This window comes from Toxorhynchites rutilus, chromosome 1, assembly GCF_029784135.1.
Source record: "Toxorhynchites rutilus septentrionalis strain SRP chromosome 1, ASM2978413v1, whole genome shotgun sequence".
NCBI lineage: Eukaryota > Metazoa > Arthropoda > Insecta > Diptera > Culicidae > Toxorhynchites > Toxorhynchites rutilus.
Genome location: NC_073744.1, coordinates 170,413,435 through 170,557,613, shown reverse-complemented (window position 1 = coordinate 170,557,613; position 144,179 = coordinate 170,413,435). Strand labels below are relative to the sequence as shown.

Here is a 144,179-nt window from a genome sequence, read left to right as displayed (position 1 = left end):
ATCCATCATACTGAAGCGAAATTATCAAATCGTCAAATGAAAGGTTCTTATATCGAATGAAAATGTCTTATATCGAATGGAAATTTCATTGGAGCTCGAATCGAATTCACTAAAAGTAATGAAAATGACTATATGATAGAATATGCAGTATGCCAGCAGGCGTAATCATTTATCGGATCTGGTTATAAGACTAATATACCCTCATATGCCCCTTTGAATTCCACTTTTTTTGAAGAAAAATCTAATTTTGAGAAATGAAATCGAATGATAATTTCAATTGAAAGCAATGATCATCCTTTTGCATGTGAAACTGAAAGTGACATATAGCCCATTCAAATGATAACAAATAGGGCAGTTTCAATCGTCGTGTAAAAGCGTCTGCTTCAAAGGAATCGACAGCAAAACAAAAACGAAATAGAAGCATCGATGTTTCAGTATGCGTAGTGAATACACACAATCAAAATTGAAATTGGTTGAAGAGAAAGGAAGAAGCAAAAATTCATTTTCATCTTTTAGTTTCGAAATTGTCGACTAATGATTCATTAGTGACGGCATGAACTTTTTTTGGGCAACGCAATAGAAGCGCACTCCAGAACGAAGTAGAGCATCACTGCTAACAACACTTCTCGAGAGATACATTGCGTGTATCCATAAAAGAATTTGTTGTTTGTATTCCATTTTAGCGAAGCCCTGGCAGTTTTAAAAAAAATTAAAGTTTTTTCATCAAGAGCGGAAGTTGAACCGAAAACCCCATCTAGGAAAACAATGTCTTGTATTTTCAATATTACAACATTCTAACATGGTTTTACGGTGTCTTCATCCTGTCATTTTGTCGTTATCCTCTTAAACTAATGAAAATAAATCGGTCGCTCTCGGCTGATGTACGTTACTATCAGAATACACATTTTAACAAAGAAGTTCAACGATTTGAAAAAAATATGGATTTTCGAACGGGAAGCACTATCAGACAGTTAGAGACTAACCTTGATAAATACCGATAAATTTCTCGGAAATGCAGAATAAATTTTATTTATTGTTAAATACAAATGTGATTTTTTATTACAAATTATGTATTTAACGTGTCCACGTAGACATTATCAATACCCCCTCCCCCTTCAGCGTGGGCAAGTGTGGACATTTTCATAACCCCCACCACCCCCCTCCCCTCCTAAAGTTGTCCACGTGATGTGTGAACAGCCCCTAAACTGGAGAACTCTCAATGTGTCTGAATATGACTCGACTTCCGGGCATTCTCCTTCACCAAAACGGAAGCGGAATGAACATTAAAGTTATTTTAGTTGAAATGGTAATGAATTCTTCATCAAACATGATTATAAATAAATACTACGATAGTCTGGATGATTTCAATAAAAAATGTTATCTTATTGGCTCAAAAACCTTGAATATTGTTCAGTGGAATGTAAGGGGGATTAATGTTTTTGAAAAATTTGATGAAATTGGTTATTTCGTGGACGAATGCAAAATTGTTATCGACGTTATTGTTATTGGTGAGACCTGGATTAAGAAGGAGAATAGCCATATTTACAATATTCCAGGTTTTCATGCATTTTTTTCATGTCGGGATAATCCATCGGGAGGTTTTGCAGTTTTTGTGAAAAATTCATTAGAATACAAATTAATAGATAATCAAACGGTTGATGGTTTACACTATATCCGCCTGGAAATAAAATGTCAAAGCCAAGTCTATGAAGTTATTGGTATGTATCGTCAACCTTCATTCGATTATCATGAATTTCAGAATATTTTAGAAGGGTGGTTATCCACTGCAACTCCATCGAAACCGCGTCTTATTGTTGGTGATCTTAATGTCCCAATTAATTTGAAAAACAATAACGTTGTAATCAAGTACACGAATCTCTTAGAATCCTACGGTTACGTATGTACAAACTTCCGATTAACTTTGTCGCGAATCTACAGAATCATTCCATTTTCAGTGATATCAGCGATCATCTCCCTATTATCTCATCTTTCGTTTTGAATAATGGAAGAAGTAAACAAGAATTGAAAATAACCATAGTAGATCGTATAAGGCTCGAAAATCTATTTTCAATATTTTTACATGATTTTGAAGTTACTAACGATGTGGATGACACACTGAATACTCTTATCACAACCTATAATAATTTGTTATCTGAGTGTACTAAAACGTTTACCAAAATCGTCAAAATTAAAGGTGAGCATTGTCCTTGGATAACTTATAGTCTTTGGAAACTGATACAGATAAAAAACAACTATCTTAAAAAAGTGAAAAGCTGTCCCAACGTTAGAGAAATGCTAATTCATATATCCAAAAAAGTCCAAATTCTAAAGAAGCAGTGCAAAGAAGAACATTATGAAAATACCCTCAGAAGTTCTAATCATTCCAACGTGTGGAAAAAAATTAATGAAATTAAATTGAAATTAAATTGAAAATTGATGGCAAAATCAAAGATTCAGATCTTGATGTTGCCGAAGTTTTCAATCCATCTCTCCATTATTACCAATATAATTTGGCCAGTCAGTTACCTGACAATAATTTTGATTATTTGAAAACAGTAAAGTCGGTTGCTAACTCTATTTTTCTGAGACCTGCTACTGTGAGCGATGTCAGCATCTTGATAAGCCAACTTCACCCTAAAAAAAGCATGGGTTATGACAACTTTCCAGCAGACCTAATGAAAACAAACATGGGCCGGTTCTCTGAGATTATCTCAAAAATTTTCAATAAAATAATCACAACTGGTGTTTATCCCAATGCTATGAAAATCACCAAGGTTTTACCAGTGTTTAAATCTGGAGATGCGAGCGACCCTTCGAACTACCGACCAATTTCAACGTTGTCTGTCATTAATAAAATCTTGGAAAAACTTCTAACCAACCGTCTGGCTAACTTTTTAAATGCCAACAATGTTATGTATCAAGTATCAGTACGGTTTCCGGGGAGGTTGTGGAACAATGACTGCTATTACCGAACTAGCTGATCAACTAATCAACGAAATTGACCAGAAGAAGATCGCGGGAGGATTATTTATCGATCTAAAAAAAGCTTTTGATACACTTGACCATGAAATTATTTTGAAAAAACTTCATCGTTATGGCGTAAGGGGAATTGCCAATAATCCAATAAAAAGCTATCTATCTGATCGTAAACAATTTGTTTCAATAAACGGTGTTCGCAGTGGCTTACGACAGATTAGTATAGGAGTTCCACAAGGAAGTAATATAGGTCCTCTACTTTTCCTGATTTTCATCAATGACTTTGATAATCTGAAGCTCCATGGAATATCAAGACTTTTTGTAGATGATTCAGCTTTATTGTACCCTCGTTTAATATCTAATCAGTCCTCGCAGACATAGAATCAGATTTGGCGATTCTCCTGGAATACATCAGCGGCAATCATCTTACCTTGAACCTAACTAAAACGAAATACATGATTTTCCACTCGCCACGCAAAGAAATATCTCAACACCCCGATCCGTGATACATCAGCAAGCCGTGGAATAAAGGTGACGTATAATTTTCATCATAACGAATATTGCAGATTTTCTATGTGATTTTTTCTTGTAAGCCATTTCAGTGTTTGAAAGACTATTTCCGGAAGAAGTTGTGAACTTCCCGCTGTATTGACCCTCGGAGCAGAATTTCTGAAGATCCCCTGTCTCTGGAAAATCAATATTCAAAACTTTTTTTGACGGAATTTCGAAAGAAGCCGGGACGATATACTGCAAAGAAAGGATTTTTCTTGAAGTCGGAATTATTTTTCAAGTGTTTTTTGGAGTGTGAAGCTTCCATTGGACCCGCTTCAAGGATTTTAGAAGTTTTCTGACATTTATCTAGATACATTTAAGATAAGTTTTCGTTTTATTTTTCTTTCACGCATACGTATACATATACATATACATACACATATTTCTTTTTATTTTATTTATTTATTTATTTTTTTTTTAATTTTATCATTTCATATTTGTGTGTTCTAAAAAATCTTCTCTCTCATTTATACGACTTTTTTTTTTTTTTGAAAAATGGAGGGTAATGAACCCTCCGATGCTGAAATGAGGGTCTCAGACCCTCCTCCAGATGGTTTTACGGTTTATCCAGGAAAAAAACAAAAACAATCACAGTCAAACTCTTCGTCTGTTCCAAATAGCGACTCTGTTCTCCGCTCTTCGACACAATCTCTGCCTAATTCGGCTCAACTTCCACGTATTAGACAATACCAGATCGCCCCGGCATCATCGAAAAACCGTTGGGTGGTATTCTTCCGTCCCAAAGGGAAACCTCTAAGAGTATCTCAAATTTGCAAAGACCTGACGTCTAACTACTCAGGTGTCTTAGAAATGACGAAAGTCAATAAAGATAAACTTCGTGTTGTGCTCTCAAATTACAAAGATGCTAACGCGATAGTGAAAAACTCTTTGTTCACTAATGAATATAGAGTTTATATTCCGGCTCACATTGTTGAAATCGATGGTGTAGTTACGGAAAAATCTCTTCAACTTCAAGATTTTGTAAAAGCTAAGGGTATCTTCCACAATGCAAATATTCCACATGCTAAAGTTTTGGAGGTGAGATTTCTGAACTCTTTGAAATCTGAGGGTACAGAAAAAAAGTATTATCCATCTGGCTCTTTTAGAATTTCCTTCGAAGGCACAGCACTTCCAAATTATGTGCTTATCGACAAACTTCGTCTTCCAGTTCGGTTATATACCCCTAAAATAATGACATGCTTAAATTGCAATCAGTTAGGTCACACTAAAACCTACTGTTGTAATAAAACGAAATGCTCAAAATGTGGTGACGACCATGACGAAGTCACTTGTAACAAAGATGCTCATAAATGTATTTTTTGTGGAGATGTTTCTCATACAATTAAGGATTGTTCGAAATACAAATTACGTTCGATGAAACTCAAGCAATCACTTAAGGATCGTTCTAATCGATCCTTCGCTGGTATGCTCAAGGCAGCTTCACCTCAGGTACCCGAGGCTTCAGAAAATCCTTTTTCTGTTTTATCAGAGGATGATGATTCGGATTCTCAATTTGATCCAGTAATCACAGGAAGAGTCAGGAAGAGGAAAATTGCTTCTTCCTCTAAGCCATCTAAAAAAAGGGGATTGATCTCTAACAAGCCAGAATCTTCAAATTATTCTGCTCTACCCAAGAATAACCCTCCTGGTTGGAGATCTTCAAATTATGACGATCATTTCCCTGAATTGTTAAGCCATTCTCAATTTACTTCTCAATCGGTTCCTGATCCCTTATCTTTTTCAGGAGGTATATCCTTCTCATCAATTGTTCAATGGATTCTTGATTTTTTCGGAATATCAGATTCAATGAAAGGTATCATTTTTGCTTGGCTTCCTTCTATCAGCCAGATAGCTAAACAAATGACTTCAAAGTGACCCCTCCTCTCGTTCATTAATTTCGATGTCTAATTTATTGGATGATTCAGGTAAATCCTCTATTTTGCAGTGGAATTGTAGAAGTATTCTTCCTAAACTTGATTCTTTCAAGCAAATGCTCCATTTTTTGAATTGTGATGCGTTTGCTCTTTCTGAAACATGGCTTCGTTCGGACAATGTGTTAAACATCCATGATTTCAATATTATTCGTTTAGACCGTGATGATTCCTATGGAGGAGTTCTCATAGGTATTAGAAAATGCTACCCATTTTACAGGATTCCCCTGCCTTTAGTCACAGGAATTGAAATTCTTGCGTGTCAGGCACGTATCAAGGGTAAATATTTATGCATTGCTTCTATTTATATTCCTCCAAGAACTATGCTTAATTATTGAAATCTTGTGACTATTGTTGAACTTTTACCGCAACCTAATCTTATTTTGGGAGATTTTAACTCTCATGGAATTGGATGGGGTGAGTCTTTTGATGATCGAAGGGCCAATTTGATTTATGATCTTTGCGAGGACTTCAACATGGCAATTTTGAATACAGGTGATGTAACAAGAATCGCTCCATCTTCAGGCCGCGCTAGTTGCTTAGATTTGTCTCTGTGTTCTTCCTCTTTTTCTTTAGATTGTAATTGGAATGTCATCCAAGATCCACATGGAAGTGATCATTTGACAATCACTATTTCCATTTCAAATAATTCAAAATCGTCTGAAACAACAAATATTCAGCATGATTTATCTAGAAACATTGATTGGAAGAGATTCTCTTCAATTATTTCAGAATTGGTGGCATTAGTTCATGAGTTACCCCCGCTGGAAGAATATAATTTTCTAACTGGTTTAATTCTTGACAGTGCTATTGATGCTCAGACGAAGCGCTTTCCTGGTAATTCGTTTCGTAGACGTCCTCCTAATCTATGGTGGGACCAAGAATGTACAAATCTCTATAAAGATAAATCGAATGCGTTCAAGGATTGGCGAAAATTGGGCACCCGTGAACGTTATTGTAACTACATTTATCTGGAGCGTAAATTCAAAAGCTTCATTAAAGCTATAAAGAGAGGCTATTGGCGTCATTTTGTAAATGGGCTTTCACGAGAGACTTCCTTGAGCACTCTTTGGAGAGTTGCCAGACAAATGAGAAATTCATCTCATTCAAATGAAGAAGTTGAATATTCAGAAAGGTGGATTTTTGACTTTGCCAAGAAGATATGTCCAGACTCTGCCCCCGCACCTTCTCCCTTCTTAGAGACATCTGATGATGTTGAGCCTCCGTTCAGTATGACTGAATTTTCTCTTGCCCTTCTTTCTTGCAACAACACGGCTCCAGGGTCAGATAGGATCAAATTTAATTTGTTGAAAAATCTACCTGATAATGCGAAGAGACGTTTGTTGAAACTGTTCAATGCTTTCCTTGAGCAGAATATTGTTCCGCATGAGTGGCGACAAATTAAAGTTATAGCTATTCTGAAACCTGGTAAACCTGCGTCTGATTATAATTCTTATAGACCAATTGTAATGCTATCTTGCATTCGCAAATTACTAGAAAAAATGATTCTCCATCGTTTAGAAAGCTGGGTTGAATCTAATAATCTTCTCTCGCCGTCGCAGTTCGGGTTTCGTAGAGGCAAAGGAACCAATGATTGTCTTGCGCTTCTTTCATCAGAGGTTGACTTTGCCTTGTGTAGTAAGCAACAAATGGCATCAGTGTTCCTAGATATCAAAGGTGCGTTCGATTCTGTTTCCATTGAAGTTCTTTTTCAAAAACTTCGTCTAAATGGGTTTTCCCAGAAATTAAATAGTTTTCTGTTTAACCTAATGCGTGTATATGAGTTTTTCTCATGGTTCTTCGTCAGTTTTACGCATTAGCTACATGGGTCTTCCTCAAGGCTCATGTCTTAGTCCAATTCTTTACAACTTCTATGTAAATGATATTGATGTTTGTTTATCGGGAAATTGTACTTTGAGACAGTTTGCAGATGATTGTGTTGTATCGGTAATAGGCAAAGACAACACCGATCTTCATAATCCTTTGCAAGATTCTCTTGACAATTTGGTTGATTGGGCCTGTAGATTGGGTATTGAATTTTCTACTGAGAAGACAGAGATGGTTGTATTCTCAAGAAAACATCATCCTGCACAAATACAGCTTAAACTTTTGGATAGACCCATTCGTCACTCGATGTCATTCAAGTATTTAGGTGTTGTGTTTGACTCCAAAGGAACATGGGGTAAACACATAGGCTACTTGAAACAAAAATGTCAGAAAAGAATAAATTTTCTTCGATCCATAACAGGAACAGGTGGGGAGCTCATCCTGAGGATTTGATTAGGTTGTATAAAACAACCATTTTATCTATTATGGAGTATGGTAGTTTTTGCTTCAGGTCCGCTGCCTGTACCCATATTTTGCATCTGGAAAGGATTCAATATCGCTGTTTGCGTATTGCTCTAGGATGTATGCAGTCAACACATACAATGAGCCTAGAAATTCTAGCTGGCATACTTCCTCTTTCCGTACGTTTTTTCGAGTTATCATTCCGTTTTTTAATACGGTGTGAAACACATAATCCGAAGGTGACAGCAAACTTAGAAAAAATGTTGAACTCAGGCGTTCGATCTAGGCGAATGTCTCTATATCATGAATTTATGACTTTGGAAAGTCCAACTGCTTTATCTGGTTTCCAGATCATTCCTTCAATTTTGTTCAATTCCTCTATTACTATTGACCTGTCAATGAAGGATTATGTGCATAATATTTCAGATGATCTCCGCCATTTAGTTATACCTGCGATATTCCTGTCAAGGTATAAACATATTGACCCAACCAAAACTTTTTTTTCTGATGGATCTAGTTTTAATGGATCCACAGGCTTTGGTATATTCAATATCAACTTCTTCACTTTTCGTAGGCTTAGTTTACCCTGTTCGGTGTTTGTTGCAGAATTGGCTGCAATATACATGGCCTTACTCCTTATTCAGACCTTGGCCCCAGATCACTTTTTCATTTTTTCTGATAGTCTCAGCTCTTTAGAGGTACTCCGTTCAGTGAGAACTAGATATACGTCGTATTTCTTATCTGAAATCCATCAACTTTTAAGTGCTCTGATTACTAGTTCATTTAATATCACTTTCGTATGGATTCCGTCTCATTGTTCGATACCTGGAAATGAGAAAGCAGATCTTCTTGCTAAGAAGGGCACTATGGAAGGAGACTTACTCTATAGGCCTATTACTTTCGATGAATATCTTCATTTTCCTCGTGAACGGGCACTTGTATCTTGGCAGTCAAGTTGGAATAGTAGTAATAAAGGCCGATGGCTATATTCTATCATTCCTAGGGTTTCGTGATTTTATACGGGTAGTGTGCAGACTCATGTCTAACCATTATTCTTCGAATGCACATCTTTTTCGAATTAACATCAGTGATAGTAACCTATGCGTGTGTGGTATAGGATATCAGGATATTGATCATATTGTGTGGTTTTGTTCTCAGTTTCAAAATGACAGGTTATCTTTAATAGAAAATTTTCGCAATAAGGGAATGCCACCTAATTTTCCGATTCGCGACGTTCTGGCTACTCGTAATATCGATGCTATTTCTTTAATTTATTTTTTTTTTTTTTATCTTCGCTTATTTTTCGTCGGCCTATTTCCGCCACTTTAGTGCCAATCACCGACATCAGGGAGGCGACTCCACCTGTTCCTACCTATCAGACTCAACAACTCATGAGCCGGGCCAACTTCTTTTACTTCCGCTCCGAAGGAAGACGTAACCAGAGATTTTTCGCCTCAGAAAATCCCAACGACGCCAGCTGGGATTGAACCCAGGCCGATCGGATTGTGAGGCTGTTACGCTAACCATACAACCACTGGCGCCGTCTTCTTTAATTTATGATTTTCTCAAATCCATACACTTTCAAATATGAATATATATGTTTAGTTTTCCTTCATTGTTTTGATTATTTTATTAGCGTTTCCTTTTCTCTATTTCAACTTTTTTCTTCAGAATTCGAAAAGTGAGCAGATTTTCATCCCTTCCCTAGTCCCAAGGAGATAACTAGTTCCTAGGAGATGGTCATCTCTGCAACAAGAAGCCTCAACAAGAAGCCTATAATATTATCTTATTGTGAATTTTGTCATGATGTTTGTCCATATTGTAACATTTTTCGAAAAGATAATAGGGTTTTTATGCCTTTTTGAGAAAGAACATTGGCATTGTTCTACTCAAAGAGGCTTTTCCCTATTCATAAACACGGCTCATTGTTACTTAATATTGCTGAGCCATTTGAAAATAAATTTAGTACAAAAAAAAACCCCGATCCGCGTGTCAGGAACCTATCTATTGAAAAAGTTACAACTTTAAAATACTTAGGGCTACATTGAGATTCCTGTCTTTCATGTGATTCTCATATAGAGCATGTATCGAAAAAAGTTTCGACTCTATGTGGCCTAATGAAAAGAGTGCGTTGATTCGTACCGAAACAAGCATTGTTGCAATTTTATTATGCGTGTATTCATTCCATCCTTCAATATTTAATAATTGTCTGGGGTCATGCTGCAAAATATAAACTTAAAAAAGTACAAACGCTGCAGAATAGGTGTGTAAAAGTAATCTTCAACCTTCCTGTATTAAATCCGACAATTGCACTCTATACATGTTTACATCACCGAATTATACCAGTTATAGGTTTGTGCGACACTCAAACAATCGCATTTATTCATAACAGCTTACACAATCCTAGATTTCATCACAATATAAGTTTTTCGACTCGGGTTACCCTCACAAATATAAGAAATGGCAATGATTTATTGAGAACCAGAGCATACACAAACTTGGGTCTTAGACGTATCATGAGTTATGGTCCATTAAAGTATAACGCACTTCCTAATGACTGGAAAGCCGTCACAAATATTAGAGTTTTCAAGTGCAAGCTGAAACACTATATGATCAGGAATGTGAATGAATATATTCTTTAATTGTGCCAACCGCCTAACAATTTATACAATTTTTCTTGCTTTTATAACAATTTCCTGTCTTGTTTTATTGTTGTTTAGTTCAGTGTAGTCGTTTGATGCTTTTACTTTAAAATCTTTTAATCTTTCCATTTTTATATAAATTTTTCCTGTAGTGAATCCCTTCAAAGGAACTAAGTTCCACTGGGAATTCACTGTTGCTTACAATTAGATTCTCCATGCTTTCTTTTTATGTTTTTGTTGTTTCTGTTAGTAAGTGTCCACGACCAGTGGGCTCCTTGTCTGAGCCTTCTGGTGTGGGGGTCAGTGGAGGGTAAAAAAAAGCTGTTTGAAAATAGCATCGCTCCATCTTACCCCGTCATAGTCCGTTTTACCCCGCGGGTGGTCCGTCTTACCCCGCCAGCGAAATAAAAAGCAATTTTTTATCATTTCGAAAATTAATGAAAAAAAGCAAAAAAAAAAACCATACCATCAACAGTTACACATTTTTTAGTAGTAGATTATTAGATGCTCAATGATATGTAGTACAGCAAATAGGGGAAATCCTGAAGGACGTCTAAATGAAAATTAGATTTCTTAGGGGGGCGGTCTTACCCCGTCTTCCCCAACATTAAACACACCTTCCCGGGGAACGGGAATATCGGATTCCACGTATTTCATCACCACGGAGGAATTGCCACTTCACGACACGTTTTCCGTCGGGGAACCAAACAAAATTGGGACAAGCCCTGGAGGTCGGAGAAGAGCAGGAGGGGCGAGTCACACCCGTTTGACAAATAATAATAATAATTATGTATAACGATGAAAAAAGGTTTTCGGTTTGTGTTCACATCTTCTCCCGAAAAACATCGTCCCCTCGTCGCATTTTCCGTCCCGCCGCCGCCGCCGCTTGGAGAAAACATTAATTTTCATCGTGTTTAACAAAACATGCTGAACCGCTTATTTGCTCTGCATTCCCTTCGTCCGTCGTGTGCGTATTGTGAACTCATTATAATTAAATGTGACAACGGGGAACCATCTACGCGACGACTTCTGGCTTCGGAACCTAGCGGCAGAATCCGAAAGGGGTGAGCGAACTGCCGCTGGGATGGATGGAAGACACTTCCCACGCTTTCTCACGCACTGCTGCTGCTGCTGCTGCTGTCAGCAGGTAAGCGGAGTACAAACATAGCCTCAAACGCGCGTGTAAACGCGAGCGTCTACTTGGCGGAGACGAGAGATAAAGTCGAGCATTTCGTTGGTTTGTTTGTTTTCATGTTTTGGGATTGTTTGATTGTTTTGGCGCGAAAATATTGACTCGATTATTGACGATCATTGGTGGCATGGGAGGGGGGGGCGGAATGTTTTGAAGTAACGGAACGGAGCGATGAATTTATCGTTCCCTCGCATGCTTGAATTATTTTGTCTGCGCCAAGACCATAAACCACTGCAAGAATCGCGTCTCAAATCTGATCGGATCGTAACACATTCCATTGTTTATGAAACATTCAATAAAAAGGTCTTTCCTTCCCATGGTCTTCGTCTGCAACGAGTTGATGATGAAGACCCTATCCAAATATGTTCCAACAAGGGCCAACTGTAAAACGTAATAGCTTTCTGCTCGTTGCAGATCGAAATTGAGTTAATATAGTTGAGAAAATGGACCCGAACGGTGCTCATAGAGAAGAAATATATTCATATACTCTTCAATGTTGTCATGAGTTCAAAGATGTCTGTGCTAATTGGATGACACTCGTTTGCCTATCGCTCGAGACGATTTGCTTTTTCTGTAAAAAAAAAAACGTCAGATGAATTATGATGCCCAAAATGTCAAAATACCAACAGAAAGCGCGTATCACACATGTCCGACAATTATCCAGTTAATAATGGAAGTTAATGCCGGTGACTGAACCCGAGGCCAAATATAACGACTCCACTTACAATGACACTGCAAAAAAAAAACAGGAAATTTAACCACAAAAGTGACGTTGCTTTTTACATTATTTCATCTATACTGTAGGACGACATTCAGGTGATTTAAATTTTGCTTTTAAAACTTAACGATTTATCTGAGGATGAGTTTCTATCTGACAATCATCACATCACATCGGAACTAACTGCTTAAAGGTTTGATTTCACAGCTGTTTCAATTATAACAATTTTCTGCAATGGACATTCAGATTTTTTTTTAAAACTTGACCAAACACATTTTTCGCCGTCGAAACGCCCAGACCATCTTGATCTGTATGTTTATTTGATCTGCCCATAGCAAAAAAAAGTGCCCTGATCGAAAAACAGCTTCACTGACCTGCACCAAACCGAAAATGACAAATTACGTTGGCATTTCCTACATCCGTCTTCCAGTCTTCCATTTCGACAGCTGTTTCTCACTCAGCGAATCCGATGGTATCATGCGGTGGATTTGACTTGTCTAATTTACTCAACACGAGTTTCGCACCACCTTCACGGATAACGCCCTCTTCCCGCCCGCTTCGCATGTATCTGCCATTTTACCCAAACCAATCGTACAATTTAAAATCACAGCTTCATTCCTCGAAGCCACCGCAGAACCAACTACAATCTTCGTCATCATCGGGTGGCGAGAAATTGATTTGTGGATTGGGACATGTGATCTTGTGGAAGCGAGCTGGCCAATCTCCCCTGGTACGGACGGTCCTAAATCACCGAAAGCTTTTGATTCGATTTGGGACGAGAGGTGCCTCCCGAACCGAAGAAATCGCCGAAAATAGAAACTAACAATCTCTCTCTCAACCCTTTCAATTCTCGGACCATTCGTTGCTTTACGTTTTGGCTCCAGCCACAGCTACCATTAACCAACCGACAACACCACCACCACCATCATCATCATCATCGTGATATGGAACCACGCAAGATTGGAAGAGAAATTGCTATGATTACCTTTGGCAACGACGTCGTTTCTCAGCATATTAGGTCTGAATATTTATTGGGGAATTAAAATATCGAAGCGACTGTGTGTTCTTTGAGAATGAGTGTCCCCTCACACAAAGAATTAATTAAATAAATCTTTTTCTTCTAGTATCATTATATCAAAACCTGTGTAGTTTTCGGAATAGATGGAAATGGTTCACAGTGAGTTCATTAAATTACAGCAAGAACCAATTCTACTACAATCAATTTCACCAAACTTTGCCTTCCGATCATTGAACACAATATCATGGAATTTTTTTTATCATTTCTTGGGCGGCCACCTCTTATGATATTGCATTCTGTTATTCTATCATTTTAATCTATAAATAAATCACCAACACCTCATTAGCTAGAGGATCTTCCAAGTGTGTGTCTCACTCACTCATCCCTTCTCATCTCATCTCAACCATTGGTTGTCATTTTTCGGCCCAAAGTTAAATGGTTGAAAACTCTCGATATTTCCAGAGATTTGCTACTTTGCTGACTACGAAGTTTTCAATAGGGAGTATCACATTTAGGGGAAAAGGGGGGAATTTGGACCACCTAAGCAAATCGCCTAATATTTCCAAACCAATACGGTCTAAATAAAAAATGCCACATTGAATAGTAAGCTACACTTGTTTTCTCTCAATAAATAATGTTTAATTATTATATCAAGCTTTAAACTACCAAATATATCATAAAATAAAAGAGATGATTTTTGGACATTAAAATTTGATGCGGGGTGATTTGGACCGTTTGTGGGGTGATTTGGTCCAGTATGTGTTTCATAGAAAAAAACATACTTATGTTTATGTAAAGTATTTTGGAATAATGTTACAATCAGTAACAGTGTTCTGGGATCGATACGAGTGTCTTGGCCAGATTCCAGACCAGAAAAATTGGATTGAGACCATCTCGAATTCTGCATGGATTTTTTCACTGTTTTTGGAGCATTTTCAAACACTTTCGATGCTTGGTAAAAGAAAATCCGTTCTTGATGACCTGCGTTGTTTTTTCAGGCTCCTCCTTCTTCCAACGTTGTCGGTCCATCCTCTTTTTGTAATTCAGCGGCATCTGGAATCAATTAGACCAAAGAAAAGCCTCAAACCGGTAGGACCAATTCACCCCACAAAAACGTGTCCATGTCACCCCACACAACATGCAAAAATTGAAATGCAATTAATTTCATTTATTGTTATCAAACTTACAGTTTCGCTGCATCAAATTGTTCCTCTTCTGTAGGCGAACAGAACTTTACTGCGCAATACACGAAAAGTTTGTTTAATCAGCGGGAAAACTCTTAAAACCACGATCGGAAAATTCACATTTTTTGACAATCAAAGTGCTTGCTGTGTTCATGCTACCATTTCCTTCCACCTGTCGAATTTCATCAAAGCTTTTTTTATGTTAGTTACATACGGTTCATTAATAAAAGAAAATGGCATTATAAAAAATCCAAGTTGAGCCGTACTTTTTGAGATAATGGGGTGGTCCAAATCACCCCGTATGTCCAACTCACCCCGTGTTACCCTACATTCTTTCGTGAGATGTGAAGAGTTTGAGTATCGATAAACTGAACAAAACGTCGGGTTGTCTTAAAAATTCGATAATTGGATAGCTTGGGGAGACTCCGGATGCTAGACAACTACTTTTGGCATCCCTGGAAGAAGAATAGAATTTCATCCTCGGAGCCAAGTTGCTGGATGGAAGATGAGCTAGAGAGAACTCAACTATACTGAATGGAGGTTAGTATTCAATAGTATTCAAGACGTTTCCAAGAACCTGATGAAGGAGGCTGAATCTAGACCTACCTTTTCAACAAAGTCCAAAACAAAGTTTTTTTGGTGAGCCGACGATAGTCTAGTTTGATGACTCCCCACACAGTTTGATGTAATGATTACAATGCCAGAGATATCAGTGAGTAAGTGATTTGGTCGCATCCACAGCTCAATCCGAAACGAAGACATGTGATGACGCAAAACAAGGAAAAACAAGCGATGCTCATTGATTCGTATCTAGACCGATACTGAAAGTTTGCCTCAACGAGATCCAATATTTATGCTCTATGCAAATATTCCTCTTTGTTCTTCTTCTTTTGACGTAGGATTACGTCTTTCGGGAACATATTGGGGTACAAATTGAAAATCGAAAATCGAGCGCACCGTGAAAATTGTCCAATTTCAAATGCTTATTGCTCAGTCATTTTATGATGGATTGATGAGATTTTTGCGTCATTCAATTTCGGCACTCCACAACAATTTTTAACATTGAGCAAAACAATATATGCCATAGAACTAACTATCGCACAATTGAAAAATCTCAACCCCTATCCTAACGGAAATCTGATAGGTCAAAATTGACGACACATGCGGCGGAACCCTAACAGAGACATCAAAACCAAGCTGCCTGGGGGAAATCGGCATCGCAGATACATAAAAGTAGGGGGAGCTTTTATTCTCACCGACATGTATTCCCTAACAGAGATTTCAAATCCAAGGTGTCTGGGGGAAATCAGCATTTAAATACCCTCGTGGTCGATAGTTTAACTAACGACGCGCACAAATGGATAGTGTTCATTGTAACTAGCGTGGGCATTGCTGATTGCATACGTGCTGGCGGATAAGGGAGCGATGAACGAGTGTTTTTTTTTGACGTAGGACTACGTCTTTCATTTCTATACCGGGGTGTAAAATCAAAGTTTCGAAAACGAAAGCGTTACGCCGGAGACCGAGATTTTGAGCGTTAATAGCTCCTAAACAACTGAACGAAATTGTATGATAGACACTTCATTCGAAAGATAAAATGTCTACGCGTTCTATATTTGTTACTTTTTGAAAAACTTGTTTTAATAGTCTTAAAATTGCTTTCAAAACAGGCTATTGAAATCACCAATCGGTATATAAGCGAGCGCCGCTCGGAAATCCACTCAGTTCTAATTGAACAGCAATTGGAGCATGTTGTCGCTGTTGTGGTGAAGCTCTTCGTTTATCATGAAAGCGCGGATGAACGGTGTCACCAAGAGCCTGTTTGTGCACCTTAGGCCAGAAGGGAATCCATCAGGAGGAGAGTGATGCCACAAACGGTTCCCCGGGAAGATCTCGAAGCAGCCGCTACACACACACACACACATACACGCGCGGAATTCTTTCCGTTTGGATGCCATTCAGCATCGAGAAACATCCGGAAAATTATCTGCCAGTTCCTCTGGGAATTTAAAATTACATTCGTGTGAAACAGTTTATTTTAATGTTTTCTATCCATGTAACAATGTGACCAAATATTTTTCAATCAAGTGCTATTAACAGGTGGTTATCGAGTTAGCATAAACCACTGGTGGGCTTCCAGTAAATGTGGAAATATCTAATCGTTGCTGGAAAATAATCTGCCAGTTCCCCTTGGAATTGAAATTTACATTCAAACGAAAGAGTTTATTTTAATGTTTTCTATCCATAAAATATCCATATAATACATTTGGGTTTGTGATTTGTCAATCAAGTGCAGTTAGCAGGAAAGTTTCTGAAGATTATTATTCAGAACAAGGTTTTTCGTATCCTATATTGGATGCATAAAACCTTGTGCCTCCAACGTAACGCTCTCGTTTTCGAAGTCCCCCAAATATTCACTTATTCATTCATTCAGAATGGATTTAGATTCAACTTCAAACAAATGATCTCTAAATCAACGATAGTCCTACGTCACCCTTGCGGTTGTACCATAGATATAACCCACTTCCTGTTTTTTGTTATTTTCGTTCCAATAAGAATCTTTCGATGGGTAGATTAAAGAATGATGTTTCAATGAGCTGAATAGAACTTATGCTAGATGGAATATAAATAAAATTAAAATTTGGAACTTTTATGTTGGTTGTTTCGTGAAATTTCATATCAATGACCGATCATGTATTTTGAAACTTTTAGCAGAACTGTAAGCGTAAAATTGTACATGGTAGCTATTGTGTTAAAATGACTTGAAATATGAAACGATTTTTTTCCTCCCAAGGAAAGTTCTTGCGACGAGCAAAATTGGAAAAATGAAAGAGTATTCGAAAAAGTGATTTCACATATGCTCTATATATCGTATTGGGTGCTGTTAGCTCAATTGAAATTCGCCTTGAGGCATGTAGCATAGTGTTCCGTTGGGTTTAAAGCGAAAAGGAAATGGGTTGAATAAACACTCAGAAAAAAAATTATAAATGAAATAACCTTTTCCATTTCAAATATATTTTCTCTATACTAAAGTAACACTTTTTTCTAGTGAGAAAACTTGTGTTCGATGATGATTGATGAGGCTTTTTTTCTTTATTTCATCCATACATTACACAGGAACCATCTCGTTCAGGAATACAGAGGGCGGCTTTGGTACGTGATACGCACTATCTAATGACTGATCACCATCCTTCTATCATTATCACTCGGTTATGGACACTGGTGGAGTGAACAAACAGTACCTAACAACCAGACAAAACGGACCCAAATCATTATCGAAGAGTTATACAATTTATCCAAAATCAACATGCACCAGATAGCCTAACGGAATCCTACGTCAACTATGCGGTCGTGTCTTGGATACAACCCTCCTGTGACTTTTTCATTTCTTTTTCACAGAGACTCTAATTCATTCCCCTTGGTTGATCGCCGATAAGTTGCTCGTTATTGACGGCTTGGGTAGGGAAGCTCACAAATGAGCAGAACAAATGTATGGGAAAATGGGAATGTTTATGTTTTTCATCATCTAAACATCTAAACACACAACATGTAGGAAAAAATATAAGATTCCGAATGCTTATAGCTCAAACATTTCTTAATAGATCGGGAAGATGTTTCAATCAATTGATAGGAAATATTTCCACGCGTCTATCACAATTAATAAAATGTTATTTTTCATGAGATTAACAATTGAATAAGTGTAAAACGTCAAGCGTTATCTTAACGCCCTTACTGCCAAGGTTGATTGGCCCGTTTTGCGGTTTCCCCAACACAGACATCAAAATCAATGTACCTGTGGGAATCCGCTTTGTAAAATATACATGCGAGTAGGGAGTATTTTTGTTACTACCGAGCTGTGTTTCCCTAACACGGAATTCAAAATTAATGTGCCTGGGGGAATCCGCTTTGCCAATTTGTGCAAGTCGGAGGTATTTTTGTTCCCACCGAAATGTATTTTAATTTGATACATATGCTTACTGAGACAAAGGTAGTCCCACGTAAACCTTGCGGTAATATCATAGATATAACCCACCCATTTTTTGACAAAACATTTTTTTTTCGAGATGACACTAGATCTCGACGTTCCATGCAATTTTGATGATGATGATGATGATGATGACCCACCTCATACCCCTACAAAGGTTTGAACTGGCCGATTTATCTAATAGATAATATTTATATTTAACCAAATTAAGATATCAGTATTATAAAACAAAACAGCGAACTGACTCTGTTGCAGGCATGAATTTCTATTAATCGAACATCATAAATAGGCAAAAACTTTAAAAGAAAAACAATGGTCCTATCCTTATCGACATTATCATAATGATAATCCCAACTTCAGACCCAAAGTTTTTTTAAGGCATGTCAAGAAAATTTCCAACCCGGAAAGATCCTTGACAGATTGGGAATCGAACCCAATATCTAAAAGTGTCTACTTAGAACATGATAGAGATCTGCCACATTCACAAATACTCGATATAACCATCTTATGATAAGATAGTTTACGACAATTCTGAATGAGCTATCCCCATTCCAGTTTCCACTTCAGACCCACATAAAAATTTCATTATGTATCAGTGTTCTGCCAGTGTTCCATTAACATAGTCCAGGCCGACCAAACGCGCGCTAGGCTCAAACTCTCGTAGACAACGCTTATTACTTTTTTTTAACAATATACATAAACAAAACACAAAAAAAAAATCATCATCATCAGTATATATATATATTTACAGGTTAAACTACCATGCATCATCAGAACATGGTAGTTTAACCTGTAAATAAATTTTATTAATTTTTATCAATTGAAAACATAAATGAATGATTTAGGAAAAAAAAATATAAAACCTGTTTACAAAACAGATTTTACGTGTGAAATACACATTTTCTCGAACTCTGCCATTGTTGCCGCACGTTTAATTTCTCTGGGCATCGAATTGAAGAAATTTATACCTTTATATAACAACGAGTTCTGCGACCTACTAAACATAAAGTTGGGTGTTCTTGCATCATTCGCGTTTCTTGTATTGTATCTATGAACATCACCTCCTCTTTTAATTCGATCACACAAATATCGAGGCAGCATATCGTTCAAAATTTTGAAGATGAACACCATTGTCATGTAATAAATTCTCTGCTTCACAGATAGCCACTGTAGCGCGTCCAACATCAAACTAGAGGAAGTGTATCTACTACATCTTAAAATCAAACGCATTACTTTATTTTGTAAACGCTGCAATCTCGTTAATTGTGTATTAATACACGTTAATTGTGTATAGAATACACGTGACCACAGTGCAATCCGGAAGAATTTTCTTTGATGAAAAATCCCCCAGCCAGAACGGGAATCGAACCCGAACCCCCGGACGCCAACCACTCGGCCACGGGAGCAAGCAGATGCTCTTACCACATTTTAATTTTTTTTATTCAATGTCCAGTTTCTATGGCGAAACGTCATTCGTAAATTACACTTTTTTCATCATTGGTGGAATACGACCATAAATATTGTTACGAATAGCACAGCAAGTTGTGATTACAATACATATGGGTTTATTTTTATAATGCAAATATTAACGACATTATATATATAAACAGATAAAAATGCACATCACTTTCACTTTATATATATATATATATATATATATATATATATATATATATATATATATATATATATATATATATATATATATATATATATATATATATATATATATATATATATATATATATATATATATATATATATATATATATATATATATATATATTTATTTATTATATATTTATTATATATATTTTATTCAATTTTCTGTTCGTGATTTCTATCCCAATCACAGTGTTTATCATGATGATGCTAACATTAATAGAGCGTAAACCATTTGTAAATTTTTTCACTGTTTACATTTTCTTGCCACAAATCGTTGCCATTTTTGTCTCTCATGTTCTACTTCTCTTCTCTGATATTCGGGTCGCAAATGCAATTTGTCACTCGCGAGAACTGCCAAACTCTCAAGCTGGTGTAAATCAAGGCGCTTAACATACTACCAGGTGGGTCGGAATGTGAAAACCACTCTACAGCCATTAATTTACAAGATGACATCAACGCACTTCTAAAATGAAAAAAGACGGCTGGGTAATGTCGGGGACATAACCGGAGTGACGTAGGACTATACAAAGGGGACAGCTTTTGTTGAATATATATTTTAAATATATTGTTTTATTTTGTTCTCCTACGTGAATACTTACCTATCTACCTGAAAAATGAATTAGTTTACTGTTTACTCTTTATGAACATGTTGGTGGTTCTGAAAAGAACCTTTGGTGTTGTGTTTTGTTTTTATGATGTGATGCGATGCGATGTTAAACGATGCCATACAACCACACTGGTTTACGGCTTGAAAGAAAATGAGATATTTTTTGGAGTCCGCGCGTTTTGTACTCTAGCGGTACACACTCACAGGATAGAGACAAATCGGCAGACTCAGCCAAAGGAGCGAGTCCAACGAGACGAACGAATGAGCGTTAAAAGGCAGCGATGAAAAAAAATAGGAGGTTGTGTTCAAGATACGACCGCATTGTTGACGTAGAACTACGCTGTAGTTTAACTCAAATCGCTTGTTTATAACTGCGGATATTATTTTATAATGCTACGAGAATTATGAAATAACCATTCCACCAATTCGGTCGCTGTGAAATGTTTATTTTTATTGTAGAATCATTTGACAATAATTGTTTGATGATTCATTCTTGTGCTCGCAGAACAATACATGCTCGAGATAAGCGCAGCTGTCATCCATAGTGGAGAAAGTTTTGCTACTGGCAAGCGAAACCTAATCACATACAGAATTCCAGAACGACATTTACTTTCTTGGTGACTAAATAAGCGAAATAAACTCTTTTTGTTAATATCAACAACCTCGAAAACTGTAGCATTGCTTCATTATGACTAAGATTAGCGCAAATACAATCCTAGTTGAAGGTAGTTTTGCGACTAGCACGCGAACCCAAATTGCTTTTAACATTCCAGTACGACATTCAAGATGCTTGGTATTCCCCAATGTATTTTTGGCGCACAACCTTAATGCCTACTTCGTCATAACGTCAGTTTAATGCATTCAAACAATGTTAATTGCTTGGAAAAAGACAGAATTATACCACACAGCTTGTACTCTGCTGTAACACCCATCAATGCGAATTCGCTGATGAGTTTGTCAAGAGCGACCGCCTTCACCACCAGCGGGGAGAGCTTGAATCTGATTGCTGCCTGGGTAATGCCGTTTTAATTTTCGACCGACGCGTCGAAGTCGCCTACTTCGCTGTTGTTCGACGCGGTGTCACTCGCGAAGGCTCGGTTCAGTGCGAGCGCTTTTCACTACACCAACATCGCGTTCATCATTGGATGCCGCTTCGTTTTTTGCAGGGCTCGAGCGAGCCTTCCTCTTCTTCTTGTTCACAAAACACTACGCGAAGCGTCCAATTTATAACGTGGAAAGAAAAATACACGATACGAATAACGCGAAAAACGAACTGGAAAAACCACACGACGACACGCTCTATTCGGGAAAGCACACAAATGGACAGAACAAATGTATGGGAAAATGGAAACGCTTAAAGTTTTTATGAATTTTAACCATTTACAAACCAGGGGATTCTAATGTATAGCATATTAAACAAATCTTAGGGAATTTCCGCTTCGTTAAGTATGTAAATCGCCAAAATCCGTTCGCGGCAAAAATAGTTATTAACGTTAACTTTATTTCATAAAAACGTGACCTGTTTTCTTATTTGGAACCCTTAATGGAAGACGTAGTTCTACGTCAAAAAATACATTCATTACGATTTTTTCGCTAGTTGGATTCACATGCAGGCTAAAAAGGGTCCTTTTCAGGATCACAAAATTATCTTCAATCTAAAGAGTTTATTGTTTTGTTATCACTCGATATCCCCATCTTGTTCGGCTAAACCTTTCTGTTTAGCGATTGCATTTGCCACTCGCCACCGCTTTCACAGTTGAAAATTTCTTCCCATCCAGCTTGTGACATATTTTACAGTAAATTACATTCAATTGTACGTCGCATTACCACCACTCAGTGTCGGATTGGAGGTAATTTTAACCTGTAATTGAACGTTTGCGATGACAGTGGTACAGTGTCGACTTTCAATGTGGGGTCATAATTTGGATCTCTATGTTTACAAAAATATCCAACTAAATAAGTCGCATTACATGTCCGTCCAATTAGCTAAATGTCGAACTAATTGTAAATTACTGTACTTTCAATCTGGAAACAATTTAAGAATTGGTGAAAATTGAATAATCAGGAAAGTCCCCAACTATCAATAAGCTCAGAAAAACTGCCAAATTCACATACTCATCATATCCTGGCAAACAAATTATGAAAAAATCAATTTGTGTTTTATTATTATTTTGGATATTGTTTTAGAAAGCATTGAACTGTATTTCCTTAACCCTTTTTTGGAAGGTTTAATGGCCCTGAAAAGCGCCTTGTTTTATGGAATGGTTCCAATTTAGAAAACGAATTGGTTTTTTCCAAAACCACGAGTACTAAACTCGTGGTTTTGGAAAAAAACCATTTCGAACGCCCTCGATGCCGCCTTGTTCTGGATTTGCCACCAAAGCAGTTTGTATAAAGAACAAACTTTTTTCTTCTGCTACCTGATGCCGTTTTGCGATTCCGTTTGCCACTCGCCACTCGCTGCAACTGCCTGTTGTCTTGATGTCCACCGAACCGAATGTGTTCTGTTCCGAATGCGGGTTTTCTTATCGTCGCGAGCAGCTTTGCCGGCTAACTCGATCACTTCGGCGGCCGAAACTATATAACGCCGGCTAGGTGGACTGGTGCACTGGTACTAACGCGCTCGGCCTAGCTACCCTTGCGGGGAACTCCAGATCAACACGGTTCGAGCGGGATTTTGCCTTTCCCTTCACTTTTCCTCCTTTACCATGTCCAGACATGGCTGCTTGGGTTGGTTTGTTGATGTGTTGTGATGCGAACCGATGTGGTGTACGGTTTGAATGAGAATGATCGTTACGGCAGCGGAGCGGGGATTTTTAAGCTGACTGGCTGGCCAATGTTTCGTTCATTTTTTTCTTTTTCCTTTCCAATCGTGCTTCATTCTATTTCGCTGCTACTCTGGTTGCCCGTTTTGGTCGGTTCAATTTGAGGAGCACAAAATGGACCAATCAAAAATGGGCACATAGTACATTTTGACAATGCTTGATATTTCACAATTATTCAATTATTTATCTCAAGAAAAATGAAATGTTATTCGTTATGATAGATGCGTAGATATATTTCCTATCAATTGTTGCAAAAACCTTTGCGATCTATTTAGAAATGCTCGAGTTATAAGCGTTCCAAAGTTTGCATTTTTTCCTACTTGTTCAGTGCCTAGATTTCCATTTCACCCCCTGTATCTTCCGGTTAGACGTAGTCCTACGTCAAAATAATGAATGAAAATTTACTTTTCTATTGCGAATATGTACTCTATGCAATACAGTATTACGTAATATTGAACTGGAATTGTGTCTGATGATGATTTTATATTATAATGGCGAGTTTTTGTAAATGTTGTGTGTTGTGAAATATATAGCCAAATGGTTAAGAGAGCGTTGTGTTTTAGGTAATCGAATAACTTAAAAATCTCCATTAAAATTTTAAGATCGCAAAATTGCCTTCTTTAAATATTCGCGAATTTGACGATAGTTTCGAGTGTTAGGTATGATTAGCGAATGGGCGCACCTTGTTACATAGATCTGCCTTGAGCGCACCGAGTAGTTTGTTTAGTTTGGCAATGACAGCTAAATTTGCGACATATCTCGACTTGCGGATCATATCCTCTTGGCCGGGGCCTGACTAATGTCTATTAATATTGATTTGTTGATTTGAAGATTTTGTGATTTCTCGTTCGTTTTATCTAATATTGAAGGTTATGTTAAAAACAAACAATGAAATGTTACGGAATTTCTGGGTATGATAAATTTAATTTTTATTATAGAAAGAATCAATTAGAAAAGTAGTCTGAGACTGACGCATTATTTTCCCATCGGCAATTGGTGATTTTTCAGAAATGATACGCTGACAATCATATGGCAATGCTCCACAATGACAATCTCTAGAAGGACTGAACCCATTCTGGCTATCATCTTGATGCTGTTCAACTCTCCAAAGTCGACTGTGTTGAGGATGTTATTTGGATCGCAAGCCCAACTTCAAAGCAATTGGCAAGTTATGAGATCCGATGACAACTAATTAGTCTTGAAGCTTCATACGTTTGGAGACATCTCTTTTGAGCCTTGTTAATGTATGACGTTTTCACATCTAGAACAGACTGCCCAGTCGTTCTAGAAAACATCGATTTCCAAATTCAATCCCGAACTTTATGGAACCACGTCTTCCTTCAAGTATCTATCCGGTGTACAACTCAGCCTTTCAAGGTCTACAGCGGCTGTTTAACAAAGTAGCAAAGTTGCTTCGGGTAGCTGACTATCAGAATTTACGGAGAACGATGCGGAAAAATTTTAGTGTACTGATCAAAAAATTTTCATCTATATAAGTAGGACATAAAGTGCCTGTTTAGATCCCTAATAGAAATTTTTTTTTTATTTTTCAAATAAGTTTCAAGAATTTCTGAATTTGCCTGTTGCAAACAGTATTAATTCAGAAGGTGTTCTACATTTTCTCCTAAAGGTCGATTCGACGTTCGGTTTGATGTGGCCCAACTTAACGGGAGCGGTCTACTATATGTTTGGGAATCATCAAAAACTACATTTTTAAAGCTATCGATCTTCGTGTGTGATTGTCCTTATACCCTTAGTTTTTCCTTTTCCTTTTCCTTTGTGAGAGATCGGATCCCTTCTTAAGAATAAGATGAAATGTAAATACATATTAGATATAAGATAGGTTTAAGAATGTGATGAGTGTGATTGAGAGTGTGATTGAGAGTGTGAGTGTGATCATTGTCAACATATCCTCAAATCCCTTCCTTTTCCTGAAGAAAATATGTCACCCTTCTAAACTCGAGTTGACCGCGAGTAATCGGTTTCCTATATTATTAACATTAGAATTAAGGAAAAATGTATATATACTAGTAACAATACAGTAAGGAGTTCGGCTCCTTTAAACCTATGTAACTGAGCCTGTAAAAATAAACGATTTAAATTAAAAAAAAAAAAACAACTACATTTTCCTTATTACCAAACAGCTGAACTGAATATTATGTCTACTAGACATTGAAGTTAATCTGTAAACCATTAACTTCAATTATTTCGTTCGTGTTTGTTTGATGAAATGAATAAAACATTCCAACAAACAAACATCGGTGATTTTTCCGATCGGCCATGGTTGTTAATGATTTCAATTGAAATGCACTGCACTGAATACATTCCGACAGCACCAAATAAGTCTACCCCAAAAATATCGCATCTTAAATTGTTCATGAGCCTATTAATAGAGCCCAAATAAATTCAGCTTCAGGTGGGCCGTGTTCATAAATAGCTCCAGCAATTTACGACCTGAAAACAAAAGTCGAAAGAATTTTATTCGCCTCGAAAACATGGTGTTAATCAGCGGGGAATCGAGACTGCGAACAAATAGACTTCGGTCCCTTCGGTTAGGTGTTTCTCCGGGCGCCGTTGTAACATACATATTTAATCCTCACGTTCGTCGAATCCTTTCCCCTTCCCTCGCGAGCTAATCCTTTTCCCCTGTTTTTTCTCCACTATCTTCAAAGTAATCGTGCCAACTTTAATTGGATTAATATTTGATGTGACATTTTCTCGACGCCGAGGCAACCCGATTTCGATTCGAGAAATTACGTAACTCACCTTTTAACGAGCAGGAAATCCATTCTCCGAAAGCCGCCGAAATTGGCTATATTGGGATCAGCAAGGTCAACCAGAGTTATATACTCCCGTCCTCAGAATAATTTATGACTTTTTTTTAGAAAAAAAGGGTGATTTCGTACTTATCAAAATGCAGCAATTCGCAAACACTGGTAAAGCACACACACACACACTTGCTCCTTTCCTTTTGCTCACAAAACACTTTGAATTTTTTTTTTTAAATTTGGTTTACAAACTCACTTCAAAACAGCACAAGTTTTACCATTTGGAAACAACAGCCGGGACACTTGGCGAATTTTTCGCTCGTTCACATAAACAGAAACACACAGAAACGCGCGCGCGGCGGCCGTTATCAAAACTCGTCGCCGCCTTAACTTCGCTTTGTGATAAAGATCAAACGACTCTATTCACGGGATGGCGACGGAATTGTTCGATCGCAAGGATTGGATGATTGGGTGGATGGGTTGGTGATGGGGTGGAAAATCGATAGCGTTTTCTTCGTTCTTCGCGACGCTTTCTCGACTCTACCAACTATTATGAAACTCTATTTGCATATTCTTGCGGTCATGTTTAGATATCATTGTTCTCTATCGACTGTCGAACCACTTCTTCTTCTTCGTCTTCTTCTTCTGCGGGGGGAGTTCACCTTTTTCCACGTCTTTGTTTTGATGTTTACCTTCTTCCTCCGTTCACTTCGTTCCGGAGAGATACCTTTGTTTTTATCACTGTTAGCGATTAAATTCACTGCCTGCGCGGATTTCCATTCATTACCTTCCGCCCGGTCTTCACTATCGGATTTTTAATCTCTTTCTCTATCGCAGATCGAAATCACTGGCATTCCTTCGTTTTCTTCGTTCTCTACCACTGTCACTTCTCGAAACGGATCTTCACAGAATCGTCGTTCAGGTGGAACAATTTATGTGCATAAATAAGTGCATTCAAAGCTTTTTCCTAGTCAATTCTTTCTTCCTTCCTTCACTTCCGACCCCCGAGCAGCTGGCGTTACCTTCGATGATAGTTCAAACGAACTCGCGTCACGATTTAATGAAACGTTGAAATTTACATTCCGACACACCACACTCTGTTTTGTGCCCTTTTTGTAGTTTTAATTTGTTCCTCACTTGTTATCTTTTCCCGTCTGTTTTTTTTGTTCCAGGGGAACCAAACTTCACCGGCGAACAACAATCTTGTAAACTATTTCGTTAATTGAAAATATTTCAAACCTCTCGCCCTTCACTCTGAATTAAATCAGTACCAATTAACCATCCCTCTTCTCTCGCCCTCAATCATAAATCTTATGCTGGTCAACAAACAGAGAAAAAAAAACCAACACTCGTTATCTCGGTGTCGTGTCAACTATTCACTCCACGCACTTCGAACGGCGCCAATCATTCGCAGCATCCTTTCACAACATATATTCATGCCCCTTTTTTCTTTGATCCCAATAATTCCCCCTTTTCGGCGATTAAATTCACTGTCACCGTGTGTACGTGTGTATGTGAGTGGCGTGTATGTGTGCGCATCCGTCCCTCTGTCTAATCTTTATCACTTCTTCTCCCCCTTCGGTTGAACCCTTCCAGGATTACAGCCGGAATCGCGACGACGGTGGCGTTATGCCCGCCAGCACACATAGAGTGGGACCGCGCACGAGACAGTTGGCCGAAATGTTGGTCGTGTGAAATCCGGTGGCCCAAAATGGCGAAAACGTCCAAACAGCTAGACCAGCGCACCGAGACTGAGACTGACTGTGTGTGGCCACGGCAGAACCGAACCGTCTGGAGCGCGCGCCCCACTTGCAACAAGCCCGCAAGAAGGATTCTCGGCGCGTCGTCGCATGCATGCAGGACAGCCAGCCAGTAAGCAAGCAAGCAAGCATGTGGTGCGCCTTTCGGACGAGGCGCGACGCAACGCGGCGCGTATGTGCAAACATAGAGCTTCATCGCCTAGAGCGGAGAGGAGGGGGGGGGTTGGACGCGAGCAAGAATGAGCGACAGCGACAGAGAGAAAATCGCGCTATCGCGGGAGCATACCCGGCGTTTCGTGGGAGTTTGTTGCGATTTCTGATTCAGAATGGCATATGCTCTCTGTTTGGTCTAGAGAGGGGTTCTGAGAGCGAGTGGTTTGCAAAGAGTATGCGTGGCGAGAAATGAGAGGAAGAGCATTATGCATTCTGAGAATTCGTGATGCAATTCTCATATTCTGAGAGGTTCTCCGAGCGAAACCCTCAGAGGCAATTCTCGTTCGACTCTCCACGTTGTACACTGCTAATTGAAAATATGTTGCTCGCATGGAGCTGTAATGGAAATAGTTCATGAAATAATGATTGATGTCCGCCAATCGTTCGATTAATCGAATAAGGGGCTGTCCACATACCACGTGGACAGAAAAACTACGATTTCAGACACCCCCCTCCCCCACCGTGGACAAACATGGACATTGTCTATACCCCTCCCCCTGTTATCCACGTGGACATTTCTCCATTTTTTGGAAAAAACAATCGTAAAAATAGCTGAATTGCGCCTAAATTTAAGTTTATGTTTGTTTCTATTCTCTATTATATGTTTGTACATTATAAACATGTGAACATAATTAGCAGAGGCAATTTCTTCTCAATTCTTTGACAGCTTTGGGGGACAACTACTCGTGAAGCTATTTGCATTGCTGTTTGTTTACTTCCAAATTTCATTTACCATGTGATCACGTTATAAAACATAATATTTACGTTATAGCAAAACATCACATGTAGATCTAATCTCGGACATTTTCTATCATAAACCGACGCAAGCTGGCTGAACTGTGAGTTTTCAAGAGAATAAGACAATGAAATCAAGTGCTTCGTAGTTGGAATACAGTGATTGAAAATCATAACATGTATAAGGATATAAACATGTTGTGTTGTGCTATGTACTTTTGGCGAGTTCAACTCCAAAATTGCCGATCATTCATCATTCGTCATGCAACTTGCAGAATTTATCATCGCAGAACTTCTTTGTTTTCTCGTTAAAAAAAGACGGGTGGGTAATGTCGGGGACATAACCGGAGTGACGTAGGACTATACAAAGGGGACAGCTTTTGTTAAATATATATTTTAAATATATTGTTTTATTTTCTTCTCCTACGTGATTACCTACCTATCTACCTGAAAAATGGATTAGTTCACTGTTTACTCTTTATGAACATGTTGATGGTTCTGAAATGAACCTTTGGTGTTGTGTTTTTGTTATCACTCGATATTCCTATCTTGTTCGGTTAAACCTTCCTGTTTAGCTATTGCGTTTGCCACTCGCCACAGCTTTCACAGCTGGAAAATTTCTTCCCATCCAGCTTGTGACATGTTGTTCAGTAAATTACACTTGATGCGACGTGCCGGAGAAACACTTTGCCACTCACTGAAACTAATTGTTGCCTTGATGAGCGCCGAACCGAAGCTGCTCTGTTCTTGATGCGGGTTTTCTGATTGTCGTGAGCAGCTTTGCAAGCCATCTCGAGCACTCAGACGGCCGAAACTCTATAATCGCTGTTAGGTATACTGGTGCTCCGGCACCAATCCGTTCGGCCTAGTTACCCTTGCGGAGCAATCAGTGAATGCGACCAACAGGGAACTGGAGACCTGCACGGTTCGAGTGAGACTTTGCCTTTCCCTTAACTTGTCCTCCTTTGTTACGTCCACGATGCCGATGCCGTACAACCACACGGGTTTACGGTTTGAAAGAAAATAAGATATATTTTTTTGGGGTCCACGTGTTTTATACTCTAGTGCACCCGTGGCCGAGTGGTTAGCGTCTCACATTATCATGCCGGGTGTTCGGGTTCGATTCCCGTTCTGGCCGAAGGATTTTTCGTCATATAAATTTCCTTCGACTTGTACTGTGGTCACGCGTATTCAAGAGCTTGCCCCTCGGAATACATTTAAGGCGTGTTATTTGGCTTAAGAAATCTCAACTAAGTATTAATAAATGACGCTAGTTAATGCATACGTTGAGACGGCAAAAGTTCCACAGGGAACGTTAACGCCTTTCAAGAAGTGTTTTATACTTTAGCGGTGTACACACTCACAGGATAGAACCAAAACGGCAGACTCAGCCAGAGGGGCGAGTCCAACGAGACGAACGAATGAGCGTTAAAAGGGTGCGATGGCAAAAAAAAACATTCATTACGATTTGTTCGCTCGTTGGATTCACATGCAGGCTAAAAAGGGTCCTTTTCAGGATCACAAAATTATCTTCAATCTAAAGAGTTTATTGTTTTGTTATCACTCGATATTCCCATCTTGTTCGGCTAAACCTTTCTGTTTAGCGATTGCATTTGCCACTCGCCACAGCTTTCACAGTTGGAAAATTTCTCCCCATCAAGCTTTGTGACATGTTGTACAGTAAATTACATTCAATGCGACGTATCGAAGCGCCAATCAGTGTCGCATTGGAGGCGATTTTAACCTGTAACATTTGCGATGACAGTGGTACAGTGTCAATGTGGGGTCATAATTTGGATCTCTATGTTTACAAAAATGTCCAACTAAATAAGTCGCATTACATGTCCGTCCAATTAGCTAAATGTCGAACTAATTGTAAATTACTGTACTTTCAATCTGGAAACAATTTAAGAATTGGTGAAAATTGAATAATCAGGAAAGTCCCCAACTATCAATAAGCTCAGAACAACTGCCAAATTCACATACTCATCATATCCTGGCAAACAAATTATGAAAAAATCAATTTGTGTTTTATTATTATTTTGGATAATGTTTTAGAAAGCATTGAACTGTATTTCCTAAACTCTTTTTTGGAAGGTTTAATGGCCCTGAAAAGCGCCTTGTTTTATGGAATGGTTCCAATTTAGAAAATTTAGTACTCGTGGTTTTGAAAAAAAACCATTTCGAACGCCCTCGATGCCGCCTTGTTCTGGATTTGCCACCAAAGCAGTTTGTATAAAGAAAAAAACTTTTTTCTTCTGCTACCTGATGCCGTTTTGCGATTGCGTTTGCCACTCGCCACTCGCTGCAACTGCCTGTTGTTGTCTTGATATGTTCTGTTCTGAATGCGGTTTTTCTTATCGTCGCGAGCAGCTTTACCAGCCAACTCGATCACTTCGGCGGCCGAAACTATATAACGGCGGCTAGGTGGACTGGTGCACTGGTACTAACGCGCTCGGCCTAGCTACCCTTGCGGGGAACTCCAGACCAACACGGTTCGAGTGGGATTTTGCCTTTCCCTTCACTTTTCCTCCTTTACCATGTCCAGACATGGGTGCTTGGGTTGGTTTGTTGATGTGTTGTGATGCGAACCGATGTGGTGTACGGTTTGAATGAGAATGATCGTTACGGCAGCGGAGCGGGGATTTTTAAGCTGACTGGCTGGCTCGAGAATTACGCATGTGTGAGACTGCGACCAATGTTTCGTTCATTTTTTTCTTTTTCCTTTCCAATCGTGCTTCATTCTATTTCGCTGCTGCTCTGGTTGCCCGTTTTGGTCGGTACAATTTGAGGAGCACAAAATGGACCAATCAAAAATGGGCACATAGTGCATTTTGACAATGCTTGATATTTCACAATTATTCAATTATTTATCTCAAGAAAAATGAAATGTTATTCGTTATGATAGATGCGTAGATATATTTCCTATCAATTGATGCAAAAACCTATGCGATCTATTGAGAAATGCTCGAGTTATAAGCGTTCCAAATCTTGCATTTTTTCCTACTTGTTCAGTGCCTAGATTTCCATTTCACCCCCTATATCTTCCGGTTAGACGTAGTCCTACGTCAAAACTGTGTCCAATGAGTCGAAATTCTTTTTTTTTTATCCCATTTGTTTATGTATTTAGGTTCATTAGCATTTTATCGTGTACATGTCACATTTTTTTTTGTCAAATCTAGAAATAGCGCATGACACAGTTGCCATATTAGGTGTAAGAGTATTCCTTTTATACCATTGCATATGGTACATTATACAATAGTCATTAAGGCGTAAGAGTACTCTATCTGTTCTTCCATTGTCCAGCTGGACCACCGGACAGCGGATACAGTTAATATGGTCATTGTTGTGTTATTAATAGAACAACAGCCCGATGTTTCTTGCAGAGCGGTGCAGTTGTTAGGATGAATCGATCTTATTTCGGCCGTGGATCGATCTCCATCGCTGATAATTGTAAAATATGAGGTTTGGCTTTATTCTGGAAGAGGACGCCTTTGCCAATTCTGAACGTTTGTTCTAGATTGACGAGTTTGCTTCGTTTAGTTACGAATAGTGCTTGTTGAAATTTATCGATTGGATGTTCGGTAGAAGCTTATAATGCACAATTTTTTTTCTATCTTACTAGACACAAAGAATGACTTTCTGCAGGTGAAGATCGGTTTTGGAGATATCTAATGATGGTTCATTTCGCTCACCTCAAAGATTTTTTTTTCGCTCAACATTGTTGTAAAGGATAATATTTTTCTTCACCTGACACTATTTGCTTCAAACTGCGAGTTTTCATTGCATTTATGAAGCGAGTTGTTGATGGAGATACGATCCATTTCATGTTTTCGGTCAATAGGTGTAGAACTCATACATTGTAGCGTTTCTTAATCTAGTTTCGTCAGGTGCTCATGAACATAGATACTTGTAACGAACCTGCTAATTGATGTGTCGTATACCGAGGATTATTCTTCATCAGCGTCTCGATTTGATTATCATCAGTTGCGCACCCAAACTTGCTGGACTACTCAATAACTAGAAGCGTATTCCACAAAATATTATAATTCACCGAAGAAGAGCATCGCTGCTAGGAAGACTTCTCTAAAGATGGGTCCCCGTGATTGGATTTGTTGTTCGAGTTCTTGAATAACACATACGATGCGGTTTTTACATTGAGAGCGGAAACTGAATCGAAACATCGAAAACAATGTCGGAGAACTCTGAAGGAAAAAGGGAAAATTCAGAAAAGCGAAATTGATCTTTGTTCGAAACTGGAAATGGATTTTAATGTGATGAAACGCACTCCTATATCTTCTTCTATCTATACCAAAGAAAAGGATCGCCGAATTTGTTGATAAGAGCAGAACTCGAGGAAGGCATTGTCCGATTTAGGGCTGTCTTTATTCTGTCATATTTTCCGTATAAAACATTTATTCCATGTAACGGAGAAACATGTTATTTACAACTGGTTGAAAAATCTTGAACGAGAATTGTGTCTGAAAATAATCTGATATTATAATGATGAGTTTTGTTAGAAAAACTAGGAATTTTATAGTAAAAATTAAATTCAACGGAGACGAATAGAAGATCAATCAATGAACAGTCCGCGATTGGACCCATTAACTTGCTCATAGTAAGAAACATGAATGTTTGAAGGTATTGATAACAAAAAAACAAATTTTGGGCGGGACGAAGTTTGCCGGGTCAGCTAGCTAGCATAAAGATGAAACGAAATGTTGTAAAAGCGTTTATTTAGATCCTCCCAATGATTATTGATTTCTCTCCAAACCGATATTCCAACAACAAAATTAGTCCAAACAGTTTTAATTACACTGCAGACACAAACATCCTCTTTTCCCTCGTCCTCATCACGAATGTGGATTCGCATGTGTATGATGCGAATCAAAATGCGACAATGTTGTCAAGCCTTTCCCTGCGAGTGGCTCTCGAGACTGCATGAAGGCACATGAATTGCATTAGTGGTGCACGATAATAGCAGCAACAAAAATAATAGCGAAGCAGAAAGCGAAAAGCAGGTACATCGACGAGGCAATAAAAACCCACTTCGAGCCATCCTTTGTCGGGACTATCGAGTGACAAAATGTCCTCGAATTACGCGTCGTCGAGTGCATTTCTCTCCCAAGCGGGTTAAAAAGACCGAAAAGTTATAATTACGCCAAGCGATACCTCTCGGGTTCTTTGGCCGGGTGTCCTAGAAGGGTGGAATCGGGTTATGACACACACACACCCAGCGTAAGCAGTCAAACCGCAAAACCCCGCAAAATGGAGAACCTACGATAGGTAGACTAAAAAAAAACAACACTGTTACTAAATGGAAATATGAACCACAAAGGCGGAAATAGCTTCGTTGGGCCCCGTTAGATATTTTACCCACTTGGGTTCCTCTTGAAAGCAAAAAGTGCGTTCTCCCCTCATGATTACGTTGACATCAACCGGGTGCTGCACCTCGTGATGCATCGCAAACAAATGCAATTTTTGGGGACCTCTGCAGAGGCAGTGAACACACTTCGAAGCGGAAAAAAAATCCACTCGACGAAAAATTTCCGCCCCGCTAATTATGTTACAAAGTTTGCCTCAATTGGACGCATTTTTTTCCCTTCTCTCCGAGGCTTCAAATGACACTTGTGCGTTAAAGTGCCCTATACTCTGTGCGGATGTATTAGCCCGTTTCCGATTCGGCAACCCTTTTGAAAACGGCTCTGCTGGAAAATACGGGGAGCTCATGCCCAAAAGCCCTGCCTATGGGGGGTCCCTTTTCAAGCGTGGTTGGTAATGCTGTATTAGCGTTCGTGAAAATGAGCTCGGTGCACTACTTTTGGTATTTATCCGATTCTGGCGTCGTGATATCAGGTTTGGAGTTTATTTGTGGTCACTTTTTGTACAGTTTCTCCCAACAGTTGCTTTGCAATTTAAATCTAACATGTAGATGCATGAAGACAGTTGGTTTTCAATGTAAAGGGTGTGTCTCATCAAATTGCATCACGGAAAGAAACGCTGTAGAAATTCGCCCAGTAGACCGATCCTTTTGAAAATTTTAGACAGTAAAATAAAAACTATTAAACAACTTTTGGCATTTTCTTTTTATTCATACTTCGAGCCCAAGCCCGTATGCTCGCACCTTCCTCTTTACCCCGTCCATAAGGTTCTGTACAACGTCAGGTTGTAGTTTTTTTTGAACAGAAATCCATTTTCTCTTGAAGTCTGCCTCCGATTTGACAACTTTTGGGTTCTTCCGGAGGGCCTAACGTTTATACATAACGTTTTGTTTTTTGTGTCCCGCGTTAAGGTGAAACCAGAATGCCGCGCTATGCGTCGCGTTGCGACAATTGTGCTTTGACACTTCATTTTAAATATGTGTATTTCCATTTAGTTGAACACAATAATGCGTTGCGTTATTAGCATCGTTGTACTAAACGCTAACATTTGTTCTAAACTGCTTGCGCCGAGTTCGCGATGACAGTGGCATGGTGTCGACGTCTTGTGCAACTTCAAATTAAGGCCATAATTTGGGTCCCAAACTCATTAGTGTAATCTTCTCCATCAAATTAGAAGACACGAAGCCGGTTTTTAGAATTTGAATGAAAATATTCACATCATGTAATTTGATTATTTGAAACACGTGTTTGTGACTTTAATTCAACCAGATGGGTAAACAATTCCAACACTGTTGCTGAATTTTTTCATCATGATATAGAGTTGGCTTCATAAACAATTTTCGTATGAAACTTTTTCACCACCTGCAAACAAAAATGTTTTGACGTAGGACTACGTCTAACCGGAAGATATAGGGGGTGAAATGGAAATCTAGGCACTGAACAAGTAGGAAAAAATGCAAGATTTGGAACGCTTATAACTCGAGCATTTCTCAATAGATCGCAAAGGATTTTGCCTCAATTGATAGGAAATATATCTACGCATCTATCATAACGAATAACATTTCATGTATCTTGAGATAAATAATTGAATAATTGTGAAATATCAAGCATTGTCAAAATGCACTATGTGCCCATTTTCGATTGGTCCATTTTGTGCTCCTCAAATCGTACCGACCAAAACGGGCAACCAGAGCAGCGGCGAAATACAATGAAGCACGATTGGAAAGGAAAAAGAAAAAAATGAACGAAACATTGGTCGCAGTCTCACACATGCGTAATTCTCGAGCCAGCCAGTCAGCTTAAAAATCCCCGCTCCGCTGCCGTAACGATCATTCTTTGTGTGGACACCGACTGGACAACATCGTTGCTGGACGAGCTGGACGGCGAGGGATCGAGTGCCTTTCTCAAGGCAAGAGGGCGGAGATGGTAGCGCTGAAGTAGAGTAGAGTAGAGTTTTCAAAGGGCCTTTCTCAAGGCTAGAGACGAATGAACTGCAAAAGTTTAAAGTCTCTATAATACAATACCTTCCTTCCTTCCGTAACGATCATTCTCATTCAAACCGTACACCACATCGGTTCGCATCACAACACATCAACAAACCAACCCAAGCAGCCATGTCTGGACATGGTAAAGGAGGAAAAGTGAAGGGAAAGGCAAAATCCCGCTCGAACCGTGTTGATCTGGAGTTCCCCGCAAGGGTAGCTAGGTCGAGCGCGTTAGTACAAGTGCACCAGTCCACCTAGCCGGCGTTATATAGTTTCGGTCGCCGAAGTGATCGAGTTAGCTGGCAAAGCTGCTCGCGACGATAAGAAAACCCGCATTCGGAACAGAACACATTCGGTTCGGTGGACATCAAGACAACAGGCAGTTGCAGCGAGTGGCGAGTGGCAAACGCAATCGCAAAACGGCATCAGGTAGCAGAAGAAAAAAGTTTGTTCTTTATACAAACTGCTTTGGTGGCAAATCCAAAACAAGGCGGCATCGAGGGCGTTCGAAATGGTTTTTTTCAAAACCACGAGTACTAAGTTTTCTAAATTGGAACCATTCCATAAAACAAGGCGCTCTTCAGGGCCATTAAACCTTCCAAAAAAGAGTTTAGGAAATAAATAATGCTTTCTAACATTATTTAAATTGTTTCCAGATTGAAAGTACAGTAATTTACACTTATCTCGACATTTAGCTAATTGGACGGACCTGTAATGCGACATATTTATTTGGACATTTTTGTAAACATAGAGTTCGGGGTCCAAATTATGACCCCACATTGAAAGTCGACACTGTACCATTGTCATCGCAAATATTCAATTACAGGTTAAAATTACCTCCAATCCGATACTGAGTGGTGGTAATGCGACGTGCCATTGAATGTAATTTACTGTAAAATATGTCACAAGCTGGATGGGAAGAAATTTTCCAACTGTGAAAGCTGTGGCGAGTGGCAAATGCAATCGCTAAACAGGAAGGTTTAGCCGAACAAGATGGGGATATCGAGTGACAACAAAACAATAAACTCTTTAGATTGAAGATAATTTTGTGATCCTGAAAAGGACCCTTTTTAGCCTGCATGTGAATCCAACGAGCGAACAAATCGTAATGAATGTATTTTTTTGCCATCGCTCCCTTTCAACGCTCATTCGTTCGTCTCGTTGGACTCGCCCCTCTGGCTGAGTCTGCCGATTTGTCTCTATCCTGTGAGTGTGTACCACTAGAGTATAAAACACGCGGACCCTAAAAAAATATCTTATTTTCTTTCAAACCGTAAACCAGTGTGGTTGTACGGCATCGGCATCGTGGACGTAACAAAGGAGGACAAGTTAAGGGAAAGGCAAAGTCTCACTCGAACCGTGCAGGTCTCCAGTTCCCTGTTGGTCGCATTCACTGATTGCTCCGCAAGGGTAACTAGGCCGAACGGATTGGTGCCGGAGCACCAGTATACCTAACAGCGATTATAGAGTTTCGGCCGTCGGAGTGCTCAAGTTGGCTTGCAAAGCTGCTCACGACAATCAGAAAACCCGCATCAAGAACAGAGCAGCTTCGGTTCGGCGCTCATCAAGGCAACAATTAGTTTCAGTGAGTGGCAAAGTGTTTCTCCGGCACGTCGCAATCAATGTAATTTACTGAACAACATGTCACAAGCTGGATGGGAAGAAATTTGCCAACTGTGAAAGCTGTGGCGAGTGGCAAACGCAATAGCTAAACAGGAAGGTTTAACCGAACAAGATGGGAATATCGAGTGATAACAAAAACACAACACCAAAGGTTCTTCTCAGAACCATCAACATATTCATGAAGAGTAAACAGTAAACTAATCCATTTTAAGGTAGATAGGTAGGTATTCACGTAGGAGAAGAAAATAAAACAATATATTTAAAATATATATTTAACAAAAGCTGTCCCCTTTGTATAGTCCTACGTCACTCCGGTTATGTCCCCGACATTACCCACCCGTCTTTTTCATTTAAATAGAATACTAGTTTGATATGGAAAAGCTAATTTTCATTCATAATTTTAATTTTGAAAACGTGTTCATTCCGACTGAAAATCAGCTATTCTTTCACGCTTTCCTAAACTAGTAAACGAAGCTCAATGCCGCCAACGCGGATATATCAATGTGTTGTTTTCAAAAACATTCAACTGATCCGTGGACAAAACAAGAAAAAGATTTTCATACGAATTTTATTTTGTTTTTGTTTACATGAAAAGTGGTGACGCGAATGCTAGATTGTGACTGCAAATCAACAGACTGCGTCGCGCGAATGTTTTAGTACAAAACGCAAGCAATGACAGCTGATGAGAACCAACGCACAACGCGGCATTCTGTTTCCACCTTTAGACCTTTGACGATCTGGTCACATTATCCTACGTTAATATGTCTCCAATAACTAAATTTCTCCAGAGTAACTCAAAAGTCATTGAAATGGGAACATGTCCGCCAATCTGGCATCCCTAGCAATAAGTGACAATTGTGTAATGTTTTGTTTTGGTTTCATTGTTTTTATTCTGGCACATTCTATCTGTAGAGAGGGGCGTCGTGCACAGACTACGTAACGCGAGATGGGTAGAGCTCTCGAGACTGCCTCACTTACACTATGTTAGAGATAGGAATTGCGTTACGTTAAGGGTCTTAAATTCGGATTTTCAGCGTTACGTAATTTGTGCGCTACGCCAAAGGAGATAATAGTTGCTAACTATTCAATGAAAAGAAAATGTGTGTTGTTTTGTGTTGTGATGGAAAGGTGCACGATGCTTGTGTGAATTGTTCATACCAAAAATTCGCTTCAGTATTTTGTATCCATCTTGTGAATACAAGTTTGAGTGCAGTATCACGGAAGAGTCTTCCTCAATATCCCAACTACATAAATAAATTGGTATCTAAAATGCACAAGCTGACATTTCACATCCAGTACTTAGATTTTATCTTTCGCCAATATACGGCTTTACTGGGCAAAAATAATCAATAAATTATTTACCCACAAAAGATACCCGGTATCGGTTTAAAACCGTGCTAACAACATGTTCCGCTCGCAAACGCATCCCGCATCTCACGTGATTCATAAGACTAGACCGAGTTTGGTAGGAACGTTCATAACAAGGTGCATGATGAATACACCGCGAGGACGACAATTACCGCAGCTTCAGCTTCTTCCAGCACAGTCCTTAGTCAGAGTGTTCGACGAAATGATCAATCAACCCAACCATGTCAGAGTGCTTGCAGCAGAACTTTGCGATCCTTCCACGTTCATGAGACTCTTCGACAGCCAGTATCACGATGAGTTGGAAAAATTTCTGAGATACTGTGGTTCTTCCTGTAGAGAGCTGATACTGCCGAAACTTGCAAACAACTACTGTAGAATGATACAGGAACAGCCGTTCGATAGAGAATCATCGGACTTCTTGGAGCGCATTCGAGGTGCTCTGGAACTCGGTAGTTATCTACATCTTGCCGGATGGGCTTCCAGTAGTGCTAAGGTAATTCAAGTCGCTTGGAGTGCGATTAGATTAACGAACAATGTCCAGCTAAAGTTCGATTGCCTCCAGTAATTGCTACGCGCTCAAACGGGCCGTAACGAATCCGAAGCGACGAAAACTAACAAAGCCTTACGTGAATTGATGGATGACAACCAAGTGTCAATGAATGTCGATTCAGAGGTTTTGGTTAGATCATACACTTCGATAGCTCATTATTGCTACTATTACAAACTTTATGAGAAATGTTACCATTGGACAAAGAGAGCTCTCCACCAAACAACAGACTCTTCGCCAGCGAAGGATGTGATTGATGTTCTTCAGTTAGCAGCAACTATCTCCTTCAATAGACAAAGTAACGAGCTTGGGTACTTGTTGATGAGTCAGGCCATAAAACGAGCCCAAGAGCACTATCGAATGCCTCATCGAGGCTATGCTGAGGTCCTTCAGAACTACGGAGTGTGTTTGTTGAGAATTAACGCCACATCGGAAGCCATCGCGACACTAATGGAAGCAGTGGACGTAACTACAACACACTTGGGAACGCAAACTGTTCACGTGCTCATAATTGAAGCGTACATCGCCTGCGGACTTTATCAACGGTCGCAAGTCACGAGCCAGTACGGCATAGCGTTGGGCTTCATCGAGAAAGCGATTGCTACCACGAAATGGATGCTGCCAAAACGTCTGCAGACGGTCGCTTACCTCTGCAAAATAAGAGATATAATACTCAGGGGAAGCCACCCGACGGCAGCGGCGGCGCCAGAAGTCAATCCGCCGAAAATTGAAAGTTATGAGAAGATCGCGCTGTTGGAAATTCAAGAGAGATTTGCCGGATTGAATGAAGCCTTCGAATATGATATTATTAAACATGAATATGATACATAAATTGGTAATTAATCATTTCATTTTAGAATGAATAAAAATGTAGTTTTTCGTCTTCAAGTGTCTTTGTTTTTTTTTTCATTTATTTTTAAGCGCTCTTCAACTAATATTGTTTGAGTTTCATGTTATAAAATTTGTGATTTAACTTTGCTGTTTCACTGTCGATCGCTATACCTGATGAGAGAGGAACGTCAGGAGCTAAATAATAAATAGGTTAACGGGTAATGTTCCAATAAGTTCATAGAGTTGAGCAACATAAAGATTATGCTCGAAAAAATGCAAAACTTTTTTTTTGTGTATAACTCTTTATTGTATGAGCAGAAATTGATAAATGTAGGGTAAAACCAGTTTGGACTGCACTGTTTACATGTGCCAAATTTCGTCACATTCTGTCAAGTGGTTATCGAGAAGGCTTCCAAGCAGGGAGTGCTTCGATATAAAAAAATAAGGGCGAAAACGAAATACGTGATTTTTCACTCGCCACGCAAAAAAATATCTCAACACCCCGATCTGCGTGTCAGGAACCTATCTATTGAAAAAGTTACAACTTTCAAATACTTAGGGCTACATTTAGATTCCTGTCTTTCATGGGATTCTCATATAGAGCATGTATCGAAAAAAGTTTCGACTCTATGTGGCCTAATGAAAAGAGTGCGTTGTTTCGTACCGAAAGAAGCATTGTTGCAATTCCATCCTTCGATATTTAATAATTGTCTGGGGTCATGCTGCAAAATCTAAACAAATCCTGTATTAAATCCGACAATTGCACTCTATACATGTTTACATCACCGAATTATACCAGTTATAGGTTTGTGCGACACTCAAACAATCGCATTTATTCATAACAGCTTACACAATCCTAGATTTCATCACAATATAAGCTTTTCGACTCGGGTTACCCTCACAAATACGAGAAATGGCAATGATTTATTGAGAACCAGAGCATACACAAACTTGGGTCTTAGACGTATCATGAGTTATGGTCCATTAAAGTATAACGCACTTCCTAATGACTTGAAAGCCGTCACAAATATTAGAGTTTTCAAGTGCAAGCTGAAACACTATATGATCAGGAATGTGAATGAATATATTCTTTAATTGTGCCAACCGCCTAACAATTTATACATTATTTTTCTTGCTTTTATAACAATTTCCTGTCTTGTTTTATTGTTGTTTAGTTCAGTGTAGTCGTTTGAAGCAAAATAAAAAAAAATAAAAAAAAATAAAAATCTAAAATATAGGTTCTCAAATGGGGATCAACACTAGGGTAGGAGCCTGCCCGTTGGTCTCAAATGTTCCTATCTCACGCCTCCACGAAGATCATATGACGACATTTTTAGATCGGGCGTGAACTGGAAACACACACCTGGTCTTGGCTCCGAGAACGGGTGTCGAAAGTGGCTAAGTGAGGGGGTGCGAGCGAGTCAGAGCGCTATATCTCTCCCGGGGAAGGCCTCCCGAGTCATGGAGGCCTTGCCAACCCGCTGTCTCCCGGGCAAAGGAGATACACCCAGAAAATGGAGCTACGTTCACGAAGAATACTCAGAATGCGATCGCCCGAGAAGGGTCCCCGAACTGGAGCTGGTCCTGGAACGGGCGTAAGAGCGAGCGGCCAGCGGCTGGAGGGCGATGTGCAAGAGCGGGCCACCAGCCGGGTTCAACCCGAAGAGCTACCGCCACACGGAAACAGCAGCCATCGACATCACCAACGAAACGCTGCGCCTACGAGGCGTGTTGCGACTGTCAGACGACAGTCGTCCACACTTGTGGGTACTACTAGGCGACGGATCATGTGGACACATGAAATGAATGAATTCGTGATCCGCGCCTATTACATCTGCACTGCTTTGGAGACGGACATGAGCGGTCGCCCTCGAATACTCGCAATGTTCGAGGAAGCGTATCCAGAGTTCGTCGGGAGGCTTGACCAAAACGCGATGAACGCGAGGCGTAGAGCGATTGTACGCAACAATATGCTCTCCCAAACGCAAGTCGACGAGATCAAGCAGCAGGTGCAGAGAGAACTAAGCTCCAGAACAAGCAGAGCAAGCGATGTGTCGAGACGAAGTTCAGTACGGCTGAGCAATTCATTCGCGAGTGGGGCACGCGAATCAGCACCAGTGGAGGCCACAGTACAACAACCCCCTGAGCCGGAAGACCCACAGCCAGATCAACAACTACTACGCGATCTGGTCTTCCATTACGACGAGGCGATCTCACAGTTCCGCGACACGGACCCTTTGTCGCGCCCCAGGATCCCGAAGTTACAGCATTCCCGCAGGCTGACAAGTGCAGTAAAGCTCATGAACGAGCACGTTCTTCCGCTGCACTTGGTTGATGCTGAGAACATGGAGGAGCTGAAATTATGTCGCCAAGTTGCTGTGATCGTGCGGCCTACTGAACTTCGCCAGCTGGGAGCTCACCAGCTGACGGAAAAACTCGACACACTGGTACAGCAATTGAGCGTCCTTACAAAACGGCTGAAACGTTACTCTGACTCTGCAAAGCGCCAGGAACAAAATCGGATGTTCAGAGATAACGAGAAAGCGTTCTACGACCACATTAGCGACGAGAAGCCCGACTACCGCGAAGGTTTGCCAGATATTAGCGATGTGACGAACTTCTGGGCTGGTATCTGGGAGACCCCAGTAGAACATCGCGACGGGCAAATGTGGTTAAGACGGGAGGAGGAGAGTTGTGGTGAAATTGGAGAGATGCCAGCTATCATCGTCGGAGAGAACGATGTCCGCGAAGCCTCGCGGTACCTGAGGAACTGGGCAGCACCGGGCCCCGATGGTGTCCAGAACTTTTGGCACAAGAAGCTGACCGTCGCACATCCAAAGATAGCTGAGTGCTTCAACAAGGTGTTACGTGACCCACACAACCTTCCTGAATTCGCCACCCGTGGCGTCACCTTCCTCCTCCCGAAAGACAGCAACAAATTGAACCCATCAAAGTACAGACCGATAACGTGCCTATCGAGTCTGTACAAAATACTGAGCAGCATAATTACCGCCAAAGTTTCTGCTCACTGCGAACAGCATCACATCATCGCAGAAGAGCAGAAAGGATGCAGGAAAAATACGCATGGCTGCAAAGACCAAGCCATCATCGACGCAGCCATAGTCGGCCAGGCGGTATATAACCAGCGGAACCTAAGTATGGCCTACATCGATTACAGGAAGGCTTATGACTCCATACCTCACTCGTTTCTCGTCCGGGTATTGGAGCTCTACAAGATTGATCCCGTCGTCGTTAGGTTCCTGCAGCATGCGATGAGGCAGTGGAGCACGTCTCTGCACCTCAGTGATGGGGAAAATGTGTTGCAGTCTAGAACGCTGCAGATAAAGAGGGGGATATTCCATGGCGACTCTTTCAGCCCGCTTTGGTTTTGTCTGGCACTGAACCCCCTCAGGAGGACGCTCAACAGAAACGGTCATGGCTATAAAATAAGGTATGGCGACGGCGCCCACGAAGAAGTGACCCATACCTTCTACATGGATGATCTCAAGGTCTACGCTGATTCACGTCAGCGTCTAGGTGTAGCTATCCGGGTTGTCGAAGACATAAGCAGGGACATCTGCATGGAGTTCGGCCTCGACAAGTGCCGCTGTGTCCATCTGCTGAAAGGGCAGCTTACCGAATCCGGAGGTTACGAGGTCTATGACGGCGAGTTCATAAGAGACATGGTTTGTGGCGAATCCTATAAATATCTTGGATTCCGACAGCTCACCGGGATTCGCCACTCCGACATCAAGACGGAGCTGCGAGACAAGTTCTTGAGTCGAGTGAACTGTGTCCTGAGGACTTTCCTCAACGCGGGGAACAAGGTACGCGCGATCAACACATTCGCGGTTCCCCTGCTGACCTTCAGTTTTGGTGTAGTCAAATGGAGCAAAACTAACCTAGAGGACCTTGAGAGGAGGATGAGGAAAGCATTCAAAGAGGCCGGAATGCACCATCCTCAATCGGCACTGGAGAGAGTTTCACTGCCACGCAAAGAAGGGGGACTTGGAATAGTCGACATATCTGCACTGTGTGTTGCCCAGGTACGACAACTGCGCGAGTACTTCGCAGAACGCGCCAACCAAAACGCGCTATACCGGGCTGTCTGCGCCGCCGACAGAGGATACAGCGCTCTGCACTTGGCGCAAGCGGAGTACCAACTCAACTGCAATCTGCAGACAGTGGAGGAGAAGATTGCAGCTTGGAAGCAGAAGGCAGTGCATTGTTGCCCACCCCCATCAACTGGACCGGCCACACGTCGACAAGGCCGCATCTAATTTGTGGCTAACGCGTGGTGAACTCTCTTCAGTAGTAGAAGCCGACATGATAGCCATCCAGGACAGGATAATGCCGACGAGAAACTGCAGGCGGTACGTCTGGCATCAAGACGTTGATGACATTTGCCGGATGTGCCATCAACCAGGTGAAAACATAGAGCACATTATGGGAGGCTGTCCCGTTTTGGCCAACGCAGCCTACACCGAGCGCCACAACAACGTGGCCCGTATTGTTCATCGACAACTGGCGCTCCAATGTGCTCTACTGGAAGACAACGTACCAAACTACCGGTACCTGCCTGCACCTGTCCTGGAAAATGACCGTTTCAAGCTGTACTGGGATCGCACTGTTCTGACCGACCTCTCGATCCACCACAACCGGCCAGATATAATGGTTTACGACAAGAGCGACCGCAAAGTCACCATCATCGATGTCGCTATTCCACTGAACCAGAATCTGGAGGAGACCCACGGTCGCAAAATCTGCAAGTACCGACCATTGGCCGTGGAGCTCAAGGAACTGTGGGGGCTAAGGGAGGTCCCAAGAATTGTTCCAGTCGTTCTCTCTGGAACTGGAATTGTCCCGAAGACACTTCTGGAAGCGCTAAAGGTGTTGAACATGGAGAAGGAATTGGCCGGCATCCAAAAGTCGGTCATCCTTAGCACCTGCGCGATTGTCCGACAATTTCTCGGTCAGGACTGAAACAGCACGAGCATGCAGATACGTGCATTCCGCAGAGCCTAGTCCCCCTTTGGCATTCAGAAGCCCGGGGGCAGGTGAAAATTCTGGCTAGGTTCGCCTAGTTAAGAAGTGAGATAAGTCTGCCAAATCAAAAAATTAAATATTGACAGATCCTAAATCAAACAAACATGTTTGGTTCAAAAACCTAAAATCTAACAATTTTGAATAAAAGAAAATTGAAAACACAAATGTTATATTCAGAAAATTAAAATCAAAAAATTTTACTTAAAAAAATGTCAAATTTAACAATTCAAATGCAAAAACTCTCAATTCAAAAACATACAAAAATCTATAATTGACATACATGTCGGACTTGATTATATACAGTTTGAAAAACAAAATTTTATGTTTCAAATATGGTTTATTTAAAGAAAAAAATATAATATTACAATTTCAAAGTGAAAAGTAATTGACTATTACAAGAACAGTGGAGTAAAAATCTTGATTTTTGAAGATTTTGATTGAGTTCTCATCAGGAATTGTATAAAATGATATTGCAACGAAATTAAGAAATATAGAAGTTGGTTGTCAAAGAACAAATTCTAGGGCGGTCAGAGAGCATTAATTTGGTTGATAGAAACAATGAAATTTATTATAAATTTTTGGGATAAAATTAATTCAAAAACCACCATATGAACCACTAAATTTTATGTTTTTTACTTCCAACATGTTATTTGAAACCACTAATTAGGATGTTTCATAGCTATATTCTGTGCTAAATTTTCTCATCTATCAAACGGAAGCCACAGCATTGCCAGTTTAAAGTAAATAGAGCCCGGAACAAAAAAGAAGTTCAATAACGTTTTTTTTTATTTAAATCGTTTATTTTTACAGGCTCAGTTACAAAGGTTTAAAGGAGCCGAACTTCTGCCTTCAATAACGTTGTCATTGTTGATATTCGAAAATATGCGCAGGAGGATTTTTTTTCAACAAATATGGCTCTCTTGCCTCTCGAAGAATTCCGTTTATATGTTTGTTTTTTGTTTGAGAAAGATATTTTGTGACCTCAGGAGGATGAATATGAAAATATATTCTTCTTTTACATTAAAAAAAAAACAAAAAAATATATGTATACAAAACAATTATTTCATTTGTTTTTCCATTTGATTCTGTACAGTGTAAAGTAATTGGAAACTGTATAAAATCGGGTCCGCCCTATATATATAATAAAATCTGAAGAAAAATCATTTCTGAATTTTTCCGAAAAGTCCGAGAATTGAGAATATAATATAAAATCCAAAAATTGATGATTAAAAACCTTATATCCAAGAATTTTAAATCCATGAAACTAGAATAAAGAAAAAATCAGAATACCAAATATATTGAATCCATAATTAAAAAATTCAAAACCAATCGAAAAAGTTTATTCCAAGAATGTTTAAATTTTTAAATAAAATTAAAATAAATGGAATCCAGAAACTTGAAAATAAAAAAAAAACTAGATTCAAGCAATTTTAAATACAGAAAATTGAAAATTCAATTGATTTGTATAATTTTCAAAAAATTTAAAGGTTTAATTCAAAAACAATAAAATAAAAACCTTCTAAAATTCTAAATTGGAAAAATATATTAAATCCAAAAATCTCGAAAAAGTGCGAAATACAAAAAAAATCAATATCGGAAAATGCCTAAAATCCAAACATTTTGAACTAAAGAAGAAAATCTAAAATTCTATATCCATAAACGTGAAATCCAAAAACTAATGCTTAAAAAATTAAAGAAAGCTATAATAAAAAAAATCAAAAATCTAATTTTTGCATCGTGAAAAAACGTGCCAAAAATTTAATTTTAAATTGAAATAAATTAAATCAAAAATTTAAAATTCGGAAAATTATATTCCAAATTTTTGAAATAAAAATTAACAATTTGAATATTCTGAATCCATAGATTGGAAATCCATCAATTCATACCCAAACATACAACGAATATGAATATGAAAACCAAAAAACTGAAACACAAAAATCGAAAATCAAATAGTTTGTAATCGAAAATCTTCATTCTAAAATCCGAAAATTCAAATCAAACAAAATTAAAAACACATTAAAAACATTAAAAAATCGAACACGAATGCAAAAGCGAATAAATTTTAGAATCAAAAATTCATACTTATACTTATTTATTTAAAATCTAAAAATTTTGATACATGAATCTAATAAATATTATAATATATTTAAAACAAATAAATTCATAAAAATACTTCCAAAATGAAAAAATGTAAAATTAAAAAAGTCAGTCAGATATGTTTGAAGAGTTACATCGTTAAACTCTTTGATAATGATTTGGTTTTAATGTCTCTGTTAAGGAACATATTTCGGTAGGAACAAAAATTCCTCCTACTGGCATGTATTTGCAATGTTCTTTTTCTTTTTCTTTTCCTTTGTTTACGGAGACTTTAAATCTAGTGATTCATTCGTCTCCGGATTTGCAATGCCGATTTACTCCAGGCAGCTTGGTTTTGATGTCTCTGTTAGGGACCCGCCGCATGTGTCGTCAATTTCGACCAATCAAAAGTGGGTGTTTCCGTTAGGATAGGGGTTGAGATTTTTCAATTGTTCGATGGTTAGTTTCATGACATATATTATTTTCTTCAATATAAAAAAATTGCTATGGAGTGCCGAAATCGATTGACGCGAAAATTTCATCAATCCATCATGAAATGACTGAAGCGTTTGAAATATGTTCCCGAAAGACGTAATTCTACGTCAAAAAATTAATCTAACAAAACAGAAACATGAAATTGAAATATATAAAATTCAAAAACTTTCATTCCAAAATTATAAAATGGAAACAAAATGAATCCGAAAAAGTTATAATTCAAAAATTAAAAATTCAAGAACTTTGAATCCATGAATCTGAATTGAAAAAAAACTGAAGTCCAAAAATCTATATTCAACCAAACTAAAAATGCAAAAACTATTCAATCAAAAATTGAAAATCCTTATATCAAAAGTTCATAAATTCATACTGAAACATTTCAAAATCTAAGCACAATTTCGGATTCTGGAGAAAAATTTTAGGTGTAAAGAGATTGGTCATTCAAGCATCTTTGAATACTTGATATTTCCAAAAGAACTAGAGACTACTTTGGGAAAAGTGCCAATTTTTTTTTCTCTTAATTTTTTACAAAACTATAATACCCATTAAATTTCGGTCATTTTGAATATAGGAAATTAATGAAATTTTCATAAGAAGATATACAATTTTTTTTTAAATTACACTGAAAAATATATTTTGAAAATTTCATTTCTCACAAAAAATATATGAATAGCCCATATAATTACCAACATGTCACCCAAGATGGGCACATTTGCATGGAAAAAGTTTTTCTAACAACAACTTTCCATGTTTTCTTTGATAAAATTTCAGCTAATCAGAATTCTATTAAAAGTCCAGATAATGAAATAGTTCATTCGATTTTCCATTTTAAAATTTTTAATTAAAAAATATTAATTTAAAAAAATACGGTTTTGATATAAATGGAATTCAATTTAAAATTTTTTTTTCAGTATAATTGTTTTTAAATATTTGTATTTTAATGAATATTTTAACAATTTCCTAATACGTAGAATGAAAAAATAAACTAAATTCGATTTTTTTTCCAAAACATTGAAATAAAAAAAATTAAATGCACAAAATTATAATTCAAAAATCCAAAAAAAGTTTTAATCCCAAATCTAAGATCAGAAAATATATTTAAGTTTCGAAAAATTTAATTCTGAAATCCGAAAATATAAGTTAAACAAAAGTAAAAATGTAAGCATATATCATTCAGTAATCAGTCATTCAGTAATCAATCACATTCACCATTCACATTCACTAATTTAAATCAAGTTTTTTTTTTTTAAAAATAAATTTAAAAAAAAATGATTCAAATAATTTGAAATGAAAAAAAAAATTACTAAAATTCGAAAACCTTTATTTCAATATTTTAAAATCAAAAGCAAAAAAAAAGAAATAAATTTTAAAATAGAAAAAAAATCAACATAAATTAAAAATTCGAAATTTAACAAATCAATAAATTCTTTCTCAATAATCTAAAATCTAATGAAAAAAACAAAAATTAAAAAAAATATTATTAATTTTTTTACATTTATTATTAAATCCTAAAAAAAATTCTTAAATAGAAAAAAAACCCAAAATATCACAAAAACAAAAAATTCAAAATTAAACAAATCAGAAATCAGAATACAAAAATCTCAGAAATAAAAAATTCAAAAAACAAAAATTCAAAAAAAAAATACTTGATTTGAAATCGACTTCCAATTTACTAATCTAAAAACAAGATTTATTTGAAAAAGAGATTTTTTTAAATTTTTGATTGAAAGAATCATTTTAATCTAAAATATAAAAAAAACTTAAATCTCAAATAAAATTTGGAAATCCAAAAATTCACACTAAAAATAGTAAAAAGTAAAATCCTGACATACGATTCGAAATGCAAAAAAAATAACATTTAAAATTAAAATATATAAAATCGAACAATTTTAAATGAAAAAAATCTTAAATCTGAAAATAAATAACTAAAACTAACTAAGATTCGGAAACATTTTTTTCAATATTTTTAAATCAAAAGCAAAAACATAAAATAGATTTTAAAATAAAAAAATTCAACAGAAACCGAAAAATTCTAAATTTAACAAATATTGAATGAAGAAATTCTTTCTCAAAAATCCAAAAAATATTATAAGAAAATTCATAAAATTTCATGAACATGGCGGTATAACACGACAAACATTAAAAGAGATTTTCTATCTATATATATATAAATGGAGTGATGTCTGTCTGTCTGTCTGATTCTTATAGACTCGGAAACTACTGAACCGATCGACATGAAAATTGGTATGTAGGGGTTTTGGGGCCGGGGAAGGTTTTCGTGATATTTTGAGACCTCTCCCCCCTCTCTAAGGGGGGGCTGCCATACAAATGGAACACAAATTTCTGCATTACTCGGAAATTAACCAAGCAAACGAAACCAAAGTTGGCATGTGAAAGTTTTAGGGTGCAATAAATGTTTCTATGATGGTTAGACAGTCCTTCCCCCACTCAAAGGGGGGGCTGCCATACAAATGAAACACAAATTTCTGCATTACTCGAGAATTAATCAAGCAAATGAAACCAAATTTGGTATGTGGAGGTTTTAAGATGCAATAAATGTTTCTATGGTGATAAGATACTCCTTCCCCCTCTCTTAGAGGGGGCTGCCGTACAAATGAAACACAAATTTTTGCATTACCCGAGAATTAATCAAGCAAATTAAACCAAATTAGGCATATGGAAACTTTAGGGTGCAATGAATGTTTCTATGGTGGTTAGATACCCCTCCCCCCTCTCTTAGGGGTGGCTGCCATACAAATAAAACACAAATTTCTGCATTACTCGAGAATTAATCAAGTAAATGGGCGGGACGAAGTTTGCCGGGTTAGCTAGTTTACTATAAAAAAGATTATAAATATATTTTTTTAAATATCTCGAGAATGGTTGCATTTAGAAGGATATTGATAATAACCTTTTTTGTTTTAAATCACATCAGAATTCATAATTTGTGGCTAAGAATGATTGCTAACATACAAGAATTCGAAGTTTCGAAAATTCCTAAAAATTCGATGTTCCACAAATTTCGTCAAAAATAGTTTTATCATCTTGGGTCCATTTTTTAAATTTTCTACATAACTTCTATTTTGTATGAAAAAATTGAAAAAAAATATTTAAAAAATACATATTTTTTGATATCGCAAATTAAAATTTTATTTTGTAAATAAAAAAAAAGAACACTAATTTTTCTTCTCAGTGTATTTTTTTTTTAAATTAAGCCAACAATACTCTACAACTCTTTGTAACACACTATTTCGGTACGACTCATATTTTTTGAGATATCAATTATCATAGATTTCTCTTACTCAAGGCCCTTTTCAAAAGTTACGCTTGAGTCAAAAATGAACCATGATGATGTATTTGGAAAAGTTGTTGGAAATTATAAGTAAATTCATAAAATTTTATGAACATGACGGTATAACACGACAAACATGTGCATATTTAACCCAAATCGGACAATCCGAAGCATATTAAGAATAGTTTTGAATTTCACCCAAAATAATGGTTAACTTTTTCCCCAACCTAATACATATATAGAAATTTCGTTTCAAATTTTTAGTTCTTCATTTAATGTTTTTCTTTTTTTTTGAGTCCGATCGATTTATAACACCGAAGAAACAGAACAGAAGACACCGAAAAGGATCTATCTTGCACGGTTATCAATGATTATCTAATTCTTCGGAATTCAAGAAATAAATTCATGCTGACACCATTTTTTTGTAGCCAACTCATCTGACAGAAAACTCTCTCTTTGCCAGAGGTGACATATGAAGTACCGCTTCAAAACGGCCGAGTCAAACGTCAAACTTCACAAATATGCTCAGGCTTAGCTGTGTTATCTAGAGGAATGTCATTCGTTCATTGTTCGGTAAGTAAATCTGCAGATTATCTCCAACATGGTGCCAGTGAACTCGTACGACCTCTGTACGAAGCTGCCTCGCTCCCCATCCTGCAGATCCCTCTGCACGACTCAATTCGGGCATCGATTCGTGATTCACCGCGTGATGCCATTATTATTTTCGCTAGGGCTCATAGCGCGGCCATCTTGTCGTAGCGCACCGTTTTTTCCGCTAATGGCCAATCGCGCGGACGGCTTCTCAACGTCGCGGCATCGCGCCCCGTTGACGATTTTGCTGCCTTCAATGCCAACCCCGGTTCCCGGTTGGTACGACATGCGCCTGTGGGAAAGGCTACGAGGCGGTCGGAATTTCAATAACCAACTCCGAGACCCGAAGCCGGTGGCTGACAACAGGGTCAGCAGCTGAGCGCGCCGTGGTGCATAAAATATGACTATATTCAAATAGTTTCTACTGGTGCTGCTGCTGCCGCTGCCGTTCAGCTGTTACGGAAGGGAGTAAAAGTTCAAAGATTTGCCAGGCGGAGCGCAGATAGACACACGATCGGAGATATTTTGCTTAATTTATATTTTTCACGAAAACCATGTTTGAGTTCTAAATGCCTTTGTGCCGGAGCGAACTCACGAAGCGATAAATCCAGTCCGCCGGAGGGAAAATTGATGCCGGGCTTTCGGCGCTTACTGTCTGTTGGTAGTATTTAAAAGGAATCCATCCTGCAGTGTAGTAGGAACTACTTCAAAACCCGTTCCGAAGCCAGGACTGACTTCGAGCTAGTAATTAACCACTGCAGGCTGAACAAGTCGGGGTTTGGTTTGTGTGTGTTTTTTTTCTATAATTTCATCTCTCGCCACTGCAAGCGGAGTCAACCTCAGATTATAGGATTGAACTATTAACCGAGAGCTCACTCCTACTCGACCATTCCGCCACGGGGTGCCATAGCATACATAATGTGTAAACATAGACCCTTGCCTCCCTGGATGGCTGCCGCTGAGGTCAGTAGCGGTGCGCTCAAGTGCACCAGGAAGTGTGGCTCAATGAGATGCAGAAATTGTTTCGTCCGCCGGCAGTGGATGGGTGTGTGTGTGTGTATGTGTGCAATGGGGGTGTTGTTCTCGGGTACATATGGGAAATTGCTTCTGGTTGGCAGTCGATTTGGCCATCGGAGGGATCCACCGAGATCTACCCCCGCAAGCAGACAGGGGAATCGACCGAGTGCACATTAAGCATCGAGTGGGGACTGAACGGTGATCACCATTATCATCGCCTCTCATAATGATTATAATCGAGCCAAAGTAAACGATCCATGATGCACGCGGGGAACACTGTTTGCGGAGTAAATTTTACGCTTTATATGTATTAATGAATTTTGCCTGCTGCAAACGGAGTGCCGCACTCCACTCCTGAAAGTCCTGAAATCGAGCTGGGTGGTATTTCCATAGACGATTGCACGCGGGCGAGATGAAATGGCCGCTCCGAATGCCATTTGCGCCGTGCGCTGCTGCAATACTGTGATGAGGGTAATTACCGGGTTCAGGTTTAAACTGATACATGTCTGGAAGTATTTGCGTAGCCCTGGTGTGTGTTATCCTGACCAGTGGCGAATGGTGCGTGCAGACTATTTGGTGTCGTCTGGGACACTAGTAATTATTAGGCTCATGTGATGTTTTTCGGTTATGTTCGTAGAAGGGTGAACATAGAGCGTTTATTCATATCTTTGCGATGAAATGACAAAATGGAAAATAGTGACTTGAATGTTTAGTGGACAATTGTTTCAATTCCCCTTCCTCGTGTTTTAAGTAGATATTAAAACAATAATATAACTTACACTCATCGGTAAACGAAACGTCACAATTTCGTAGTGAATGAATCTATCTTTCCTTTCTTTCCATTTTTCATTTTCGAAAATACACTCAGTGCAAAGCGTTCCCTCTTTTAGATGGAATTTTGTCATACAAAATGGTTTCATACTGTAGAACTTTCGAATCCTGACTTGAAATTTAGCTACACTATCTGTTCGTAAATCGGACCGTGGTAGCATGAAAACTGTTCACTTTTTCCCCCTGTAGAGTCTTCTTATAATTAAAAGGGTAAAAACTTTAAATGAATTTTTGACTGTGTGCTAAAATTTCATATTGCCAATAACGAACTAATTCGGAGTCGAATGAGCAGTGTATGAAGCGATAATTGAATTATTTTTGAAGTAGAACTACATCTTTCATTAAGGGTGCCAAATCAGAAAACAGGTCACATTTTTATGGAATAAAGTTAACGTTAATAACTATTTTTGCTGCAAACGGATTTTAACGATTTGCATACCAATCGAATCGGAAATTCTCTAAGATTTGTTTGATATACTATACATTACAATCCCATAGTCTGAATATGGCTTAAATTGATGAAAATTGGAAGTCTCCCATTTCCTCATACATTTGTTCTGTCCATTTGTGCGCTTTCCCGAACAGAGCTGTCAATAACGGGCAACTTATGCAGCCGCTAGAATCGCAACAACGAAGGGAGATAGCGGAAAGAGGATAGCGTACAAGTTTTGCATCTCCTTTGAGGAACATTCTCAGAATCTTTCTGCGCCTGAAACAACAAAATTTTGTGTTTTATGTTTCCCCTCGAGTTGTGATCAATTAGTGTATTGTTCTCGCAAAGGCAATAAAGAATCGTTGCTTCTCGAAATGATTCTATAAAACCACGCAAACCATTAAACCTTTTCAGGGTCCTCGGAATTTTTCACTAAAAAGTTATTTATGAAGTTTCGAAGTATTCGCAAATAATATCCGAAATGATAAACCAAGAAATTAAAAAAAAAGATTTCGTAGTCCTACGTCCTAAGCGGTCGTGTCTCGGATACAACCCGTCGAATTTTTTATCTCAAAAATAATTTTGCACATTTAGAACGAGTGGTCATTTGATTCCGCCATCTCTTTATTTCAGAAACACCATGTGCACTGCACTCTGCACTGTTCATCAATTTCCTCTCGACAATTGCCTTATCAAGTGGTTCTTCAATGGGATGGATTACATCAAAAAAATTATAGGAGGTTGTGTCCAAGATACGACCGCATTGTTGACGTAGAACTACGCTGTTATTTTATATAAGTCGCTTGTTTATACCTTCGGATATTATTCTATAATGCTGTGAAATTTTCGAAACAACTGCTTAATAGAATAATCTTTGAAATGGTTTTTCATTGTGGAATCGATAATTGATTGATGAATCATTTTTGCCCTCGCAAAACAATACATTAGCTGATCGTATGTCGCAATTTATTTCATGTCAAAGCATTGAAAATTTAACTCGAACGCTATTCCGGTGGCCTTTTTCGCAATTGACATAGACTCGGCTACAGTCGATTATATACATGTTACACCAGCACCATTATTCCACATCTCATAACTACATCAATATATCTTTGGCACCGAATGGAAACAACAACAATGACAACACTTGCAAGTATCAAATATCATGCTACATGTTATTTAGTATTGCCTCAGAGCAATCGCACATCTAGGCATCGTTCGTACAACGTAAACCAAGCGCCAAACAAGCGTTCGCCATAGCATGCATACAGAGCCATACATTGGTGGCTTGAAACTACTAGGAATATATACACTTCTCATCATTTTGCGCTACTCTCAAACGAAACGCTTTTGTTAATATAACGGGCCTAAAAATAGCTTACTTTCTCATGCTCGAGAGAAGCGCAGCTGTCACCCTTAGTGGAGGAATTTTTGCTATTGGTAAGCGAAACCTTATCACATACAAAACTCCAGAACGACATTTACTTTCTTGGTGACTAAACAAGCGAAATAAACTCTTTTTGTTAATATCAACAACCTCGAAAACAGTAGCAATGCTTCATTATGATCAATATTAGCGCAAATGCAATCCTAGTTGAAGGCAGTTTTGCGACTGGCACGCGAACTCAAATAACTTATAACATTCCAGTAAGACATTCAAGATGCTTGGATTTCCCAAAATAATTTTTAGGCGCACAACCTTAACGCCTGCTTCGCCATAACGTTAGTTTAATGCATTGATGCATTCTCAAAGGCACCAACGAAGCCCTTATAATGACGGAAAACAAACAATGTTAACCGCTTGGAAAAAGACTGAATTATTCCACACAGCTTGTACTCTGCTGTAACACCCATCGATGCGAATTCGCTGATGAGTTTGTCAAGAGCGATCGCCTTCACCACCGGGGGCTTGATGTTGGTTGCTGCCTGGGTAACGGCGTTTACATTTTCGATCGACGCACCGAAATCGCCTACTTCGCTGTTGTCCGATGCGGTGTCACACTCGCGAAGGCTCGGTTCAGTGCGAGCGCTTTTCACTACACCAACATCGCGTACATCATTAGATGACGCTTGCCTCGAAATTTTATTGCCCCTGGCAATGCATTCATTTTTTTGCAGGACTCGAGCCTGCCTTCCTCTACTTCTTGCTTTTCACACACTACGCGAAGCGTCCAATTTATGACGCGGAAAGAAAAACACACGATACGAATAACGCGGGAAACGAACAGAAAAACCAAACGACGATATCCAAGTTGGATTACCACTGGTGGGGTCCAATCTTAGATCGAAGCGCAGCGAAAGCAAAATGAACTGGATTGTTCAACAGTCCGATGCCGAATGAAAGTTTGCCTTTGCGATATCCACTGTTTATACTCTAGGCAAGTATTCCCCTTCATTCTTCTACTTTTCCTTTGTTCACGGAGACTTTAAATCCTACGATTTCCCCTCCGTTGATCGTCGATAAGTTGCTCGTTATTGATAGCTCTGTTCGGGAAAGCACACAAATGGACAGAACAAATGTATGGGAAAATGGAAACGCTTAAAGTTTTCATGAATTTAGCCATTTACAAACCAGGGGATTCTAATGTTTAGCATACTAAACAAATCTTAGGGAATTTCCGATTCGTTTAGTATGTAAATCGCCAAAATCCGTTCGTGGCAAAAAAAGTTGTTAACGTTAACTTTATTTCATAAAAACGTGACCTGTTTTCTGATTTGGCACCCTTAATGAAAGACGTAGTCCTACGTCAAAAGGACCTCAATTCACAACCCTCAATGCTCTGTAGTAGAAGCTTGCATAATTGAACCAAAAGCCATAAGTTCTTTATGGCATTCAAATTATGGAAGAATACGTTTTTAGAATTTGCTGATCGCTAGCCAGTCCGGATTTTCCTGAAAAAAGAAAATTCTCATCAATAACGAACTTGAACTGGGATCCATCTTCTCGAGCTACAGTCTTATAAATCTTTGAACCTGGAAGTTGCTTGAAATTAATTTTCACGTACGTTACATCTTTGTATCTGAATTTGTTCAATTCCTAAGCGCCACTTTTGATCACCAACAACTGAAATGTATACAGACAGAAAAATACAAAACGCTAGGTGGATGTTGTTTTCCATATTAACCCTTTGAGGACCGGGAAGAAATATGTAAGACATTCGCCCGTTTCGACTTGTGTGAAGTTGCTTGCTTTGCTTGCAAGTTTTTAAGAGGCTTTAAAGTTTGCAGTTCATTCGCCTCTATGTGTGAAGTTAGCGGATTAAAGTTCAGCGGATAAAAGTTTTTGTTGCGTGCAAGGTTCTGTTCAACGTCTTGCTGGATTTAATAAATAATGAATTATCTCAGTTGAAATAAATTGATTGTTTATCAAGTAACAACCTCCAAAATCATGCTCATTAGATAGATCATTGAATCATTCATCTTTCTACGTGATTCATTTTTGACGTAGAACTACGTCTTTCAGGAAGGGTGCCAAATCAGAAAACAGGTCACTTTTTTATGAAATAAAGATAATAACTATATTCACGGAATCGGAAATTCTCTAAAATTTGTTTGATATGCTATACATTACAATTCGCTAAACTCTAAACGGTTTAAATTCATGGAAACTGGAAGAATTTCCTTTTTTCCATACATTTGTTCTGCCGATTTGTGTGCTAACCCTACCCGTGTTTCTTATAACTCGAACATTTCTTAAGAGATCGGAGAGATGTTTGCATCAATTGATAGGAAACATTTCTACGCGTCTATTAATAAAATGTTATTTTTCATGAGATGAACAATTGAATAACTGTAAAATGTCAAGTGTTATATAAACGGCCTAATTGCCAAGTTTTGATTGGCCCGATTGACGGTTTCCCCAACACAGACTTCAAAATCGATGTTCCTGGGGGAATCCGCTTTGTCAAATACATGCAAGTCGGGAGTATTTGTTGCTGTTGAGCACTTTTGTACTCGCTTGTCGTATTGCAGACCGGAATATGTTTCCTTAAAACGTACTTTCAAACTGCGAAGCCTGGGAAAATAGATATTTCATATACTAGAGGTTAATGACTTTCTCGGTTCGAGAACTACGTAAACATGAGATGTGCAATAATTTCAGAGGGAAATGTAAAATACAATGATCGTTAGACAATTTATCCGTTCAAATATTTTGGTAGTCCTAGGCATCATATCAAACGTAAAAACGACGTTTATCAAATTTATTTGTAATGAAGAACATAATCCATTACAAAAATTTCGATGCATTCTAAAATAATATTCGAAGTGGTAAACAAGTGGATTGCATGATATAATAGCGTAGTTCTACGTCGAAAATATGCGGTTGTGTTCTAAATACAACCCCTTACAATTTTTTTACTTTTTAACTTAATAGCAAACAGATTCCAGTCAGTAGCAAAGGATTTCATATTCAAGTGTTGAATTTTCTGATCAGCCGTTCCAGCATTTCAAAAATCATTCAAAAAATTTTACTTCGTTCCTCTATATTTTTTTTTGTCGAGTGTATTAAAATCAATCTCTATTGTTCACGCATCATTCGAGAACGAATCATCGATCCAATTGAAATTCGTGTTCACTTGGGTGCCAATGAATGTATGGGAAAAAATCGACCCTAAAATTTCAAAAAGTTACCCTATACAAAATGTTCACCACCTCGAAAAAACACCCTATGCCAAATTTCAGCTCAATCAGATTTAAGGGAGAGTGGCGCAAAGCGGTCAAAGTTTGAGTTTTTTGAAAATCGAAAAATCACCCAAAGGGGGTGCAAAGGAAATTAGTGTTTTCGAAATTTTTTTTTTGGTGCCAAATGTCTTTAAATTGCATGAAACGTCGAGATCTAGTGTCATCTCGAAATATTTTTTTTGTCAAAAATCGACACTCTGGGAATTAATTTTTTTTCGGCATGCGAAACGAAAAGTATGGTTTAGGGTGCCAATAAAAATAGTTATCTCGGTTTTTCATTCGGAACTTGCTACGAAATGTTGATTTGCACAATAATATACCCTATGCAAAATATTAGCTCATTCGGACTTCATTTACTGGCGTGGTAGACGTTAAAATTTGAGTTTTTTTGAAAATCGAAAAATCAGCGGAAATCGGGGTTTACAAAAATTTTGTGCCAAAAGTCTTAAAATTGCATAACACGTTGAGATTTACAGTTATCTAAAAAAAATTTTTTTTTCAGAAATCAACTTTTCAGACGAAAAAACGACCAAGTGCCAAAAAAACATTTTTTTTGATAAAAAAATATTTCGAGATAACTGTAAATCTCGACGAATAATGCAAATTTAAGACATTTGGCATCAAAAACATTTTTTTCAAAACCTCGATTTTCGGTGATTTTTCGTTTTTTTAAAAAAAACTCAAACTTCAACGTTTGTGATACCAGTAAATGAAGTCCAAATGAGCTAATATTTTGAATAGGATATATTATTGTTCAAGTCAACATTTCGTAGCAAGTTCCGAATGAAAAATCGAGATAACTATTTTTATTATCACCCTAAACCATAGTTTTCGTTTCGCATGCCGAAAAAAAGTCCCAGAGTGTCGACTTTAGACAAACAAAAAATTTAGAGTTGACACTAGATATCGACTTTTGGCATCAAACATTTTTTTTTCGAAAACCCCGATTTCCTTTACTCCCCCCTTGGGTGATTTTTCGATTTTCAAAAAACTCAAACTTTGACCGCTTGAGTCCGATTGAGCTGATATTTGGCATAGGGTTTTTTTTCGAGGTGGTGAACATTTTTTATGGGGTAACTTTTTGAAAATCGAGATGACCATTTCATTGGCACCCTAGTGTTCACCCTATTACCTTCGAGTTCCGTTGGTTTGAAGCGAATATGACAGGGCTACCAAATTATTATCAAACAACTTTTTTCGTTGCCTATGCTTGGAACCTGATTCTCATGGCAAGCAATGAAGTCAGCTGTTGATGCTTCTAGGAGTGTAAATTTCATTGTCATAGGAAAAATGCAACTATTTTTTTAAACGGTTTTATTTAGCTTGCCCTGTAATCTGTTTGTATGTTTGTAACATGTTTGTCTGTAGCGCTGACTCACAATAATAGAAATTAGACCCCCTTTCTGTTGACCGATTGATCTAAAATTTGAACCACACCTTTATTTCTATAATCATCATAAAACTGCGTATTTCATGATCTTGAAAATCCAAGATGGCGGCCGCTACAAAATGGCGGATCACAGTTTTTCTTAAAACCTCATCGATATGGGTTTTTCTAAATCCAATCAATATGGGTATCAAATGAAAGGGCTTGACTGGTGGAACACAATTGTTTATGAAAAATGTAAATCCAAAATGGTCGCCACCACAAAATGGCGCCATATATATATTTTTTTAAAACTCTATCAATATGGGTATCAAGCGAAAGGGCTTGACAAGTAGAACACAGTTATTTATGCAAAATGCAAATCCAAGATGGTTGCCACTGCTAAATGGTGGGCTACTTATTTCCTCAAAACCCGATCAATATGAGTATCAAAAGAAAGGGCATGAATAGTAGATCACAGTAGATCATGAAAAATCCAAATCCATGATGGCCGCAATCACAAAATAGCAAATTACTTTATGAAACGGTTTCATTTAGCTTGAACTGTATGTATGAATGTTTGTATGTCTGTAGGGTTGTTCCACATTAATAGAAATTTGACCAATAGGAACTGACCGAATTTATAAAATACCTTTATCTCTGCTGTTATTTTAAAACTGCTTATCTTGAAAAATCCAATTTGGCCGCCGATACAAAATAGCTGATTCCATATAATCAGCTATAAAATAGCTGATTCCATATCATCTCAAAAAAGGTTGATTGAAATATGTGTATCAAACGAACGAACTTGACTTGAAGAACAAACTATGTATTTTCTGCAATCCACTCTATATAGGCATCAAATGAAATTTTTTGACTGATAAAATACAGTACAATGGTTTTATTGCAGAGAAATATTCGAATAAAACAGATAATGAAGAAAAAAATAAATAAAAAAACTTTTTTAAGTTAAACGGTTTAATTGTGATTAAACATAATAATGTACTAAAAGCTAGAAAATAATTAGACAAGTAGTAGTTAGGGGCTGTCCACATACCACGTGGACAGATAAGGATGATTTTAGACTCCCCCCTCCCCCTCCGTGGACAAGCGTGGATATTTTCATACCCCTACCCCCTTTTGTCCACGTGGACATTTTTCCTTTTTTTATTAAAACAATTGGGGAAATAACTGAATTGCGCCTTAATTCCATTTTAACTCCATTTAGGTTTATTTTATTTAAAATTTTACTAGCTGTACCCTGCTGTATCTGCTCTGCTGTGGCCCACTGTTTTTGCATGGTAGAGAAATGACTAGCAAGTACGAAGTACAAAGCACATGTTTCATATGAGTTTGATTTTGAAATACTTGTGAGTATACAATATTTTTTGTCATCATCAACGAAGATATAAAGGTTATCTGGTTTGCCAACACGGAAACACACAATGTACAGTTGAGCAGGTGAGGAACAATCCGCATCTAAATGTAAACTTCACGACTCCAAAGATAAATCTTGAGGTTAATAATTATGATTGCAAACGCCAATCGAATACAAATAAATGAATTTAAAATCATCTTTAAATACAATTTTAATACCTGTTTTTTTAAACATTTGCAAAAAATGTGTTTTTTTTTTTTTATCCAAAATATATATTTTATTAAGGCTCATATGGCGTCAGCCTAACGGGGCCGGGAGTTCAATATTTTGACAATGTTTGCTTAGACTATGTTAGTAATATGTAACCGATTACTCGCGGTTGACTCGAGGTTAGTATTACAAGTGTTCTCATAATTGGTATGGCGCAGTCTTCGATGCTCTGTACGTGTGCCCGACACGGGATACTTAATATTGGGATGCAGCTGACCATTAATCAGCAACGCCCCCCTTGTCTGTACCCCCTATCTAGCGTGGTGCGTCTTTCTCGACTCGAGGAATCCAGGATAGAATGGTCACTAGCCGGCGCAATCATCAGCTCTTGTAGAGTTGAAAAAATGTGTTGATAACACATAATATACAAATTGCATACAAATCATTTCGTTTTCACCGTGAAGTGACGTTCGTGATCAAGCCCTACATATTTGATACAAGAAAGTTAATTTACGTACACAGCTTTATTTCAGAAGAGTGCTTATTCCATCTGGAAATCTATGAGCATCTTCGCCAGTAATAATGCAAATAATCTGATTAATTCGATCATTTTACTACAGAGATATTCTTGATCGAATGAAAAATAATCCTTTCCCTTTGGATTATGAATATTTCATGATATAACGATCGCAGAGCACATCGATGGGCAGTTGTGAAAGTATGAATATGTGCTATACAATATCCAGTAATTGCTTTGACAAATGCATTAATTCACGACAGAGTTACAGCGTTCCGAAAATCACCCAAAATTTACGATGTCGCATTCCGCTCCTCCTTTTTTTTTGTTGTGTGCAGTTCTTTGTCCCCCTCCGGAATATGATCGATCACTGCAAATGCCGATTCATATTCACTCTGTATTTCCGATTCACCTTTAGTCGGTAGCGCAACACGAAACCTTTTCCGCCATAGTTCGGAGAATTTTCTAAGGGTCCTTATCGAACATTCTGCTTTGAGTGTCTAGATGACTTTCAAAGGGCTCGCGGGGAAAAATGACATCAGACAACTTACGATTCATTCATTCTCAACTATGAAATTAAGCTCAAATCTCAACTATGAAAGAATTATTGAACATTTCTTGCGACCTTTTTTTTTGCCTTCATTTTGTTGATAGAAACAAACAAGCTTATCACATTTTTTTGGCAGAAAATTACCTCGGAAAATAGCAAAAAAATTTTGAAAAAAGAAATACAAAAAATTTATTCTACACGAAAAACTATACAAACATTATTATCCTAAGATCAACTGTTCTCGAGATAGAACAAAATCAATATAAAATCATATTTGATGAAAAAATCCATATGTGTAATAGCAAGAAAACTCAACCATAATAAAATCGTTTAATTTTTATAGTTTTGGGCTATGAACGTTTAAGCATAACCCCTATCTATAAAAGTTATAGGATCATACGAAATAGCTCGGTCATTCACAGTTTACGTGAGTTATTTTCAGAATATGTATTTCAATGAAGAAGAATGATATTAGTAGAACTATATGATGTACTCTCAGGCAGCACAATCCGTTTATTGATAAATACGGAATACTCAGGATTGGCGAAATGTTTTAAAAGTCTTGAATGTGGAACAGTTTTTATTTAATTTAGAATGTATCGGTGATTATATTTGTAAAAGTATTTATTATTCGTGTCCACGTGGACAAAGTCTATACCCCCTCCCCCCTATACGTGGACAAGCGTGGACATTTTTCTAAACCCTTCCACCCCCCCACCCCTAAAGTTGTCCACGTAGTATGTGGACAGCACCTTAGTAGTTATCACACCTCTCCTTCATTATTCTAGGGCATTGATAAGACTAAAATAAAATCGTTGGGCACGTTGGATATCCATTATCCACAATTAGCGACTTCATCATATGTCACACGATTTTATTTTAGTCTTATCAATGCCCTAGAATAATGAAGGAGACGTTTGATAACTGCTAACTGCTACTTGCCTAATTATTTTCTAGCTTTTAGTACATTATTATGTTTAATCACAATTAAACCGTTTAACTTTAAATTTTTTTTTTGACGTAGGACTACGTCTAACCGGAAGATATAGGGGGTGAAATGGAAATCTAGGCACTGAACAAGTAGGAAAAAATGCAAGATTTGGAACGCTTATAACTCGAGCATTTCTCAATAGATCGCAAAGGTTTTTGCATCAATTGATAGGAAATATATCTACGCATCTATCATAACGAATAACATTTCATTTTTCTTGAGATAAATAATTGAATAATTGTGAAATATCAAGCATTGTCAAAATGCACTATGTGCCCATTTTTGATTGGTCCATTTTGTGCTCCTCAAATCGTACCGACCAAAACGGGCAACCAGAGCAGCAGCGAAATAGAATGAAGCACGATTGGAAAAGAAAAAGAAAAAAATGAACGAAACATTGGTCGCAGTCTCACACATGCGTAATTCTCGAGCCAGCCAGTCAGCTTAAAAATCCCCGCTCCGCTGCCGTAACGATCATTCTTTGTGTGGACACCGACTGGACAACATCGTTGCTGGACGAGGTGGACGGCGAGGGATCGAGTGCCTTTCTCAAGGCAAGAGGGCGGAGGTGGTAGCGCTGGAGTAGAGTAGAGTAGATTTTTCAAAGGGCCTTTCTCAAGGCTAGAGACGAATGAACTGCAAAAGTTTAAAGTCTCTATAATTCAAGACCTTCCTTCCTCATCCAAACCGTACACCACATCGGTTCGCATCACAACACATCAACAAACCAACCCAAGCAGCCATGTCTGGACATGGCAAAGGAGGGAAAGGCAAAATCCCGCTCGAACCGTGTTGATCTGGAGTTCCCCGCAAGGGTAGCTAGGCCGAGCGCGTTAGTACCAGTGCACCAGTCCACCTAGCCGGCGTTATATAGTTTCGGCCGCCGAAGTGATCGAGTTGGTTGGTAAAGCTGCTCGCGACGATAAGAAAACCCGCTTTCAGAACAGAACACATTCGGTTCGGTGGACTTCAAGACAACAACAGGCAGTAGCAGCGAGTGGCGAGTGGCAAACGCAATCGCAAAACGGCATCAGGTAGCAGAAGAAAAAAGTTTGTTCTTTATACAAACTGCTTTGGTGGCAAATCCAGAACAAGGCGGCATCGAGGGCGTTCGAAATGGTTTTTTTCAAAACCGCGAGTACTAAGATTTCTAAATTGGAACCATTTCATAAAACAAGGCGCTTTTCAGGGCCATTAAACCTTCCAAAAAAGAGTTTACGAAATACAGTTCAATGCTTTCTAAAACATTATCCAAAATAATAATAAAACACAAATTGATTTTTTCATAATTTGTTTGCCAGGATCTGATGAGTATGTGAATTTGGCAGTTGTTCTGAGCTTATTGATAGTTGGGGACTTTCCTGATTATTCAATTTTCACCAATTCTTAAATTGTTTCCAGATTGAAAGTACAGTAATTTACAATTAGTTCGACATTTAGCTAATTGGACGGACATGTAATGCGACTTATTTAGTTGGACATTTTTGTAAACATAGAGATCCAAATTATGACCCCACATTGAAAGTCGACACTGTACAACTGTCATCGCAAATGTTCAATTACAGGTTAATATCGCCTCCAATCCGACAATGAGTGGAGCTTCGACACGTCGCATTGAATGTAATTTACTGTACAACATGTCACATAGTTGGATGGGATGAAATTTTCCATCTGAAAGCTGTGGCGAGTGGCAAACGCAATCGCTAAACAGAAAGGTTTAGCTGAACAAGATGGGGATATCGAGTGATAACAAAACAATAAACTCTTTAGATTGAAGATAATTTTGTGATCCTAAAAGGACACTTTTTATCCTGCATGTAAATCAAACGAGCGAACAAATCGTAATGAATGTAATTTTTTGCCATCGCTCCCATTTAACGCTCATTTGTTCGTCTCGTGGGACTCGCCCCTCTGGCTGAGTCTGCCGATTTGTCTCTATCCTGTGAGTGTGTACCGCTAGAGTATAAAACACGCGGACCCCAAAAAAATATCTTATTTTCTTTCAAACCGTAAACCCGTGTGGTTGTACGGCATCGGCATCGTGGACGTAACAAAGGAGGACAAGTTAAGGGAAAGGCAAAGTCTCACTCGAGCCGTGCAGGTCTCCAGTTCCCTGTTGGTCGCATTCACTAATTGCTCCGCAAGGGTAACTAGGCCGAACGGATTGGTGCCGGAGCACCAGTATACCTAACAGCGATTATAGAGTTTCGGCCGTCGGAGTGCTCGAGTTGGCTTGCAAAGCTGCTCACGACAATCAGAAAACCAGCATCAAGAACAGAGCAGCTTCGGTTCGGCGCTCATCAAGGCAACAATTAGTTTCAGTGAGTGGCAAAGTGTTTCTCCGGCACGTCGCATTAAATGTAATTTACTGATATGTCACAAGCTGGATGGGAAGAAATTTTCCAACTGTGAAAGCTGTGGCGAGTGGCAAACGCAATAGCTAAACAGGAAGGTTTAACCGAACAAGATGGGAATATCGAGTGATAACAAATACACAACACATTCATAAAGAGTAAACAGTAAACTAATCCATTTTTCAGGTAGATAGGTAGGTAATCACGTAGGAGAAGAAAATAAAACAATATATTCAAAGTATATATTTAACAAAAGCTGTCCCCTTTGTATAATCCTACCTCACTTCGGTTATGTCCCCGACATTACCCACCCGTCTTTTTTAGTTGTTTTTTTCCATTTTTTACCACTAGACAGCGACCAAGGACCCCCTCCAGCTATTAGTATATCGCGAAGAGACGACCCTCAATTCGTTGGCGTAAACAAAACCTAGAGCTGGCGGATTATCAGGTTCTATCGCGACTAGAAGTCCATTACTGTGTGTTGACCACATCCATCCACATCCGCTCATTCCAAAGCGCCATCAATCGCATCGCATATGCCCCGAAAATGGCAGAAGCGACAGGTGAACATGATGAGTGGAGGTCTAACTGTGCGCTTGATGGTGTTCCCGGCCGGCCGAATGCCGCTAGCGAACATGCTGTTTTAATGTTATCTCGTCCCCTGTCCGAAGTTATGTTGCTCCTCGGAGAGATGAGAGGCAAAGGGCATGAACCGCTTCTCGCGTGGACTTGTTAGGCTTCGCGGGTCTCGACGTGCAGTCAAAACAACTGCGAACGAAAACGAGAAGAAGTTCAAACCGTTTGAGACGCCCGAGCGGAAGATAATTGATTTAAATTATACGTTTTAAGGTTCGAAATTGGAAAATAAAACCACGCGAGAAGAGACCTCCGGAAAGACAGGCGGTCCGGCTCGTTTTGAGTTGCTTTTTAATTTGGCCTTCGCGCGAGACCCGGTGCAGGAACCAAAACATGAGTCCCAAGTTAGCAGGAGAGAAGAAAAAAAAATTGTACGCTTTCCGGAACATGACAGGGCCAATGATGGGCGCGTAATGATGAGACGAAGAAGACGCGGCCGTGATATGATTCATAATTCATATAACGAATGCTGTGAGCTATAATTTGACTGATCGTTTTCATAATTCTAGCGTTTCATTCTGCTTCTATTTTTTTTTGTTGCGCTCCGCCGGTTCTTGTTATTTACACGAAAATAAAAACAACGGAAAAATCCATTTGCCGGACTAATTCTGAGTATCAGTCTCAAGTGGAGGCTCGTTTGCTCATTAGCGAATTCAATAGCACTATGCAGATGTGCACAAATATCCAGCGCTTGTTCCCAACGGAAAAAAGACTTTCCCCGCAGGCGTCTAGGAATCTCTCGCTCCTCAGTCGTGACCAGATACCGATCGGGTCACTTTTTTTTTCAGGATGCCGCCCGAATTCCTCACACCCGGTAGTGAAGAAATCGCGGTTTATGTGAGAATGATTCGGACTCGTGACCATTACCGTACCAAAGGGTGGCCTCGAGTGGGTGCTGACTTCAGAGACCCAAGCTTTGGGCGCAAAGTTGCCAACCACTACGGTATATTGGTTCTTTCTTCGACTCGATGGAGTGTCTTACCTTCGGCTAGATGTGGCGACCGGGGTTCAATCTTCTTCATCCTCTCGCGTAGAGTCCAACCAATTCGTGAGTCGGCGGCGGTCGGCTTCGTTTGTTTCCCTGTTTGCTTGCTCTCGGCTGATGTTCATTTTCAGGTTACATGATGCTGGAGGATAGATAACTATTAGCATGTATGGGAGAGCTTGGCGCGTCGAAAGTCACACTTTGGGGCTTTGTGTGGATATGTTAAACTGGTCGGACACTCGGTCAATTGATGTTAGCCGCTCGAAAATCGATGAGGAGCAATTGAAATTGAATATTTCTCCATCAATTCTTTTTTGGAGTTACAATGAGGTTTTGAACCAGAAAACGTAAGCTGCATGTTATGAATTGAATGACGAATAAAACACATATGCTACACATATGACGTCCCGTCACCGTGAAGTCAACGTAAAGGAATGAAACATCAAATATTTTCCCACAAATTGAAGATTTGATCTATCAACCATGTTTGTGCAATCTATCGATAGTTGACTTCATCCGAACATCTGTATTTCAATTTAAACAATAGAATATTTGTAGAAAACATACGACGTTAACGAGGACTGTGTAAATAAGGTAAGTAAAAAAATGTTATTGAAAGTTTTCTTCTGATTTTGCATGAGTGAACCAATGATCGCACTGTCAAAAGGAAGAATTATTGAAAATTCTACCGATTCCCAGTTCGAAATAGATAATATTTGACAATGAACATAAATTTGAAAATAAGAAGAAACCACAATTGTTGAAATAATGAACATTTCTTTCGTTGATTTTTCATGGAATTTTTTTTCTTATCAATTTACCAAAATCCGGAGCTCGTTAAAAATACGCTCGATCCGCATGGGAGCAGAGCAACTCGACGATTGTCCTAGCGAAGATGCGCTTTTCATAACAGTACGAAAGGACTAGTTGTATTGAAAATGTCAGAGATTTGTTTCTATGTATTTAGGTTTGAGTATTGCTATTTTTCAAATATGAAGTAGTTTTTTCCTTGCAGATATTTGTGGACATGTTAGTGTTTTTAGTATATTTGTGTTTACGTCGCTCCGTTTGCATGGGTCCTGGTAGAACGGTTTTATTAGTGGTGTTTTGTCCTCTTTTTCTTCTAGCTTGCCGTTGAAACTGATGAACCATTTAGCTATATTGCAAAAAAAAAATCATTCCGGAAATCCAAAATAAAATAAAAAAACGCTATAATGTTAAAAGCTGAAATCAAACAATTCAAAAGGCTAAAGAATAAATCTAAAATTGAATTATAAAAAATAAAAAAATAAAACAAAATATTCTATTCCTAAATTTTAAAATCAAAGAATTTTAAATTAAAAAAATAAATTAACCTCAAAATCTCAATAAAACAGTTTAAATCCAAATCTAAAATCCTAAACACCTAAATACCTAAATTTAGAATTTAAGAATTTTAAATCTATGAATCCAAAGTCAAAAAAATCTAAAATGCAATTATTTGGAATTCAGAAATCTAAAAAAAATGATTTTAAAAATCTTATTCAAAAAAAAACTGAAATTCGAAAGTCTAAAATAAACAAAATCTACTATGAAACTATTAAAAAACACAGAACAATTAGAATCTAAAATAGGAGTATATAAAATAAAAAAAAAACTAAATTCAATAAGTTTTGTTCCAAAATCAAAATTGAAAATCATGACATAGTTGACATAGTCCAAAATTCGAAAAAGTACAATCCAAAAATTGGAAACTCAGTGGTATTCCGATTATCCGCGGAAGAGTCTGGCAAGGTCACCGTGGAAAGGTCAGGATAACGCAATAGAGTACTAAAAAATAGGTGCAAACGCGAAATAAGGTAATTTCAGCATGAAAACTATGTGTTTAAACATCAGAAAAGAAAATCATTGGTCATTAGACTATCTATCTATTCATCAATCCGCACCGCGGATCGTCCGCTTGTGGGTAATAGGGTCTACTGTAGAAGAATTTGAATTCATGAATATAAAAGCCAGTCATTCTGATTTCATAAATCTAAAACAAAATATTTGAAAAAATTGGTTCTAAAAATCCTTAATAGCGAAAAATGCATAAAATTATCATTAAAAAATCTAAAAATGAAAAAAAATAGAATCCAAACATTTCAAATCAAACGATTTGAAATGCAAAAAATGTGGAAACAAAAATTTGAAATTCTAAATTTAAAAATAAACAAAGAAACTCAAATTCAAAAATTTAAATTAAAAACAAAAAACAGAGCTTAAATAGAAAAATTTGAAATAAAAAAAAAAACACATGATTCTAAAAAATTTCCGATTAGAAAATAAAAAAAAGCAAAAGTTCATCATAAAAAATCTGATGTTCATAAATTCATACCCAAACATATTAAAATTAAAAACCAAAAGAATAAAAAATTTTAAAAATGAAAAAAAAAATTGAAACTAAAATTCAAATACATAAAATCAAAAACATAAATGTCGAATATGCAATAAGATTTCAAAAATTTAAAATCAAACGATTTGGAATTCAAAACACTTGAATCCAAAAAATTTAGATTCATGAATCTGAAATTCAAAAATATAAAATAAAAAAAAATTTATATGCAAATATGAAATAAATTAAAAAAATTGGAATATCTATATATATAAAAATGGAGTGATGTCTGTCTGTCTGTCTGATTCTTATAGACTCGGAAACTACTGAACCGATCGACATGAAAATTGGTATGTAGGGGTTTTTGGGGCCGGGGAAGGTTTTCGTGATATTTTGAGACCCCTCCCCCCTCTCTAAGGGGGGGCTGCCATACAAATGAAACACAAATTTCTGCGTTAATCGGAAATTAACCAAGCAAACGAAACCAAATTTGGCATGTGGAGGTTTTAGGATGCAATAAATGTTTCTATGGTGTTAAGATACTCCTTCCCCCTCTCTTAGAGGGGGCTGCCGTACAAATGAAACACAAATTTTTGCATTACCCGAGAATTAATCAAGCAAATGAAACCAAATTTGGCATGTGGAGATTTTAGGATGCAATAAATGTTTCTATGGTGTTAAGATACTCCTCCCCCCTCTCTTAGGGGTGGCTGCCATACAAATAAAACACAAATTTCTGCATTACTCGAGAATTAATCAAGTAAATGGGCGGGACGAAGTTTGCCGGGTTAGCTAGTATAAATATAAAAAACTGAATATATAAAATTGAAATTCGATAAATCAAATTCTAAAATGTTCAAAATAAGAAGAATTAAGCCGAAAATTTCAATAATAAAAAATAAAAAAAAAATAAAAAAAATATGAAATTGTAAAGTCTAAAATAAACAAAATCTACTATGAAACAATTTTTAAAAAACACAGAACAATTAGAATCTAAAATAGGAGTATATATTGGTTCTCAAATGGGGATCAACACTAGGGTAGGAGCCTACCTGTTGGTCTCAAATGTTCCTATCTCACGCCTCCACGAAGATCATATGACGACATTTTTAGATCGGGCGTGAACTGGAAACACACACCTGGTCTTGGCTCCGAGAACGGGTGTCGAAAGTGGCTAAGTGAGGGGGTGCGAGCGAGTCAGAGCGCTATATCTCTCCCGGGGAAGTCCTCCCGGGTCATGGAGGCCTTGCCAACCCGCTGTCTCCCGGGCAAAGGAGATACACCCAGAAAATGGAGCTACGTTCACGAAGAATACTCAGAATGCGATCGCCCGAGGAGGGTCCCCGAACTGGAGCTGGTCCTGGAACGGGCGTAAGAGCGAGCGGCCAGCGGCTGGAGGGCGATGTGCAAGAGCGGGCCACCAGCCGGGTTCAACCCGAAGAGCTACCGCCACACGGAAACAGCAGCCATCGACATCACCAACGAAACGCTGCGCCTACGAGGCGTGTTGCGACTGTCAGACGACAGTCGTCTACACTTGTGGGTACTACTAGGCGACGGATCATGTGGACACATGAAATGAATGAATTCGTGATCCGCGCCTATTACATCTGCACTGCTTTGGAGACGGACATGAGCGGTCGCCCTCGAATACTCGCAATGTTCGAGGAAGCGTATCCAGAGTTCGTCGGGAGGCTTGACCAAAACGCGATGAACGCGAGGCGTAGAGCGATTGTACGCAACAATATGCTCTCCCAAACGCAAGTCGACGAGATCAAGCAGCAGGTGCAGAGAGAACTAAGCTCCAGAACAAGCAGAGCAAGCGATGTGTCGAGACGAAGTTCAGTACGGCTGAGCAATTCATTCGCGAGTGGGGCACGCGAATCAGCACCAGTGGAGGCCACAGTACAACAACCCCCTGAGCCGGAAGACCCACAGCCAGATCAACAACTACTACGCGATCTGGTCTTCCATTACGACGAGGCGATCTCACAGTTCCGCGACACGGACCCTTTGTCGCGCCCCAGGATCCCGAAGTTGCAGCATTCCCGCAGGCTGACAAGTGCAGTAAAGCTCATGAACGAGCACGTTCTTCCGCTGCACTTGGTTGATGCTGAGAACATGGAGGAGCTGCAACTGAAAGTTTACTGTGCTGCTGTGGCGACCGCCAAAAGTTTAGGATACCGTATTAGGCCAAGAGGCGGACTGCTCCAACATCTCCGTGAAAGGCGTGAGCCTCCATGGCGAAGGAGATTGGAGCAACGGATCCTAAACAAGCGCGCCGCAATTGGAAGACTGATGGCGTACAAAAGAGGCAGCAGATCGGCGAAATTATGTGCCAAGTTGCTGTGATCGTGCGGCCTACTGAACTTCGCCAGCTGGGAGCTCACCAGCTGACGGAAAAACTCGACACACTGGTACAGCAATTGAGCGTCCTAACTAAACGGCTGAAACGTTACTCTGACTCTGCAAAGCGCCAGGAACAAAATCGGATGTTCAGAGATAACGAAAAAGCGTTCTACGACCACATTAGCGACGAGAAGCCCGACTACCGCGAAGGTTTGCCAGATATTAGCGATGTGACGAACTTCTGGGCTGGTATTTGGGAGACCCCAGTAGAACATCGCGACGGGCAAATGTGGTTAAAACGGGAGGAGGAGAGTTGTGGTGAAATTGGAGAGATGCCAGCTATCATCGTCGGAGAGAACGATGTCCGCGAAGCCTCGCGGTACCTGAGGAACTGGGCAGCACCGGGCCCCGATGGTGTCCAGAACTTTTGGCACAAGAAGCTGACCGTCGCACATCCAAAGATAGCTGAGTGCTTCAACAAGGTGCTACGTGACCCACACAACCTTCCTGAATTCGCCACCCGTGGCGTCACCTTCCTCCTCCCGAAAGACAGCAACACATTGAACCCATCAAAGTACAGACCGATAACGTGCCTATCGAGTCTGTACAAAATACTGAGCAGCATAATTACCGCCAAAGTTTCTGCTCACTGCGAACAGCATCACATCATCGCAGAAGAGCAGAAAGGATGCAGGAAAAATACGCATGGCTGCAAAGACCAGGCCATCATCGACGCAGCCATAGTCGGCCAGGCGGTATATAACCAGCGGAACCTAAGTATGGCCTACATCGATTACAGGAAGGCTTATGACTCCATACCTCACTCGTTTCTCGTCCGGGTATTGGAGCTCTACAAAATTGATCCCGTCGTCGTTAGGTTCCTGCAGCATGCGATGAGGCAGTGGAGTACGTCTCTGCACCTCAGTGATGGGGAAAATGTGTTGCAGTCTAGAACGCTGCAGATAAAGAGGGGGATATTCCAAGGCGACTCTTTCAGCCCGCTTTGGTTTTGTCTGGCACTGAACCCCCTCAGTAGGACGCTCAATAGAAACGGTCATGGCTATAAAATAAGGTATGGCGACGGCGCCCACGAAGAAGTGACCCATACCTTTTACATGGACGATCTCAAGGTCTACGCTGATTCACGTCAGCGTCTAGGTGTAGCTATCCGGGTTGTCGAAGACATAAGCAGGGACATCTGTATGGAGTTCGGCCTCGACAAGTGTCGCTGTGTCCACCTGCTGAAAGGACAACTTACCGAATCCGGAGGCTACGAGGTCTATGACGGCGAGTTTATAAGAGACATGGTTCGTGGCGAATCCTATAAATATCTTGGATTCCGACAGCTCACCGGGATTCGCCACTCCGACATCAAGACGGAGCTGCGAGACAAGAGGACCTTGAGAGGAGGATGAGGAAAGCATTCAAAGAGGCCGGAATGCACCATCCTCAATCGGCACTGGAGAGAGTTTCACTACCACGCAAAGAAGGGGGACTTGGAATCGTCGACATTTCTGCACTGTGTGTTGCCCAGGTACGACAACTGCGCGAGTACTTCGCAGAACGCGCCAACCAAAACGCGCTATACCGGGCTGTCTGCGCCGCCGACAGAGGATACAGCGCTCTGCACTTGGCGCAAGCGGAGTACCAACTCAACTGCAATCTGCAGACAGTGGAGGAGAAGATTGCAGCTTGGAAGCAGAAGGCAGTGCATGGTGCCCACCCCCATCAACTGGACCGGCCACACGTCGACAAGGCCGCATCTAATCTGTGGCTAACGCGTGGTGAACTCTCTTCAGTAGTAGAAGCCGACATGATAGCCATCCAGGACAGGATAATGCCGACGAGAAACTGCAGGCGGTACGTCTGGCATCAAGACGTTGATGACATTTGCCGGATGTGCCATCAACCAGGTGAAAACATAGAGCACATTATGGGAGGCTGTCCCGTTTTGGCCAACGCAGCCTACACCGAGCGCCACAACAACGTGGCCCGTATTGTTCATCGACAACTGGCGCTCCAATGTGCTCTACTGGAAGACAACGTACCAAACTACCGGTACCTGCCTGCACCTGTCCTGGAAAATGACCGTTTCAAGCTGTACTGGGATCGCACTGTTCTGACCGACCTCTCGATCCACCACAACCGCCCAGATATAATGGTTTACGACAAGAGCGACCGCAAAGTCACCATCATCGATGTCGCTATTCCACTGAACCAGAATCTGGAGGAGACCCACGGTCGCAAAATCTGCAAGTACCGACCATTGGCCGTGGAGCTCAAGGAACTGTGGGGGCTAAGGGAGGTCCCAAGAATTGTTCCAGTCGTTCTCTCTGGAACTGGAATTATCCCGAAGACACTTCTGGAAGCGCTAAAGGTGTTGAACATCGAGAAGGAATTGGCCGGCATCCAAAAGTCGGTCATCCTTAGCACCTGCGCGATTGTCCGACAATTCCTCGGTCAGGACTAAAACAGCACGAGCATGCAGATACGTGCATTCCGCAGAGCCTAGTCCCCCTTTGGCATTCAGAAGCCCGGGGGCAGGTGAAAATTCTGGCTAGGTTCGCCTAGTTAAGAAGTGAGATAAGTCTGCCAAATTAAAAAAACTTAGATCTAAATTCAAAATAAATAAAATAAATCAAGTCGAAGTACAAAAAAAAATAAATCTTGAAAAATTAAGTAAAAAAAAACTAAAATCCAAGAATTTGTGATTCAAAAATCCTAAATCCAAAAAATTGGAATCCGTAAATCTAAAATAAAAAAGAATAAAATTTGTGAAATTTAGTCCAAAAATTTAAAATTGCAAGAATTAAATCGAAAAATCTAAAACCCAAAAATTTTAGTTCTATGAATCTAAAACCACAAAAAAATTGGATTGAAAACAAATAAAACTAAAATTCTAAAAACATTTTGATTGAAAATATATGAAATCGAAAAATCTAAAATGAAAAGATAGAATGCAATAAATTCGAAATTCTAAAAATGTAGCATCCAAAAAGTTCAAATAAAGTAAAATCCAGAATTCTCATATCAGAATTTTCAAAATTCAGAAAATGAAAATCGCAATTCCAAAAATCTAAAATTCAGAAAATCCCGAAACAAAATAGATGTCCAATAATTTTGTCATTGTTGACATTCGAGCATATGCGTAGAAGAAGTATTTTCATCAATTATGATTCACTTTCTGAAAAATTCAAGATGTATGTAATTCTTTTATGTGAGTTTTGTTTTGACTTTAAAAGGACGAATCGACAACTGACGTTAGTCGCTTCTAATTGATGAAATTTTTGCTCAAATGGTACCTATTGTTGAGCTTCGTCGATAAAATTGTCCGTAACGAAGTTTTTTTTAATCCCATCTGTTTATTTTATTAGGCTCATTTAGCAATTCAGCTTTAACAGAGCCGAATTCATTCGTGTACATTTTTTATCTTAAGATAACTTTTGTTGCATATTACACTGTTTCCATTTTTAGGCGCAAGAGTATGTTCCTTATCCATCGATAAACATTTGTTTTATCGATTACACTGTTGCCGTTCAGGCGTAAGAGTATTCGTATTCTATCGATACACAACACATGTCGCCTTTTTCGGCGTAAAAATATTCCTATTATTCGAATGTTCACAGTTAAACTTTGATATGAGGCTTCCATTGTTGTGTTTTCAATAGTGCCAATTACCGATGCAGCAGACCGAAAATGTGAGCGGTAAGGGACTAGGATTACCGTCACATGATGATTGTTGCGTGGACATAGCAGCTAGAATAACACACAAAGATGGTCAGTTGAGGGCCTTGAGTTATGAGCTCATGATCGTTCGCTTAGTAGCGGACACGCAACCTTTCAGGATACGATGACCCCACGTAACGAAGTATTTCGATGTGAATTTAAGATAGGATTGGGGTTCCGTCTTTTGAATACACAATGAGGATTCATACCGAAAAAATAATAAATATCAGTCGCGTCTCAAAAATTGTTCAATTTTGAGTGCTTATTGCTCAGTCATTTCTTAATGGATCTACGAGGTTTTTACACTAATCGATTTGAATACTTGGACACAATATGGATAATTATAAAATTTGTCATAATTAATATAATAATAGGGTTGAAATAAGAGTTTTCAATTTTGCATACATTTGTGTAGACCGCGAAGCTTTTTCCTAACACTACTGAAAGTGACTGCAGTGCATCTGGCTCAAAGATATCATAATATAGATATAACCAATATGTAACAAATATTATAATGTAATCCTTCGTCATCTTGCGGTCATGTTTCGGAGCCAACACTTCAACCTTTCGGCTACATATTATTCAACTCATGTGAATTGAGTAAAATATTTTGTTAGTCTCACGTCAACAATAAGGTCGTGTCGTGGACATAGCTCTCTGTTATTTTTTTTCTGAATGATACTGAGATAGACTGATATTCCGGTATAACGAATTGCTCTTTGGGTATGTTACACGTTATACTTGTGATTGCAATGCATTATGGCTTTTTAGAGTTATTCTTCTGCTTGTATAATAACACGTTGAGCCCTGGATTGTTCTTGCTGCGGTTTCCATTCAGTCCGCATCAAGAGCATTTGCACAATATCAATGTCGGTTCCCGCTCCCAAAGATGTTTATTGCCTAGAAAGAAAATGGTCAGAAATTCGTCTAGAAAGTAGTCACAGATCGTGCAACAATCGAAAACAAAACATTTTCTTTTTATGTTCCTTATTTTGTAAATGTCAGTTCCAGTGATCAAAGTTTTTCTAACGAAAAGTTCAATATCAGTCCCTGGGGACCGACACAGGGCTCACCGTGTTAAAATAAATATTGCAGCGCCCCTTAAAATTAATTCCAATTAATCTCATTAGACATTTTTCTAACCAGACAATATGAGATAATCCAAGCCTTGGACCGCTCGTTCCGTCGCAATATGATTTTCGAGATCTTATCCCCCCATTGATTGAGAGTTCGCATTTACAGAACCCAGATTCTTAAACCTTCCCACCAACAACTACCTCTTCCCTGTTGTCACAGGGGAACCACGATATAGGGTCCGCGAGTATCACACTAACATTCCATTCTTTCTTCTCGGGTGATTGTAGGAACTTGGTCGGCGTCGTTATTGGCTATTTAAAGTTGTAAATACTTGCACAATGAGAGTTGTAATTTTGTGTGTTCTTTGTACAGTTTCACTGTTTCTGATCAATCAAGAGAACCAATTAAAAAGCGTGTTGTCTACCTAAGTTCAAGCACAAGATTGGTAGTTATTAAACCAAGCTGTAATAATGTTTGTATGAAGGTGTGGAGTTATCCTACAAAGCATTATAATATAGGGTTTTATCGAGGTGGATAATCCTCGATTTGTTTTCTTGCGGAAGCTTCGCGTAACTACACCCAAACTAGCGTTGGCTGAAAACATTTCATCTTTGGCAGAAATGATGGCATTTCGTATGTTAGAGGGTCAAATGCGCAAATAATGAGCTGTTTTAAAAGCTTAAAAATGGTTTGCACGTGTGCGAGCAGACATCTCTTTCTGTTTTCTTTTCTCATTTCATTTGGGATTGTGCCAGAAAAAAACAAGTCCATACGATGGGGATCGAACCAAGGCCGGCTGGAATGCAAAGCTATTTCACACGAACACGCTATCCATATAGCTGCCAGCGCTGTAATATTGAAGCGTGATAATATTACACCTCATCATAAAACGAAGTTTGAAAGGGTTTTCTAAGAAGATAAAGAAGAACATGAACGAGAATATATCTCTCTCTGTCCGGGCCGTGTATTTGGCAAACTGTACGAAAAGCTTTCATATGCTTTCATTTAAATGTGTCTCCTGTTTCGCTCGCTCATATTGGCATATATATTATACAAATGATATACATGTATTGGGGAGTAGAACATTTTCTGTTATTTTTCAGCTCATTTAATGTAATAAATCAGGATGCCATAACTTGTGCTAAAAATTAACTTTGGGTGTAGTGTCCGAAGTATGATTTTTGTTCGCTTCAACTGAAAAAAATTTTATTCGATAATTTTTGATGTTTTAAATCAAATAGGTACTAAAGTAGAAATATTGAACAATATATCAACCAAATAATACCTGTGCATGTAGTATAGATCGGTTTTCTGAAAAAAAAATTCTTCCTTTATATTAAAAAAAGTATATATTGTTAAACAATAAGAAAATGGAAATTAAATAGTCGAATTCCCATTCGATGGAAACAACGGCGGATCAAAACCAGGCATCGTCATTGGATATTAGGAAATAATATTATGAAGCTAAAAACTATTCTTCCCAGTTGTTCCAAAAATGGGGAATCTATTTTTAACTGCTTATTTTCAACGGAACAAGTCGTTCTAATGGAACCCAGTGATGTAATCTGGTCTAGCGACACTAAATATTCATTCTGCAATTCATCAAAAACCAGGCAAATCAAATGACCTGCATATGTTGTCCCAAAGAATCAATTTCCAATTGAAATGCGCTGTCAATATATATTCAACTGGATTACATCGCATCTAATAGGTTTTGGTTTCTGAATATATGCATACTCCGTGTAGCATTCTGTGCTATCAAATCAGCACATTTGTACATTTAGTGGGAAACCGTCCGCAATCAACTACCCGGATGCACTCTCACAGGATCGTATACATTCCGCCCACGTAGCCTCGCCAAATCACTTGTCCTGGGCTGGCTTACACTGGCACCGTATTTTCCTCCTGACTCGTTCGATTGGTCTCCGGAACTTGCCCGGGCACCGATGTAATGCGCGATGGATACACGTCGAGAAGCGATTTTTCACCATAATGCACAAACGTCGGTCAAGCACGACCTTTGCCCCCTCCGCAACCAACCAGCTCTGAACGATGCCGAGAGAAGCTGGGAATGCAGTGGCCAATGGTGAGACAAGATGCAAAAGATATTGCTATCTGGAACCAGAACTGGCGATGACGACGGTAACAACGTCGGTAGGGCTTCTGGAACGTTGCAACAGAAAAACCTTGATTTGATTGCTTGCCGCCTCACATTGCGCCCCCGCACCAAAGTGACACAAACCTGCAACATGCCAGGGCTGTTGGATCAGTTGTACCAGCCTGGTGATGGCCATTTATTTTACATTTTAATTGGAAAATTATTTATATTCTCTCCGATTTGGCACCGGCACCGGGGTCAGCTGCCCTTCCCTCGGCTACCGGGCAAAAATCAACAGGCGATGGATACACGCTACCGGGGAGATAGTTATCGGCCACTTCAGTTCGATTGAAATTCGAAGATCGCATCTCTGGTTTCACGTCATCCATCCAGTCAGTCCTTCAGGCCGATGACGATGACGATGGCTGCGAGGGCTGCATTTCGAATCGGATGTAATAAATTTTGGAGATGATTATTTTCGAATCCATGTCGCTCGTCAAAAGCCACACACCGGTATTAATGCGGTTGATGCGTTCCACCATGAAATTGGAGCGGTGAGTTTTGATACTGGCTGCTTTTGTGGCTGAAAGTTATCATCCTGGCGAGGATGGTCATTGTGCGAAATTAATTGCCACCACCTTTTTTGTCAAGTATCTCTCTGATGATAAGCATTCATGTTTTCAACGATTTCCATTGTCAGATTGCAAATGCCAATCTGTCACATGCTGTAATCAGATCCGCCCCAGTCCATTTCCGCGACTGTGACGCAAATAATGTTAGCTCTGTTGATCGACAAAATAAACTTTGTATTTTATAATACCATAAACCAATATACATCCCCCCTCTCTCTCTCTGTTAACGCTTTCATCACCGGGTCTGGCGGTTGGTGTGTACTTCCCCATTCCAACCGGTGGTGTATAAATACAGTACACATGCCTTACCGACGGTTCCAACAAACCAAACCACTCGCTATCAATAAGTATAAATCAGATTCGAGCAGCTACAAGATGCAGTGCAGTTTTATCGCACTCTCCTCCTGCTCCTTCAAGGAAGAGACCATCATGCAAAAAAAAAACATCTCTCGAACGCGCGCTTCTATGCTGCGCTGCACGCGCGGTCTGGGGCTGAGGGGGTGGATTCACAGAGGTGAAAAGCAAACAACGCCGGAAGGCGCCCTAAACTTTATGTCGTACCAGAATAAGAAGATGTACTGAAAGAAGGGAAGATGCTATTTTTTCATTGCATTTGCGGGAAGAAAACACTGCGAAAGGCACTTTGCACAAGGAAAGATGCTGCGCACTCGAAGTCACTTCTCACTGCACTGCGCTGTGTTTGTGTCGAACGAAACCGCGGCGTCTCGCAGCTTGGGATAGGACAGGTTCCGCAATAGGTGAGGACGTTCCTGGCAGGCAGGTACGATTTGTGCGGCGTGAAATGAGAGACGGTACAGGGCTTTGCCGAGCAGTTGACACAAGGTCACCACAGCAGTGATGGTGGGTGAGAATGACACTGTTTTCGCTGGACGAAGACAACGACGACGGCCTCGTGCATTCGTAATCTTTACCGACTAACCTATGAGAACCTTTCCGCTGGAATCGAAAATGGATTGAATGAATAAATGTTTTAAAATCAGTTTTGATCATCGTTTCGTGCCCTTGACCAATAACGGTTTACCCTTGAGTATGTGTTCTTCATTGCCGAATGGCACGGGCGATAAAGGTCTCACAAACGGAAGCTTTTTGATTTTTGACGTAGGACTACGTCTTACATTAAGGGTGCCAAATCAAAAAACAGGTCACGTTTTTATGAAATAAAGTTCACGTTAATAACTGAAGGGTGTGTCACATCAAATTGCATCACGGAATTTGAATATTTTTTTTAGTACTAAAAATTTTGATGAAATTTTTTTTGATAATTTTTATTGATACACCGTAGTAAGATGCACATTCAGTATTTTTTTTCAAATTTTTATCTCGGATCTTTTGAGGATGGCGTGCAATAATCGAAAATGTACGTTTTTCACTATAGATCCTACGTCAAACCACATAGGGATTCAAATAAACCACCAAAATTTCTATTTAATATCCTTTACAATATTTGCCATACAGCTAGTGATTTGGTTTGGGGGCACCTTTTTACTCCCTTACCCGGCCAGGCCCTTTAAATTATTGAAATAATTGCACTGGTGGGGTTGAAATGGACAGTCCCATCCATAATCACATCCAATGCATGATGGAAAGTGAAGGGAAGAATATTGAACTCTTTTTTATATTGTTTTCTCTTTTTGTTCTATTTCAGGTACTGAGTGCACTGAGAGAGAGCGAAATTATTCCTTTCGCGAGCGATAAACTTCTACGTTTCGTATATTATTGACCTGTCCATATTCCCCTCACTACATGTCCATTATACCCGCATCGATAACAATGTTCTACTTTTCGGCTTGTTTTAATTTCAGTAAAAAACATGAAAAAACGAGTTTTTATAAAATATTGGCCAATTATTTCGAAAACCAGTATATTGAACTGTAAGAAACTGCTTTTAAGTTTTGGAAAGCATGAGTTTCCAAAGATACAATTGAAGTTTTCTTTAACATGTCCGTCTTACCCCCATCTCCCATACTTAATTTTGCGATAGACTGTATCTCCACCCGAATCATCTGTGGTGGTGATATAACTGGGTTCTGAAGGGCTCTATTCTTCAGCAAATATCGTTGAAAACAATTCACGATTTAGAAGGACAATACAAGCATAGCAAGGAAATTTAACAGTGCATCAAGAATCAGAATATAGTTTTACCTTAATCTTTTTTGAAAGGTTCACGCCGTGGGGAAGCAAACTGCTACTGTAGACAAGTTCAACTGACAAGAGAGCGGCTTTTTGAAGTAACCGAAACGGAAAGACAAACGATTTTCAAAATCTGAACCAATATAATTTTGATGTTTTTGTTTAATTGAAAATGTGGAATTCAAAATGGCCTAATAACAACTGGAAAACAACAATAAGTACACTCAAATCTTAAAACACACTGTAAAGGGTGTGTCACATCAAATTGCATCACGGAAAAAACGCTGTAGAAATTTAATTTTTAGAATTATATCTTCAGCTTTCACTTTAAAATCAGATAAGAGTGTATAGATCACGTTGGCCATGCTTCACTGTCAATTTTTCGTAAATTTGGAAAAATGTCGTCGAACGAAAAAGAGCGTCGTGAATTAATCCTGTGCACTCATTTCGAGAATCCGGAGTTGTCACATCGGGACATCGGTAAGATGTTGGGAATCGTCCAATCCACGGTCAGCAGAGTACTAAAACGATACTTCGAGAACCTAACCATCGACCGGAAGGTGAAGAACGGCAAAAATGGATGCTCCGTCAGTGAAAAAGATCACAAGCGCGTAGTTAAGCAGTTTAGACGTGATCCGAGAAGTTCGGTCCGGGATGTCGCCAATAAGCTGAATTTGTCAAGTTCATTCGTCCAGCGGACCAAGCAGCGGGAGGGCCTGCGTACATACAAGGTTCAGAAGGCTCCTAACCGCGACGAAAGGCAAAACATGGTGGGGAAGACGCGAGCCCGGAAGCTGTACACCGAAATGCTGATGAAGCCGCATTGCCTGGTAATGGACGACGAAACCTACGTCAAAGCGGACTTTCGTCAGCTGCCGGGCCTGTTGTTCTTCTCCGCAGAGGACAAATTCAGCGTTCCGGAGGGGATTCGCAAGCAGAAACTATCCAAGTTTGCCAAAAAATACATGGTGTGGCAAGCGATCTGCTCTTGCGGAAAACGGAGCGTCCCCTTCGTGATGACCGGCACGGTAAACGGGCAGGTTTACCTTAGGGAGTGCCTACAGAAGCGCTTACTACCACTATTGAAGCAGCACGAGGGCCGGACCATCTTCTGGCCGGATCTCGCTTCGTGCCACTATTCAAAGGACGTGTTGGAGTGGTACGAAGCCAACGGGGTCACCTTCGTGCCAAAGGAAATGAACCCGCCCAACGCGCCGGAGCGGAGGCGGACTTCAAGAGAAAATGGATTTCTGTTCAAAAAAAACTATAACCTGACGTTGTACAGAACCTTATGGACGGGGTAAAGAGGAAGGTGCGAGCATACGGGCTTGGGCTCGAAGGATGAATAAAAAGAAAATGCCAAAAGTTGTTTAATAGTTTTTATTTTACTGTCTAAAATTTTCAAAAGGATCGGTCTACTGGGCGAATTTCTACAGCGTTTTTTCCGTGATGCAATTTGATGTGACACACCCTTTAGGATTATTTCGAACCAAATCAATGTAAAATGAGTGTCACTTTCAGTACTAACAATTCATCAAAACATTCAATCAAAGGTCTTATCAAATGCGTAACTATGATAGATATTGAGGTTGGTTTCACAAAAGTTATACGAATGTCACTCTGAACAGCTTAAAAGCGTTGAGTGCTGTCTGAATAAGCATGAATCATGTGAATCACTGTGACAGTCCATACGCAAATCAACTTCCTTCTCACATTGAATACACAATGCAATTAAAACGCAAAACTAACATCGGAAAACCTCCCAATCGTTCCCAGTTCGAATACATTTTCATTCTGAGGGGGAAAATCCCGTCAAACGGCCCAATCCGTTTTGATTGACGGCTAAATAATTTCGAGCAATTAAGCCAATTTCGTCTATCACGCTCTAAATTTTTAGATTTTTTTTCTCACTTAATTTTTTGCTAATCGCCATCAAAGCGCACCACGTAAAACTCCGCGATTTGATTTTTGCAGACATTCTACCACCCTCGTGAGGACTACATGGAAAATGTTCCCCGGAAAAAAACTGTTGTACAACACGAAATTGGGATGTTTTTGTGGGCCCGCAATACAATACCTTGCTCGGCGGGGTTGTTAGTTTTTTGTTGTTGTTATTTTTATGCGAGGTTTGGCACGCAATATGGCCGCGATCAAACGCCAAATTTGGCCCGTATTCTCTCACGGCCACTTTGTTTCTACACTGTTTTTTGTTGTTGTTGTTTTTGCGACTCGTTTGTTTGCTTGTTTGCCTAGTTGCACGTTATCCTACTTCAATTTAGAACAATTTCACGCACGAACGGGTGCCAAAACCTTCTGTTTGTTTTGGTCAGTTCCAATAATTGTCTAATTCATATTTGATGGGTGCTGTCAATCAAAGGGGTGAGCGGGTTCGCTGCGATCGGTGACACTTTCTGCTAATCGAGGTCGGCCCGAGCTCCGTGTGGGCGCATTTGGGATGGTCGTGTGTGTATGTGTGACGCAAGTGTTCTATTTGGGTGGAAAAATGGCAACGACTGATTGGGGTGTTGGGAAGATCCCCCAAGCAATCGCCCAAAATTCAGATTGTTTCGGTGTCTCCCTAATGTAACACTGATTAGCCATTCCGGCCCAACCAAGTCGGGGCTAGGAATCCCGCGCAAATATTAATAATTTTTGTTTGTCGCAACCAAGTGAAGACGAACACGGAGTCCGCCGCATTTGTCAATTTGAAATAGCGCACCACTTGTGTCTGAGTGATTGGCCATGGTAAACCTTTTCGTCCTGTTCCAGGGCAAGCGCTACCCGACGACGTTCCCTCGTACGGATGAGAACAAACATCGTTCAGCGTTGACTTATGATTGCTCATATTTCTTTGGTCCACCGACACAGAATGAGAGAGGGGAAGGTGTTTGTTCCTTACTAGGCGAGGCACCGATGCTGATGATGGCATGATCACCGTCGCCATTATGGTTCCGAGCAGCAGAAGACGAAATGTGATGCTCCCATGAATAACTTCTAATAAGTTTGTCCACCTTCCGTCGGGCGCGCCGGTCGGACATCCTTGAAGCTGGGGCTCCAATCTCTTCCCTTTATTTGTAACGTTTGTTTTGGTTGGAACATGTATGCTGCCGTATCATGCGCTTGAGTGGGGCAACCGAACGTGCGGCGAACGATGCTGCCTCTAAATACACCAGCAGCAGGAGAGTGACATAAAACTTTATTTGCTGCTGCAAAACGGATAACGTTTTGCTGGCATTGGCGCTGGCACCGGGCAAGTATGTGTGGGTACTAAAAACAGAAAGCTCTGTTGTGTGCCATGTTTTCATATCTCCTGCATTAAGGGCCCTGGCCGATTTGTTCTGTCTGCTGGGGCGCAACAATGATTCCGATGTTTAGTTCGAATTTATCGCTCCGTGCAGACGCGTTTTGTTGGCAAATTAGACACGACTAATTTTTGGTTCGGAAGGTGAAGGGGAAGGTGATTCAGTTTGAATCTGGTTGCATGCAAAACCCAGACAGAAGACTATTGGACACCAGATTTAAATGCATCGAAACACTTTAGGTGCGTTTGCACTGTAAGGTATTGGAACGTTGTGTTTGGAATTGTGTGGAGATGTTTGGTAACTGGCCACATACTAGCGAAGGAAAGAAATTCTTGGTCTAGTTTATAGATGGCTCTCTCACGAATGAAATGACTGTTTTTATGTTAACGCATTCGTTCCTAAAGAAAATATATACCAAATGTGAGTTGACCCAAGATTAGATGTTTGGTTTATGCGACTCTTGTGTTCATACTTGACATACCGAGCGCCAAGTCGATGACCATCGACAAAAATTCAAATAAAAAAACAAACCATTCCTTGTATTCCATTCCCGATGTATTTAATTTACGAATCTGACATGTTTGTTCTGTTGACTGTAAATGTAAAGTGAAAAAAGTAATATATTTTTGTCGTAAAGTATACAAATTGAAACAAGAAAATCAATATAATTTCATTGTTGCAAATGTGTTGTTCTTCATCGATCCACAGCAGTGCCGAAAATATTCACGTTCACGACACTCAAATACGGCGAATTTCAGCCTGCCTTGTGTTGTGTGTAACCTACTACTCAAGCGAGAATCGATTCCATTCATCACTCAAAATTCCTCTCTTTGGCGACTTCGGTAATAGAACGTATAAGTCTTGCTATGTTTTATGAACTTACTCCCGATTGGCCGGAAATGGCATACACCCCCTATTATATGGGCAATGGGTGACAATAACAATATGGAAATCAAACACGTTTCCAATAAAAATTCACTGCAAGCGATGAAGATCAACTTAACTTTCGTGATAATCACATTCAATTATTGACAGTAATGAAAGTGCCTCAATGCAGGCTTTCCGAAATTTGTTCATACTGTTTTCGTTCAATATACCAGACAAAGTTCACGCGTCTCGACATATGGTGTTGAGTTTCAACAGAAGAGAATTCATGCGACCCTGGGAAAAAGCTAATTCTTTCATTCGTGAATAAATTTTGATCATTTGTGGCACTGATCCACAGAACTTAACATTAATATGAGCATTGCATGTTTTGCTCAGCTGAGGCGCTGGCACTGCCGAACGATTTTCCATGTCAATGTCTGCGTTGTTAATTTTTATGAATGACTAGCTGACCCGCCAAACTTCGTCCCGCCCAAAAATTATTCTTTGTTATCAATACCTTCAAACATTCACGTTTTCTTACTAAGCGCAAGTTCATGAGTCCAATCGCAGAACTGTTCATTGATTGATCTTCTAATCGACCCCGTTGAATTTACCTTTTACTAAAAAGTCACAGGAGGGTCATTACACACCCCCCTCCCCCTCTTAAACCCCCCCCCCCCTGTTTATTTGCAAAAAACTCAAACAGCCAGTTTTTTTGAGGCCAACTTAGAATCACCAAGAGCGTTTTGCATGAACCGGAAGAGATGATAATCACTTGGAGCCAGGTGTAGCATACTAACTAACCTCAATTCCAATTAAACACAAAACATCCTGACCCTCATTCTTTCTCATCCTCAATTCCGCATTCTTATACATAACCACTTTTCCGCATACCATATCTAACAACAAGTTCATACCATATCTTTACATTCGTCAGCAACTTTTGATTTCCTTACGGAAATCCCCCAAACCAACTAACTTCATAACATGGGCTGAACGTTATTATGGCACGCCAAACTTCCCTGTATACGACCTCCAACAACTAACAACAATAACATACCGCCCCGCTCGACGCTTGTTGTAGACAACAATGATAATAAATAAACATGTAATATGCGAACTTAGCTCGTAAGTTAGTTGGTAAGAGAAATACACTCTCGTGACAGACATCGACTAGTGCATGTCTTCTTTTTTTAAATCCGAAATGTATCACAGGTCCGGACTATACGGTGGGTGCAATAGGACATCCCATCCGAGCTCCCGTAGCTTCTGGTGGGTCATCAAAGATGTGTGAGGCCGAGCGTTGTCCTGGTGGAAAACAACACCATTCGTATTGATCATTTCTGGCCGCTTCTGGTCAATCGCCTGCTTCAAACGGCTGCTCACAGTGAAGAACCGAATTGAGGGTCTGGCCATAGTTGGGCAGCTCATAGTGGATGAATCCCTTCCAATCCCACCAAACACACAGCAAAACCTTCCTGGTCGTTAATCCGGGCTTGGCGATGGTTTTGGCCGGCTCACCGCGCTTCGACCACGACTTTTTTCGCTTTAGGTTGTCGTACGTGATCCACTTTTCATCACCAGTCACCATCTTCTTCAAAAATGGGTCGAGTTCGTTCCGTTTCAGCAGTGCATCGCAGACGTTGATTCGGTCTAAAAGATTTTTATGCGTCAACTCGTGTGGCACCCATACATCCAGCTTTTTTTGACGTAGGACTACGTCTAACCGGAAGATATAGGGGGTGAAATGGAAATCTAGGCACTGAACAAGTAGGAAAAAATGCAAGATTTGGAACGCTTATAACTCGAGCATTTCTCAATAGATCGCAAAGGTTTTTGCATCAATTGATAGGAAATATATCTACGCATCTATCATAACGAATAACATTTCATTTTTCTTGAGATAAATAATTGAATAATTGTGAAATATCAAGCATTGTCAAAATGCACTATGTGCCCATTTTTGATTGGTCCATTTTGTGCTCCTCAAATCGTACCGACCAAAACGGGCAACCAGAGCAGCAGCGAAATAGAATGAAGCACGATTGGAAAGGAAAAAGAAAAAAATGAACAAAACATTGGTCGCAGTCTCACACATGCGTAATTCTCGAGCCAGCCAGTCAGCTTAAAAATCCCCGCTCCGCTGCCGTAACGATCATTCTCATTCAAACCGTACACCACATCGGTTCGCATCACAACACATCAACAAACCAACACAAGCAGCCATGTCTGGACATGGTAAAGGAGCAAAAGTGAAGGGAAAGGCAAAATCCGTGTTGGAACCGTGTTGATCTGGAGTTCCCCGCAAAGGTAGCTAGGCCGAACGCGTTAGTACCAGTGCACCAGTCCACCTAGCCGGCGTTATATAGTTTCGGCCGCCGAAGTGATCGAGTTAGCTGGTAAAGCTGCTCGCGACGATAAGAAAACCTGCATTCGGAACAGAACACATTCGGTTCTGTGGACATCAAGACAACACAACAGGCAGTTGCAGCGAGTGGCGAGTGGCAAACGCAATCGCAAAACGGCATCAGGTAGCAGAAGAAAAAAGTTTGTTCTTTATACAAACTGCTTTGGTGGCAAATCCAGAACAAGGCGGCATCGAGGGCGTTCGAAATGGTTTTTTTCAAAACCACGAGTACTAAGTTTTCTAAATTGGAACCATTCCATAAAACAAGGCGCTTTTCAGGGCCATTAAACCTTCCAAAAAAGAGTTTAGGAAATACAGTTCAATGCTTTCTAAAACATTATCCAAAATAATAATAAAACACAAATTGATTTTTTCATAATTTGTTTGCCAGGATCTGATGAGTATGTGAATTTGGCAGTTGTTCTGAGCTTATTGATAGTTGGGAACTTTCCAGATTATTCAATTTTCACCAATTCTTAAATTGTTTCCAGATTGAAAGTACAGTAATTTACAATTAGTTCGACATTTAGCTAATTGGACGGATATGTAATGCGACTTATTTAGTTGGACATTTTTGTAAACATAGAGATCCAAATTATGACCCCACATTGAAAGTCGACACTGTACCACTGTCATCGCAAATGTTCAATTACAGGTTAAAGTCGCCTCCAATGCGACACTGAGTGGTGCTCCGGCACGTCGCATTGAATGTAATTTACTGTACAACATGTCACAAAGCTGGATGGGAAGAAATTTTCCAACTGTGAAAGCTGTGGCGAGTGGCAACAAATCGCTAAACAGGAAGGTTTAGCCGAACAAGATGGGGATATCGAGTGATAACAAAACAATAAACTCTTTAGATTGAAGATAATTTTGTGATCCTGAAAAGGACCCTTTTTAGCCTGCATGTGAATCCAACGAGCGAACAAATCGTAATGAGTGTATTTTTTTGCCATCGCTCCCTTTTAACGCTCATTCATTCGTTTCGTTGGACTCGCCCCTCTGGCTGAGTCTGCCGATTTGTCTCTATCCTGTGAGTGTGTACCGCTAGAGTATAAAACACGCGGTCCCCGAAAAAATATCTTATTTTCTTTCAAACCGTAAACCCGTGTGGTTGTACGGCATCGGCATCGTGGACGTAACAAAGGAGGACAAGTTAAGGGAAAGGCAAAGTCTCACTAGAACCGTGCAGGTCTCCAGTTCTCTGTTGGTCGCATTCACTGATTGCTCCGCAAGGGTAACTAGGCCGAACGGATTGGTGCCGGAGCACCAGTATACCTAACAGCGATTATAGAGTTTCGGCCGTCGGAGTGCTCGAGTTGGCTTGCAAAGCTGCTCACGACAATCAGAAAACCCGCATCAAGAACAGAGCAGCTTCGGTTCGGCGCTCATCAAGGCAACAATTAGTTTCAGTAAGTGGCAAAGTGTTTCTCCGGCACGTCGCATTAAATGTAATTTACTGAACAACATGTCACAAGCTGTGAAAGCTGTGGCGAGTGGCAAACGCAATAGCTAAACAGGAAGGTTTAACCGAACAAGATGGGAATATCGAGTGATAACAAAAACACAACACCAAAGGTTCTTTTCAGAACCATCAACATATTCATAAACAGTAAACAGTAAACTAATCCATTTTTCAGGTTGATAGGTAGGTATTCACGTAGGAGAAGAAAATAAAACAATATATTTAAAATATATATTTAACAAAAGCTGTCTCCTTTGTATAGTCCTACGTCACTCCGGTTATGTCCTCGACATTACCCACCCGTCTTTTTGGAATCCAATCTTCTGCAAATCGTTCCAAACAATTTTATGGTCTATACCCAGTTCCTGGCCAATCGAGCGAGTGCTCACATGCCGGTCTACTTGGACGATTTCAACGATTTTATCGGTTTCCGACGACGATTGGCCTACCAGTACGGGATGTATCTTCGACAGCCACTACACCAGAACGAAATCGATCAAACCAACGCTGTGCTGTGCGAATCGTTACAGTATCGGGTCCATAAACTACACGATTTTTTTCGGCCGCCTTCGTTGCAGTTTTACCTCGCAAAAACGTAAAATATGGCGAATTTCTTGCTTGGTGGACTCCATCTTTGACGCGCTATAACTTGAGACTGAAAAGGACAATCACAACACTGTCAGAACGACACTTGTAGCACAGATTGTCGTCTTTAAATAGACGTATAGTATGACCCGATTCGATAAGTACAACACAAGATATGTTTAAGTGTTGCTATATTTGCGACATTTCTTTTTCCCCAACCAAATATTTTAATGCTCGCTCGTATTACATTTTATTATTTTTTTTTGGATTGTCTCGAGCGAGGTTATTTTTGGTAACCTGAGAAGGTCGCGGAGAAAATCCTTTGATATTACTCGAATAGAGAGGGAATTCCTGAAACGGGGGTTCATCAATTTCTTTCTTTGCAAAATCACCATAGATATTACAACCATCCTCCTTATGGGGCTTTGAACCCTCTGATCAGGTTCTCATAAGTTTCAGGTCCTTTTTCGGACATTTTACTATAGAGATCCGTTATTCCGAGAAGCGGTTGATTAGCAGAGTGCCTAAAATTACTACAAAAAGAGTTCCCGAAAAAAAATTATTGATTGAGAAGCAATCTATAGCTTTAGACTAAAAGTGAGACTTTCCTAACATCTGGAAATTTATCACGAGGAGTGCCTTCTGGAGAGGTTCGAGCTGTGGGCTATGGTGACTTAAAAAATATCGTTTTAAAGCCTGTCCACGTTAAATTTCGGACACCTTTCTTTCAGTGTAGTTTATGAAATATTTCACTAAATAATGAAATATTTCACTTACATGACAGCTGAAACCCTCCTGTTTATTTCGATGTCCAACATGTTTACATTCTTCTTCAGTTTGGTAAAATGGCGTCGAATCAAGTGGAAGTACGCAAACGCATTTGGCGCGAACGGCAGCAAAATCCAACACTGTCGGTACGCGATCTCGCCAAAAAGCTAAAACTGCCGAAGACTACCGTATGTAGTGTATGCAAATCGTTTGGCGCTTAACTGTGGATCGGACGGTTGGAAGCGGAACAAATCGAAAAGTATACTCCCGACAGATGTACCGAAAGGTGGTTGCCGTTATTGAGAAACATCCCAACCTTTCAGTTAGAAATGTGGCTCGAAAGGTTGGAAAATCATAATCATATGTACAACAAATGAAGAAGAGGCATGAACTGAAGGCGTAATTTCACTGCAAAAAGCCGTGCTAAGGAGCTCTACACCCAGTTTTTGCAAAAATGTTCATGCACCATAATGGACGATGAAACTTATGTCCTCGAAGACTTCAAACAGCTTCCAGGACTCGCTTTTTATACTGCAATGCGAAGAAATGCCGTAGCCGAGTGTTTCCGGACCAAGAAGCAGTCTAAGTCCCCCAAAAAGTACTTGGTTTGGCAGGACATATGCAGTTGTGGCCGAAAATCCAAATCTTTCGTCTCTACCGGCACTGTCAACAAAGATGTCTAGGAGAAGGAATGTCTTCAGAAGCGGTTGCTACCATCCATAAGAAGCCACGACTCTCCAGCGTTGTTTTGGCCAGATTTTGTCTCTTATCACTATGCAAAATCCATCCTGGAATGGTATAATGCACATGAGGTCAAATATGTGCCAAAAACAGCAAATCTACCGAACTGTCCAGAACTTCGCCCAGCGGAAAAGTACTGGGCTCTGATTAAGCGAAAACTATTCGAAACTAAGAAGAAAGCGAATGGCATTGATGATTTCAAGAGGAGATGGAAAAGCGCCGCCGTCAGCATATCTGAGGATACTGTACGGAACCTAATGGCAGATGTTCCCAAGAAAGTTCGAAAATTTTACAGACAACGTAATTAACATCGAAGTTAGCTTCCCCTGTTCTAGATATAAGTCTATTTTACTGAAATAATCAATCGGTTTTGTTGTATTACGTGAATTTTTGTTTTACTGGCATCATCTTGGTGTCCGAAATTTAACGTGGACAGGCTTTAATTGCAGATTTTTCATTAGACATATCGTTATTTGAAGAAATTTAAATACTTAATCGAAACAGGACCAAACCCAAAAAAAAACTTACTACACACATCTTTAACTCCAGTTTTCCCAAAAAGAGTTCCGACGAGGATGGGATTCGAACCCACGCGTGCAGAGCACATTGGATTAGCAGTCCAACGCCTTAACCTCTCGGCCACCTCGTCGCGTTGGAAGCGGGTTGTGTTCCGTTGAATCACTCCAATTGACCATCCTCTTACCGTGCGCCATGGAAAGGTGAGCCCAGAAACAGTGCGTTGGATGCATTACCGGCGGAATAATTTATCCCATTTCCTCGCACCCATCTCGTTCAATGTTTCGTTGAATGGCCTATCCCATTCCGCCGGGGTGGAGAGTAGGTGTGGGTGCAGCCTCGAACGGTGCGGTGGCTACAAAATAACTCTTGAGCGCACACGGCAACACAATGAATACACCCACCGTCGTTTGATGTTTCAACTCCACTTTCGCAACTTGTTCCGGGGATCTCTTTCAGGTCGAGTTTTGTGTGTATATTTTCTTTTCTGTTTTCTTTTCTGTTTTCTTTTGTCTGGATCCGCGCGCGCGAGACTTACAGAAGCTGGAGCATATTTTATGCATGCAGCGCCGTACATAATTTATTAGCGTTTTATTGGGAGATGGGGGGCTGAGATTGTTTCGCTGAAAAATTGTTAGAATCCATCAACGAGCGAAGGGGTTTTTTGTCAAGTTGTTTTTGTGTTGTTGTTTGCGGCACTCACTTTTCCGCGCCTGGTTTACGTTTGTGTCAACCCGAGCAGGCCCGAGAAGGAGGAGCGATCCAGGTGAAATGTATTCCGGGGGATAATAAATTTGAACGAAATCTTTTATGATATCCAGGGGATCGGTTATGCGTAGGCGGGAGCATTAACACTCGGGATGAGGGAGAAACACAAGAAAAATATCATCGTTTTTGGTAACCAGAGGGATTATCTCCGCGTCAGAATCCTAGCTGGCTGTAAGCATCGAAATAGTGTTTCCATGTTTCACGCTACTTGCGAAGGAATCGACGGAGAACAAATCGCCGCCATCGCTGACAAGTGCCCTTCCTGGTTTTTCAAGACACACGCTAGGAAATTTCCTCGTGCCTGTTTTTGCAGTGGATATCATTATTTTGAAAGTCCACGACTGGGAAAGAGAATCATTTTAGGGTTCGTTGTTTCACATTGTCCCCCCTTCGATCGATGAAACGAACGAAGCATGCAAAAAAGCGATGAATTATGCTGGCGACGAAAAAACGGTCGTTTAATAAATTTATTTGTTTATTATTGCGCAGAGACGCCGGGTGATAATTTGCCAACCCAGTCGAATTTCTCGGCTCATTTCGACTCAAGTTTTGCGGAAAGGGGGACCCCGTTTGGACGGAACGTTTGTCAGCGTAAGGATTACTCATCGTGAAGTTTTGTGGTGTTTGCTGGATTAATCGATTGAATGTTTGTTTCCCGAGTCAATCTGGGACGGGAATCTCGACATCGGAGAAGTATACAACACTATAACCATCTTTCTCCTCCCACAAAGCTCGGAATTTAAAAGCATTGCAATTCGCGTTCGTATGTCCAGCACCCTTCTTTCAGCGGTAACACCGTCATCGCGATAGGTACTGATAGCGGAGTCTCGGGAACACAACAGAACAGTAATAACCATAAAGTAACTCTCAGTCCGAACGAAGGTAGTCAAACAGTCGCTGCCCTTCTAAAGGGGAATTGAGTGTGTACGTTTCGTTCGTGATTCTTGTACCTATTCCAAACAGTCACTATCCCTGGAGCCAAGCCCTATGGAGCTGTTACATTCCCTTGTCTGGGAAGTCTGTGTGGCGGTATCGTGGCATCCAATTTCTGCTGGGGGATACACTCATTGTCCGTTAAAACGACAATATTATGCTGGCATACCGAGTAAATTGTTTTGAGATTGCTACATTCAGCGAAATGAACCGCGGGTTAGATAACAAGCGCCTGAAGTCGATAGCGGAGGGTGGTCCCAAATCGATTCCCTAAATTTTAAAGTGTCATATTTGGAAGGAAATAGTGTTTTATCGAAAGGGAAAAAGTGTTGGAGCAACTGAAATTTAGACGTCTGCGACAGTAGTAAGTGAAGTCCGATTAAGCTAATATTTTGCCAAGATGACGCGATTCGAATCCCCCACCGACCCGACGTCGGAAGCGGCAGTGTCTCGCACGCAAACATGTGTTCTACTGATTGCCTGGTAAGTTTGAAACATAGGAACACAAATTTTTAAGAATAATCGTTGAGCCATTTTACAATATTCGATTCATTCAAATAATTGTCTTTTAGTATTGGATTAATCGAGCGTATATTTGTTTTCTGTAACGAATGATATTAAAAAAAAGATTATAATATCATAATTATAAAAGTTACATTTAAAAATTTAAAAATAAACATCGAGGTTGAGAATAATAATTTTGGAATGAAATCGTACTTCACTAGATTTTGACAGACGATTGAAAAAAGATCACATCTGTTGCATCATTTTCATGATGCAAATTTTCCATTGAAAAAACTTGCTCTTGCTCTTGCTCTTGCTCTTGCTCTTGCTCTTGCTCTTGCTCTTGCTCTTGCTCTTGCTCTTGCTCTTGCTCTCGCTCTTGCTCTTGCTCTTGCTCTTGCTCTTGCTCTTGCTCTTGCTCTTGCTCTTGCTCTTGCTCTTGCTCTTGCTCTTGCTCTTGCTCTTGCTCTTGCTCTTGCTCTTGCTCTTGCTCTTGCTCTTGCTCTTGCTCTTGCTCTTGCTCTTGCTCTTGCTCTTGCTCTTGCTCTTGCTCTTGCTCTTGCTCTTGCTCTTGCTCTTGCTCTTGCTCTTGCTCTTGCTCTTGCTCTTGCTCTTGCTCTTGCTCTTGCTCTTGCTCTTGCTCTTGCTCTTGCTCTTGCTCTTGCTCTTGCTCTTGCTCTTGCTCTTGCTCTTGCTCTTGCTCTTGCTCTTGCTCTTGCTCTTGCTCTTGTTCTTGCTCTTGCTCTTGCTCTTGCTCTTGCTCTTGCTCTTGCTCTTGCTCTTGCTCTTGCTCTTGCTCTTGCTCTTGCTCTTGCTCTTGCTCTTGCTCTTGCTCTTGCTCTTGCTCTTGCTCTTGCTCTTGCTCTTGCTCTTGCTCTTGCTCTTGCTCTTGCTCTTGCTCTTGCTCTTGCTCTTGCTCTTGCTCTTGCTCTTGCTCTTGCTCTTGCTCTTGCTCTTGCTCTTGCTCTTGCTCTTGCTCTTGCTCTTGCTCTTGCTCTTGCTCTTGCTCTTGCTCTTGCTCTTGCTCTTGCTCTTGCTCTTGCTCTTGCTCTTAGATCGCAAATATTCTCTTCTTTTCTCCCTTCGTGTTCATATTATTTCGCGGCAACATAAGTTGCTCGTTATTGGCAATGTAAGCACAAATTTGGTTTTTGTATCTTTTTGATTCATTCAAACCATTCGTTTTAGAGGATTAAAAATCGCAAAATCCGCAATGCATCCCTAAAAGCGTTTCTGATTCTGAATTGACAGTGCTTTGAATCGTGGTTTTAGAGATATTTTGTCTTGTAAGCAGCCCCGAATGCATCTTTGCGGTTTCGGAAGTTCGTTAAAGCCATATCGAACAACTTCTGCGCGTGTTTTTTGAACATTAGGTTCTTCATCCGGTTTAGTTTCATTACTTTCACGAGAAAGACGATATGATCTGCGGAGAGGACTTTTACATGGGTTGTATATTACGGCAATTTAAAAATCCGAGTGTCTGGGTTTGTCTTGACTGTTTTTAATATCTCCCAATGCTGTTGCGATTTACGAACTAATGAAATGTTCCATGTTCGACCAAGACAATGCCAGACCTCCTGTTTCAGACCGGTGAAAAAGGGTTAGAGTTCCTTCCGTTCACGCAGTTTATCGGGATCTTCCACAATGTGTTTTACACCATGTTCCCGTTGCGGTTTGTTGAAATTCGCGCGAGAGAGCTCCGTAGAGTGTCCTTATGCTATGTTCGAGGACTTTAACCCTTTCGTAGACAGCATGAAAAGACTCTTGACCGGGTTTTCGACGAGAAACAAAACGAGTTCTAAAAAAGTAGTATTTTCAAGCTGCATAAAAAATGACGATATATTGTTGAACTCTACGGTACATATACAATTAACACTAGGTTTACGGACGTTTCTTATATACCTATCTTTACGAACACGCGTAATTTTGACGCAACACATTTCGTGAATTTCGTGAAAAGTGATAGCATTGTTTTCCTATCGCAAAATACATATTATGGCGAGTTTACATTAGGGAGATCTATAGCGATAGATGGATTTATTCACGTGAAAATAGGTGTAAACGGGTGAGAATAAATATGATACACTTATTCGAGGTATATATAACTTGAATAAATTCAGCATATGTAAACGCTTGTGAATTTCTCACTGGTGAGAAATCACTAAAGTTGGATGCAGTTCTAATTCAGGTGAATAAATTCACCGGAAATATGAATATATTCATTATAGAAGTTCACGCTAGTGTAAACGGTTGATGCGATTTCTATAAATCTCATCATATTTCTTCACATGAATATATCACTAGTCTAAACCCACCCCTTTTTTTTCGTTATGGGGGCCATTTCAATTTTAAGGTCCAAAAATCAGTTTTTTCCACTTTTACAAAAAATCATAACTTTTGAATTACTGGACCGATTAAGATGTTCGACAAATCAAATTAAAGCCAATTATCTGGCCTTTCTTGAAAGAAACACTCGCAAGAAGCTGGAGTTTTCGTGATAATTGATTGTAATTGTTTTGTTATAGTTTACATAGTATCGGTGCTATTTTTTTTTCAATTTTTTCCTGAAAACTGAGGTTTTTTTACACAACATATCGGAAAATTAGACATGTGTTTTTTTTTTCATTTTTGAGTTATGATTTTTCAAACTTAACATGTTTTCAGTCTTCGTTCAATATTCTTATGCGACTAGACTAGATCTATGCGACAAGAATTCTTTTTTTTTCGCAAGAGTAGTATTTTCGTCAAAGACGACTAGCTCATTGACTTCAATTCGATATGTAGATTATCTGAATCGGTTTAGTAGTTCAGACGTTATGAGTTTATGAAAAAAGTCATTTTTGGAAAAAAGGGGAAAAATGATTTTCCGGATCATCGGTTTACTTCGAAAAATCATCACTTAAAACTTAAACTTAAATCACTTAAAAACTTAAAAGAACACATCTTTGTTTTTCGGATATATACTAGTTAACCCGGCAAACTTCGTCCCGCCCATTTACTTGATTAATTCTCGAGTAATGCAGAAATTTGTGTTTTATTTGTATGGCAGCCACCCCTAAGAAAGGGGGGAGGGGTATCTAACCACCATAGAAACATTCATTGCACCCTAAAGTTTCCATATGCCTAATTTGGTTTAATTTGCTTGATTAATTCTCGGGTAATGCAAAAATTTGTGTTTCATTTGTACGGCAGCCCCCTCTAAGAGAGGGGGAAGGAGTATCTTAACACCATAGAAACATTTATTGCATCCTAAAACCTCCACATGCCAAATTTGGTTTCATTTGCTTGATTAATTCTCGAGTAATGCAGAAATTTGTGTTTCATTTGTATGGCAGCCCCCCCCCCCTTTGAGTGGGGGAAGGACTGTCTAACCATCATAGAAACATTTATTGCACCCTAAAACTTTCACATGCCAACTTTGGTTTCGTTTGCTTGGTTAATTTCCGAGTAATGCAGAAATTTGTGTTTCATTTGTATGGCAGCCCACCCTTAGAGAGGGGGGGAGGGGTCTCAAAATATCACGAAAACCTTCCCCGGCCCCATAAACCCCTACATACCAATTTTCATGTCGATCGGTTCAGTAGTTTCCGAGTCTATAAGAATCAGACAGACAGACAGACATCACTCCATTTTTATATATATAGATAGATAGATAGATATAGACGTCATTGAGTTTCGTGCTCCATTTATGTGAAGCGTGAAATGTTATGAATTTTCGGGTGAATGGAAAATGTACACTGCATTTTCTTTAAGATTTCATCAACGACACGACCGCAAGCCTAGGTGGATGTCCAAAATATCAACGAAGAAATACTGATAATGACGGACAATCATTCATAAAAATTAACAACGCAGACATTGACATGGAAAATCGTTCCGCAGTGCCATATTCTCCTCAGCTGAACAAAACATTCAATGCTCTAATTGTAACGTTAAGTGCTGTGGTTCAATGAAGGAAGAACAACGCATTTGCAACAACGAAATTTATATCGATTTTCTTTATTTAATTGGTCTACTTTACGACAAAAATATATTCTTTAACGTTCAAGAGAACAAACATGTCAGTTTCATAAATGAAATACATCGGGAATGGAATACAAGGAATGGTTTGTGTTTATTTTTAATTTTTGTCGGTGGTTATCGACTTGGCGCTCTATTTCTCGTATGAACACAAGAGATCGTTTCACGTATGTGTAGATCGTTAAAACATTTAGACACACTTACAATACATTAGTTACTTTTTATTTTACAACCAATATACTCACTAGAAATAATTTTTATGTCAGAACAACGTTTGCAGGGTCAGCTAGTAACTCTATAAATTTGATATGAAACGACGAAGTGAATATTTTCTAGGGTATAAATAGTGGTTCTCCTCTGAAGCGAATGTTCAGTCCTGTTCTATGCTCAAAGCAGCGAACATCGCTTGTTCTGCTTGTTTTGCATTATCGCATGTCTTCGTTTGTCCTGGAGCTGTGGACGCGACCAAATGTCCTACTTGCTGCTACCTTTGACATTACACTCAATGCGTCAAGACAGATACCATGGCAAAGCAGGCGTTAAGGTTCTGCGCCACACAATTATTGCGGAATTATCAAGCTAAGCCATCGTGAGAGTTGAGGTGGAATTTTAAGCGAGACTTGGGTTCTCGTGCCAGGCGCAAAACTGTCTTCATCAAGGATGAAATCTGCACTAATCTTGGGCATAATGAAGAAGCAATGTAACTTTTTTCGAGGTCAATAAAGTTATCAGAAAAAAATTAATGATATATATTATTATTAAGGTGTTAGCCTGACTGGTCGCAAGTTCAATATTTCGATAATTATGCTTATGACCTATATTAATAACTAGCTGATCCGACGAAATTCGTCCCGCCCAAAATAGATTTTTTGATTTGAATACTTTCAAACATCCACGTTTTCTTACTAAGTGAACGTTAGTGAGTCCAATCACTGAACTCTTCATTGATTGATTACCCTTTGACTCTTTACAATTTCCTTTTACTATAAATTGTGTAGTACTTCTACAAAAATTCGTTTTTATAATAGAAAATTATTTTCAGACCCAATTCTCGTTCAAGATTCTTCAAGCATTTGGAAATAACATGTTTCTCCGTGGCATGGAATACATGTTTGATACAGAGAATATTACAAAATAAAGACAGCTCAAATCGGACCATTCCTTCCTCGGGTTTATGGCACACCAACACATTTGGCCTTTCATTTTTGTTTATATAGATAGAAGATATAGGAATGCGTTATTCCGTCTGAAAATCCTTTTCCACTTTCGAACAAAAATCAATTTCGTTAGCGCCAACATCAAATGGACTAACAACGCTTAGCTAATTGTAGAACATATGGGAATTAAATTTTCCTGAATTTTCCGATTTTCTCTCCGCTATATTTTTTTTTTAGTTTTCTTTTTAAATATTTTTTTTCTTATACCAAGTGTCCAATATAACTATTACATTTTCGTTTTGCTTCCATCAATTTTAATTCAAAATTTGTCTGTGGGACCGTTTAGTCGTGGCCTACTGGGGGTCAGTTCACGTTCTCGCAAAACATTCACACATTAACCATTCGAACATTTACCATTCACACCTTTACTATTCACACAACCACCCACAAATCCTTTACACATTTCTTTATTGGACTGACAATCTTAACCTAACTTAAAATTTAATGGGAGGCCGTTTAACCGCGGCCTACTCGGGATTATACTAACTTAACCTATCTTATACTAAATTAACAAACATTCAAGTCATTTTCGAAGTGCTTTCTAAACAATAATTGGCAGTTCCATCTTTTTTCTCTTATGGTTTTGCGGAAATGGTCCATTGAACCAGATTCAAAATATATCAAACTATAAGCAATAGCCTCTGTGCATAGCCATAGAGCTGCCTTTTCGCTAGTTGATTTGCCATTAATTTTTTTAAGAATCATTTCTTCTGGGTCACAAATTCTTATCCTCATTTTTTCATTGATTATATATAATACCCAGTTTCAAATAATTTTGGATATTGTACACTTTTTTATGCGATGCATGGATGAATCTACGGTAACAGATATCACAAAGTGGAGAGACTGTCCCACGTATAGAATGACGAAACAATTTATTTTTACATGGTACAATGTCATTAAGAACTATAAATAGGGCATTTTTTCCACTTGTGGATAAGAAACTCTGGTGCATATTCTTCCAAATAACCTCCCATTCAAGACTTGGCAATTCTAATTCTATCCTCGGAACGATTTTCAGTTCATATATCAAGCTTTTATATATAAGACTACATGTGTTAGATCTTGTATATTTCCTTTTTTCCTCTGCCAATTTTATCCATTCACGAGTGTTGCGTGTTAGTAGTTGGTTAGATTTTTGTGCCATCATGTACTTGTCAACTTGCTGATCATTTTGCATGAAAACTACGTTTTTAATGAACAAAGCTTTCATTTTATTTTCCACATCGATCAAGGATAAGCCTCCATTTTCTACATCTAGATATAGTTGCTGCAATTGAACCTTGAAAATCATTGTATTGAAAATGAATTTCTGGCAAATTCTTCGAATTTGTGCAATTTGTTTATTATCAGCCGGGAATATTTGAGCAACATACCAAATTTTAGATAAAATATAGCAATTAAGAATATGAACTTTTTGAAACAAATACAAATTTCTTCTAGAGTGAATTTTTATGGCGTATTTCAGTTTATTAATAATGTCATCATAATTTTCTGTTATCATAGTTTTGAAGCTCGAAGTGAATGAAACACCTAAAATTTTCATTTTGTTAACTTCGTTTAACTGATGTGGACCAGAAAAACAGTTGTTAAATCTCAAAAAGTTTGATTTTTGCATGTTCAATTTAATCTTAGAATAAATACTGAAATAGTTTATGAGAGTAAGAACAGTATCAAATTCCATATCATTGAGAACAAATATATTGATATCGTCAGCAAAGGCAACTATTTTGATGAAATTGTTGTCTATGAAGCATCCATTTATGTTTTCATATATCATGCGAATCAAAGGTTCAATATATAGGACAAATAAAATCATGCTCAATAGACATCCCTGTCGAACGGATGGAGTGACTTTTATAGATCTTGTGAGGAATCCATTAAATAGGATTTTTGATGAAGCGGCACGGTAGAGGTTTTTGATACAATTTATGAATTGTATGGGAAGGTTGTATTTCTCTAGCAGGATCCACAGAAATTCGTGATTCACCTGATCAAAGGCTTTTTCTAAGTCTATAGAAATTAACATACCTTTTTAACGTTTCGTTTGTTGGGATCGTATTACAACATTACGTAGAAGCTTCAGATTATTCACAAGATTTGTTTGGGTCAGCAGCTGCTTGGCCTGGACCAACCAGTTTTCCCATTAACGGCTGTAGACGGTTCGTCAATATTTTAGTAAATATTTTGTAGTCACAATTCAACATTGAGATTGGACGTCGGTTTGAAATATCGTGTATGTCACCTTTCTTCGGAATAAGTGTAATTATTCCTTCTGCAAAAGACGCAGGTGGTGTTACACTTTCAACGGGGTACATGTTGAATATTTTTACCATGTCATGTTTCAGATGTTCTTTGTAAGTGTTGTAAAACTCGTACGTTAGCCCGTCTGGACCAGGGCTTCTTTTTTTTGCCACCTGCCTTAGAGCTATTTCAAACTCGTCGTCTGAAATTGGGGATGATAATCTATTTTGATCAGCCATATTCAGAGATCTATTAACGTGACTTAAAACTTGTTCAACACCTGTTGCATCAAATTCTTTTCTGTCAAACAGTTCTTGGAAATGATTTTCTAAAAAAGTGTTCAAGATTGCATTGTTGGTGGTTACTGCACCATTTACTTCCAGTTTTAACAAATTGGATTTGCTATCTCGGTTTATTCTAGATGAAATTTGAAAAAAACCCTAGCTTTTCATCCTCAAGCAGAGTGTTTGGTTGGTATTTTTGGCGGTAACTTTGAATGCGTCTGTTTTCTATTTCTATTAGTTTGGATTTCACATATATCATTTCTTCTGGGTGAGATTGTCCGTTCATCATAGATGTAGAAATTTGTTTTAGGCATGTGTACAAAAACGATTTTTCCATTCGTATTTCTTCATTCATTTTAAACGTCTCTGATTTGAAAAAAATATTTAGTTTTATTCTTAAAATTCACATTCCACCATACATTGAAATTTTCAGTAAAGCTGTGTTGATGCTTCAAACTATCATATATTTGAATATATCGGCTAGTGACTTCTGGAATATCCATTATAGTTGAATTAATTTTCCAATATCCCCTTCCGGAAAATGTCATGCAGCTTGAATCAGATACTTTATATTTCCCTAGCTAACCCGGCAAACTTCGTCCCGCCCATTTACTTGATTAATTCTCGAGTAATGCAAAAAATTGTGTTTCATTTGTATGGCAGCCCCCTCTAAGAGAGGGGGAAGGAGTATCTTATCACCATAGAAACATTTATTGCATCCTAAAACCTCCAAATGCCAAATTTGGTTTCATTTGCTTGATTAATTCTCGAGTAATGCAGAAATTTGTGTTTCATTTGTATGGCAGCCCCCCCTTTGAGTGGGGGAAGGACTGTCTAACCATCATAGAAACATTTATTGCACCCTAAAACTTTCACATGCCAACTTTGGTTTCGTTTGATTGATTAATTTCCGAGTAATGCAAAAAATTGTGTTTCATTTGTATGGCAGCCCCCTCTAAGAGAGGGGGAAGGAGTATCTTATCACCATAGAAACATTTATTGCATCCTAAAACCTCCACATGCCAAATTTGGTTTCATTTGCTTGATTAATTCTCGAGTAATGCAGAAATTTGTGTTTCATTTGTATGGCAGCCCCCCCTTTGAGTGGGGGAAGGACTGTCTTACCACCATAGAAACATTTATTGCACCCTAAAACTTTCACATGCCAACTTTGGTTTCGTTTGCTTGGTTAATTTCCGAGTAATGCAGAAATTTGTGTTTCATTTGTATGGCAGCCCCCCCTTAGAGAGGGGGGAGGGGTCTCAAAATATAACGAAAACCTTCCCCGGCCCCAAAAACCCCTACATACCAATTTTCATGTCGATCGGTTCAGTAGTTTCTGAGTCTATATGAATCAGACAGACAGACAGACATCACTCCATTTATATATATATAGATAGATAGATAGATGATCACTGAATGGTGATCAGAAAATGCTGTTGGTAGAATGTCTATCGATATTACTTGGTCCAAAAATTCTTTCGGGCAATACATTCTGTCTAGTCTAGACTTCGAATTTGCTCTAAAAAAGGTCTATGATGTTGAATTATTAATTGATTTCTCAATATCTTTCATATCCATTGACAATACAAGGTTGTTCAATCCTGCACAGAAATTTTCCACGGCTGAATTAGAATCGTTTGAATCTAGAATACAATTGAAATCTCCTAATAAAATATTTGAATGTTCATTAGATAAATGGGGTATTATGTCTTCATTGAACAAAATATCTCTTTGTTTCTTGTGCTGGGAACCTGAGTGCGCGTAAATGTTTATAAAATTCACGTTATCAAAAATAATAGATGATATTCTCCCATTAGGATTAAGAAGAATGTTCCGGGGATCAATATTCTTACGTAGAAGAATGGCTGTGCCTTTGTTTGTCGAACTAATGTTAACAAAAGCTTGGTGCGTCGAAATGAAACCGAAACATTCAAATGACACTTCCTGGAGGAATATAACATCCAAGTCATTGTCCCATATGAAATCTTTAAGTAATGATTTTTTAGCTGAGATGCTCATTGCATTGATATTCAATGTAGCAATTCTTCTTATGAAATTCACTTTGATCGTTTTGTTGTGTTTACTGTAACTTTAGCTCCGATTGGTAGTAATTGGCTCTTCGATGCTGATCTTTTTTTCCAAAACTGATGTTGGCAGAGCTTCTATAGTTTTATTGTCTGAAAATCCTTTTCCACTTTCGAACAAAAATCAATTTCGTTATCGCCAACATCAAATGGACTAACAACGCTTAGCTAATTGTAGAACATATGGGAATTAAATTTTCCTGAATTTTCCGATTTTCTCTCCGCTATATTGATCTACGGGGAGAGACGAATACAACGAAATATAGATGACTCAAATTGAACCATTCCTTCCTCGGGTTTTGCGCTTACTAACACATTTGGCCTTCCATTTCTATTTATAGATATAAAATATGGAAATGCGTTATTTCGCCTGAAAATCCATTTCCACTTACGAACAAAGATCAATTTCGATAGCGCAAACATCGAATGGACTAACAATGCTTATTTTGATGTAATTTTCGAACATGTGGGAATTCAATTTTCCGAATTTTCCGACCTTCCTTCAGGATTTTCCGATTTTCTCTCCACTATATTGATCTACGGGAAGAGACGAATACAACAAAATACAAGAGGCTAAAATCGGACCATCTCTTCTTCGGGTTTTCCGCATACCAACAGATTTTGCCTTACATTTTAATTTATATAGATATGTAATCGATTACTCGCGGTTGTCTCGAGGATATTATTACAATGTGTTGTTCGTATGAACACTTTTGCAGTTTTCAACGCTCTGTATGCGTGTGACCGTCTTTCGGGATTCCTTTCCAACCTAGATCCTTTCCAACCAACATCTAGCGTGGAGCAGCTCTCTCGACTCGAGGAGGGATTCAAGGTAGAATGAACACTAGCCGTCACTACATTCTGCAGGTTATGATGACAATCGTCTCCCTTATTCTGCAGCGCGTGTGATGTGAGACAAAATTGGCCGCGTCAAAGTCACTCATTCTGGAAATCCTACTTCCTAGCAAATGGCTTCATAAGAACATAACATAAGAACAAGTGGCTTCAAATTGTAGGTTGAAGTTGTGAGACCAGTTCTAGCTACTATCTATAAAAACTGTAGAGCCGCTGATGTTCAACTCCCCGCTGCGTGGTCAGTGAAAACTTCTAAAGATACTTTAGATCGCTAATTCTAATCAACATCATGTTGCTCTATCGTTCAGAAAGATCTTATATATCATTGACGGAGCAAATCGGCAATGGCTTCTCCACATCATATATTAACATAAATCTTTCCAATCCATAAATTCTGAGGTGGTTGTCTGTTATGCCTGCAAATCAAAACACGACCCAAAGTGCAATCAATATTTATGGCGCAAACAAACGTCACAACAACCAGCCACGGTTTCATCTCGGTTCGACCCGTTCCCAGTCTATGAACATCAGATCCCGAACTCCCCCTCCTCCTCCAGCTTAATGCAGATTGTGGTCGTCGGGTAGTTAAAACTACCATAAAACAGCAATTACATCGCAATCAATGTCATTTTAAATATGACTACAGCCCACGGCTGGCGAAAGATTGGCACCGTGGGTTCGCCACTTCGGCCCTGTCATTTGGCAACAACTGTACGGTCGTAAGGTGTTACTAATTCTACACATTACCGTACTTCATTTCCACTAAATCAAATAAAATTACAGTGAGCGGGTGAGTGAGTGACTGAGTGGGCCCCTGACAGCAGGATTTGAGATTCCGGCCGGCTCCAGCGAATAAATTGCTTTGACAAAACAGCCAACAGGCAGCGATATGTAATTTTCAGACGGCAAAAACCAACTTTATACTACTCCCCATCCCTGGCATGAATCGTCGGAATGGTTAGCCGAAGGGCGACCCGCTGAGGTGTGTGTGTGTGTGTGTGTGTTTGTGTGTGCCACGGATTCGGAAGAAGGCTTGTTCTTTATTTTACTCCAACGCACCACTCGACGGTGATGCCAAACGCGACGACGATGGCGAAAAGTCTTTCCAATTGTTGTACAAGGCTTTGCAATCGCGACACAAATTTCATTATGTTGTGTTGCCCTTTTCCTCGGTTCCCCGGTTTTTTTTTTGCGCCAACACACCAAAACGGCCACCAGATTGCAACCGGTGGGTGGTGGTGAGTGAGTTTGTACCGGGAGTAAATTATAACCATTGGTGAACATTTCTCGTGAAGCCCTTGTTCATGGGTCGTTCGAATGGGAGAAAACGAGAGTTCTAAATGTCGGGCGTTAGCGATAGTCACCGAATAGCGGTTCCCTGCATTGTTTGGTGTAGATCCTTGCCTATAATCTGCTCTAAGCCACCATTTATTGTTGCTATTGAATTCCGCTATCACACCCGTTTCAGCCCACACGTTCTCAAGGTAGCGTAATGTTCCTATTCTAGTAGCTAGCAGACTATTTCACCGGATTACGGTTGAATCGTGGGAGGTGATTTTATCGACCTCTTGGAAAGATCTCCTTTTCACTGAGCCTATGCTTTCAGATCGTTGAAACATATCCTGAAGTGGCATTCAGTTTTCCTTCTCTTTTTTTCACTTAACCTGAAGTTTACCGATGGACGTGAAATTTCGTGGTTATTTTTATGGCATTTACCAGCGCGGATTGTACTCAATCTGTTTGCACAAAAGCCCCGCAATTGCTCGGTTTTATTGCGGAATGCGGCCCCGCTATCAGATGATACATTCACGGGGGTGGTATATGTATATTCGCAACCCACCAGAGCAGCAATTCGTTTATTAACATCTAGATTATCCGCTGGCTGTAGGGGCAGCTATGGAATACATCAACTCCTGGCAACTTGACAAGCTATTGGCAAATCCATGCTACGCTACTCGGAACGGCGACTATGGGCCCTATTATAGAAATCTAATCGAGGATTCGATACAATCACTATCACTATCACACCGAGTAAAATCTGGAATTATAGAAATCGAGGAAAACAGCTCGATTCGTTACTCTGCTCGAATGTCAGTGGTGGTGTTGAAATATTTTGAAACGAGTTTGAAATGTTTCACAAAGCACTATAGAAAGGATGCCAAATCTTTTTTTGAGACATCTGCTATGAAAATTATAAATATCTATATTTCCAAAAGTGTTAATATGGTTATGTTTTGGCGAAAACTGATATTCCCTCAACGAATGAAGCTTAATAGGCGTAATGCAGAAATGGATGTGTACTAAAAACGACATCATGGAACAATTTGCTTTACAAAGAATACAATTATTAGAAAATGAACTTTCTCATTTTTTTTTTAATTCGTTTATTTTTACAGGCTCAGTTACTTAAGTTTAAAGGAGCCGAATTCTTAAATATAATTTTAAAACTATATATATATATATATAAACAATTTTCTTACATCTATGGTTAGTAAGGTGGAAAACCGATTACTCGCGGTGTACTCGATTTTAGGAGGGTGACATATTTTTAGGAGAAGGATGGGATATAAGGAAATTGTAACAATGTTGATGAACACTCAATTTATAAATCTATTCGTATATCTATAGTGTATTTACATTTCAACTTATTCTACTATTTATAGCAAGGGGACGAATTACCCGCAAAGGAAGGAAAGGAGGGTATTAGGATGTAGGGACAATCACACACGAAGATCTATAGCTTTAAGGAAAACATATATATGGGACATGTAATCAAGGTCTAACCGAGCCAACACATCTCTCACCGGCACATTGGGCTGTCTTCCTCGGGCCCGAAGGGAGTTTTCTAAATTCGATCTGGCGACCAGATACACCTCGCATGACCAAACAACGTGCTCGATGTCGTGATAACCTTGGCCACAAACGCAGAGATTGCTGCTGGCAAGATTGAAACGGAAGAGTAGTGCATCTAACGAACAGTGATTGGACATGAGTCGGGAGAAGGTGCGAATAAAGTCCCGACTCAAGTCCAGACTTTTGAACCACGGTTTGGGGCTAACCTTAGGGATAATCGAGTGAAACCACCGGCCCAATTCATCTTCATTCCACTTGCGTTGCCAGTTAGCGATGGTATTTTTGCGGACTAAAGAATAAAATTCATTGAAGGCGATTTGACGCTGATAAATATCGCCTTCAATTGCACCTACCTTTGCTAATGAGTCAGCCCTCTCATTACCCGGAATGGAGCAATGTGAAGGGACCCAGATAAAGGTAATGACATAACAGCGTCTGGATAAAGCACTCAAAATTTCTCGTATTCTCTCAAGGAAGTACGCCGAGTGCTTTTCCGGCCTCACTGAACGGATAGCTTCGACAGAGCTAAGACTATCCGTTACAATGTAATAGTGTTCAACAGGTCGTGAGGCGACGCTGTCCAGCGCCCAATGAATTGCTGCCAATTCAGCAATACACACTGAGCAAGGATTCTGAAGACTGTGTGAAGTGCTAAAAAATTCGTTGAACACTCCAAATCCTGTGGACTCGTTTATAGTGGACCCATCAGTAAAGTACATATTATCACAATTGATACCCCCATACTTTTCATCGAAGATCGTTGGAGCGATCCTCGATCGTTGGTAATCTGAATATCCATGGATATCTGCTTCATGGACAGATCAAAATGCACAGAGGAATTGATGTAGTCAGGGAAACAAACACGGTTGGGAATATACGAAGAAGGATCAACCTGCATGGAGATGAATTCATGATATGAACTCATGAATCCGGAGTGAAAATTTAGCTCGATCAGCTGCTCAAAATTTCCGATCACCAATGGGTTCATGACCTTACAACGGATGAAGAACCGAAGACATAATAAATTGAAGCGATCTTTTAGTGGGAGTATGCCTGCCAAAACCTCGAGACTCATGGTATGCGTTGAGGGCATACATCCCAACGCGATACGGAGACAAAGATACTGAATTCGCTCGAGTTTAATGAGGTGTGTTTTGGCAGCTGATTGAAAACAGAAACTGCCATACTCCATCACTGAGAAACTATCCAAGTTTGCCAAAAAGTACATGGTGTGGCAAGCGATCTGCTCTTGCGGAAAGCGGAGCGCCCCCTTCGTGATGACCGGCACGATAAACGGGCAGGTTTACCTTAAGGAGTGCCTACAGAAGCGCTTACTACCACTATTGAAGCAGCACGAGGGCCCGACCATCTTCTGGCCGGATCTCGCTTCGTGCCACTATTCAAAGGACGTGTTGGAGTGGTACGAAGCCAACGGGGTCACCTTCGTGCCAAAGGAAATGAACCCGCCCAACGCGCCGGAGCTTCGCCCAATAGAGAAATATTGGGCGATTATGAAGCAGGCCCTCCGGAAGAACCCAAAAGTTGTCAAATCGAAGGCGGACTTCAAGAGAAAATGGATTTCTGTTAAAAAAAAAACTACAACCTTACGTTGTACAGAACCTTATGGACGGGGTAAAGAGGAAGGTGCGAGCATACGGGCTAGGGCTCGAAGTATGAATAAAAAGAAAATGCCAAAAGTTGTTTAATAGTTTTTATTTTACTGTCTAAAATTTTCAAAAGGATCGGTCTACTGGGCGAATTTCTACAGCGTTTTTTCCGTGATGCAATTTGATGTGACACACCCTTTATTAACGGGAGCGTCATAAGTAGCGGGACTAAATGGAAAAACGTTTGGTACAATTTTTATTGATTCAATTATTTATTGTATGTATTTTTACAAGATGGCGCCATATATATATATATATATATATATATATATATATATATATATATATATATATATATCTACAGTAATTTATGTAAAATGTAAATCCAAGATGGCGGCTGCTACAAAATGGCGGATTACATATTCCCTCTCAACCCCATCAATATGGGTATCAAATGAAAGGGCCATTTTGGATTTTCAAGATAATGAAATACGCAGTTTGATAATGACTGCAGAGATAAAGGTGTGTTCCAAAATTCAGATCAATCAGTCAACAGGAAGAGGGTTAAATTTCTATTAATGTGGGATAGCGCTACAGACAAAGTTACAAAGTTACCCACGTACATACAAACGGGTCATATAATCGATCCCGTGCTGTATACTGAAGAGTTTTGCGGTTTTCCGGTTCAAAAATCTTTGCTCCACAGTCCATACTCCATACTAAGTCTTCTAACATATCCTATAGAATATCATATAGAAATTTAATCGTCAACTTTTGACCGTTCGGATTTAAAAGCATTTTCTTTTTATTCCGGACATGGGTTTGTGAAATTCACATTGATTTTTTATTTTTTACATTTTTTTTTGTTAACAGCTAACTAAACTAAATTGACACAATAGTAACTTTCTTCACATCAATTCATCATGTAAAAAATTTCATGGCTTAGGCATGATATTGAATGTAATGAAAAAATGTCCGGATTAAAAAGCGTCCGGATTCAGAAACATCACTGTATCAGGCAGACAGCGTTTATTACTGTTTATACCGTTGTCTTTGATGCTCATGAAAGCTCTAATTTCATAAGTCATAAATCAGATGCGTTATACATCTATTAAAAATCATATTTAGGCCTTCCTTCTTGAAGCAGCCTTGATGCAACCTCCGCAAAATCTTATTCAGCAATATAAATTATCATTGGTTTATAAGTTTGATTATGCATCCAACCTGTGGGCTAATTTAGAAGATTGACATCTCACTTTTGTTTGGGTGTAACTTGCGCTGTAAACCTGGGTTAAATATAGGTTTCTTGTGCAAACCCCAAATAAGATTACCACTTTGAGTACTTTCAATTAGTTGCGCTACACTTAATAACAGTTTGCAGTAGCTTCCGTTACCACAGTCAACAACGCCGGAAGTCGATTTGTATTGTTCCACAAACCCACTGAATATGCATCGACTTAACTTAGCACCCGGGCCGAGCGCGCTCTTCTTTAAACAATTGGCAAAGGATATTCATCATTTCCACCCACACTCCACACTCCGGGTCGGGTTGGTAGCTGGTGGCTCACACCGTGCATCTCAAATTTAATTACAGTAGTTAATCCTTCGCTTTTCCCGGCGCAAACGAAAGCACAATGCCCAATGGATGGTATGATGAAGAATAATGCCAGTTGCTTGCTGCAGGGGGCGACATAATCGCTTTTGTTGAGTGTTTCTTGCTCGCTCAGTCTCGATCCTCTTGCCTCTTGTAAGTTTTAAATTGTATTACACTGCAAGCACTTAGTAAGGAGTTCTTATAATGTTTAGAATTCGAGAGCCTTTGAAGCGAGAAGTTTATTCGTTCATTCGTAGTTTTGTATTTGAAAAAACAACGTCTATGGTATTCTGGAAACAATTATTTCCCATTAAAATTGTGGCTTCATGCTTGGATCAGTCTCTGCCAGGCTCTAAACGTAACCGACAATCAACACTAGCAACCAAAATCTCATCTCGACACAGTGCGTAACTTGCACCGCAATCAATTCGAGGCCAATCGATTATCCCCCCTGAACCGGACATTCGAGTCAGCTCTGCAACCTCCGACGAGATAGTGGTAAACCGAGAATTTGTAATCTGTGGATATGTCGAACAAAGTGAACTTACCAGAAGCCAGGTCGGAGGCAGAAAAAAGATAACTCCGTGTGGAGTTTTCCTGTTGCTCCAGCTCTCCAGCTTACTTTTTTTTGCGTTTACTTTGTGAGGTAAATAACAGGCGGCTCGTAGATAATTGGTTTGATTTAATGGCGCTCGGACACACACAACAGGAAAAAAAAACACAAAAAAACGGTAGCTCAATATCAAGCGGAAATTGTTAACTTGTTGAAAGTAAACATGCCGATTAATTGCTGCGATAGTGTTTCGAGTGACGCAAATGAGCGGCGAATTGCGCGAAGGGAAACATGAAACAGCCACCGCGCGGCCTCCCAGCAACCCGGTGGGATCAATTAATATCGGAGTCGGATAATCGAAATCGAAGCCAAGATCCGATCCGACTGAATGCAAATGAATTGGCTCGAATCCGGAATGATAAGATCCACCGGCGAATGGAGAAGATGAGAAGCTGGCGATTTTTCGTCAGGTAGCGTTCGTTCCAATGACATTACGATGACGTCTGGCATGAATTAATTAAGTTAAATGATTTTAGTTTGTCCAGTCGAAAATATGATCATGGTTTGTCCACTTTTCTTAATGCTCTAACTTAGCGCACCTGTGTCAAATCAGGTATTCGAATGTTTCAAAACATAAAGGGTGTGTCACATCAAATTGCATCACGGAAAAAACGCTGTAGAAATTCGCCCAGTAGACCGATCCTTTTGAAAATTTTAGACAGTAAAATAAAAACTATTGAACAACTTTTGGCATTTTCTTTTTATTCATACTTCGAGCCCAAGCCCGTATGCTCGCACCTTCCTCTTTACCCCGTCCATAAGGTTCTGTACAACGTCAGGTTGTAGTTTTTTTTGAACAGAAATCCATTTTCTCTTGAAGTTCGCCTCCGATTTGACAACTTTTGGGTTCTTCCGGAGGGCCTGCTTCATAATCGCCCAATATTTCTCTATTGGGCGAAGCTCCGGCGCGTTGGGCGGGTTCATTTCCTTTGGCACGAAGGTGACCCCGTTGGCTTCGTACCACTCCAACACGTCCATTGAATAGTGGCACGAAGCGAGATCCTGCCAGAAGATGGTCGGACCCTCGTGCTGCTTCAATAGTGGTAGTAAGCGCTTCTGTAGGCACTCCTTAAGGTAAACCTGCCCGTTTACCGTGCCGGTCATCACGAAGGGGGCGCCCCGCTTTCCGCAAGAGCAGATCGCTTGCCACACCATGTACTTTTTGGCAAACTTGGATAGTTTCTGCTTGCGAATCTCCTCCGGAACGCTGAATTTGTCCTCTGCGGAGAAGAACAACAGGCCCGGCAGCTGACGAAAGTCCGCTTTGACGTAGGTTTCGTCGTCCATTACCAGGCAATGCGGCTTCGTCAGCATTTCGGTGTACAGCTTCCGGGCTCGCGTCTTCCCCACCATGTTTTGCCTTTCGTCGCGGTTAGGAGCCTTCTGAACCTTGTACAGGGTGGGCCATTTGAAGTGGAAGCATCTGGCAACCCCATAACTTTTGACAGAGATGTCAGATTAACAAATGTCATACCGCGTTGGAAGCGTCATTTCAGTACAATTTTAACCATGGAACAATACACACCTAAACAACGCGCTGAAATTGTTCAGCTGTACATTCAAAATAACTTCTCAATTGTGTTAACTAAACGTGCGTGGAAAAATAAAAATAAAGTTAAAACATCGCCTGGAGACAACACTATACGTCGATTATGTGCCAAATTTATATCGTCTGGTAGTGTTGGTAATGCCAGTCATCTGTCCAGACAACGACCAAGACGTTTCGACGAGAATATTGATGCCGTTCGAGCCAGTGTTGCAGAGACTCCATCGACATCAGGTCGCCATCGTTCGCAAGAGTTAGGCATCGCTCGAACCACTCTCCGACGCATAATTCGTGTTGATTTGAAAATGTTTCCGTATAAAATTCAAATGGCTCAACAACTTAACCCATCTGACTTACCACGTCGGCTTGATTTTGCGAAATGGACCATCGAAATGGCCAAAAATGAACGTGGCTTTTGGCAAAAAATCATAATGTCTGATGATGCGCTGGCCACCGAGATCACCTGATTTGACGCCTCCTGACTTTTTTTATGGGGATATTTAAAATCCGAGGTATACACTGGTAAACCAAGGACCCTGGCTGCGCTGAAAGACAATATCCGACAAAAAATAGCTGCCATATCGGCCGAAACATTGGGCAAAGTGTTGGAAAATGCCGAAAAAAGGGCACATTTTGCGGTCAAGGCCAGAGGCGGTCATTTACGAGATATCATAATCAAAAAGTAGTTAGAACAAATCTCCTTGGACCAAAATAAATGAATTTAAAAAAAAATTAAAATTCCACTTCTTTACTTTGCTATTGCAAAAACAAATCCTTCCACTTTCAATGGCCCACCCTGTATGAACGCAGGCCCTCCCGCTGCTTGGTCCGCTGGACGAGTGAACTTGACAAATTCAGCTTATTGGCGACATCCCGGACCGAACTTCTCGGATCACGTCTAAACTGCTTAACTACGCGCTTGTGATCTTTCTCACTGACGGAGCATCCATTTTTGCCGTTCTTCACCTTCCGGTCGATGGTTAGGTTCTCGGAGTATCGTTTTAGTACTCTGCTGACCGTGGATTGGACGATTCCCAGCATCTTACCGATGTCCCGATGTGACAACTCAGGATTCTCGAAATGAGTGCACAGGATTAATTCATGACGCTCTTTTTCGTTCGACGACATTTTTCCAAATTTACGAAAAATTGACAGTGAAGCATGGCCAACGTGAAATATAAACTCTTATCTGATTCTAAGCGAAAGCAGAAGATATAATTCCTAAAAATTAAATTTCTACAGCGTCTTTTCCGTGATGCAATTTGATGTGACACACCCTTTATAAATAAAATTGTCTTTTTCATGATTTACAGTAGTTTTATAGTATACTAGCTGACCCGGCAAACTTCGTCCCGCCAAAAATTTGTTTTTTGTTATCAATTCACATTCACAAATCCTAGTACTTCTACCAAAACTCATCATTATAATATCAGATTATTTTCAGATACAATTCTCGTTCAAGATTTTTCTACCACTTGCAAATCACATGTTTCTCCGTTACATGGAATACATGTTTTATACAGAAAATATGATAGAATAAAGACAGCCCTAAATCGGACAATTCCTTCCTCGAGTTCTGCTCATATCAACACATTTGACGATCCTTTTTTTTTTGGTATAGATAAATGAAGATATAGGAGTGCGTTTCATCACATTAAAATCCATTTCCAGTTTCGAACAAAGATCAATTTCGCTTGCGCAAGCATCAAATGGACTAACAGCACTTGTCACTATGTAATTGTAGATCATATGGGAATTTAATTTTCGGGGTTTTCCGAAAATTTTCAATTGTCATGTTTGGCTGGAATATTTGTGATTGAAATATGTGTAATATTTTTATGGGATCCCCTCTGCATTCCAGAGGAGGGAGGGGTGTCATACCATTATAGAAACATTTCGCATACCCACAAACCCTCACATCTCCAATTGTGCTTGATTAGCTTTCTTTTAGCTTATGAGGGGGGAAGAGTGTCTAACCACCATAGAAACATTTATTGCACCCTAAAACCTCAATATCCTCAATTTGGTTTCATTTGCTTGATTAATCACGGTGTAATGTAGAAATTTGTATTTCATTTGTATGGCAGCTCCCCCTTAGAGAGGGGAGAGGGGTCTCAAACTACCACGAAAACCTTCCTCGGGCCAAGAAGCCCCTACATACCAATTTTCATGTTGATCGGTTCAATAGTTTCCGAGTCCGTAAGAATCACACAGACAGACAGATAGACAGACAGACAGACAGACAAACAGACAGACAGACAGACAGACAGACAGACAGACAGACAGACAGACAAACGGACAGACAGACAGAAATCCATTTTCATATATATAGGAAAGGATTATAAAATCCACCTTCTATTGGTGTCAATACGCCCCTCATTTCATCTAACTTTTCATCAATCACCAGATGATTATTTGGCACGTACTCAGTCCTTTTCTGGACTAGAACACTAAAAAATACTGTAAACATCATGCTTGCACACCATTTGTATCAGCCTCTATCTAGCCATGCATGGCTAGACCATGTAATTATGGCATTTAGGTGAACTCAATTCTGATTATGAGTTGTCCGATTCATTAATGTTGTTTTGTCCACATGATTTCTATGGCAACCGCTTGGCGCGCTGCAGTTTGTTTATGGTGTCCTTCGCGCATAGCAGAAATAAAGTTTCTCTGTGTTGAATGTGTTGAGGTGAATAATTTTAAAATGCCCAAGAAAAGGCAATATTCTGAAGAAAGTCTAATTTATGAATGGATCAATATGATGACAGTAAACTTAAACAATGATAAATGCAAAATCTACTTGAAAATTCGAATAATTTGAACGCATTATTGTAGTATTAGCAACTAGAGACTTGGAGCTTTTCAACAAACCCATACTCATATTGATTATATGTGATTCTCGATTTCTCATTAACTAGTTGCGTAAAAACACCCTAAGTTGGACAAACCAAGATCATTTACCCTAGACGGTTGGAACTTCAAAATCAATATTCAACATAAAATGGCAGATATATAGGCACACAGCGTGTAAAGAAGGATGAAAATAATAGAATCGCTAAAGTAAGAAAAAGCACCATGTTATTGAAGTACGAATAATTGATTTGAATTCAGCAAATACTAAGACGATAATGGAATGTGGTTATCCTAGAGCTTGAGCTTGAGCTTGGGTAGACTGTACAATTCGTAGTTGCTCTCCGTGATTGACCTGAACCAACCAAATTGCACAAAGAACACACAGAATGACGCTTGGGACTAGCAAATCATTCTCGTTGTGCAATTTTCGGTGATTCGAGCTTTAAATGGTCAATAACGACGCCGGCCACGTCCTTACAGTCACCAGGGGAAGGGAAGGAATGTTAGTATGATATTCGCCACCCGAAGGCCAGAAGGGTCGCCTCTATAGCGTGGTTCCCTAGCGTTTATCATGGAAGGGATATTTGTTAGTGTGATAGGTTAAAAATCAGGATTCACTGCGGTAAGTGATGTGATTCTGTAAACGCGGTCCATCTTTTAAAACCTGTTAAAAATGTAAAAATATTATAGAAATAATTGAACTGGCTATATATGTTATTACGCACGTACTGTTCAAAACTCTTAAAATCTGTCGTACTGTATTGCATTCAATCGCGACGACGAAGAGTTAACAATGGGAAACTTGAAAAAGTAACCGAGAATAATCATCTAAACCTAATTGGACCAGTGATATATTATATATATTAATCATCGAGCGTACTCTTTATCGAACTCCAATCGTGACGGTAAAGAGATATACTTTAGAAGCCTGAGAAGGCCACCGAGAGAACTCCTATAAAACCAATAAGACCGAAAATATATATTGTTATTCATTGTCCGTATTGTATATCAAACTCCAATTGCGCAATTTTAGCTTAGAGAAACCTTAGAAGGTAACCGAAAGAACTCCTATAAAACTAATGTGAGCGGAAATTTAAATCGTTATTCGTCGTGCGTATTCTTTATTGAACTCCAATTGCGACGGCGGAGAGTTATTTTTAGAAAAACTGAGATGGTATCCGCAAGATTTAATCTAAAACAGTTCGGACCGGTGATATATTCCGTAATTCTTCGGACGTACTTTTTATCGAACTCTATTCACGACGGCGCAATTGAATTCAAGAAATAAAGATATAAACTAGAACTAAATAATTAAATACATAATGAATTAAAGTAGTAAAAAATTGAAGAACAATTGAAGCACACGAACAACAAAACAACAAAACAAAAAGCGCTATGACAGAACAACAAAAATTCAATTTGACATATTTATACACATATGGAGTTTCATTGCAATGATATTTTCTTATAATGTATATCGGTGATCTGGAATCTAAATCAAAAAATTCAATTAAAACGCTGATAAACGAATGGCCGTTATAAAGCGATGTACATAGCCAACTACCAGAGGAATACCATTATTTCATACACAAAATTACACAAATTAAAAAAAAATAGCATAATAATAATTGCTTCTGAAAGAAAATATTGTAATTTGGTTGATCATGAGAAGAAATGGGTGACACATAGAGACAGTTTTTCGTGCCTTCAGAAGATATTTGAAAAAAAATCTGGCATCCATGAACACTAGAAAACATCATACATATGCACACACATATGGAAGAGAATCAAAATCACAAAAAATACAAACCCTTACAAACCAAAAACAAAAATACACACACACACACACAGATTCTTACCACGCCACTAAATAAAACTGTAAACCTATAATATATGTGAAAGGGGATATAGAGAAAACTTAGCTGGTCCCTTCATGGTGATATTACCGCTGCGTTCTCATGTAGCATAACACGAGAGATATGCGTTAGCATTAGCATTGAGCAAGTTCCACAATATCGTAGGTGGTACGAATTCAGAACTGTTAAGTTGAAAGCTAGCCTCCATCCGTTGCTGATGATTGGTAATATCTCTTAGATGAAAGCATGCTCTCTCCAACAGTTAAGAATTGTCCTGGCCACGTCCTTGCAACTGCTAAGGAAAGGGAAGGAATGTTAGTTCAACATTTACTTAAGAGAGATGCAGAGAACTCTACGACCTCTCATAAATGTCTCGGGAATTAAGGAGTGTGTTAGTAGGGAAGGTAAGCCATAGGATACACTCAGCCGGTGTTACTGGCAGGGCTTGTTATTACTAATAATTACTTATTTTTACTATTTCTATTATTACTATTACTATTACTACAGGTAATCTTCGATATAATGTACATTTCACTTTCAAAATTGTACGTTGTATCGAATTGTACGTTATATCGAAACATAATAAAGTATTCACAAACGTGGTCTATAATACATTAATGTGTTGCTGTTTTAGTAAAGTTAATGAATAACTTCAATCAGAAGACGAAGCCAGTCTTTCTCACGATGTTTCCCTTCGAACTGTTGATTCAAGCTTGATTCATTTAGAATCCGGAATAACAAAACCAGCTGTATTTCGGGATTGATTGGAGGTACAAAACTTGTTTTAGCATCACAATACAGATAATTCATTGAATTTTTTTTTCCTTTACACTTTGGAAATGTGTACGTTATATCGAGGTAAAATGTACGTTATATCGAGTGACATTATATCGAGGGTACGTTATATCGAAGTTTTCCTGTATTACTATTACTATTACTATTACTATTACTATTACTATTACTATTACTATTACTATTACTATTACTATTACTATTACTATTACTATTACTATTACTATTACTATTACTATTACTATTACTATTACTATTACTATTACTATTACTATTACTATTACTATTACTATTACTATTACTATTACTATTACTATTACTATTACTATTACTATTACTATTACTATTACTATTACTATTACTATTACTATTACTATTACTATTACTATTACTATTACTATTACTATTACTATTACTATTACTATTACTATTACTATTACTATTACTATTACTATTACTATTACTATTACTATTACTATTACTATTACTATTACTATTACTATTACCACCACTATAACTATCATTATTACCACCACTATCACTATTATTATTACTACAACTATTACTATTACTATTACCTAGTGCAAATGGTATCTGAGGAGGATGAAAGCTGATAAGTAAAATTATATAAAAAAAAAAATGATGTAAATGCACTCCGGCCTCCGTTGTCACATTAGTAGCTGTATGGGAACAATTGTTTTGCTAAACTGTGATTTCATTGTTATTGACAAACATTTAAAAATAGTTTAGTATACAAAACACAATATTCAATTAGAAAATTGATAATAAATAATGAATATGAAATAAAAGGCTGAACCCGAGATGTTCTGCGTGTTCCTGTTGAAGTTTTCAAACGTAACCAAAATTCAACACAAATATATAGCAATTACTAACTACAAACACAATGTATTATCCAAGTATGTAGTAAAAGCACCTGTATAATATCCGCGACCTGTAAAGAAGTTAAATACTGAAACTCGAGAATATCCAAGTTCAGGAACCTGAACATAGTGTTCAAAATTTTAAAAGCAGCATCTGAAATGTTGAATCTCTGAATTTTATGATATGCGAGACTGCAATTTACCTCCGGAATCTGCCGTAATATGTTAAATGTTATAAACAAATGACGAAATCGAAACCTTCAGGTGCCTTCAGAAACGCTGCAACTATGTGAAAACCCATTGCATGAAAATGGGATACACATCGCTTCAAGCCTCAAGGCCTTAAACATTTCACGAACATACCCCTGTTCCCGAGTGTGCAGTGGATAAACATTTTGAGAAGTACAAAAAAAAACAATTTCCTTCAGCACCCTCAAAGTCTCAGTGGACCAATAAAAAAATGTTAATCAATACAAATTGTTAATTAATCAATTATATTAAATTGAAAATATAAAAAATAACGGTTAGTAGAATTATGCGAAATAAAACAGTTAAATTTTCTAATGCAATCCGGGCCTTCAATTGCTGTCATGTCAATAACTGTGTAAAAGAAATGTTTGATCTGTTTTTTTCTTGATTGAAAAAACAGGAAGTGGGTTATATCTATGGTATAACCGCAAGGGTGACGTAGGACTATCGTTGATTTAGAGATCATTTGTATGAAGTTGAATCTGAATTCATTCTGAATGAATGAATATTTGGAGAACTTCGAAAACGAGAGCGTTACGTTGGAGGCACAAGGTTTTATGCATCCAATATTGGATACGGAAATATCCTACTGATGGGGAAGAATAATATTCAGAAGCTATCCTGTTGATTGCGATTGATTGAAAAATCACCAAACCGAATGTATTTGGTCACAGTGTTACATGGATAGAAAACATTAAAATAAACTCTTTCATATGAATGTAATTTTAAATTCCCAGAGGAACTGGCAGATTATTTTCAGTAACGATTAGATATTTCCACATTTTCTCCGATACTGGAAGCCCACCAGTGGTTAATGCTAACTCGATAACCATCTGTTAATAGCACTTGATTGAAACATATTTGGTCACAGTGTTACATGGATAGAAAACATTCAAATAAACTCTTTCACATGAATGTATTTTTAAATTCCTAGAGGAACTGGCAGATTATTTTCCGGATCTTTCTCGATCCAAACGGAAAGAATTCCGTGCGTGTATGTGTGTGTGTGTGTGTAGCGGCTGCTTCGAGATCTTCCCGGGGAACCGTTTGTAGCATCACTCTCCTCCTGATGGATTCCCTTCTGGCCTAAAGTGCACAAACAGGCTCTTGGTGACACCGTTCATCCGCGCTTTCATGATAAATGAAGAGCTTCACCACAACAGCGACAACATGCTCCAATCGCTGTTCAATTAGAACTGAGTGGATTTCCGAGCGGCGCTCGCTTATATACCGATTGGTGATTTCAATAGCCTATTTTGAAAGCAAATTTAAGACTATTGAAACAAGTTTTTGGATCAGAAAGTAACAAGTATAGAACGCGTAGACATTTTATCTTTCGAATGAAGTGTTTATCATACCATTTCGTTCAGTTGTTTAGGAGCTATTAACACTCAAAATCTCGGTCTCCGGCGTAACGCTTTCGTTTTCGAAACTTTGATTTTACACCCCGGTATAGAAATGAAAGACGTAGTCCTACGTCAAAAAAAACAGCGGGAGTGAAAGTTCGTTATCACTTCTCTCGTTTGTACAAAATCTCTCGACAATTATATGATCTATCTGATTTGAAAAAAAAATAATTGAATTCATTGGAAATTTGCTAATTATAAATGAATAATTCTATACATATTTAAAATATAAGCATACATAATAGGAAAACGATCCACGGAAGATGTTTTGTCTGGTCTTATTTGTGGACAAATAGACATTACAAATTTAAAGAAATAATTTATGATTATGAAAAATCCAAAATGTAACAGAGGCAATGATTACTTTTGTCATCCTTGGTTCCACACCAGAGCATTTTTCTTAAAATAGTCATTTTTACTGTATGTGAAAATGTAATGCAATGCAATGAGATTTGGAGTATTTATGAAAGAAGATAACAAAAAGAAAAAACTTAGCTTAGAACACCACTGCTCGCTCAGTCAAAACATATCGGTGATAATTTCACTACGGAGAACAAACATCGAATTCGCCAAAAGAAACCCTTTTATTCGCCGCAATATTATCCGCACGCGTCGCAAAAAACCATCATAGCGTTACTGAGAATGAGCGTATCCGAGCTCCGAGGCACGAGAAACGAGAAAATTCGAGAATTTTCAAACGCAGTGGCCTTTGAAAATTACCACCTGTGTGTCAACACATTTCGATTATTCGAGAACGAAAAATCATTCAATCAATGCATAAATGCTTTCTTACACACAACACGCAATAGATTCACTTTACACCACTTAAAATCACTATCGAAAGCTAAGGTAGTTTTTTCATCAACACTTTTACACATTGTAAATTGGATTGACCCGTGACAAGTTGAAACATGTCGAACGACGAAATAAATCGAACACGGAGCAAGTGGAAACACATCCGCACCCGACTACTGCCCGATCGAGACTCCCGATAATGGAATGTGGTTATACTAGAGTCGCGAAAGCAATTACTTCGATATTGTTCCACTAGTCGAAACACAAAACATTCAATTTTATTGGTAACATTCATAAAAACACATATTTCTTAACTTTCACATTCCAAAAGAAAATTCGTTCAAATTTGCCAACAATTACCCAAAATCCAAAACATACTGACACCGAATCAAAGGATTACAACACAACTCGGTTCATTTAACTCGTATTTGTTTCTTACCTTTATTGAGAGTACTAAATCCGAGAACATTTCACTTTTCATTGAACTTAGAAGATTTGTAAACGGAATTACAAATTCTTAAATAGTATGTCTTATTTATTTTCTTGTTCCTTCCATACATTTGTTCTGTGCTTCTTAAATAGAGACATTAACCATGAATAACTAACTCTGCCTGTGCCCCTGTGGCCGAGTGGTTAGCATCCCACATTATCATGCCGGGGGTTCGGGTTCGATTCCCGTTCGGGCCGGGGGATTTTTCGTCAAAGAATTTTTTTCCGACTTGCGCTGTGATCACGCGCATTCTAGAGCTTGCCACCCCAGAATACATTCAAGACGTATTATTCGGCATAGAAATATCAACTAAGTACTACTAGTAAAAATGACGCAAGTAATACTTACGTTGAGAAGGCCAAAGTTCCACTGGGAACATTGGTGCTATCCAAGAAGAAGAACTAACTCGCACTCGCACAAAATATGCTTGCCTACCTTCTATAGGAGCTATACTCAACCTGCGGCCAACCGTGGGCTCTTCTGGTTGGCCCGTCCGATGTTACTAAGTTTTAAACCATTTTGAAGTCTTTCAGTAATGGTGTCATATCAGAAAACAGGGCACGTTTTCATGAAATAGTTTAAACGTTCATAACTCTTTCTACCGCGACTAAATTTTGATGGTCTGCATATCAATCGGATCGGAAATTCTCCTGGATTCGTTTGATATACCCTACATTACAATTCCCTAATTCGTAAATTGTGCAAGTTTCATAAAATTGTAAACAAAAAAAAAATCCAATACATTTTTTCTGTCTATTTGAGTGCTTACCCATCCGTGCAATCAAATCGCGATTTCAGACCTCAAAATTCACGGTTCTTCAGCCATCCAGCTAGCGATCAGACGGCAGCGAGGCTTTCCAAATGGTTATTCTGAAAGTTAGGAGTTTAGTTAATTTTTTGAAATTGGCCTTTTCCAAAGCTAGAGGCGAATAAACAGGAACATTCTGAAACCTGTATAATTGTACTGTATAAAGTCACACTCCCGCTCCAGCTAGCAGGTTGCAGTCTCAATGCTGCAATACAATGCTGATGTCACACACTGTCAACTGCTGGTTTTGCTCGATGCAAAGAAAGAATGAAACGCAGATATCGCACACAGTGATACCATTTTTTTGGTGGTGACACCGCGTCGATGCGGAGAGTGCTTCTGTATTTTTGCATCTGTACTGGGATGTAAATTCAAAGTTACGAAAATGAGAGCGCTACGTTTGGGGTAAAAAGGTTTTAAGCATTAATACCTCTTTGTCGGCTGAACGAGGTGGTATGCAATTAGTTCCTTCGAAAGATAAAAGGTGTACGAATGATCTTTGTTACTGGTTGACCCGATAACTTGTTGCAATAGCCTAACAATTGCTTTGAAAGCAAACTATTGAAATCTCAAAAATCTGTAAATATGGGTCCCTGCTTGAAAGTTTATCTCAGTCAAGATTGGCCAGCAATTGATGCTTGTCTACGGCTGGTGGTGAAGACACTAAAATATTGTGCTCGACCTGGCCAACCTGGCTCAGTTTCTGTTTTGCTACTGTGTTGAACAGACGTGTTCAGTTTTTCTCCTCAGCCAGAAGCAGAGCAGATGAGAAATATTAAATAGAACCAACCGTGTCGGTTCCCATATTGCTGGTATTCTGATTACAACAATAATGAAGCATAAATCAACCATCTTCAGCTGCTTCTACAAAACCATCATTCGGTCCTTTTTCATTGTAACCAAAACTTGGAATGATTATTTTAAAAATTTCGATGTATTTTGAAATAATATCCCAAACAATGAAAAGCGAATAGATGTTTATATTTTTTGTTGTTGGAAAACAGCTTTTGTGAATTTAGTAATATGTTCGCACTTATTGGTGATGACAATCATGATGTTTAGAATATCAGAGCCTTAAAAATTTCTCATTTCATTCACCTCTAGCCTTGAAAAAGGCCAATCGGAAAGCTGAACTTAACACTCGTCTTTTGGTAAGGCCATTTGGAAAGTCTCGCTGTCGCTGTCTGGATGACTGGACAGCGGAATCGTGAATGACTTATTTGCGACTTTTATCCGATTGACAATTACATTTTCGTGAATTCAAGCATTGTTTCCAGATTGAAAGTGGCGTCAAATTCGCAGCACATTTCAATCCGGTTGTAAATAAGATATTTTTCAGTGGTGAGAGCTGTGTTCTTCGGGGGTAAACAGAATGTGAAAACTTATTGTGGAGCGGTTACTATCGACACTATCACCACAACACAATCGATTCGGTTCGGATGTTCTGTTACCGTTCTGCGTGTTCTTTGGGGCGTTGATTTTGGGAGCGTTGAAGATGTAATGTTGCTAAGAGAAACTAAGAAACTACATGGATGTTTAATAAATTCAGTGTTTTAATTTAGCTCTAGACAGCGAGCAATCAACATATTAATGCTAATAGTATGGGAGTATAGTATTATCTGCTCGAATTTTTCGGTCCTCAGTCCTTGCCAATGCTACCAAATGTTTGACTGAAGAATTTTATATAATGTTTGTTCTCGCCGGCTATAACTTTGTAGCCCTACGTTAACAATGCCATTGTATCTTGAACATAAAATTTATCTATTTTTTGCGGCCTGCGACACCATGGTAAACGGGTGTTTGTGGCTCCAATGAGAAAAAGGTTGAGTACCGCTGTTCTATATGAAATTCGAGCAAGCGATCAGATTGGTCAAAATAAAAAAATAACACAGGTTACCTCCGAACCAGAATCCACATATGCTCGGGTGGAGTAAGAATAATATAGGAAAGAGGAGGGCACATTCGAACACTTTTTTTCATTGATTTGTAATATTACTTCAAAACTTCGTAAACTTCAAAAACAATCCTGAATTCATCCTGGTTATTATTTGGATATCGAAGTATCATATGTGTGTGTTAGAGGTGTCCGTTGATGCGATTACGAATGGTTTATTCGAATTTTTGAAAATTACCTTATTACCATATGTGGGTCACTTTCGGACAACGATAAAAAAACTTACCTTACCTTGTGAAAATTTTGTGTTTATCAACATTTTGTTCCGTTTCCTCTTATTTTCAGCATTTTCTGCATTATTCTGTTTACCAGTTTTGACGTAGGACTACGTCTTTCATTTCTATACCGGGGTGTACAACCAAAGTTTCGAAAACGTAAGCGTTACGCCGGAGACCGAGATTTTGAGCGTTAATAGCTCCTAAACAACTGAACGAAATGGTATGATAAACGCTTCACGCGTTATATACTTGTTACTTTTTTTTTATCAAAAAACTTTCAATAGCCTTAAAATTTCGTTCAAAACAGGCTATTGAAATCACCGCTCGGAAATCCACTCAGTTATAATTGAACAGCGATTGAGGTACAATCGCAGGAATGAATGGATGTTTCCCTAACACAGACTTCAATACCAGCCTGGGGAAATCGGCATTGTAAACAAGAAACAAGCAGCGGGTGCTTTTGTACTTGTTTGCGCTTTTGCAAATCGGAATATTTCCCTAACACAGACTTCAAAACCATGAACTCTGGGGAGACTGGCGTTGCAAAATAGATGCAAGCAGCGGGTACTTTTGTACTCTTTTGCGTTTTTGCAAATTGGAATGTTTCCCTAACACAGATTTTAAAACCACAGAACGTGGTTTGCAAATTTAGATTCAAGCTGCGAGTACTTTTGTACTCGCTTGCGTTTTTGCAAACCGGAATGTGTTTTCCCAACTCAGATTCTGAAACCAATAAGTTGGGAAAATCGGCATTCCAGATCTCGGCAGTACTTTTTATACCCCCATGCATGTTTACACTTCGGAATGCGTTTTGCTATCACGGTCTACAAAAGCGAGTACAAATGCAACACTTTGGCTCGATTATTCAAGACTGCATTGGAAGATATCTCTTCATGTCGCCAGCTCACTGAACTTGAACGCATACCGTTTGAAGATTAGGCAAAATGTTGATAACTATTTGCTGCGATAACCACTACCATAATGCATGAATTGACCTAAATTGGGATTTTTTTTGCAATTTAATTCGTAAATTGTTTCATTCATTCACTAGTTTAATCAATAATTTAATCAATAGCTCTGCGCCGCGACGATATCGTACCCAGTGAGGAAGTGCGATTATTGCTAATTGAAACAAAAACAAATGATTACTAAGCCAACGGCAGTCCTACGCCAACCTTGCGGTTATATCATAGGTATAACCCATCCATAGTTTTTGTCTGAACGGAATGTGCTAGCTATGAAGAATCTGTCAAAATTCGTGATTTTCCCTTCTTCCGTCTTCGAAAGGTGGTTTTCCCCGGTGAAACCTTTGCAAAAAGGTTCAACATTTTCCGGGGACAAAGTTGAAAAAGTAAAATTTTTCTGTGCTGTAGACGCAATGTTTTGCAGCGTTGTTGTATCACCTGATGAGTCAGTTGCCAACTCCGCTCCAATTGGTGAAATCATTTGAGTATTTCAAATCCTTGTTCGAAAATAACACTTCTTGAGAATGGATATCAATCTGTCATTTTTAATGCAACTAGGATATTACTTGAAGTGAAATAAGCATTATAAATCGGTGCAATATACCTGCAAGGTCGGATACAAAAATAATGTTTCCAGGATGGTTCAGTAGCCAATCTTTTTGGGAAACTGTGAGCTTTTGCTTGAAAGGGCCCATAACTGAAACATCCAGCGTAGGTAATGTGTACAATTAGGTAGAAAGGATATATGAATTATGCCATGTTCTCGGCAATATTTAATAATTTCCAAAGTGCAATATCTTTTGTAATTGTCGAGCAATTACAAAACTGATTCGTTTACGCTGCTTTTTGCTACCTTTTTTAAATGTTCCGGAACGTTGAGAACCAGTTTTCCCGTCATTCAACAGCTAGTTCGGCAATTAGCAAAGCCAATGGACCTAGTTGGACCACCTGTGAAAATCACAAAAAAAATCATCAAAAATCAATGAAGAAGTTCCGCTCGAAACTAGTTTGATAGATCTTTGCATCTTATCTTCGTTGATACTGCCTCTATCGGTTTGCTTCTTGTAGTACCAATCCAATCCAATCCAATCCAAATTCGACACAAATTTGATGAGGTATTAAACAGTGTCCGAATGTGCCCCACCGGCATCTGAAAAGAAATCTAACAAAAAGATCGACCAGGAGCTGTCAAACTATATGACAGCTGTTGGTGGAAGAGCTGCTAACTTACTTACTTACTTAGAAAGAGAAAGAGAAAGAGAAAGAGAAAGAGAAAGAGAAAGAGAAAGAGAAAGAGAAAGAGAGATATATAATAGAAAATGAGAAAGAGAAAGAGAAAGAGAGCGAGAGAGATAGATAAAGCGAAAGAGATAGAGAGTGTGATAGAGAGAGAAAGATGGTTCTACACACATCGTCGGTCAGTTTGTTTACCGTGGACGAACTTGTGTTAATTTAGGAGTGTTTTAAGCTTATTGGTGACTTTTTACAATCGATCATTCAATTTTCAAGAACTCGTGCATTGTTTTCGGGTCTAAAGCGGCATCAAAATACAACACACTGCAAGCCGAATGTTGAATGTGTTATTTTCCATCGGCGAGAGCTGTGTTCATCGGTTGCAAACTTAAGGTGAATATTCATTGCACTGCGGTTGTCATCGTGTAAGCTGTCACAACACAATCTCTTCTTTTCAATGTTTCGTTTCGCTCTTTTTTCTCTCGCTTCATTCAATGCCATTTTCGCTAAAAATAGCGAAACATTGCTCCACAGCCTAGAATAAAGATTGGGAAGATTTAAGATTTTCAGAAAAAAAAATTCTTTTACCTCATAGTTGATATTCAATTTTGCATTGTTGACCTATTGTTATGCTCTAATAATTTCAACCTTTCCTCTTCCTGAAGAAAGTATACCGCTACTTATCTCGAGCCGTTCGCAAGCAATCGGTTTTCCATAGAATAAGACAAAAAAGTAAATGAAATAATATTTGAGTTGATCAAACCTATGTAGCAGAGCCTGTAAAAATGAACAAATAAAAAACAATCATTGTAGTTATTAAAACCACAATTTCAACAATAATTTCATTCGAATTTGTCGTGTTCGAATTGTTCAATTCAACAGAAAAGATTATTCATGTGATATTGTGACCTTCATCATGCTTTAATCGGGAATCCAGTGGGTTGAGTCCCGGAATGGAAATTGGAAACGCCTTCGTCTAATTACGAATACCAGCAATAGAGAACACTGCATTCCCCATTATGCAAAGTGACAACCAGACATATTAGCGTTGGTTAGTGTGTACAAACAGCATTCCCCCAGCGCCTGCGCGTTAATAGATAAGACAGCTGCACATATTTTCCTAATTTGATTCCAATAATAACTTCTGTTCTCTTGCATTCGTTTTCACAAGAACGGGGCTCAGAACCTAGACCCTCCGTGGAGCAGGAAAGAATGGTTCCGAATGGCAAAATGCGGTTGATGGTTGTTTTTACATAATCCGATTGTGGTTAGCAAGACTCGAGCCGACTCCACACAAGGTTCTAGTTTTACATCACACAAGGAACACATTCGATCCGCAATGAATTCCGCCTCAATGGGCGGATGAATGGTTGCACATTGAACCCACAGAACGAATGCCCATTTCGGGTAAAGTTTATTCGTCATTACCGTACCGCATTAGATTAACACCGAGCCCGCAAAAGATTAGCGGGAATCGATGGAGAAAATGGCCACATTTTCGTAAATTAACTACAGCTTCCGCTGCTCTCCACCGATTCAGCGGCGCACGCGGATGTCACGTAGTGCCGATTCAGCAGCGCTCGTGTTCGTGGGCGGGAAATAATTAAACACAATATATTTTGATTATAATTAAAACAAACTTACGAACGGTTCTCTCCTTCGTGGCGGACCTTCGCACTGCTCCCCGCTATCTTCCACTGAGGGTGCCCATGATGATGGGAAACGATACGACAGACGAGAGAGTGAAGAAAAAAACCACTAGCGAAAGAAGAAACGCTTCTTACGAAAATGAATTTTAATACGGTGTTTTATAAAATTAATAAAGTAAATTGAGTTTTTGCCTGGCGCGGAATTACTCCCGGGAATTTCACAATCTGGTTATCGAGCTTCTGGGAGGAAGGATCGGAGTCGAACAGTGGCCACGCCACGGCACTTCGAGAGACCGTGCGCCAGAGAGATACAAGGAAAAATAACGTAAAGTACAGCATCCGGAACGGGAGCGTGGAGCTGCCAGAGTTCTGGCTTTAATTTTCCTTCCACCACTCTCGGGTTCACTAGGGATGCGCGCGGATTGGAAAACGCGACGGCTCATTGATTTTCAATTTCTTTAATTAAGCTTTATGTAGCGTGACCGTGGAAAAGTGAAAGTTAGAGTGGAATTTTTTAAAGTCCTGCTGCTGCCGAGTGCTGCTGGTTGCTTATCATTTTATGGATTTTTGATGTCTGGCCTTCTGGCTCTTCTCCGCTCAATACCACCGGATTTGCGGCGGGGGAGTTCAAATTCCGGCTTGGGATTTTAGAATGCGAGCTTCGGCTCGGTTGACATTATACAGAGCGGTTTATTGTAACCACGTTGCCGCCGATGGCTTGTGCTTTGGTACTTTCGAAGCGATTAGGGAAATTTCTTCCAGCCGTTGAGTTGTCGTCATCATCGTCCGTTGTTCTAGGGGAAACCCACGTGTGATGTCGGGAAGGCGAGGTGGTCTGAATTAGGATGAGGAGCTGAATGGAGTACGAATGAAGAGATAAGTCATCGTAATCCTCCCGATGGCGTCGGTATTGTAGAACGAAGACATTGCTTAAGACGATTGCGGCAAACGAACGAAAGTAAGTTTTTTAAAGCATCCACAAACTGTAACATATAGTATTTTGGATTATTTTTGTTGCCATTCACAGGCGTGCATTAACTCTTCGCATATGGTCGGTGTTAATTCAGACCGGACCATGTGACATTTTTTGGATTTCGAGAAAAACGAACTTGAAGTTCGGTGCTATAAGGGGTTTCCGTTTATCATTCAAGACAATTTCGATACGTTAATCTTGCTGTACGCGTGATTTCCAAATCTGATAGGTCACTCTGCGAAAAATTCAGAGATTTCATATGCATATTACGCAAAATCGTTATTGTGATAAATGTTATATTATATACCATTAGATAGGAAATCTTTTCAACAATTTTTTTGATCGCAACACAAACAGTGAAGATAGTGAAACATGTAAACAATTTAGCGTATTAAGTAGGTATGTTTAAATACTTAACTCGCCGCTTACGCCGTGGGGGGAAGAGCATCAAGACACATGCATACAATTCGGGCGATAGTCTCCATGGTAGAGACAGGCAAATCGTTCACGAACGATACGAAAAATAATTCAAGAATGTGGTATACAAATAATTTTCTACAGGGAGAGCAAATTGAAAATTGTTGATGTTGAAATATTTATTTATCTTATTTTGTCAACAATTTTCTATTGGAAATAGACATGTTTAACAATTAATGATTCCGTATTATTTCTGTCATTACAACTCTTATAATCCGTTTGAAGTTCAGTTTAGTTCATTTAACAAATGGTTTTTCTAGAACCACCGTATAGAGTATTGAATGAATCAAATTTACGGATTTCTGAACATTTACAAAATCTTCTCGAAGTCCTACGTCAAGTTTCCGTTCGTGTCCCTAGGCTCAGGCTCTTCTACTTTTTACGGAATATTTTAATATCAATAACCAGCATGCGAACGGATTTTGATGCGTTGCATACCAATCAAAAAAAAATTCTCTAAAATTTGTTTAATATGTTACAAATTACAATTTACCAGTTAGTAAATAGTGTAAGTAGATGAACATTGGTAGCATTCCCATTTTTGCATAAACATTACGCCTTCTCCTTCTCCTTCTCCTTCTCCTTCTCCTTCTCCTTCTCCTTCTCCTTCTCCTTCTCCTTCTCCTTCTCCTTCTCCTTCTCCTTCTCCTTCTCCTTCTCCTTCTCCTTCTCCTTCTCCTTCTCCTTCTCCTTCTCCTTCTCCTTCTCCTTCTCCTTCTCCTTCTCCTTCTCCTTCTCCTTCTCCTTCTCCTTCTCCTTCTCCTTCTCCTTCTCCTTCTCCTTCTCCTTCTCCTTCTCCTTCTCCTTCTCCTTCTCCTTCTCCTTCTCCTTCTCCTTCTCCTTCTCCTTCTCCTTCTCCTTCTCCTTCTCCTTCTCCTTCTCCTTCTCCTTCTCCTTCTCCTTCTCCTTCTCCTTCTCCTTCTCCTTCTCCTTCTCCTTCTCCTTCTCCTTCTCCTTCTCCTTCTCCTTCTCCTTCTCCTTCTCCTTCTCCTTCTCCTTCTCCTTCTCCTTCTCCTTCTCCTTCTCCTTCTCCTTCTCCTTCTCCTTCTCCTTCTCCTTCTCCTTCTCCTTCTCCTTCTCCTTCTCCTTCTCCTTCTCCTTCTCCTTCTCCTTCTCCTTCTCCTTCTCCTTCTCCTTCTCCTTCTCCTTCTCCTTCTCCTTCTCCTTCTCCTTCTCCTTCTCCTTCTCCTTCTCCTTCTTCTTCTCCTTCTCCTTCTTCATTTCTTCTCTTCTACTAATCTTTTATTCTTGTCTCGTTATCATCTCTCATTCTACTTCTTTTTTTCTTCTCTATTTACTCTTCCTTCTCTTCTACTCCTTTCCCCCTTCATATTTCTTCTCTTGTTCCCCTTCATCTTTTCTCCTTCGCGTCTTTCTTCTTTCTTTTTAATTATTTTAATCTTTTTATTAATCCATGTACTCTTCCTTGTTCTCATTGTTTTATTATCTGTCAAACATTTCCTGGTAAACTTCTCTTCTTCTTCTTTTTTCTTTTTTTTTTCTTTTCTTCTACTCTCTTTTTTATCTAGACTAAAATATAAGCCCAAACACAGATCATGCAGGAAATAATGAAATATTTCGAATGCTTATGACTCGATAGATCGGGAAGATGTTGGCATCAATTGATAGGAAATATTTCTACCCATCTTTCACAATATATAAAATGTTATTTTTCCTAAGTTAAGCAGTTGAGTAACACTGCTCCGTTTTGATTGGCCCGATTTACGGTTTTCCCAATACAGCCATCGAAACCAAGATGCCTGGGGAAATTGGCATTGCAAATACATGCAAGTTGGGGGAAACTTTTGTTCCCACCGAAATTAATTAATAAAATTAATAAAAATTAATTCGAAAATTGTTTCATTCAAGCAATACAAATACATGTCACATGTCACACATGTCCCACGTCAATATTGCGATTATTTCATACATATAATCCACCCACTTGTTCTTTTCACCACTTCTTCTGCCAGATATTTCCTAGCGAAATTTTTTTTTCTTCTACACTCCTTTTATTCTGATCATTTTTCCTTTTTTCTTTTCTTCTATTAATCTTTTCATTAATCCTTGTTCTCTTTGTTTTATTTTCAGCTAAATATTATCAAGCGAACTTCCCTTCTTCTTTATTTCATTCCATTCTTTCTTCTATTCTTTTTTTCCTTATCTTCTTTTCTGCTCTTTTTCCTTTTTTGTTCTCTTTTTGCATTCGATCCTTCTCTTCTTCGCTTCTCTTGTTTTCTTCTCTTTTTCTTTTAACATTTTCTTGTCTTCCAAATGTTTCCTAGTAAGCTTCACTTCTTCTCCTTTTCTTTCTTTCTACTACTCATCATTTCTTCTTATCTTGTTTTATTCAATTTTTTTTTTCTTTTCTTCAATCCGTCTCTTCTTCTTTTATTTTCTTTTTTTCATACTCTTATTATCCTTGTTTTCTGCTTCTTATCTGCCAGATATTTCATAGCGAAGTCTTCTTCTTTTTCTCTTCTTTCCTTCTATTATTGTTTGTTCTGGTATACTATTCTGCTCTTTTCCTTTTTTTCCTTTCATTCTTTTATTTTTTCATCTTCTCTTCTTTTCTTCAATCCTTTTCCTCTCCTACTCTTCTTTTTATTATATCTTTTTTCTTCTCTTCGTTTTTTTCTTCTTATCTACGTCTTTTGTTCTTCAATGTTTTTCTTCTTTTCTTGCTCCCTTCTTCTTTTTTCTGTTTTTTCTTTTTTTTATTTCTTCTCTTTTTCTCTTCTTCTCTTTTTTCTTCTCATCCTTTTTCCTTTTTCCTTTTTCCCTATCAGGTTCCAATTTCCAAGCGAATTTTATTTTTATTTAAAGGGTGTGTCACATCAAATTGCATCACGAAAAAAACGCTGTAGAAATTTAATTTTTAGGAATTATATCTTCAGCTTTCGCTTATAATCAGATACGAGTGTATAGATCACGTTGGCCATGATTCACTGTCAATTTTTCGTAAATTTGGAAAAATGTCGTCGAACGAAAAAGAGCGTCGTGAATTAATCCTGTGCACTCATTTCGAGAATCCGGAGTTGTCACATCGGGACATCGGTAAGATGCTGGGAATCGTCCAATCCACGGTCAGCAGAGTACTAAAACGATACTTCGAGAACCTAACCATCGACCGGAAGGTGAAGAACGGCAAAAATGGATGCTCCGTCAGTGAAAAAGATCACAAGCGCGTAGTTAAGCAGTTTAGACGTGATCCGAGAAGTTCGGTCCGGGATGTCGCCAATAAGCTGAATTTGTCAAGTTCATTCGTCCAGCGGACCAAGCAGCGGGAGGACCTGCGTACATACAAGGTTCAGAAGGCTCCTAACCGCGACGAAAGGCAAAACATGGTGGGGAAGACGCGAGCCCGGAAGCTGTACATCGAAATGCTGACGAAGCCGCATTGCCTGGTAATGGACGACGAAACCTACGTCAAAGCGGACTTTCGTCAGCTGCCGGGCCTGTTGTTCTTCTCCGCAGAGGACAAATTCAGCGTTCCGGAGGAGATTCGCAAGCAGAAACTATCCAAGTTTGCCAAAAACTACATGGTGTGGCAAGCGATCTGCTCTTGCGGAAAGCGGAGCGCCCCCTTCGTGATGACCGGCACGGTAAACGGGCAGGTTTACCTTAAGGAGTGCCTACAGAAGCGCTTACTACCACTATTGAAGCAGCACGAGGGCCCGACCATCTTCTGGCCGGATCTCGCTTCGTGCCACTATTCAAAGGACTCGTTGGAGTGGTACGAAGCCAACGGGGTCACCTTCGTGCCAAAGGAAATGAACCCGCCCAACGCGCCGGAGCTTCGCCCAATAGAGAAATATTGGGCGATTATGAAGCAGGCCCTCCGGAAAAATCCAAAAGTTGTCAAATCGGAGGCGGACTTCAAGAGAAAATGGATTTCTGTTCAAAAAAAAACTACAACCTGACGTTGTACAGAACCTTATGGACGGGGTAAAAAGGAAAGTGCGAGCATACGGGCTTGGGCTCGAAATATGAAAAAAGTATGAAGTATGAAAAAAGAAAATGCCAAAAATTGTTTAATAGTTTTTATTTTACTGTCTAAAATTTTCAAAAGGATCGGTCTACTGGGCGAATTTCTACAGAGTTTTTTCCGTGATGCAATTTGATGTGACACACCCTTTATTTACTTTTATCTTCTTCTTTTCTCCTCCGTGTCTTCCAGATATAATCCATTATTTTTTCGGTAGCTGGCTTTAGTGATCAATATCTCGAGTAATAACGATCATACAATTTCAAGTTTAGGTTACATCTCACACTAAAAAAAAATATCTATTGCTGATTTTGGTTTGTTCCATTCAGCTATGAGTTACAGGGTTTTAACAATGGAAGGCCACAAAGAGAAAATTCGGTATATTTTTCTCTTTTTCTTTTATAAAGGCGAAAATGCTGAAATAGTAAATAGCGTTTATGGTGCCGATACTGTAACAGTAGTATGCGTGCAATTTTATTTTTTATTTCAATCATTTTTTTTAAATTTTTTTGTTATTGCAATACACTAAATTTGGATCTCCAAGCGATTAACTCCTTTTTCTCGAATTACAAAACTTCCTATGTGATAAAAATTGGGATCAAGAGAAGATTGTAAAAATCTATTGCTAGAGTTTTTAGCCAATAAGAACCAGTACTTCTATGAGAGAGACATTATGTAGTTATTTTTAGAATCGCAATGAATTTTACAACAAAACTGTGCATATTTGACCCAAATCGAACAATCCGAAGCATATTAAAAAAAGGTTTGAATTTCACCCACTTCTTGTTTTTTTTCCTATTTCTTGTCTTATTTTATTCAATTTTTCTCTTTTTTTTTGGAAATGACAGCGATAGAAAATACAGCACAAACAATACACTCCAAACTACTTCTGCCCAAATTTTCAAGAGAAAATACCCAATGGGTAATTTTCTACAGCGTTTTCCCGTGATGCAGTTTGATGTGGGACGCCATTTTTTTTCATTTTTAGATTTTCATTTTACTTACTTCCATTTAACGTAGTTCATAAATAGCAAAGAATTATCTTTCGAATAAAGCCAAATTCAGCCAAACAACTGAGTGAAATTTCTAGCCTTGCTCAAATCCCCGAACATTTTTTTAGTTTGATTTCTCGTACAAAACCAATCAAGGTCCTTTTTTTGCTATCCAAGGAGTTTCTTGTCTTTATGAGAAATATGAAGAAAATTGAACAAGTGATAAATTGAAAGTGCGATATCTAGTTAGTATGGTGGACGGGATAACACATATTTCCCAGCAATCTTTTTTTCTTTCCCTTTTTTTCTTTTCCTCTTCAACTCTTCTTTATTTGTTCTCTTCTCCTGTTTTTTTTTCCTTTTTCCTCTCTTCTTTTATTTTATTTTTCTCCTTCTTGTCTTCCAGATATTTACTATCGAACTTCTCTCAATTTCCTTTTCTTCTTTTCTACTCTTTTTTCTTTTTCCTTGTTTTCTTCTCTTCTCCCCCTCTCCTTTTCTCCTGATATTTTTACTTAATTTATTCTTTTTTCTACTCTTATTTGCTTTTCTTTTTCTCATCTACTTTTCTTCAATATTTATCTTCTCTTTCTCATCTTGTTTATGTCATTTTTCTTTTAGTTTCGCGGTCATTCTCATTGCCGTCGCTGCAGCTTCCGGCTTTCGAATTCTTTCTAACCCAGGCTCACTGATGGTCAACCCGTCCCCCGAACATTTTGATTACTTTGGTGAAAGTTGGTTTGGCCACTTTTTGCGATCTCTCTTACTAGACGTGCGAGTAATTCGGATCTTCCCGATGCGCGAGTAAAATTTTAATGCATTGCTCGTCTTGCTTGGACGCCATTCCCCAAACTTAGGTGGAAATGTTCAAATTTAAGTAGAGGTATAACTCTGCACGCATATACCCTCAAAATTGGGGATGAGCGTTTGAATTTATAACTGTCTGAATAAGGAAGCTTGACGTAGGACAGTGATTGTTCGAAATTGTTACCAATGCGGCGAAGGCTCAGGCTATTCAATCCCCGCATTCGAGGTCTAGTAGACTTGTTCCGTCTGATGACGTAAGAATTCGGTTCGGTGACTCACTTATCAAATAGTTCAGAGAAGTGGTCTACTTAGGACTCACTCTAGACAGTATCTGATTGTTAGGTCTCACGGTTATAAAATCGTCACGAAATGTAATATTCTGCTCCGGTCGTTGTATTCGTTGATTGGCAGAAATTCTAAACTTTGTCGGAAGAATCAGATGGTTGTCTATAAACAGATCATTTACCCTGCAAAAATTTGGAGAGAGGTGCTTCTATTCCGAGCATTTTATTGTCCGGAATCTGTACAGTAATTTCATAGGTTTAGGTTAAGGATAGATTAAGTAGGTAGTTTGTATTAAAAATTAAAAAAGAAATAGAAATGTCTAACATTCGAATACAAAAAAAATCATATCAAATAAAACGAGCATTTTATAATGCAATTTATTAACCTAGAATTAAGATGCTAAGCATAAGCTGTTCACTTAACTTGTAAGAACTTTGTATAAAACAAAAATAAAATGAAATAAATATATATTCATGTAAAAAAAAAGAGATTGTTCGAAATATTGGTTTTTGAATTTAGTTCTTTTAGCTGTCGTAAATCCAACAAATTTTATATTCCAAATGATGGATCTGCAAAGAGTATCCTTCAAACTAGTTGAAAAAATTGAAGTGGTAGAAAGATTCCGGAAGCATTTTGCAAGGAATAATTTTCTAGAATCGCCTAGAATCAGATATGTCCCCAGAATCAGATATGTTAACCTACTAACGATAAATATAATTGTTGCTTTCAGCAAAAATGAATTCAAATTTTATCAACTCCAATCAGTTTACAATTTATTTTATACGAAGTAATAAATGGCTCAGTAGAATCGGTTCTTCTATCTAATAGTAATACTGTATTTACGTAAGTGTAAGGTCTCTATCTAGTTTTAATTCACTTCGCCCACCTTTTATTCATATTTTCTATTATAAATTTAATTTCAAGTTCTCACCAGTAGCAATTAAGGTGAGAATAGACTATAGAGATTTTTAGCATACGTTCACTAGTTTTTAAGGGTGTCCACGATGAAATTGCTCTAACTTTTTAACCGTTGGGTAGAATTTAATGAAAATTTGGGTGGATTTAGTTCATAGTGCATTGTTTACATCCTGCAAGTTTTAAAGTCCTGTGATCAATACTCGCGAAAATGGAGTCGAAAGAACAGCTCGTGCGTTTATTACGAGAACAAGGATTTCTCGCATCGTTCCATCGCTAAAACGTTGGGAATCGCGAATTCCACGGTGTCGCGAGTGATTAAGCGGTTCGAGGAACGATTGACCACCGATCGGAAGCCCAGAAGTGAAGGAAAAAGTATTCCGTACAACACCAAAAATCACAACCGCGTAGTTGGGGTCTTCAACCGAAACCCGAACGCCTCCGTTCGGGATGTGGCTATGAAGCTGCACCTAAGCCGTAGTTTTGTCCAGAAGGCCAAAACTAAGGCTGGGCTTCGAACGTTCAAGGTACAAAGGGCCCCTAATCGCGACGAGAAGCAGAACAAGTCCGCCAAAACCCGTGCCGGGAAGTTGTACCTCAACATGCTGACGAAAGTTGAATGCTGCATCATGGACGACGAAACATATGTGAAGGCCGACTTCAAACAGATCCCCGGCAACCTGTTTTTCACGGCCAAGGATAAGTTCAGCGTTCCGGAGCATGTCCGCACTCAGAAGATGTCTAAATTTGCGAAGAAATTCCTGGTTTGGCAAGCCATCTGCACGTGCGGGAAGCGGAGTGCACCTTTCGTGACCCAGGACACGATGAACGGACAGCTGTACATGAAAGAGTGCCTCCAGAAGCGGCTGCTTCCTCTCCTGAAGACCCACAACGTCCCAACAATCTTCTGGCCGGATTTGGCCTCATGCCACTACTCCAAGGACGTGCTGAATTGGTATGCGGACAATAAGGTCAATTTCGTGCCGAAAATGTTCAACCCTCCCAACACTCCGGAGCTCCGCCCCATCGAGAAGTACTGGGCGATTATGAAGCAGCACCTTCTTAAACGACCCAAGGTAGTGAAGACAGTCGAGGAACTGAAGAAAGTATGGGTTTACATGCAAAAAACGGTTGATTCACAGGTTGTGCAGAATCTTATGGCCGGACTGTAAATAAAATACGAGTAAAATGGTAAAATGAAGTTTAATAGTTATTTTTCAATCCCTGAAAATTTGATGGCAATCGGATGAAAACTCGAATTTTGCGAATCAATTTTGTGTGTAGCAATGTCATCGTGGACACCCTTTAGAAATAGATTAGGTATTGTTTATGATGGATGTCAATCCACAGTAAATGTTATTTTGTTTCCTTTTTCCATATTTCAACTTTTCTACTTTATTGTACCACACTTTAATAGCGGCAGGCCTGTTGAAGGTCGATAATGCAGGATTATTTGGATAACTATTTATTTATTTATTTATTTTTTTTAATCGTTATCAACAGGCGGAATTTCGCCCTAATGATATTAATGAAAACTACGTATTTGTTAAAAAAAAATTTGCCGGACCGCATTCCTTGAGTAGTGGAAGTCGAAGTCAGAAGCTACTCTGTTGAACAGACGTTGAAGACCCAATATGGCTGAGTGGTATCCATGATTGGTACGACGAAAAGGAACTCGGAGGAAAGCGTGGTCACGTAAAGTTCGAGATTGAACCAGAAGGTTGATGTTCTCCAGAATAACTGGGCATTCTGTCCTAGCGAATAGCACATCATATACAAATAAGGCGCGGTTCACATCCCTTCGCACGTGCAACGTGTCAAGAGCCATTAGTTGGCACCGGCTTCATAGCTAGGTAGCTGATGGGGGTTACTCCAGGGTAATCGTCTTAAGGTGAACCGGACAAATCGCTTTTGTACCGCTTCGATTCTGTTGACTCCGTTCAGATAGTGCGGATTCCAAATTACTGAACAGTATTCCAGACTTGAACGAACTAGAGCGCTGAACATAGATTTGAGGCAGTGTACATCGGTGAAATCCCTCGCAGTGCGCATGATGAATCCAAGACTACGGGAAGCTTTTCCAACCACGCAGTTGACGAGTTATGAAATTCAGTTTACAGTCTAAATACACTCCTAGATCCTTCACGCAGTCGAGTTTAGTTAGAGGAGCATCGTCGAGAGAATAGTTGCAGCGAATAGGATCTTTCCTTCTTGTGAAAGTTATCGTGGAACATTTGCTTGGATTCAGTGTCATACGATTTTCCGCGCACCATTTCTGGAAAATTTCAAGTTGTTGTTAAAGAAACAAGGCATCAGCCTCCGAGTTAACGTGGAAAAATATTTTCATATCATCGGCGAATGAAAGATGAGGGCCCTCCAGGACGAAATTTACGTCATTAAAATAGATGAGAAATATCAGAGAGCCGAGATTACTTCCCTGAGGTATTCCTGATGTAGCAGGAAATTCTGCGGAGAAACAATCGCCTATTTTAACCGCGAGAGAGCGTCCGATCAAATATGATGTAAGCCAATGTAGAACATTGCCGCTGAAGCCAAGCTTATCCAATTTACCCACCGTAATGTCATGGTTGATTTTATCAAAGGCGGCGGACAGGTCCGTGTAAATCGCATCCGTTTGGGACATACCTCCGGACATTCCGTCAGCAATATATGTCGTAAACGAAAGAAGATTCGTTGTGGTGGAACGCTTCGGCATGAAACCATGTTGATCGATAGATATGTAATGTTTACAGTGAGTGAAAATCGATTCGATGACTACAAGCTCAAACAATTTAGAAACCGCGTTCAGAGCGGAGATACCTCGGTAGTTGTCGACGTTTCTTCTATCGCCTTTTTTATGAACCGGGAAAATGTGAGCCTTCTTCCAAATCGATGGGAAGATGCCTTTTGTCAATGAAAGATTGAACAATAAGCATAGTGGAAATAACAGCCCTGCTGCGCACTTTTTCATAATTGATGCTGGGATTCCATCTGGTCCGATGGAATTCGAGGATTTTAATTTGCTTATGCCCAATTCCAACATTGCATTATCCACGTTGATTCGGAACAATGAACTGTTCTGTATTGGAACGTTTCTTGTGGACCTCAAGAGCTGGTCTTTCGAGAAAGTGCTGGAAAACTTAGCAGAGAAGAGGCTACAAATTTCCTGTGTGCCAGACACTTCATGTCCATCGTGAAACATAGAAGACGGTAATCCAGACTCCTTACGTTGCTCATCGACGTATTTCCAGAAATATTTAGTATCTCTCTAGAAATATTTAGAAACTCTTGAATTTGCGCTGAATACGACGTAGATAGATTGCATAGCATCGTTTGCTTGATTTTTGGTACTGATGGTTCAGTTGTAGGTATCGTTGTTTCAAGGATGGGAGACGGTATTTCGAATATTTTCTAAGTGCAGCCTTCTTAGCGGTTTTGAGTCGACGAAGGTCGGTAGTCTGCCAGGGTTGATGAGTGGATGATCGTATAAACTTCTTCGGAACATGTCTGTCGATCAGATAGCTCACAATGTTCGTGTAGGTTTGGACAGCAGCATCGACGTCGTCCTTGTCCAAGATTTCATACCAATCAATGTCTAAAAGCACTCCAATTATGCTATTAAAGTCAGCACTTTTAAAATCATAGTGGACGGCGGTAGGAACGATGCTGAAGCTATTCATAGTGAAATGAAGTGGAGGGTGGTGAGGCGCTGATTTCACTAAGGGCGCAGGTGCCAGTGATAACATCGGAGCTTCATCAGGTTTGCTCACAAAGCAGAGATCGAGCATACGGTCATTTTCATTTCTAACGGACTTCGATCGATCGTGAGTTCAAAACTCAGGGCCCTCATTGACCATCTTTGTGTTGTTACAGAATAGCTACGTCCACGCAACAATCATCAGCGATGGAGATCGATCCACGGTCGAAATAAGATCGATTCATCCATACAACTGCTCTGCTCTGCCAGACACATCGGGCTACTGTTCTATAAATAACTCAACAATGATCAAACAACTGTCTCCGCTGTCCGGTGGTCCAACTGGATAATGGAAGAACAGATAGAACACCCTTACGCCTAAATGGCTACTGTGTGAATGTACCATATGTAATGGTATAGAAGGAATACTGGCGAATGGCAACTGTGTAATGTGCTAATTATAGATATGATAACCATGTGACATGTACACGATTAAAATTCGGCTCTGTTACAGCTAAAATGCTAATGAGCCTTTAAATAAATAAATGGGATAAAAAAAAAAATTCTAACGGAATGGATTTGTTGAAGCAAATTATAGCTATAACCGTCGAGTAAAGCATTCGTTACAGCATGGAAGGTTGAATGGGCAGGATCAGCGTACAAGAATTTTCCAGAACCAAATTGCCACTTTAAATTTGGGAGATTGAAATCGCCAAATACAACAATTTCATCAGCAGGAAGCGCACGTGAAGCTATTGTCGACACCAATTGTACATGCGCATCGATCAATGTGACATCTCGAGTACGATCAGGAGGGATATAAATGGTGCAGAGATACATCTTCCTACCTTCCAGTTTTAAAGAAACCCACAATTGTTCGACACAGGACCATCCGGATTCTTTAATTAGCTGAGCTTTCAGTCGTCGGTGGACAGCTCTGAGAACACCACCCCCGGATGACTTTGTGTTGTTAAATTCATCTCGGTCCGTGCGGAAGACTTCATAGTTATCTCCACAAACTTGACTAGAGAGAGTGCGGTCGTCGAGCAAAGTTTCCGTCAGAGCAATGATGTCGTAGCAACCATCTGAGCACGCGAGACGATACTCATTGAGGCGGGTGTTGATACCTCCAACGTTCTGGTAGTACGCATGTAGCTCAGTACGTTGGTGAATTGGCGTACGTGCTGACTGTCGTTTGCTGGAAAGCGAAGGTCCATCAGAAGAATCAAAACTGTTTGAATCGCAGTACTTGCCTTGAGTAGGCGGATGGGAGACCCCTATCCGTTCATCGACATCAGGACCGGAATGACTCCGACGACAGGATACCTCAAAGGGCGCGACTGTGTCGAGCGGATTCGGGGCTCCCATGGAAACTTTTGCAATACATTCCGGTTCCAGATACTTCCTGGTTGAATTCACTGGGCGGGCTCCACCGGGGTTGAGTTGAGGATACGCGGTATCGCTGGAAACGGGTCCGAATACATA

At 39.2% G+C, this 144,179-nt stretch overlaps 2 protein-coding genes and 1 non-coding gene across 4 annotated transcripts in view; 1 reads left to right on the top strand and 2 right to left on the bottom strand.

Moving 5' to 3' along the window:
• The window catches only part of LOC129762160 (probable serine/threonine-protein kinase DDB_G0282963), a 581,734-nt gene extending 553,602 nt beyond the window's left edge, over window positions 1-28,132 (bottom strand). For both annotated transcript variants that reach the window (XM_055760168.1, XM_055760167.1), the window contains exon 1: window positions 26,351-28,132. The gene's annotated coding sequence lies outside the window, so the exon portion shown is untranslated. The remainder of the gene's footprint in view (window positions 1-26,350) is intronic.
• A 24,350-nt stretch (window positions 28,133-52,482) lies between these two features.
• LOC129761589 (uncharacterized) lies at window positions 52,483-140,169 on the top strand. The gene is made up of 2 exons (XM_055759324.1): window positions 52,483-52,662; window positions 139,186-140,169. The coding sequence occupies exons 1-2, from the start codon at window positions 52,483-52,485 to the stop codon at window positions 140,167-140,169; spliced, it is 1,164 nt and encodes a 387-aa protein (XP_055615299.1).
• On the bottom strand, window positions 93,335-93,416 carry Trnas-gcu (transfer RNA serine (anticodon GCU)). Its single transcript has one exon. It is a non-coding gene; the product is annotated as a tRNA-Ser (tRNA).
• Window positions 140,170-144,179: the final 4,010 nt, after the last annotated feature.

Excerpts from the sequence above, each read along its gene's own strand:
- LOC129761589 (XM_055759324.1), top strand. The coding sequence starts at position 52,483 with ATGGCCAATCGCGCGGACGGCTTCTCAACGTCGCGGCATCGCGCCCCG. Across the intron at positions 52,663-139,185 it reads AGCCGGTGGCTGACAACAGG|TCCTGTGATCAATACTCGCG; the intron begins GTCAGCAGCTGA and ends CAAGTTTTAAAG.